We start from the raw sequence: 119,863 nt of genomic DNA, 5'->3' as shown, positions 1-119,863 counted from the left end.
CTGCACAACATCTGTGAAAACAAGCATGGGGCTTTGCTGAGACCTGGGATGCAGGTGTGGGGATACTTACAGGATAGAGAATTGAGGGACTCGTAAGGTGTTCCCTCCTAAATGTCAGTTGTTAGAATTTTATATATTTTGTAAAAATGTATGTATTTTTGATGGGTGGTTTTGATATGCTGCGGGGAATATGGGGGCTGTGCGATATGATTTAGCACACCACAACTTTATGAAATTCAGTAGAATAATGTGTCTCAGTCCGCTTGGTGTCTGTGTTTGGGTGGGACTTCTCTGTAATCAGGCAGGGATGATCTGTTGCACATGCCATGTTTTACGAGTGTTAAACTTGGGTCATTTTTAGGTTATAATACATGATAAATGGGAACATTTGGACAGTGGAGTTCTCATTGTGCACACATGGGCTGTGCTGTGCATGCTTTGCACACATTTCGTCAAGGTTTCAGCTTAAACTGTAGCACGTCCTCACCAGTTCTTTCTCTGCTCTTTAACAGTAATGCCCTCTTGGCCTGTTGGTTCTTTTTTCCATTTCTTTCTATTCCCTCTCTTGCTTTCTCTTGCTGTATTAGAAGCATTTACAAAATCCCTACATGCTCAAGTTTTCCCGGCACTAGCAACAAAGGGAAAGTGTGAGCACAAATCCTTTTACTCCTGAAATGTAGTGTTGTTTGTTGGTTTCCAAAACAGCAAAAATATAAGAAGCTACTGTACAAGTTTGGAAGGCAGTCCCTTAGAGGTTTTTCTTCAAGGCTTGGGAGATCCTGTTGTTGATAAATCTTTTCCATCTTTTTTTCGATATTTTTGCAAGCTGAATTTACTACGATGCTAAATTTGGTTAGCATGGAGAAGCTAGTTGAGACAAAAGGCCCTGAGCCCAGGTAGCTAATTAACCACCTGGTTCAGAGAAGGTTATGATGACGCCAATCTAGTTTGAACTTTTAAAGGCAGCTTTTAACAGCAGATAGCACCCCCAGTTTGTGTACTGAAACAGCACCTTTTTTTGGCAAACAGAGGGAAGATAGAGTTGCCATAATTTGTGCTGTCTGGCTTCCCGCTATTCATGTGGCTGGAAGGACACAGTCACGATTCAGGAGTGACAGAGAAGGTGGATCTGACTTGAATGTCCGTTAAGAGGTTACTTTGTGTAACTAATGCGTGCCTTTTAGATTCAGATTCAGGATGCAGACGTGCTTCAAGTTTTCTATGCGGTTAATTCAATGAATTTAAGGAGGTTGGAGAGGTAACAATGTTTCTTCCTACTAATTTGCACTTTCAAGGTGCTGTCTCCTTGTACTTTACAAGTAACTGCAGTACTTTTAAACCACATTGATTAAGGTTCTACTGTTAAGTAAAGCCTTTTAAGATTTTCATTGATATCAAAAAGCCTTTATGGGGCCTTACTAAAGGAGGAAAAAAGCCACAATGAGCTTTTAACTGAAGAGAAAATGTCTTGCTAAGATTTGTCAAGATAACAAACTTGTGCTGGTTTCATGATTTAATTCCTTACAAGATCAAAATGCAGTGCGTACTTTGTAATGAGACCATACAATGCTTGTTTTTCAATAAAATCTCTTTTCTGTTAGCAACTCAGTTTTAATCCAGGGTGGTGAAGAACAGACCATGCAACAGGACAGTTTTGAGGGGCTTGGAAATGGGGAAGTCTTCAGTAGACTCCAGCAGAACTGGTGCACGATGGATGTGAGGGAAGTAGGCGTCTGGGAAAGATAGTAGCTGCGTAGGGCATTGTGACTTCTTTTCTTGAACGTGCTGTTAATGTGGGAGAAGCAGGAGAACTTGGATAATGTGTTTGCTGACTTCCAGCCAAGCCGGTAATATGTGTAGCTGTGAAAAGAAACAAACAGGCCTTGTAGAACTTGAAGTGACTTTTATCTGTGAAATAAAGGGCTTCTAGCTGTCTGACAGGCCTCTTGGAAGGAACACATGGTCTCATTCTTCTCAGGGACCTCTACTATACTCTCTGGGTGTGCAGTGCATATGGGCTGTGTACAGTGATGCTCCAGGCTGGGAGTCCTGTCCCTATCATTGGTGTTCAGGTGGCTCCTGGATGAATGATGAATGATTTATCCTGTAGTTGCCAAGTCTTTATGTTTTTGTGTGGTTCAGGGAAGTCCTGCTTTCAGCATCTCTCAGAATTCATTTCAGGAGAGTGTCAAGCAATGTATTGTCCGTGCTGAGACAGGAACAGGTCATGCATCTTTTTGCTTGCCAAAGTATGAGGCAAGGGCTCTAGCATGGATTCAGTATAGAAGGAAGATGACTAGGACTATCTAGAAAATATACAATATGGTGACTCTTGGAGTGGATGAACACAAAGAAGCAGCAGCTGGTAGTGTGCCCAGTGCTAAAAAAGGAGGGGACAGTCTGGCCACCGTGACCCTAATATAGGTCACTTGCATAAACAGAATGGCAATTTGGGACAAGATGAGAAGCTGTGTGAGAAGGGAACTGGAAGACTTCCAAATTATTTTGGTTCACAGGTGTAAGCAGAGTAAATATTTTTGTGATGTAATTTAGTCAACATAAAATCGCTCCTGATCCCAAAAGGAATAGCATGAGGTAACGCAGTAGTTGTTTTAATACAAGAAATTATGTTCTGTGAACATTTTCTTCTAAAAAATGAAAATACATCTGTTTATACACTGATATTAGTTACTTACTTTGAAAGGCCTCAAGTGTTTTCAGGACTTTGTGCCATACCCATTGCTCTTCAGATTAGAGACTCTATTTTCAGCACACCAGTTGCTGACAGTACATTGTGCCAGTACATTGTCAGCATTCAGTAAAAGCAGTAATAATAAGTTAAGCAGAACTGCGTATCTCCATGGAGAGATGAATAGGAGGCTCTATAAGCATACCCAGAAGGTTTAGACAGAAATGATTTTGATTGAATTATTTGTAATTTATGGAAAAGGAAAGTGCTTAGCAATATCCCAGAACTGCTGCAGGCACGGGAAGTGGTGCAGATGCATGGACGACTGAGTAGACTTTTACTTGGATTGAGATAACTCTTAGCTGTGTCCCAGGGTTATGGAGCCCTGCAGCTGGAAGTATTATGATTAGGTGAGATCTAAGTCTCAAATCCTGACCATTTGTAGCTGATAGAATTTAATAACTTCTTTTGTTCAGAGCAGACTTCACAACCCTAGTAACTTGCTTGAATCCTGATATCAAGCATAATAATAATTCCTTATCATTATTTGACTAAGGAAATTTTATATTCTGATCTATGCCAGTCTACTCTTTGTGAACACTGTTAAATAGCTGCTTTGTTCATTCTATTCAAAAGTAAATGGTTTCTTTCTGAAGTTTTTCCTGTAGGAGATAGATGTTTGGGTTTGTACCCATCATGTTTGGAACTCTTTGAGATAAGAGGCTCTGCCCGCTTCACTGTGCGTCCTCCTATACCTGGAAATGGAGTGGTAGGTTGATGAAACGGAAAGACATGAGAAATGAGTGTACTCTGCTCTGCTGCCCGTAATATACAATGTGAAACTGATCTGGGACCGAGGGAAAAAAAATAACTTGGCTGAGACAATGATGGTGTACCTCTTCTAGATCCAACAAAAGGCCGGGAAGATCCAAACCCACCTCTGGCCTGCGTCTCTGGTGGTACCTCCTTCTAATATGAGGCTATTCCCAAACACAGAGTAGTCCTCCATGAGGTCACTTGCTGTGTATCAGGGTGAGGAGAGATTATGATAAATTGCTGTATATACTTTTCATCTTGGGCTTATGACAACTGGCTTCACAGCAAAACTGAAATACTAAATGATCAGACTCTAACATTCACATGGACATGATTCGTTTCTGTGAGTTCATTCTTCTATTTAGAGAAAGATATTGCTACCCTCCCTTACGCACTGACACAGTTGCCAAAATAACCGCTCTTACTAACTGGCAGCTTTAAAAGCCAGCCTGCAGCTGACTTTGAAACAGAAGGTCAGCAAACGGAGCAACAGACTTCAATTCAGAGCTTTAATGGGAGCCATTGACCACAGCAAAAGGCCTTGACTGGAGTGTCTAGAGTGTGCTTTGCACAGGCCAAAAAGTCACTTTCATACTCTTTGAACCTTTTGTATAAACCTATATATTTTTCACTCTCTGGATTTCAAGATGAATGTGCAGCCGTGTGCTAGATGTGGCTATGGGGTTTACCCTGCTGAGAAGATTAACTGTATAGATCAGGTCAGTTCTCTTTCTTTATTATTTTGGACTATAATAAATGTATAGACTGACACTTTTAACACAGTGCAAATCTCTCGGTTCCAAAAATTCTTTACTCATAACTGGGTTCAGAACTGAAACGACTTAATAATAGGCATATATTTGGGAAAGAGTTCTTCAAATTCATGAAATGAATGTTAAGGATCAATACTGTGATTTAAAACTCAACAGAATAATAAGGAAATACAAATCATGTCTGTTTGGTTTCTGTTTTGTGGTATTTCCAGACATGGCATAAAGCCTGTTTTCACTGCGAAGTATGCAAGATGATGTTAACAGTAAACAACTTTGTTAGCCATGAGAAAAAGCCTTACTGTCAAGCGTAAGTCTGTTTCCTTTTCTCTTTTTTCAAAGCAAAGGCTTAAAATGCCAAGTCATTTTAATGTAATAGAAGATGAGCATTTGGACTCAGCCTGGTCCCATGTGTGATGTGAAATTATGTATTGTTAGTGCCTTCGTGCATATCTTTGGATTTATGTGAATCACAAATGATGGGAAACTCTTGTTACTGTATATAGAGCTTCCTTATTTGTCCAGTGTGTTAAGAGATATAAAATTAAGTTCCATTTCAGTATTGTGGGAAGAAAACAAACCCAACCATAAAATTCAGCGCTTTCCAAATCTGTGGTGAAGGGTTAACAAGGTTGATCTAATCATCAGGAAAATGTATAAAATGCATATTTTGGAGTTAGTTTGTTCTAGGAAGTTTTTATTTTATAATGATCAATTCCTGTCAAATTTGTCAGCAGAAAAAGGAGAGATGACAGTTGCTTTTTATTCTATTATTCTCTTTTGTTATTAGAAACACAGCATTGATATGACGATCATTAAAATTAATTTTGCTCTAGGCACCTACTCCATACAATAATAACTTGAATGTAATCTGAGATCTGTGTGGGGGAAAAGTTATGTATAGAGGGGTGGAGGCTGGTATTGTGTTTTTGAGTGCTCAAAGAGAACCTTTCTGGAGGGCTGTCTGATACATTCCTAATATCCTTTTACACTTCCCTTTTTTAGGCATAACCCAAAAAACAATGCGTTCACAAGCGTATTTGAGACACCAGTAAATATAAATGCAAAAAAATTGTCGGAAGTGGTAAGTGAGGTAAGAAGCTTGAGGGCCAAATGTGTTTAGCTTTGGTTTACATTTTGATATCATATTTGTGTCTTTGTTCTAGAAACGTTTCTTTACATAAAGAAGATATGTATTCTTTACTTACCCTCCTGTGTTCTTTTAGAGCAGTCAGAAATCAGCCTGGGTTTGAATCATAATTTTTAAAATGCATTCACTCATAAGAAGGAAAGCTTAAATCTGAATTTGCTTCAGCTTTCAGGAACAAAAATGGATAGCAGTTTCTCCCCTGCCGTATCTGATAATCTACATGGAAACATTGCTCACATAAACTGCCCAGAGCTATGTAAACTTAGTAACAGAATCATGGGGGCTTACACAGCCATTTGAAACAAGAATGACCTGCTTGCTTTATGATCTCTTCTGAAACTGATACTAAAGGGCACAAAACAAAAATTAAATTCTATCTCAGTAGGATGCAGGCAAAAGTTCTTATAAATACTTTGTCAAGTAATTCTGACTAACCTGAGATGCTATTTCCTTTTTGTGAGAAAACACGAAGTCCAGGGAACTTTGTATGGTTTTGCTGAAAATGTTTTGCTGAAGCGTTAAGGATGGAATTGCTTTCCGTGTTCCATGCCCTTTTCACTGCATCTAGCCTGGAAAAGGCTGCTGTGCCCCGGCGAACCTCTAGGGGTGCTCAAAGTCCTCTTTCTTTTCAAATGCCATTCTTTTCTGCCTTGCATCGTTTTCCTCCAGATACATTTGTTTCAAACTTGCATTTCTAAGAATTTCATGAAACGAGAAACACAGAAACAGCCAATAATTGATAGCTATCTCACTTCCACGTGTAATACTGTTTTCTTGAATGTCGTGTCTTTTGATTCTCCAAAACGGTGCTATTCATTGCATGGCTAAGTAAACCAATGTGTTTCAATGTGATTAGCCATCGTTAAAATAAAAGAAGGAAGTTGTATTTCTGAGATTATAGTGTATTAAGTTCATTCCGATGTTCTGTATTAGCTGTACAAAGTTGATATATGTTAATAGTCTTTATCAAACGCTGTATCTTTTATCATTCTTGTACAGTATTCTTATGCAGCAGTTTTTGCAACATCATAGGCAGTAACTATTTCCGTAGTGAGTATCACACTTACTTTAAACTGTGTGTGACAGATCTGGTCAGGAATGAGTTTGGGATTACTGCAGGTTCTATTTCTGGTTTTAGGGAGTGATATGAGACTCTGATACTTCCAGTGCATGTGAATATACACGCCAGACAAATTATAGCTCAAAGATCACTTTCCCTTGTTTTTTACACCTAAAGCACCTTCTGTGCTTTTCAATCACATAATGAGGTTCTGCTCCAGACAGAAAATTGCTAAGGGTAGTAAAGAAGCTGATTCTGCAGTACTTACTTAAAGGGAGTACTTCTGTAGAAATTTTGAGTGCAGGAAAACTTTTTCGTTGGTAAATGTATAAAATAATGCTAACTTGGAAAAAGGTTTCAATTGCTACTGTAGTTTGTTGGGGGTTTTTAGGTAAGATTATTTCTTATGCAGAAAATGTAGCATGTTTCTTCAATCCTAACATGATGTTCTCACATAAGTCTTATATTGAGACACCGACTCGAATGCAGAGATAAAAAATTCAGCTCACTCCATCTACAGATTTTCTATGTGAGCAGACAAATCATTCACCTCTCTGTACCTCTGTACTTAATTTGTAAAATTGGAATAATGATACACATGCTCAGTGATTTTTCTGTCTGATCAGTTTAGATTTTGCACTCTTCAGGACAGGGAGTGTTATTTTTTGCATCTGTAGAGTGACTTGTATAACAGACCAGTGATTTCAGTTGGATTTCTGTATGCTGTCATGATAAAAGTAACAGTAGGAAAATGATGACCCAGGACTAAATACAGTGGTAATTTACATTTACACAGTCATGATACTTTGTGGACACTGTGCAGGGAAATAGGAGAGTGGAATATTGCTCACCAGGTAATAGTTCTTTCATCTAATGCTTCATTGATATGTTCTGCCTAAAATTTCTCGGGGATTTCAATCCTCATAGATTATTTCCCCCAAAAGTATTATCTAAAGACTGAATTATTCTTTCAGAACTTCATTCCTCATTCTGGGTCTAATATGCTGCTCCTTTACAGATGTGCAGCTCCAATAATAACAGAAATCTTAGGTAGAAGCCAGGTGTGAATTAGAGTTTTGACCTTAGGGCTAAATGCGAACTTCTCTTCCATGAAAACTCCTTTGCTAAGAATGGGTGGCATGAAGGAAGTACTTATGTAGCCTTTGCATTGTGTAGAGCTACAGGCTATGTTGCCTCTTTGTACATAAGCAGGATGTAAGTGGCGTTGGTCTAAAGAGGAAGAAGGAGGAAAAGATGGAGAGTTTTGCAAGCTCTCAGAAGGTGGTTCGTATTTTCTTACGGGCTGTGGAGATTTGGTGGATCGGGTGTGCTTGTCACAATTCCTTGCTTTCTGCATTCATATCATATATAGATATGTCTTCAGGGTGAAATTATTAGTTGGCACACAAAACTAGGCTGGTCTGCAGTAATTGCAGATCTAACAGAGAGACACAGGTAAACACTAGGACTAGAGTAAATCATCTTAAACTGACTCGTGTTGGTGCTGCTGCCCAGAGAATTAGTTCTGTGCACTCACATTGATGCTCTTGTCTTGCTATTGATGATTTTTGCAGTGAGGCAGATGAAGGAACTAACATAGCTGAAAGCTAACACAGCAAAGGCTACGTACTAATTCCCTGATCTAATTTGCCCCATGGCTGCCTGTCTGATGGTGTCAGTGTGTGATAGACAAGAAGAAGGGTCGCTTAGTAGGGGTGGAGGTGTTTTTGGAAGTAGCCTTCCTTTAGGCTGGTTTAAAGTGCAGCCAAAACTAGCAGGCACTGAAGTGGATTTGTTATGGTGGGAATTGCACTGTTTTTGTCGTTTTGTCTTGCATTCATCTCCTTCTGTTGCTGCAGTTCATGCAGACTCTGTATCACTGTGGACTAAGAGACTGTGTTCACCTTGTTTGTCTCCCTTCTTGTTCTTCCCCTAAGATGGGGGTGTGTTACTCTGCACTAACAAATTGCTAATACCAAGTCAATTTTTTTTTTAGATAAAATATCGAGAAGAGGGTGAACAATTCAAATCAGTGTTTCAATGGGATGTAAGGTCCAGAGAAATTGAAGCTGCCTATAAAGCCCAACAACTGGCCACCCAGGTAAGAAATATCCCTCAAGTCTCCAAGCCACTAGCCTGCAGAAGACAGGCCTTGGCAGTCCTGATTGTTAGGGTTTTACTTCACAGCATTTCAATGCTGAAAAAGCCATTGCTTCTCATTTGGCTGTACTTTTCAAGGCAGCATAACTTATTTATAGCTTAGAGTGCAAGAATCAGAAGATGAGGAAGGAAGAGTGTATCTATACAGTTAGCTGTTCGGACTGCTACACATACAGCCATACTCAACGTGTCTACTGACACTGAAGCTTCACAACAAGTGGTCTGATTCCTAAGGGGAATGATTTGAGTCTTACTTTAGCATCCTAGATCCTGACATCTTCATGTCAGTTCTTGTTATACAAGCTCTGCCCTGGAATTCTGAACATATGTGGAGTGTAGGCCTTGTGTTGTACGTCTGCAGAGAGTAAATTTCACTTCCACAGCATTGTGTGTGTTTCCTTTTTTCTGTCATATCAGCTGTTTGTGTATTAAAACACTGGTGAAGATTGGTATTTATTTAATTTTTGTTTTGTAGAATGCTTACTATGCTGCCTATGAGGAGGGAAAATCATGGTACTCAGGAACCATCCCAGATCCCGAGATGGTCAGGATAACACAGGCACAGAAGACTCTGAGTGATGTAAGTGGGCTCATGTTTGGAATAGCTTTATTGTCATGGTCTATCGTATTCTGAAGACTTACCACTGCATCAAAGCCAACCTTTGGTGTGATGTTGCCAAAGGAGAGACAGACATGTTTACTTCTGTCAATAACAGTATTTAACCATGTAAGTGATTAAAGTCACATAACAACGTTATTGCTTATCCTAGAAATCACACATTTATATATTTATGTAATTGAGAAGAACTGACTGACCAATGATATCTGAAGTGACCTTGATTATATCCTGACATAGCAGGCAGTGGTGTTTCCCTCAGTCAAGCAGAAGTCATGATGGAAAAACATGATGGAAATACTTTTAGGAAGCAGGCATTAAAAGAGGAATCACATTAAACTACAGTGGGTTCTTCTGCAACAATAAAACAAAAAATGTTAATTTTCTAGTTTCAATATACAGAAGAATATGAGCCACGGAGAGGCAAAGGCAGCTTTCCTGCTATGATCACTCCAGGTTATCAGGTTGCTAAGAGAGCCACCCAACTAAGCAGTAACGTAAGTCACAGTTTTTTTAATTGTATGTTAGACTTCTGAATTTGGAGAATCCTGTGTTTAGGCCATTCACTTCAGACAGTATGTTCTATGATGGATATTTGTTGTACTGTTAATTCTACGAAGTGAGCAAACTTTAACATGATGCAGGAAATAGGGTTAACAAACTACTTGGCCTGGGAAGACAATAATATAGGATAAATGGCGATATAGATATTTCCTGAAAGATGTCACAACTTTTTCTGTAATGTAGCACAAGCTGAAAGAGATTGTGAATCACCCTGAAATTTTTATTTACTTCATTACCTTTATTTTCACTTTATGCCTTTATTAATCTATTCATTTACATCTGATGTTTTTTGCTTTCCTTATTATTTGAAGTTAAATACCATAATATTAAATAAAAATACTGTAATATTGAATTTAATTAATATACAAGCTACTTTAAATATATGCACAGAAAATTGCTTATTTATAAAAATAACAATTCAACTGAAAAAGATAAAATCCTGTAGAAATTATTTCAAAGTATTGCATTGTTTTCTGCATACACTGTCTGCATTGTCATTGCAGTATGATCTTAGTGTTTTGGGCCGTTAATGACTATTTTAATCAAATGTATGGCTCACATAAATCTAGTATAATTTGGAAATTTGATTATTTGGGTCCCTTTCTGTCTGCTTCTGGCATTCACTTTAAGGAAATTGGGCCTTAAATATACTAATAGCTTGACTGTACGGTGGGGAGTGTCATGACTGCTGTTGCTCGTTTTCTCTTGAAGCCTTCTGAAAGAAAATGCATATTAGCTGCTCATTGCTCGTAATATTTATTTTATACGTTTTCTCCCTCAGGTAGAATATAAGCGGGGACATGAAGAGAGAGTTTCGAAGTTCACCTCCGTTGTAGACACTCCAGATATACTTCACGCAAAGGCTGGAGCACAGCTTTCAAGTGACGTAAGTGAAACAAAATAAGTTGACCTGTTTTTGACTCTGCAAGTGACTCTTACATCACTTAGAAATATGAACACAAAAAAAAGTAAAAAATTAATATTTTAAAGGCAGACTCATTTTACCATCAAGTATTTAATACTTCCAGTTATAAAGACAATATTCAGTTCTAGGCTATTTTAGGGACTAGCTGGCTGTCAGAACTGAAGGCAGAGAACTAGTCTGTTCTATACCCAGCAACTGGGTGCCATGCAAAGTAAAGAAGCTGCCTGACACTAATACAAATTCTTGCAGACAGCTTTATTATTTTCTTTAAAAAACTGTGATCCATCCTATACCCTGAACGAGGCACAGAGGTCCTACAGAAGGTAAGCGATGTAGTTAAAGACTACGTTGTAAAGATTCAGACTTCATAGTTCATCTTCCGTTTGGCAGATGACAGTCATCAAACACCTGACTTTGCAAATTTAAGAATCGATCATGTGTGCAATCAAGATACATTTAATCTGATTAATCCTGAACTGTCTTGGACTTTTACAGTTGAAATACACAGAAGACTTTGAAGAACGGAAAGGGAAAGGCAGCTTTCCAGCTATGATCACTCCAGCTTATCAAATAGCCAAGAGAGCGAATGAATTAGCCAGTGATGTAAGTGTCCAAAGCAAAGTCTGTTTTTGGGAAGAAAAGAATAAATTCCTCCACAAATTTTGGATTAAAATGTTTACTGGCAGAAATTCCATGAGCACTGTGGAGTTATGCTAGCAGTAGACTTCATAAACAGATTTTCAAGTGATTGTCCTTTGCAGGGCCAAAGTTGAGGTTTATGCACAAGGAGAAAATAAGACATTTTATTTGTGAATCAACACTGTGGATTTTTGTGGGCAAAAGTGTCCCCTTTACCCAGCCTCCTGTTGCATACAACCGAGAAGAAAGACAATAAGGAGTCAGCTGGAGGTCTTTGATTTCATTCTGCCCAACCCAATATGAGTTAGATGGGCAGAAGTGCAACTCTAATTTACACAATATTTCTGGGTGACTTTGTATCAGGGGAGGACTGTGTTTGCAGAGCTCTGCTTTGCCGTGACTTTCCATGCTCCCAGTGGGTCCCTGCAGTTCATTCTCCTATTCCGTCTTTTGTGCTGTTGCAGGATAAGGCTTTTATTTATGCAAGAAATTAGCTTCTTGAATAGCAATTGTATATATAAAGTATATACACACAGATATAAATATGTGCATACGTTTGACATAGGTATGGATTCATAAATACAGCTTTCTATTCCATTCATTTTCCTCTCCTTACTGTTGTGGCGTTTTTTAACTCCTTGGTGTACTGATCTTTATTGGTTTGCTTTCTCTCTCCAAACATAGCAAAACCACAACACCCCTCTGTTGTTTAAAATGCATTGTAAAAGGATATCGGTATTGCTTCAAAATGTACAGTTAATTGTGTTTTGTCACTGGAGACTGAAAGGAAAGCTCTTTTTGTTGGAGAAGATAACGTATTGTGCTAACTCAATGGAAGTGAATTTAAAACGTTATTAAGAGTCACTGAGGAAAATAAGAAGAGATCTGTAATTTTGAAGGCAGAAGCAACTGACTGTAAAACATTTGAATGTTTTTGTTTGCCTTTGATCTGTGGAAAACCCTTCATTTATGTCAGCAAACACACATGGTGATTAAAGGGCAGCATCAGGTTATAGGTGCTATTTTGACTTAGCAAAGGTAGTGCAAATCTTTGTCTAAACTTAAAGGTTGATTGCTTAAAATTCCCTTGATCATTGAGGAGATCAGTGTCTTTCAGAAACAAGCCCATTTATTAATGGTGTTCAGATGACCCTGTGGTAAAAAAAGTGCGCTGTGGTAACCCTGAATTTACATTACAATCAGTTCTATTTTTTTAACCTGCTGGAGCATGAGGGATTAGCCACTGACAAGCAGGGAACAGACAACCCAGACAAACTGGGTCTGGGTTGAAATGGCGAGTCCCATGTTCCTAGTGCATTCCTAAAAAGTACAACACTCTTTTTGTTTTTATATCTCCAAGTGGCATATTTGACTTCTATATATTGGTGGCAATGGGATTTTGAGAATCTTTTATTGTCAACATGTACGTGTCGTTGATTGTTATTTATTATGCAGCGTCTGTGTACCAGACTAAACTCATCCAGATGATTCTTCTCCTTTTCTTTTTTTCCTGTTAGGTAAAGTATCATCAAAGATATGAAAAAGAGATCAAGGGAAAAGCAAGCCATACAGCTGGAACAGATGTTACTTTTGCAAGAGAAAATGTTGATCAATGTGGACAGGTATGCAACATCCGAGAGATAGCCATGCTGATGTTGATTATTAATATGGCTGATTGGTCAAGACTTTAGAAACTGCAGTGGAACCTATTTTCACTTTGCTTTCCTGTATAAGAAAGCAAGGTTTCAAAGGAAAAGATGGTGTGCAACAGCACCGTGCCCTGAATGTGTAATGTGTTCTGTATTGGCACTTACAAGATGAGACTATAAGGTTCGTGCATTGTCACTGCTTGATCCTTATGGTAGGATCATTCCAAAAGGTAAGCCTTACCCTGGCAAATTTTATCTGTGTGCATGTATGGACTATACATGTCTATTGTGGTGGTGTTATGTGTCAGACTGAAATGAGTTTACTTGTGAAAACTTTCCCATTCCATGAGAAATAAAATATAAATTCAGTTAGGTGAAAAAGTAAAAGGGCTGTGAAATGGTAGAAAGTTAATAGGTAGTTAAGCGTCTTTTCCCTGCCAGTATTTTTAGAAATCTTAGAAGCTTTGCATCTCTAAATGCGTGCAAATGGCACTGAAGATCATACACAATCTCTTAGATTTCAGCTTTTCTGCAAAAGTGGTATTGTAGGCTAGACATGTTGTAGTTCTGCATTCGTGGAACCAAGTAGGCTTTAGTTCTGTTTTGGTCTGTGTCATTAATTTTGCTTTTATTTCATTTTTAAGGGAATGCAATTTTTTTTTATGGTCTCCCAAAATGCATCCAAAGTTCTATTCCAGTTAAGTTAGGGAAATAGTACAGTTAAATAGAACTGAATACAGCTAAAGGGAATTTGAAAGGAATTGAATAGTGTTTTTGTATAAAAAAACCTGTATGGTTAGTCTTTGGTTTTTCATCCTAGCTCCTCATGAGATCCATATATTTTGGAGAAATGAAGGAACAGGGAATGTATTGTCCTAAGACACTTGGGAGTTTTATGTTTCTTCACTTCTTCTGTCCAAACCTACATCTTCTAATATGTGAAAAGCAAACCATCCTTGAATAATATGAGTTTAGAATATGTAGCATTGAAGCCTTCAATTAGTTTCTGTCTTTTGAGCTACTGCAAGTTTTAGTAAGAATAAACAAATAAAATGAATTTGAAAAAGCACTAATTGCGTTTTCAAGCATTTCATTTCAAGCACTGCATTCAAGCATTTCAATTACTGCTATCTTTAGAATTAATTTAAGGTTTTTTTCTTTGAAAGTATCTTTGAAACTTCAGTCACAGACTTCAAATTTAATTTGAGTTTTAATCTTCATAGATTGTATTCCGATATTTTTATTCAAATAAAATAGAGGCACTGAAATTAGTGGATCTCTCTGAGTGAAGCATGAGTGACTTAACATGGGTAAAGGGATTAGCTTTATAACTGTTGAGATCATGAGGGTACATCATACAGATCTATATATAACATGAGACAATTTAAGGAATCTTACTGTAAAATTCCTGTGTGCTGAACACCTGTTTTGTTCATATTTAAAAAAAAAAACTTAGAGGTGGCTAAAATTTATTTTCCAGAACTTTGAAAATACTGTAAGAAAATTTGAAAATACTGTAAGAAAAAGAAAATGGCAAGTTAGTCTGAAGAAGACAAACTCACCAATGGCATTTTAAAAAACTAACTCAGCTGATTAGTCAAGGATATTTTTTCGTTTTCTGCACCTGTTTATAGAATAATTTAGATGCTATAACTATAATTACATTATATGGTTCACAAATTTATGATATGACCTATCTTATCATGTGACATTGATGGTGCACAAAATGACATGCAATGGATTGTTTTGCATTGAGAAGTCACAAGAGATACCCCAAATATTTATAGTCCTTTCTATCTGTGCTCTCCATGACATTCTTGACATGCTACACATTCTTTTTTCGCTTAAATTGGCTCTTTACTACAAAGGATTTACAAAATATTACAGAGAAGACACATTACGCTGTATCTTACTTGTTTGTGTACTTACTCTGTTCTCCCCAGATCTTGCCATAGAAAACTTTGACGTAGTCCAGTGTTTTGTTATTAAATTATCAAAAGGCTTTTCAAATTGTCAAACATTTACATGTAAACTTATTTATAGATAGACTTAACAGTATTAATCCTGCAACAATTTTTTTTTTTTAAATCAAGCAAATGGCGTTTTGTGATTTTGTTCCCTAAGGGGTTTACCACTTTCATGAGGCAGAAATATCTAGATATTTATGAATCCCTCTTCAAAATATATCACTACACTAGAGAAATATTATTTTTGGTCAGTTATGATGTGAGATAGCCATGGAAAGATCAAGAGACTTCTGTCACATTACAAAGGAAGGTCAACCGTACACTAAACTTGGAAAGTTTAAGCAAATCTCCTGGCTGCCCAAACCATTAGATTCTTTTATAGTTTTCCAGGGAAACATATATTGACACATAGAGGGACTAGCAGATATCATCTCTGTAAGAGCTGAAGTGAGATTAGAAGGATGTATATCATTGTATACTTGGATGCTATCTTGACCACGGCTAGTTGCTACCTAAATTTCTCTTGCAATGCAACAAGAGTAATTTTACAGGCACAATAAATTTAATGGGTGGTTTTATTCTTAGAGTTGGTCATTTTATTTTCTTTTTCATAAAAAAGGAATAAAGTGAAGTAATGAACTTTCCTACTAACAAGGACTATGGGGCTTTGTGAAATCACCGAAAGTCCCACCTGCTCATTTATGATGAGTAAACACTCTGAATTTTCTTCAGGATTATATGGATGAGTATGAAGAACGCAGAGGGAAAGGAAGCTTTCCTGCTATGATCACTCCAGCTTATCAAAATGCCAAGAAAGCAAATGAATTGGCAAGTGATGTAAGTATGAAACCTGAATCAATACAATTCATAAACAATTAAAAACAGCAGTTTGTCAGAGCAGTACCTGGGAGGAGAATGCTAAAATTACACTCGAGAAGTAAACAACAATGACATTTCACTGCATTGCTGGGAACTGGATGGCTCAGGGGATTAATAATATCCATTAATAGAAGGGGACACAGCTCCAACTTGCATGAGGGAGGAGATGGATGTAGCAACTAATGGGGATCCCTACTGTTAGGTTAACCCTCCTGGCAAATCTGCACCTGTATTATTAATGAAACCTTCAACTGCCTTAATCATCCTGTGGACCACTGTGGTATTCCCAGTAGTGAATAAATGGAGGATGAATGAGCTGAACTGGTTTTGATATTTTGATGTATCATGCCTCTAGCGCAAAGCAAGTGATATGGAGGAAAAGATTCCATAGTGTACAACACTGTCACTTCACAAGACTGAGCTTATTTCTAGGCTGGGGTTTTTAAGTTTTGGGTGGTAAGGTAAAGAATTGGCAAAAGAAGTGGTGATGTGTGATTCTTGTATGCGGCCCATTGATTAAAGAGCCTGAGTCCTGTTTGAGGAGACTGTTTCTAGCAGTGACAAAAAATGGGTCAGTCTGTAGGTCACTACCCTGTGGCTGCTATGATGGGTTCCTGTGAGTGACAACCTTTGTAGTGTGGACACCTGTCCCCCATGGGGCCGTGTGAGCTGATGGGCTCAGTCTGTTTCCTGAGGAGCTAACAGATGGTTGAGTCTTTCAGCTTGTACCAGCCTGGACTAGACACTAGCAGTAAACTAGAGTGAATGGATCAGTCATATTCTGTAGCTTGAGCTTGTGACTGAGAGAATACAAAAACTTGAAATCTTCTGTGGTCAGTCCTTATTTTGATGACAAACTCAGTGATCCCCTACTTAAACATGAAATATTTAACCTTTCCAGATAAACGTGGCAGTTTCATAGGTTTTCAAAATGCTGAAGGTCAGCAGTTTCTTTATTAATTTGTAATACCTGGAGCAAGGAAAAGTGCTGTTTCGTGGCAGTAACCTTAAGACACTAGGGCACTTATGATCTTCAAGGTCCCTTCCAACTCTAACCATTCTATGATTATATATCAAGCTGCTTCATATCTTTAAGGCCTGAGAAACTGTGTGCAGACTTGGAAAATAAAGTAAAAACCACTTTTCACTTCTTGCACACTTCAAATAATTTGTTTCTTTTTAGATTACGAATCTGATTTTTTAAAGCAGTAACAGGAAATGAAGAATATAAGTATCTCCTTGTATGCAATAAATATTGAAATATATTCCCAATGGAATTTTTTTCTGGACAAAGTTTGGCAAAAGGCCAATATAGGTATTATGTCTCTTCACCCATCGTAGCTCAATTTAAATCAATGTTTTAAACACATGTTTTAAACACAAAAAAGATGTTTAAATTAAATTAACAGATCCCTTATTTCAATATTAATTTGGTAGAGAAATAGAATTGCCTTGAAACATTATAAATGCAAAAAGATATAGCTTTCTCAAAAAGCTGGTTTCTACAAAAGGAAAAGTTCGCAGAGCACTTGTTGACTATCTTTAATTCTCTGACTGGAAGTCTAAAATTAAAGTGCTGAGAATTTACTTCAATAATAGAAGAGCACACAAGTTCCAACCAGTCACTAGCCAAGAATCTGCTAGTTATCTATTCAGGCTACAATCAACAACCAGTGCTGTTCAATCTATGTAAAAAATGAATTTAAAAAAAAATGCTGTCTAGTGAAGTGGCTTGGCAGGGATTGTTAGGGCTGTGATTTTAGATGTGGTTTTTTTCAGGAAGTAACAACTTGCAGTGTTTCAATTTAGCAAGTTTTATTTGCTTATCAAACAAGAATAGGAAAAACCCTAACCCTACTCATGAAGCCAGTCTAAATAGCAATGGTGAAAATGTAGACATCTATTTTATAATTTTTCCTACTTCTTTTCAGATAAAATACAAGAAAGATCTTTCCAAGATGAAAGGTGCAGCTCACTTTCACTCCCTAACAGCTGAAGACAACTTAGTCCTTAAACAAGCACAAAGCGTTAACAAGCTTGTCAGTGAGGTAAGGGGTTGAATCAATCTGTGAACAAGTTTGAGAGCAGCTCATACAAACGTTTGTCTGATGGGTAAGGACTACAGATATAAAAAGCTGGTGTTCTTATTGCCCCCTATGTAACAAAAATGATCTGTGTGTAGCACAGTAACTGGAGAGAAAGGTGCAAGAGCAGATCTTCAGGTGCTGTTGTCTGGCACTTCCAGTGATCTGCACGAAAGTATGGGAAATTAACCCTAGTAGAGGAATTCTACTTCTGGCCACATGAAGAATAGAAATTTAAAAAAATGACCCTGAATTGTGCTGTTGATGTGCTGTGAAGTTATAATCATAAATGCTTTAGGATGACTTGGGTGTGTACATTAGAGTGTTTCAAAGAAGGTTCTACTGATAATTAAAATATAACACCAACAGAGCCAAAATTAGTACCGTTCTGTTAATGCAGGTTTCTGTTTTCTTCCATCACGTGAAAGACTGTGAGTTACTGATAATGCATTCTTCTTCTGCTTGGCAAGGGAAGATTGCTAGGGAATTCTCAGTAGATTCTGAATTATTAATTTATTTATAGTGTCACATCAGCTATAAAGCTATTAATAAATGTGAGTTTCTAGAGCTTCCCCATGGCAGTTTAAAAACTTATACTCTTGAGATGTCAAAGTATAAAACCTTCAATAATGAAAAACCCCTGGAAGTCAGACTGGAAGGGGCCTCCTGGGCGAGTGATTCCTGGCTCCCGCTGTTTCAGCACAGTATCTTAATCCTCCTCTTCTAATTTCTACCCTACATGTATTCCTGTCCACTTTATTACTATTGTGTTTTGTGCCAACATTGCCCTTAAGTTTAAAAAGTTCTTCTCCCTGCACGATTACGTTTCTGAGATGTTTACAAATGGCTATCATTTTCTCTGCCTTTGTTTACCTAGACTAAGCAAGCCAAATTCCTCTCATCTCTCACAGTCTTTCACTGCAGCTGTTACAGGCTGAGTGCATGTTCCTTAAACAGGAATAAGTGTAAGAGTACATAAGTTCTTGATGAGGTCTTGCTGGAACCTGGTACATAGCACGCACACTTCCCCGTGCCTGCTCAAAGGTCTCCTCTTGCTTCTGGCTTGGACTGCATTCACCTTTTTCATGGCTGCATTACTTTGGCATCTCATCATCTTATTGTGGTCAGCCTACATACGGACAGTTTTCTCTTTCTTAGCTTTTCCAGGTGATGAGCTCTTATAGCTGAAATTCTGATGACTACTCCCCACATATATTAACCCCTACATTGCTGAATTTAGTCCCATTTCTATTACCCCTTTAAATATCAGCCCCAACATTCCTACTTCAGAGCAAAAGTACTTAATGGAAATATTAAACCAATTCTGTATTTAAACTTACTCTAAAGAATTCTACTGGTAAACTTCCCCCTGTTCAGTCATTCCTGCTGAAAAACACCCGTTCCTTTTTCTGCTTTCATTTGCTTCACGCTCACCTTAAAATGCCTTCGTAGATCCTTGTTTTTGTTAATAATTTCCCCCATGGCACTGTCTCATGCATTTTGCTCAGGTCTGTATGGATGAAATTGATTGCGTTTCTTTTGCCTAAAAAATGAGAACTGAGTACATGAAAATCATCTTCATATTAATTTTCATCATATGCCATCTGATGAAAACCATGTATCAAACTCTCTGAACAGTGGGTCTGGCTAATAAAAAGTGTGTGGGAGAACTTGGCAGAGAAGGTTAAGGTTTTACCATATTTTTCACTTGTGCGTTTTTATCACAAAGGTGGAGTACAAGAAGGATCTTGGAAACAACAGAGGCTATAGCATGAACTACTGTGATACTCCGCAATTCAAGAATGTGAGCAAGATCTCAAAATTCACCAGTGATGTAAGTTTTCAGTACGTTGTTTGTGGGTTGCTTAACCTGGTAGCTGCCAGAATTGCAAGTCATCTGTGTGTGTTTTTCAGATAAGCATGTGCTGGGGATTTGATTATAACTGATTTTAACTCATGTCTGTACAGCACCTGCCCTCATCTGTCCTGATGGATAGCTGGGGCTCATTTTGTATAGGATTATGAAAAGAACTATTATGATGTATGAAGGAGAGGTCACTTATGATGGACTGCTAATATGGACAAGTAGCTGTCAGCTGTTACTGTTACCTATGATAATTGTTATTTATTTCATCGTGTATATCCATTTCCTGACTGGAAAAATAGGCAGAAGATACTTTACCTGAGTTAATGTTAGAGGAACATGTTTACTGTGTGAACGTAATCAATATTAATAATTATATTGCTTGTATCTCATGATACTGAAGTATAATTTTGCTTTATACTGCTTGCTATCGTTCTCTGAAATCCAGGAGGAGTAAATCTTTTGCCACACAGATGAGATGATAGAATGGTTAATTTATCTTCTTGTCAAATTCCCTACTCTGGGCTTGGTGAAAGCCTCACCAAAACAGTCCAGTTTTGGTAGATGATTATGTGTTCATTTGTTAATGTACAAATAATGCTTCCCTGCAACTTCTTTCTAGTAGTTATTTCTGATGAAATAATATGCAGCAATAGAATGTGGAGGTATCTCCTGTATGTGGCATCCAGGTGATATGAAGAATATGTAAATGACATCTTTTAAAATGGGAAAATCGCAGAGGGTTTTAGTTTTTATTTTTTTTAAGCACCAAGATTTTTGTGGACTCATGAGTTTCTGTAGTGGGGAAACACTAGAAGACCACAGTTGTAATAATTTGTCTCACTGCTATAACCTATGGAAATCCATAGAAAAACTAAATATATTTTCTCTGAGTATTTTTGGTTTTTTTTTATACAGCTTAAATACAAAGAAACCTACCAGAACCAGATGAAAGGTCATTATGTAGGTATTGGCATGGACAAGCGAATGCTACATGCCATGAAAGTTGGCAGCCTGGCAAGCGATGTAAGTCATTTTTAATCACACTTGTATGGTTGTGCTTTCTTGTTTGTAAGTTTTTCCAGAATTAAGTTGATAGAAAACTTTAGATCATATTGTACTGGAGATCTGAAGGATAAATATGTTGAGAAGAGGGGAAATTCTGGGAACCCTTTTGTACTGATTTATAGCTCACTGTGTGGAAGAAGTTAAAATAAGCAAATTCAGTGATCTGGCAACATACTGAGCTCCTTCAGTTTTCTTTGAGATCAGTAGGATGCTGAAGGTTGCTTGCCACCACCCCCAGGGTCAGACCTTTGCTGAAAAAAGAGTCTTTAATGAAGATTTCTAGATTCCAATTTAATTTACTGGGTTAGTCAAGAAGCTATTTTGTTACATACCATTCCTTCAAGTACATTATTTACAAATCTGTAAGAAGCTTGAGAACTAAGCAGAAAGATAAAAGAGATGTGTCATAGGTGGAAGTTAAGTTAATGCTCCCACTGTTGGCATTGGATTAATTGAGGAGCTGAAAAAGAATCAATTAGTGGCTAAACTATGCAAATAATTTCATTTTCTTTGTCACTCATGACATTGAACTTACTTTGTTTCCTGCATTTAATATTAATATTATTGTTTCTCCTTTCCTCTTGACTGATAATTATTCAAACAAATGACAGCTTAAAAAAAAAAGAATTTTTTTTTTTGTTCTCCCTGTGTTTCAGATAGCCTATAAATCTGACTACAAACATGACGGTGTTGACTACAATTACCCAGCTACTCTCACTCCTTCATATCAGACAACAAGGAAGTTGGTCCCTTTGAAAGATGTAAATAATTTTATGGGTTTTTTTTTTCTATGACTTGCATGGCTCATCATCTCTCTGTAGGAGAGATTGTGGTAGATTACTTGTGTCAAATGATGATTTAATCATGGGAGAAAACAGCTAGTGATAACAAAGTTAAAGCAAAAAAGTGCAGGGAGTCAGGACAGCTCAGAGGAATAGAAAGTGCTGCCACCTCCTGTCAAGGGGTTCAGTTCAGCACAGATTGTACAGTGATGTGGAATGAGTGAGTTCTGCCCCATCCCTAGTCTGTGCTGCAAAACATCTCACCATCCTGGGCAGCTTCAACAGCAGCATCAAGCACTGAAAGGCCAGGGAGACTTAAACAGGCTTGTCATCCTTTGGGAATTCCCTGAAAATAGATGTTCACCTTTGAAGGGGAACTAATTGGCCACATAACCTTCCTTATGCCTGTGGTCTGTGCAAGAGGTGCCCCCTGTGCTTGGGGCTGGGCTACTGATGGAACAATGTGAAGAAATTTGTGTACTGCTGTGGTTATATGTGCTTTGCAGCTAAATGAAGGACACCAGACTGTAGAGGATACTATGCTTTCACCTTTCACAAGCGTTAGAGGCTTGATTGGTCTCATGTACCATTGGGAACTTAACCTGTGCTTTAGTTAGGAGCACAGTCACCAGGCATTATTTATAAAATCAACAGGAAGAGAGCAGCGCCTCTGCAGAGCATTTCTGACTACCTAAGATGTGTACAAGAGAGGCCATTAACATTATATGAAATTTATCTGGTCCTAAGTACCTCTTCCAAGAAAAAGATGGTAGCATGAAGAGGTAGAATTAAGAAACCTGATGTTTTTGAAAAAGTACTTGATATACTTTAAGGTGCACTATTGCCTCTTGAGCAGTAATTTCAGCTTTGTCTTTGAAAAAGCTTAAAAATGTAGTTCACTGTTTGATTGCTTACTGTGTGAGACCGTTGTATCCTTAAAGAGTTTGAAGTAAGCATAAATTCGTGTCCAAAATGTACAAATTAGTTCTACCCAAACATTTCAGCACTACCTGTGGCTCCATAATTCATAGTCAGCATCTGGTTTTGGAGCACGTAAATCAATTGGCCACAGAGACTCGGTTGCACTAGTCACGATCATCATCCAGTAGTTTTGAATCAGTCCCAGGGTTCGTCTGCTCACTGATAACCAACATCAACTCTCTAAGAATACAACTCTCTCACACGCTAAGTAATCACAAGTAGCAATAAATACCGAGTTTCAGTTAAAAAGAAATGATCCCTTTCTGTGGAAGTAAAATTCTCTCTGTAAAGAAGTAAATAAACTGTTTTAAATATCTTGATCGTTTTGGACTTGTGAGAGAATTCAAGCCTTTTTTCCCAGTTTTTCTCATTGTGGCAGAAAGAACAAAGTTTATATGAGGATACCTGAGGTAAGAAGGTCCACATTAAAATGATTTCAGTAACTCAAAGTCTCTAGAAATATATTCCACTTTACTGGGGAAAAAAAAAAGTATTCTTAAGAAACTAGTTTTAAACTGTGCAATATTTGCAAAGTGGTGATTAACTGCAGTTAGTACTAATTAAGGCCTATAGAGAATAATAGTTGCGTCCTGCAGTGTAGCACTGAGTCCTTTGGCAGCAGCAGGTTTGACAGAAAGCTTCTCCATGATTTTTTCATCTTGCATGATTTTGGGGTTTAATATATTTATTTTATAGCTTATTATTCCTGCTACCGTGATAATGTGTTAGGAATTTAGTGGGCTCCAATACTTTCAATGGCTGATCTTAAAATGACTTTTTTTTACTATAAATATATATTTTTCTTCTCTCATCACCCACACAAAACTCTTACCACACAGGGAAATTCTGTGATTAATTTAATTATTACACTAAAACTCAGTAAAACCAAAGTGTAAGAGAGTTCCTTTGGTCTGCAGAGCATTACAATGGGCAGACCTCTTAATGGACAGTTACAGTGTTCCTTTATAGAGACAGTCTCAGAAAGATAAAAATATTCTGAGTGATGGTTAAGGATATCAGTTTTGCAGGAATGCTTTGGGGACAAGCTGAAATTGCAACTTTTTAAGAATTTATGGTTTTGAGGGGATGGAGTTATAAGTGAAGTTAATTTTCAAAGTGGAATAAAAACTGTGACCTCAGACTAGGAAATTTTCAGAGCATTAACTCAGATCTCATCCAAGAGACCCTGGCGTTTTTCCTCACCTCTATTTATTATGGTTTAAGTAATGATTTATCCAGTGTATTAGCTAACAAAACTTTGTCTACTCAGTCTCTCATTTTCCAGTCTGAATATTTCTTCCTGTATTAAATCTTTTTTTTTAATTTTATTTTAAATTAGGTAAACTACAGGCAAAGCATAGACAAGGTGAAGTACAGCTCTGTTGCCAGCACTCCGCAAATTGCTCAAGCCAAAATAAATGCGCAGCAGCTCAGTGATGTAAGTTTTTTCATCAGCCATCATTGTTTATTAGAATTATGAGATAATTTTATTTCATAGCATTTGTAGCACTTCACTGTTTTTATTGTTGATCGTTCATCACCAGATTTACAACCAAAACAAGAATACAAATTGAATGAAATCACTTCCAAAAATGTGAAAAGCATACCAGTAGATTTAACATTTTCCTCATTGTGAAGAGTTGTATTAGTGTGCTTTTTTAGGGATTTGTCTTCTGTGTATTTATTAATGCATGTTTTGTTAATCAGGTATTTTCTACTTTTAGACAGTCAGTAACTGTTCTGTTACAGAATAATTATTCTACTTCCTAGCACCTAGGTAAAAGTCATAATTGCCTTATTGCCCTCGTATTTATGTCAGCCATACCTGTGAGTGTATCTGTAACATATGGCACTAATAGCCTGAAATTCAACAGCGGTCAATCTGTGTAACGGTCATATTTTTAATGATATAAAATAACTGGGTTTCTTGTTGACTTTTTCAATATATGGCAGTTGAGCTACCGAGCCCAGTATGAGAAGACAAAAACAAATTACACTCTACCGCAGGACGTACCTCAGTTAGTCAAGGCAAAAGCCAATGCTGAGTTATACAGTGAGGTAAGCCAAGTGATGTGGAAATATTGGTATTCATATTAATAGACAGAAATTAATGTAAAGATGCTGACACCGCTTCTGAAACCATTTGGCATTTATTATCGGTCTTTACAGAACGAGGTATGGTAAACAGAATAGGTAGGGATACAATCTCAAGTATGGTGAAACTGCTAGACTTTTCTTTTAAGACCTTTTCAGATGATTTGAATTTGTTTAGTAAATCAGTGTTCGCTTCACAAAATTAACTGCTTCTGAGGTGGTAGTTGTATGAAGAACCAACATTTGCACAGTTCTAATAACTCACGTCCCACTGAAGTCAATGGAAAGAAACACAGTGACTTCAGTGAGCTTGGATCAAGCCCACTGTTGTTGCCGTTCATAATTCACGACAATAGGTAGTGATTTACATAGACACCTGGGTGTGAAAATCAAGCATTTGCAGGAAAAGTTTAATTTTTATTTAATTTTTTAAAGTACTTTTCAAGCTTCCATTCTTGTAGATAGTTTTGGAGGAAAAAAGCCCAACAGGACAAATAAATGCAAACCCAGAAAAAACCTTCAGACTTACTACTGGTGTGACTGTTATTTTTAAGCGAGCTTCATAAATTTTCAGTGTTTTGAGTTGGCATTACTGCAAGTTTTTCCTGGCATATTCATACCTGTGTTCTTCCTCTAAGTTTCATTTGAATTACGTTGGTGGAGTATTGTGAAGCAATACTCTTTGTGGCTATAATGTGTAGGGCTGCATACTCATTGTTAGATACCGGTAAAATATAACCACACGAAAAGCCAAATACAGAAATCGTGGCTTCCTGGGTACTTCATTAGGTGCATGCATAGTATGCATGAAGGCATACTTGATCCTGCTCTAACGGAATTTCAAGTGGAACCTTAAAAAAGAGCTTAAACAACTAGTACTTTAACTTCCATTAACTTTCAGAAGTTAAGCTTATGATTCTCATGCATTTCATCTGCATTTGTCATATCGTGTGGCTCATGAGTGTGCTTTTGAAGCAAATCTCCTGATCATAAGGGTTGCTTCACTGAGCTTTGCTTCACATTATGGGGTGGTCTGAGAGCACATGAGCTGGATTCCTTTTGAAAGAAACCAAACTGAAAGATGCTCTCCAGCAGCTCACATAAAGAACTGCAGCTACAAATAGGCATTCAGTGCATGGGACCTGACTAGCTGTAGTTTGACAGGGGGAGGAAGAAAAATCCTGAAACGAGTAGTGCGATGTCTGATTCTGAGCACCAGCTGTTCCGCCCTATAGATCAGCTCCTATTGATCTACAGTATTTGCGTATGCAGACATAACCACAGTTACTTCTGAAAAACCTTCCCTCCCCCACGCCTGTTTAAAATTGAAAGCTATTGGTGCATGTTCGGGGATTTAAAGTGCCTGTAAACGCCAAGAATAAAATTCTTGACTCAATTAGCTCAAGACGATAATGAACCGTGACTTAAAAAGGTTCCAGTTTGGGGACTGAGCATATGTATACTTCTGTTTTGCTCTTAGTTATTTTTGTGTTCATTTGAAGATCTTGTGTGTTTATGTGTTAGTGACATGTTGCTGTCTTTTCTTTCTCAGATTAAGTACAAAGAAGGCTGGGAGAAGAGTAAGGGCCGGGGCTTTGAAATGAAACTTGATTCTCTGCCTTTACTTGCTGCCAAAGCTTCAAGGGATCTTGCCAGTGATGTATGTTGTATTTAATTACCTAGGAATTATTCTTTATATAAGTTGCTGTAGCACAGGGAAATAAAGTTTAGCTCACTTCATCCGGATTTTTAAGTCCTGCGTTTGGCTGTTCATCTTTCTCAATGGCTGATGAGCAATTGGAAACTTTCTCAGACTCTGCTATGAATTTTTACTCTCTGAAAATTATTTTTTTTTAAATACAAGTGTACAGAAGGAAGCAAAATTTGCAAAATAGCAATGGCTCAATCCTCCCATAGTAAAATTCAGTGGTTTGAATTGTTTATAGCCTCAAAAAGGCTGTTATCATCCACTGCAAGTAGAATGCATATTTCTTTAGTCTGCTTCTTTAACATAAACACATGTGTAGAAAAAAAATTTCAAATGAACTCTTTTTAAACGAATTATCTCATGATTCTTAACCTGTGGAGAGGCAGGAAGGAAACTTTTCCAGCAGCTGGAAACTGTTCAGCCATGAAGGTGATTCCGAAATCCCACCTCATTAAAAAAATGAAATCTTGAATTCCTTGCTTGGATTTTACATGATGGATTTCTTATCTTTGGCTTTAAGAGCAAGATGATTTAGCTAATCAGAACACTTTAAGTTTATAAGCATATCCCCTCAGAGAAACAAGCCTTAAAGAATGAGGTTAAAGACAACATAAATGAAGTCAACCTGGTATACCTTTGGAAATTTCTGAGAAAATCTGGGAAATCTGAAGTGAGAAAGTGAGAATCAGACTAAGACCTTGTAAATTTTGACCATCCAAATTGCTGGTGAAAAACATATTGCTTATCTCGTGGGTAACTGGAAATGTTCTTTGACTTAAACTATTTTTTTTTCACAGATTAAATATAAAGAAGAATATGAAAAAACAAAAGGAAAAGCAATTGGAACCAAAGATTCAAGACTTTTGCACTCTCTGCAGGTAGCCAAGATGAGTAGTGAGGTAAGTTATTTCTTTCTTTTCCTCAAAAGGTGTTTTTCATAATTATTAATCTTTCAGCAACAATATGTGATCTACCACTGTTACTGCTTTCACTTGAAGAAATTCTTGGAAGCATTTAACAAAAATTGGTTAATCTGCAGTGATTGCACAGTATTTTTGTTCTCATACAGAATTTTGTGTTGACGGTCCTTATTTTGGGGCAGGAAAATAACATCCTATTAGAACCCCAATATAAACACTTCTTCATAAAACTTTCAATCAGATAAAAGTATGTCAAAAGTAAGATGTACTGTAATAGAGAAGAGTCTCTAGAGTCTGCAAAACTCATCCTTCCATCTATTTTGTTCATCCCTCATAGGAACTAATTTCTACATGTGGTTTTTGCCTAGTCTGCATAAGGACCCAAACAAGAGTGGAGATTGAAGATAGTTTTGGCTTTACAATACACTGATACAGACAACTTATTTTCATTCCTTCTATTTCTAGATCGCGTACAAAAAGGGTTTTGAGGAGAGTAAGACCCATTTCCATCTGCCTATGGATATGGTAAACCTGAGACATGCTAAGAAGGCCCAGGCGCTTGCTAGTGACCTAGATTATAGAAAGAGACTCCATGAATACACGGTGGTTCCAGAAGATATGAAGACCAAATGGGCAAAGAAGGCCTATGGTCTTCAGAGTGATGTAAGATAATATATACTCAGCTTAACTGTTACAAGTAGTATCAGTGTTTATAGACTTCTTGAGTTTTACATTATTTCTTATTTTATATGGACGCTGTTTGATTTGCACTAAGACTTTTTAAAATGTTTTTGAAATGTCTTTGAAACTGGAAGGTGTGCACATGTTCACATGCAAACATCGTGCCTCTGTTCCACATGCCAATAAATGTCATTTTGCTCTACAGCTTCGATACAGGGCAGATCTGACATGGATGAAAGGAGCTGGATGTATCACAGAAGGAAGTCTTAATATACAACAAGCCAAAAAGGCAGGAGATTTGGTCAGCGAGGTAAGCAAAGTGCTCAGGCTTCTACCTGTTTTTGTTCAAAGGCTTATGCACGCTTACTCCACTACATTATGTGGAATAGGTAAGGAATTCCAAATACAGAAAATCCTGGGTTAGAGGTTAAGAGTACGTGTTCCCATTATATGATTATTGATTTCTGTCAAGTTTGTGGAGCAAAGTCCCTATAATTGTGCAGCCATCTCTTTTCACTCACCTGCCCATTTTGCAGAATACCATTGAAAGGAATCAAATTCCTATGATACATGCTACATGAAGCGCATAGAGTTTTAAGGAACAGTGCTGAAAAATTAGGTATTTGTTAGCCATGTTTGGAAATTTCTTTGGTCTTCAGCAAATAAGGGCTGTGACTTTACTGGCAACTTCAACTTGTGCTGGTTTTCATTGCTTTCCCTTGATTAATTCATGGCTTCACACTGCCATTAACCTTATGGAAGTACACTTCCTTAGCTGCTTAGCTATGGTTGGGTTGTCTCACTAGTGCTAGGAAAACTAGAGGGCAGAGAGAAGAATAAGTTAGGGGAAGTTTTGACATGAAGGATAAAATCCCACTTAGTGCTGGAGGAAGGAACAGAAGCCAGCTAGTTACTGGAGATCACACTCTCTGATACTTTGGGTCTCTGACATCCTCTCACTGCTCCTGCAAGGGGAGAAAATACATCTTAGAAACAAAAGAAGAGCAGCTACTCTCAGATCCAGTGTCTTGCTAGAGATAGATGACATCTGCTGCTGTGGTATGCTGTAGTAATAATCACTTCCACAAATATTTAATCCATAATGATCTGCCTCTTCATTGCAGTGCTGTGTGAGGCCAAGAGATGTCTGACAGTCACTTAAACTGGCGACTGGTGGATATTATTTTAGAGATCTCTATTGCCATACAGATCCTGGCATTTTGTCATTTCTTTGCAGAATGTCACTACATTGTGTTCCATGCAATGTGACAAAACATGCTGTTTCTAATCTGCCTCCCTCCCTTCCAGGTTCCTAAAATAAAGCGATGAGCACCTCTTTGAAGTGCTGCATGCTTGTTTAACTTCTATTTTGTGTTTCCCTAGCAGAGGCAGTGTAAACTGATCTGTTCACCCATCAGTTCAAACAGAAGGATTTCTCCCCTGAAATGCTAGATAATGAAAAAATGCATTTACACCCTTGCTAGGTGGAATGCCCTGCTTCATGGTTGAACTATTAGAATAAGAATTTGACTAAAGTATACAAGAAGTGTTTGCTTGGTCTCCCCTATCATACTGTGGTCTTGAAATAGGGTGCTGCATTTCCTTCTACTGTCTCAAAGATAGAAAGAGTTGCTTAACTTGCTTTTAAATAAGTGATGCAAAAGGCTCAGGCAGAGACATTAATTCAAAACAGGCCTGATCCAAAACCTGAGGAAGTCAACGAAAGTTTTCTGTTCACTTTGGTGTGTGTTGGATGTAAAACAAAAAGTAAGATGGAATAAAAGTAAGGGCAGTCTGAGTTTCCAAACTAGAAATGTTAGACTCTATGCAGATTTGTCAGTTCAGATAGATTTTATAGTAGTGCTGTAGCAGAGGATGAATGGAGCACAATGTTTTTTCCTACATCCAAGACTTGAGCCTTGTGGAGGACTCTCATAGCTGTTGCTCCCAGGAAGGCTTGACTGCAGTGTCTATGCTGAGCTCTGCTTTGAAAAGAACTGGGAGATGACGGTGAAGGTTTTGAGTTTAAGTTACTTTCAGGACACTGAAATTGCCTGCTGTAATTTAATTGATAATTGAGAAATAGCTTAATAATTTAAAATTATCTCAGTAACATATGTTCAGTGATTTGAAAAACGTGTAAGTGCTTGAGAAGTTTCATGTGAGAAAATGAGATAGTGATATTGACTGTGTAGCTCATGAGCTCTTGACTTAAGTTATACCCAGCTTGTGAAGGACACTCACTGGTTGGTGTGCAACCTAGATCTTGTAAGATGTGTAGCTAGTACATCTGGCACCAAAGAGTATTCATGCTTGCAGTGTCAGCAACGATGCATTTGGCATACTGTTGCACTACCCGCCTTGCCACTGGGGTCCTCCCAGCAGAAAATACGAGCACTGGGTAGTATTTGGAAGCTTATTTTGTTGGTACCTGTGCTAAAACTGTCTGGGGAATTTACAAGGTACTTTGGGCTCTATTAGTCATGTACTTTTTCAAAGCACTACATTTTTTGGGGAAGGTAAATATTGTAGAATCTTTTGTGTAACCTGCTTTAATTTGATGTAGAAAAAATACAGACAGAAGGCTGATGCTCTGAAGTTCACCAGTGTGGCTGACAGTTCTCAGATCAAGCATGCCAAGAAGAGCCAGGAACTGCAAAGTGACGTGAGTCTTTGATTGAATTTTTCTCTGTGCAAGTAGCTTACTCATAATGTGGTGATTCCTGAGATATGTGCATTGAGGTGGTGGTGGAAGAGAACCTAGTCATGAAATCTTTCAATATATGAAATTTCTTGAGATTTATTTCTGAGGGGTTTTATTTGTTTATTTGATGAATTCTCTCGTTGAATTCTCTGAACTAGAACAACAACAACAAAAATCAAACCCCAATGGGAATATCCTATAGTAGGTGCTGTGTACCTAAGTAAAACCATAAACTAGTGGTCTTGAAGGTGAAGGGGGGACACCTAGCATTCAGACTCCGTGAGAAGTTTCTGAATTTTATAAACATGTTTGCTGTTAGACTCTTGGCACCCTAAAGTGATAAATGGTATACAGAACTGTTACCTCTTGGAGGCAGTGAACAAGATACCATGAGTAGTTTGGCGGACCTGACTCTGTGGGTCAGCTTGTAAATTCAGATTTGTTGAAAAAAGTCGTGATGCTGAAGGCTAACTCACCAAATAAATTAACCCTAACAAATCCTTGAATATTTGTGGTGTTTTAATCAGTATTCCTCCAACACTAAACACAGACAACTGCTTGTTAAACATGCTTTGCTTTTTGTGGACAGGTTGCCTACAGGTCAGGAAAAGAGCAGTATCTTCATCAGTACACGATCAGCAAAGACGATCCTGTCTTCATACTGGCCAAAGCAAATGCTGCCAATATCAGTGAGGTACTGTGTGACGCAGAGGTTTGCATTCCCTCACTCCTCTGAATAGTTACAGCTGCTGTTGAAATGTTTATTCTGTAGGTAAAAGTTACGTTCCTTCTCTGAGAAGGTCCAAATGTTTTAGATGTAAAAAATTTATATCTGAATTTAATTACTTGCTCTTAATTAAATACTAGTCACATCTGCTGTTCTGAAGACTTGTCACTTTTAGAGTTTGAAGCTGTGTGTTTTCCACATGCTTCCAGATGAGTGGCATGTTGACAGTTTCACTGGAACCAGTGAGATAATGGGGTTACAGTATCTACAGTATCCACAGTTACAGTATGTAAGTGAAGACACCAGGATCTGATCCTTAGACATATGGTTGCTGGGCATGGAGCGTGCGCTGGTCTGATGTTACAAGCTTTCATTGTGACTATAAAACAAATAGAATATATTGATAGTAATAGAAACTGTGTTATTGTCATCTCTTTAGAAACTCTACAAGAGTAGCTGGGAGAAACTGAAGGAAAAAGGATTTGTGCTTCGTCTGGATGCTTTGTCATTCTTGACAGCTAAGGCAAAGAGGGATCTGGCAAGTGATGTGAGTATGGACTCCATCAGCCCTCTTTATTCTTAGAAGAGCTGACATTCCAGGTTGCTACCAGAGCGTTGGGGATGTGTCACATATGTCTCAGTGCCCTGAGCCACCCTCACTCGATTCAAGCTAAGGAGAAATGAAGGAGTTGTCTGGTGGTTGGCATTCCATAATTGGTCAGAAGGTTTCCTCTCAGCAATTCAGAGTTTTCCCCCACATGCTGACTGTGTTTTCCTATTCTCATTTTGACCTGAGGGTGAATTTTAGAACTCACAATGAAGTGGAAATCTCCTGTGAAACATCGTAACTTAATACATCTATGCCTGGCCAGAAAATTCCTGGCAGAACCTTCTGACTTAAGTGCTTAAAGAATGTTGTTTTTCCTAGAAAGAACTGAAAACATTTCTTACAGCTTTTTGTGAACATATTATTACTGAGAAAGGGTTTATTCTTTATAAACACTTGCTAATTTCTAAGGTATTCCAGTTCTCTTTCGCAAATGGACTTTTTACTTGTTTGTATCAAGGACCAAGCATGTCACAACACTGATAGACCATTTCTTCACTACTAGCAGAGCTGTCAGTTTGGCAGCTTAGATCATTTACTTATAGTCTATATTTTTCTTCACAGATTAAATATAAGGAAGGTTATGAGAAGACGAAGGGTAAGCTAATTGGAGTAAAAGCTGTGGAGGAAGATTCGCAGATGGCTCATTCGCTTCAAATGTCAAAGTTACAGAGCGATCTGGAGTACAAGAAGGCATTTGAGGACACAAAGAATCAGTTTCAGGTCTCCATGGATATGGTTAACCTTGTCCATGCCAAAAAGGCTCAGAATTTGGCCACAGACAGAGGATACAAGACAGCTCTCCATCACTACACAGCCCTGCCTACTGACATGAAAGTGGCATGGGCCAAGTGGGCCTACGGACTGCAAAGTGATGTAAGTCCAGAGCTTAATGTATTTCAACACCCTTTCGTTCAACCCCTTCAGACACTTAGGGCTGAGTTTCTTCAGATGTTTATGCTTTTAATGGCATGACATATTTATACACCTAATTTTTCAACTATTGAACAGCTAATATTAAAGCAGTAAATATTGACCACTTATTTACTCAAGAGAGTAAAGGTGTGTAGTGTTTTTGAGGGGAGTTATAATCCTGTTTATAAGCATGGCTTCTTCAAAGCCTACTTCAAATGTTAATAAAACACTAGAATTCATATATGATATACAATTATTTTTTTTACCTAATGTGCAAGGAGGTTAAACAATTTATGGTGATAAAATTCCATATGGAGACCACATGCTCAGCTGTAACCATCAGATGAACTGTCCGATACAGTAAATGGTTACTGTAAGTCAGACTTTCCATTCTGAGGTTTTAAGTCAGAACTTTTCAAGGAGACTTAGATATGTGTACAGGTCTTGTTGAGGTATAGGTGCTGAAACCCTTCTGTCATCTTTGAGAAACCTGTCTGTAGTGCTTGTATAAGCTTTCAGAATTCAGTAAACTTGGTAGGAGAGATGTTGTGGGGAAAGTGAGAAGTAATCCTGTACTCTTCCTCCTTAAAGACACATGGAAAAACCAAACCAACATGCTTTCCTTCCAGTATAACAAAAGGACTGGGAAACACTAAGTATCATTTTCTTATCATTGCAAGTCATTAATGATCATTTAAACAGAGCACTATGTATGATAAAACTGAAGTTTTGCCACGTTAGAGTAAAAACTGCAAATGACAGTAAGGTGTAGACCACTTCTAAAAATTACCTTGCAAAGCTTATTGCACAAGTGCTAGTGAGTCCTGATACCTCTATGTCATTCTATATTTTTTTTTGCTTTCCTTGCAACTGTGCAATAGTGAATAAAACAAAAGCAGGCACTAATTTGACTTGGTTGTTGTTCCTGAGATGTCTGAATCCTTTAATGGCATTTTAAGTGTATGAACACCAACAATAGGACTTTTTTTTTCTTTGTCAGAACCGATACAGAGCAGATTTGAACTGGATGAAAGGAGCTGGATGGATAGCCACTGGGTCATTAAATGTGGAGCAGGCTAAGAAGGCAGGAGAACTCATTAGTGAGGTGAGATTTCATGACAGCATGTAACAGAATTTGCTGCATAATGCGTGCAAAATGTCTGTATAAAATTAAAATAATTTCCACTCAAAGGGGAAAGAAAAAGGCATACCACATGAAAGCCCTCAAAACCAGGGATAGGACTGGTAATTAGAGGGAAACCAGATACCAAACACACACCAGTAGGAGTCCATATAGCCTTTGCAAAAACAAAGTAGGTGACAAATGATATTATGAATAATAATGGCAATCAAACAGTGCTCAATTGCTACCTACTAGCCTACCTTTTTAATGAAGCAAAACAGGAGAGATGATGAAAAGATGCAGTTATTGGACCCAGAACCTTCTTTTGTAACAGATACACATTCCTCCTTGCTCCTTTTTCATATATATTCACGTTAGCTATTGAAATTCATATAGGTATCTCTGTCTGTAGCCATCTATCAGCCCAAGTAGTTTTCACCCTTATTTCTCCCTATAATCAATATCACTTACAGAAAAAGGTGAACTCTAGAATCCTTTGTGCCAGTCCCATGAAGCCTTCAAAGGAGATTCTGGTGGAAGTGGTTAAAAGGTTCATAGGATTCTGTTCCTGTTATTTTAGAGGGAGTCCTACTGGCCAAATCTGCTGCAGCAGGAGACTGAATACTGTGGTTTTTTAGATAACCGCTGGTGATACTGGAATCATCTGTCCATTCACTCAATGAGAATAACAGCATAACCACTGGTGTGGTGTCTCTAGAAAAGTATGGTCATCCTTTCACATAGGCCTGGTTGCTAACACTATTTTTTTCCCAGGCGATCATCTACAATGAAGAAGCATGATTTTTTTAGACACAATAACCTGGATCCTCAGCTAGTGTAAAGCAAGGTAGCTTCATAAAAACCAATACAGCACTGGTTGCTGGAATAGTAACTGTGAATCTGTATAGGTATACCATTTTGATGTTATAGTAGTGAAAAATGCTGAGTAGGAATTTGACTTGCCAGGTTGTTCATCTCAAACTTTTTGTGAGTAATAAATAATTTTAGGTGGCTATAAGCCTTCTCCATTCTTACATACACACAGTGATTATCCCTTGTAATACTGCTAAAAAGCAATTGCCAGAATATAATTTCCAGGAATTTTATGTAGAGATGTTCTGGTCAACTCTTATTTGTCTTGATAGCTGATCAGGACAAAGTGCAAACCACTTTTGTCCCCCGTTAAACTCAGTAAGATTGCCCATTCTTAAGGGATTTCTTTCTGAAACCCAAGCGTTGTTCATAAGCTTGTAATACCTTAAGAGTTAATGTTTTTTACATAGGAGTTTTGAGTCCCCAAAGAATCTAGATGTCCCCTCAAATAAACTTCCGTGGATCACAGCTCAATTTAAAGGAGCATGAAATGCCCTTAGATTTGAACACTGAGATATAAACAATTTCCAGAAGAGCCATGAACATGCTTATTGACCTGGGAGTTCATCACAGGCATCGGGAAAATTTAGTATTCACTAACTGGAGAAGATATAAGTGTATTGGTCGATACGGGACAACTTGTGCAGGAAGGGAAGCTTTTAGTGACCTGGCCATATGGAAAAGGTGTCATTTTTGCCATCAAACAGCCTTCATCTCAATTATTTATGTGTAAGATCTCTCAGAAGCCACTATGGGTCCTTTCAAGCAAGCAGAATAAATATCATTACCTAGAAGATATACCATAACAATTAGACACAGTGTTAATGGCTGCACAGATTTGCTATAGGTGTTAGGAGGAACCCTAAATCCTGAAACCATAAGTTTAGTGGTTTCCATTATTAACACATTACAATTGTATATAATTTCTTGCTTAAAGAAACTATAAATAAAAAATATAATCAGTCATACTGTATTTGAAGTAATCTGAAAAAGATTTTCAAGTCCTGAGTCCTGGAGTATTTAGGTAGGCAGAATTTGATTTTTGAAATGTTGTCCTTATATTTAGGGAGAAATACTTCAATATTAATCGGCAAAAGGTTATTGTTAAATTGAAACAAATATTAATCTGAAAGTACCTAGGACATAAAGATGAGGAAAGAGGAATAATAATTATGTTCACAAATTCACTCTAATCTCCAGCAACCTATGATTTTTCTCTTTCAAATAGCATGAAAGAGCAGCACAAAATTCACAGCTTTGATCTTTTTCTGCTCAACAGAAGAAGTACCGTCAGCATCCATATGCTTTGAAGTTTACCAGTATTAAAGACACTCCTGAGATGATCCAGGCTAGAATTAGTTATAACCAGGCTGTGGATGTAAGTTATAATGTATATACATTATGATTATAAGAGTGGTATCCTCTTTGAACGACCTGATTGAAGCACTGGCTTTCTCTCTCTCTCTGAGATTATCCTTGGGAACCATGAAACTTCTGTGTTCTGGTGTGATACATCTCGCAAAGAGCATGTTTCTAACTTGGAATGGGAAGTCACAGAGATCCCACTGAAGTGAATGGGAGTTTCATGTAAAAAGGCCTTTCTGTCCAATTTTTTTTCAGAAGTGAAATTTAGGAGTAAGACTGACCTTTGACCTTTAGAGACTTTTGGCCTTTTGAGATGCGTTGAAAGAACATATTTGGGGTTCTTTCCCCTTTTCAAACAGATCTTTCAAATTTAAGTTCCTTCACATTCTTTGGAAACAAAACGTAAGGCAGCATGACAAGGAAGAAAAAAATAAATTATTTCAAACTGTCATCCTGCTGAGAGAGAAATCCAGGAGGGGAAACCTTAAAGGGAAGAATTGAGGCTGTTTGGTGTTTAAACGTGTTTATTTTTAATAGAAGAGCGATTTAAAAATATTGTAGACTTAACTGGGATAATACAGAAGAGAATAATAAGCAAAAGTCACTCAAAAAAGACAAGTTTCAAACATGAGAGGATGTTTTATTGTGAAAATAGATATTTTTAAAGTGAAGAAGAAGATGAAAGACTTTGTGTAAAACACATGCTATTGTAATACTTATAGTGTCTATGCCTTTGGTTTAATTAATAAGATCCAAAAGGCTTACATCTCAGGCAGGATAAATATAAGTCATTTTCTTTCACTGAGCTGCAGTCAAAAACTGTCTGCTGCTCTACTTCTTCGCACATAGAGTTGTCATTAATTTTCCTCTTATGGACCTTAAATACAAGTGGGCTTACTTGCTAAAGAGAGTGGCAGCAGGGTGAAATGGAGAGGTTCATTCTAATCTAGAGGGTCTCAGACCCTCATGCAGAAATGCAACCTGGGAAAGGCAAGTCAGGTGGTACAGACATACATCACATCTAAGGCCAAAAAAATGGTGGCTATCTGTACTCATCTGAAAATTATGGTGTCAATACAAGAAACTAAGCTAGGAAAGAAAAATAATGTTAAAGAGGTGAATTCTGCATCTCCATTGTAGGGGAAGTTCCAGTTAACTGCACAGAACTCCTCTTACCTGTCTGCAGATATCTGAAAGTTTACTAGTCCTGGGCCAACCCTATACTCTTCCTCCAAGGACTGATATAAGTAGCCCACGTAGATACCTATTTTATGATGGGATCAGTCACCTTCTGAGTTTTTTTTAGTCTCTTGCCATTGACTATTGAGCACCTCCTTGCAACTAGCTCTGGAAATAAATTTGGAGTAATTGCCCAGATAATTACCATCATATTTATCTGCTAAAAATGAACAACTTTGCAGAGATGTGTTTGGGGAACTTCAACTCCCCATATTTCTGTGGAATTTCAAAATGTTGGTGGGCCACTCATGGCTGCACATCCTTAATAAATGCTATTTATTCTCCCTCTCCCTATTCACATGTGTTGGAAGTCTTATCAAATTAATATTCAAATATCTGAGTTTTCATATACATTGTTTTAGGTACTCCAAACTTCAAGTTCCTCTGTAGCATACTCTAGCTGATAGGTGTATCAGACTCACAATTTTTTTAGTACTTTTTGACTGATACAATTGCCTGTATTTATTAATGCTGCTGTCACTTTTCTATAGACTTTGCTTTCCATAAACCTATTTGTTAATGGTTTTGTCTGAACTAGTGATTGAATGTGTAGTGAGTACTTCCTACTGAAATTCATTTCTATTTCAGAGGCTGTACAAGGAGCATGGAGAGAGTGTAAAGCATCAGTATACACCAACGACAGATCTTCCTGAAATCCTTCAGGCCAAGTTAAATGCTATGAATATCAGTGAGGTATAAATCTGACCTTTAATATTTTAAAGGAAAGTGAAAAAGTTGGTAGTATTTTGCTATTTGTCCTACACAGGAAATCATATTAAATATCTTTTCTTTCCCAGTATACGATCATTCTATGGTCTAAATGTTTCTGCAGTAATATGAGAAATCCAGCTTCTTATCAAACTTCTCCTACATTAGAAAGATTAAGAATGAACAAACAAATACATTTATATAATGGATGTTTGTTATGTGATTATTCCTGTTGTGTTGATATCTTCATTTATGTTAGCCCTCTGCATTAGAATGGAATGAAACTAATGTGGTAACATTGCTTGGATAGCAATAATGCTGCAGTGTCAACCCTCTGAACAGCGACTCTGCTTTAATCCTGTTCCATATTTCCTAGATTCGCTATAAGGAGTCCTGGGGAAAGATGAAAGATGGTGGCTATCAACTGAAACTAGATGCCATTCCCTTCCAGGCAGCAAAGGCTTCGGGTGAAATCATAAGTGATGTATGTGAACTTACTGCTGATATTGTCCAGTAGGATATTTCAGTCACTCCAGACTGTTTCTGCTCTGCTGAGTGACTCTTGATGGAAACAGTATGTCCAGCCAACTCTACATCTGGGAGACATCTGGCCTCGGTCTAGTTAGTTGTGCTTTTGGAATTGCAGCCACAATGACATGTTATTGCTAACTAAGCAAAGGAAGGTTTGAGAAAGCAAACGTTCATTAGCAAAGTTGACCAACTTATCTGCTGTAGTGACTGGACAATCACAGGGGTTGTTCAGGAGCTGTCAGGCACTGTTAACTAGGCAAGCTTTGGAAGAGAGAGCTCATTCAGGAAGTTCTACCGTTCGGGGTTTGTCTTGGGTGTCCTTTAAAGGTTTTAGAGATACACAGATTAATTTCAAGCATAGGAGACCAGTCTTTCTGACTTTGTGAAAGAGGCTCCTCAGAGGTTGATTCTGAGCACCTGCACCAGGTTCTTCTCTTCTACCACCTGTGTAATAGCAGGTAACTAGCCCAAGCTATTTGTAAGTGTTCATTGGTGTATTTTTTTTGTTTTTCTCTAAGTAGGACAAAATATTAAAAGGTTTGAACAAGTGAGGTCTTCCTAGCATCCACTAAAGTTTTATTCAGGTTTATTATCGTATTGAGTATAGACAGAATTTATTGTCCATAGCTCTCTTTCTGTAATATGAAAACCCTTTTATTCAGGTTTTAACAATCTGACTAATACTTATTTCTCTTCACTCTTATTCACATTTCTATTCGTATTTCCTTTTTAGCACAAGTATAAGGAGGCATTTCAGAAAATGAAAGGACAGATGGTTGGCTCACGTGGCCTGGATGGTGATATGCGCATTGCTCATTCAGTCCATGCAGCATCGCTGCAGAGTGGTGTAAGTATAAGAAAGAATCAGATATAGAACAGTTTGGGTTGGAAGGGACCTTTAAAGGTCATCTAGTCCAACCCCCTGCCATGAGCAGGGACATCTTCAACTAGACCAGGTTGCTCAGAGCCCTGTCCAACCTGACCTGGAATGTTTACAGGGATGGGGCATCCACAACTTCTCTGGGCAACCTGGGCCAGTGCCTCACCACCCTCATTGTAAAAAATTTCTTCCTTATGTCTAGTGAAATCCACCCTCCTTTAGTTTAAAGCCATTACCCCTTGTCTTATTGCAACAGACCCTGCTAAAAAGTTTATCCCCATCTTTCTTATAAGCCCCCTTTAAGTACTGAAAGGCCGCAATAAGGTCTCCCTCGAGCCTTCTACAGGCTGAGCATCCCCAGCTCTCTCAGCCTGTCCTGATAGGAGAGGTGCTCCAGCCCTCTGATCATCCTTTTGGCCCTTCTCTGGACACGTTCCAGCACGTCCAGAGACGTAGTAGTAGGGGCTCCAGAATTGGAGCAGTACTCCAGGTGGGGTCTCACCAGGGTGGAGAAGAGAGGCAGAATTACCTCCCTCAACCTGCTGACCACACTTCTTTTGATGCAGCTCAGGATACAGTTGGCCTTCTGGGCTGTGAGTGCACATTGTTGGCTTATGTCCAGCTTTTCATCTACCAGTACCCACAAGTCCTTCTTGGCAGGGCTACTCTCAATCCCTTCATCCTCCAGCCTGTATTGATACTGGGGGTTGCCCCAACCCAGGTGCAGGACCTTGCTGTTGGTCTAGTTGAACCTCATGAGATTCACGCAGACCCACTTCTCAAGCATGTCTAGGTTGCTCTGGATGGCATCATGTCCCTCAGGTGTGTCAACTGCACTACTCATCTTAGTGTCATCCTCAAACTTGCTGAGGGTGCCTTCGATCCCACTGTCTATGTCAATGATGAAGATTATTGAACAGTACTAGTCCCAATATGGACCCCTGAGGGACACCACTTGTCACCGATCTCCATCTGGACATTGAGCAGTTGACCACTACCCTCTGGATGCAAACATTCAACCAATTCCTCATCCACTGAACGGTCTACCCATCAAATCCATATCTCTCCAATTTAGAGAGAAGGATGTTGTGGGGGACCGTGTCAAAGGCCTTGCAGAATTCCAGATAGATGACATCCATAGCTCTCCCCTTGTCCGCTGATGGAGTCACTCCATCATAGAAGGCCAATAAGTAGGTCAGGCAGGACTTGTCCTTGGTGACGCCATGCTGGCTGTCTCTAATCACCTCTCTGTCTTCCATGTGCCTTAGCATAGCTTCTAGGAGGATCTATTCCATGATCTTCCCAGGCACAGATTGGCTGACAGGTTGGTAGTTCCCAGGGTCCTCCTTTCCACCCTTTTTTAAAATGGGTGCAATATTTCCCTTTTCCCAGTCACCAGAGACTTCACCCGACTGCCATGACTTTGGTCTTTGTACAGAATTAAATTAAATTTGGTAGAGATACAAAGTTATTCAGAGATAATTTTCAATTTGCTGTTTTCCTGAATGACTAAAGCATGAATGAGTTTATGGAATTTCAAGTTGGGCTTTTTTGCTTGGGGAATGGTTCCCACTTGGTCTTGGGATATGCTAAGAATTACATCATCTGTTCATTGTCTATAACATTTGTAACTGTTCAGTGCATATTGAACACTGTGGCTTGAGCCAGAAAGCAGTGAAATACTTGGCTGACTTTAAGCACATAAATAATCTAAGAACTATTTATTTTCTTACCAAAACTGTCCATAACGAGCCTGACTGTGGATATAGATGGGAGAGTTCATGGATTTCAGTGAGTGCTGGGCTGGTACTGGGATTCTTTCTTGTGTGATGGTATGCTTAGACTGATACAGGTAACAATAAGTGTCTGAAGAATTCATCCATCTGTCAGGTTAGTCTAAGTCAGTTTGATGATCATCAATAACTCTGGATGTTCATTATCTGGATGAACAGCCTGAACATCTCAAATTTGCATAATCTGATAGGGAAATGTCATGTAAAAAAAAGTAAAAAAGTTCTTTGAAGATTTCTATGACTTTTTTTTTCCTGGACAGAGACAAGAAGTGAAAAAACCCCAGCACTAAAAATAACATTTAAAACTGTGAAATGAAACTGGCCAAATCAATAAAGACCAGCAAATATTTTGAGTGAGCATTTGTACGAATTCTAATGTAAATATGGCTGTTTGCATTTTATCCTCAGGCAGTAGCTTCACCTTTTTGTTGTGCTTGCTAGAAATGCAGTGAATTAAGAATTCATTTATCAGTTTGGTAGGTTTACGGATTCAATGTATCCAGTTTTAATAAAAAAAAAATTAAATAATATCTCAGCCTAGTTGAGTATAATGTAGATGGCTACTGTTTTGATGAAGAATAGACTGCCACATACTCTAAGTATTGATCATTCACAGTATAGTTAAACTAGTTAGGAAACTTACTTTTAAAAAGAATAATTTATGCTGGAAAATGGAAGAAATACAGAGAATATCTCTTCTGATCAAAACCTGAATTCTAATTACCATGTTGTGATATCTATGTGATCTGTTTTTAATTTGATAGGTGAAATATAAGCAAGGTTTTGAGGATACAAAGACTCACTTCCACCTGCCACTGGATATGATCAACTTGGTACATGCCAGGAAAGCCCAGTCTTTGGTCAGTGAACAAGAATACAGACAGCTGCTACACCAGTACACTTCTTTGACTGATGATGTGAGATTGCGGTGTGCCAAGAATGCATACAAACTACAGAGTGAGGTAATTGCAAAACATCCCAGGGATATTTCCCCGTTGATCCTGATGCAAGATAGTTCTGTTCCAAATCATGACAGCTGACAGTACGTATTTGAGCAGCAGCTGAGGGATAAACGATAACTGTTCCCCCTTGATTACATTCAGAAATGATACATTTATCTTACTGGGCATTTCTAGAATGTGTGTGATCATGCTATACCAAGAGATAAAGTATAGTAGTCTTTGATGACCGGGCAGAGAAGTGTCTGCAAGTGAGAATGTTTGCACTGTTGGTGCAATACTCTTTTTAAGATCTTGCTAACCATGCAAACTGTTTACCAACTGGTATTTGTGTTGCTTTGCATCTGGGTGAAATTCATGTGTACTTCCACCAGAGAGGTGCTTATTGTTAAAAACTGATTTGTAGGACACTTACAAACTCTGGCCCAAGACATAACCGCTGAAATTCTAAGAAGGATGAGTTTAGTTCTCTGCGTAATCTTGAGTAAAATTAACTGGATAATGCCTGACAAACTCAAGTGTAGGCTGTGTCTGTAGCTTCTGGAGACCTCAGAAGGGGCTGTATCTTAAAAACAAGTCTGGACCCAAAATGCTACTGTATATCAGTTTAACCCTTTCTGCCAACAGTCTTAAAAATAGCAGACTGTGTTCAAACAAGTGTAAACATCGCGCGCCAGTTGTGCTGCCCTAACTCGGGTGAAAACACATGTAATCAGAAATTCTGAGGCAGGTTTCCATCCAAGCCGCTCTTCTGAATTGGGAGTGAAATGCTGGTTGCCAGCAACATGTCTCAGTGCAGAATTCAACTCTCTTACCAGCTGGTGGTAATAGCTGGCAAGGGGTGAGGACCAGACTCTAGCGTTGTCCTCTCTTACCTTCTGACTCACAAAGGATATGGCCTGTACACAACACCATGACGCCTTTGAGACTAGAGATTAGCACTGGACAGACATGAATAGAAGAGGAGCTGTTTCTGTTCTCCTAGGTGGCTGAATAAAATGAAGGCATAGTCCATTTCCATTATAAGTAGTTGGCTGAACCAAAATGCCTCATTAACTAACACTAGTCCTTCCCTCTGTAAGCAGTAGCAGTTTCCACATATCCATTGAGTAGGCGTATCTGTTCTTTACTAGTTGTTTGGTATTTATAGTTCTTTTGAAGCAGAAAATAAGATGATTCTCCGCCTCCTCACTATTCTCATCATCAAATGAAATAATATTTGTCTGAATGTATCTACCGGTAACCTATTGCTAACTTTTGAAAAAAGTAATATTTACAGTGAGTCATTGACGAGTTTGGTGATCTAGAAAATATTTAAACAAAATCTGTACAGTGCCTCAGTGCTATTTTTCCTTAGTGCTCCCTACTTATATTTTGACCATTCAGAACTGTTTAAAAGCAAGGGTATTTTGTCTGTAATTCTGCTTACTAAAAAGTTACCAGCTTTTATTTAAATATATTTTCATACAGTTTTCTAAACTGGTCTTATTTTACATATATTTATAAATAAATAATACATAGCTGTGATTTACATATTATATATGAAAGAAATTCATGTGTCTAGGAAAAGTTTTTTCAAGGTTACAAAGAAAAGTTAGGAGCCCAAGTATCATTTGGTGTTCATGAGACTTTGGGAATCTCGCATCCGTACTGTAGATCTGTCAGGGCTGTGTGTACACGGACACATACATGAACACAAGAACATAGGGTAATGTATATGAACTCTCTGTGGTAGGTACTAATTTTAATGGATTTATTTGAATACCGTTGTTGTGTATTTTGGGGTGAATAAATATAGGGCATCTCAAATGCAAACTTGTAATTACTTCTGCTTGGGTTTCCTTAGAATTTATACCGGTCTGACATGAACTTTATGCGAGGAGTTGGATGTATTACTCCAGGGGCCCTAGAGATTGAAGGAAAGAAGAAAGCTTCTGAACTCATCAGCGAGGTAACAAAAGAGGGGTTTGATTTCTCCACTACAAACAAGAGTTTGCCAGATGTCTTTCTATTAAACTGGGCTGGCAAAGTGACTCACTGGATAATGCTAGGCTCCCTCCCCTTGCATTTGATCATTCCATTCGTGTCCTAACTGCAGATGGGTGAATCTGATGGAGTTCAAGGTTTTTCAGACTTTGCTAACTGTTTTCGCAAATCTTTTCTCCTGCATTTCAGACCCAGGGGGTTGTTTTTTATGTTACTTATTTTAGATTTCAAATGGGCTTTTTCAAGTAAAAATAAGGCTGTGCCTATGTCTAATAAGTACCTTGTACTGTTTCTCCAAAATTAGACTGACCAGCAGAGTGTCCAATACGTTACATTGTCCTCAGCTCTGCTCCTGCTTTACAGTCTGTTTTTTCCTTGCTGCCTTCTTGTGCTGTTGGTTTTCCCCCTCTCCAACAGGATTTTTATTTCCTCTCTTGCGGTCTCTTACAGTCTCTGCTAGTTTCAAATCTTGGATCTATTGCCCATGTTTACATAGATGTGAAATTAAGAAAAATAAGAGTGCTCTTCCTGGTGGTGTTCCAGTGACTGGATCCCTGCTTGCAGTGATCTTGCAGTTCTTTTGTTCACAGTTCTGGCATAGGACCACATGCCAGGTGGAACCTAATTTTTCCCACAGAAAAGTTCATCAAGCTTGTGCAGCACGTCCTCTCTGGATTGGATTACCTTTGCTGTAATTCCACTAGCCAGAGTTAATGACACGAAGGGGTGAAATAACCTTGTTACTGTATTCGGCATTTTTTCACACCTTATTCCTTATTTAATTTTCATTTCCCCTATGAGACTTGAATGCGTCAAATTCAGAGTAGCAAAAGGTAAATTAGTCTAACGGTTAATGGACACATACCCTTTGCAAAGTAGAGTTTTAAGTGCAGGAAGCGATACTAGACCACTGGTATTGGAAAAAGTCCCTTATCTGACAAGAAAATTTAGTTATTCTGTTCATTTTTCTTTGTGTGTGAACTCAGAGTAAATATCGTCAGCAGCCACACTCCTTCAAGTACACCTCGGTGACAGACTCTCCTGGACTCCTTCATGCAAAATTCAGCAATATGATTGCTAATGAGGTAGGCTCTCCTAACGTGAATCAGAAAATATGCTTTTAAAATGCAGTGAGATAGGGATGGAGGAGTGGGAAAGAGACAACCCGGTTCTGAAAGCAAAATGCATCAAAAAGAAAGAAAGCATCACTGATTTCTGCTTTTTTTACAGTATAGATCACATTTTATTATTTCCAAACATTTAATACCATTTTCAATTCAATTTCTTTTAAAAACTTGAATAATGCTCATAAGATAGAGTCCCATTATCAGTGTTTTTTTACATGAAACAGAGCCTCGAAAGATCAGGTCTGCAGCGTGTTCTTGAGGCAGCTCATTTGCATAGTACTGTCCACTTTAGAGGGTTCCTACAACAAGAATCATTTTTCTAATTTTTGAAAAACAAGACAAAACCCATTGACAAAACCCAGGCGAATTATCAAAATCATCTGTAATAATATGAGGAAAAATCCAAGCTAGAAAATATGGCCAGTCTACCAGAAATGCCTGGCCATTTTTGTAACACACGTTTGTGTTGCCCTTAAGGTTCTTAGGTCCACTTTTGGCCTGCTGGGAACATATCAATGCAAGGCTAAGAATGTAGTGGGTTGGCATCATGATATATGTATAAAAATTAATGTACGAGTTTTTTATGCCCAGAAAAAACCCACATGCAATTGCAATGGTATATTCTTAGCTGGTTTTTGTGCTGGCTGACTATAGTTGTTATAAATAACTGAAGAACTGCTGTTATATTATTGAAACAATAGAGAAAATTAATTGCAATTGTCTTTTTTTGACCTCCTTCCTAGCGCCTGTATAAAGCAGCGGGAGAGGACAGTCAGCATCACTATACACCAACACTGGATCTGCCCGAGTTTACCCGGGCAAGAATAAATGCAGCCAACCTCAGTGATGTAAGAATTTACTCCGTATTTCTTACACATATTTGGGATGGAGGATGAATTGTGCAGTGGCAAGGAAGATGGATAAGTAGAGTACTTGTTAGATCTATTCTATTTATGCTTTCCCTGATTTGATTGTACTGATATTTATCTCCATTAGCATATATACGGTTGTGAGTAAATTAAATCTACATAAAGAACGAGACAGGTTTTGTCTGAGTTAGTAGGATTTCCCACAGATAATTTAAAAAAAGATCCTTTGATTATGAAGAACAAGACTGTAATGCAGAATAACAAATGAAAGAGGGTTCCTTTGTTTGTTCCTTTGTGCATTTAAAAGTGAAACAGCAATCTACACGTGCCTTTCCTACTTTAGGCAAAATACAGGGAATCTTGGCATAATCTACGTGCTCAAGGCTACAAGCTGACAACGGAAGCGCTCCCGTTCCAGACTGCCAGGGCCTCCAGAGAAATTGCCAGTGATGTGAGTTGAATGATTCAACCTTCCTTCTTGCCTAATTTCTGTTAACTTCATGTAAAACAATGTCTAAAGCAGATTTTACTGAATTAAAGCAACTCCATAACCATGTGAGACAAGTGTGAGACAGAATATATTACTTATGAATGAGATTCTTTGTGGGAATTTAAAAAAAGAAAGAAGAGGAAGAATCGCTGCTAATCGGGAACCAAGCTCGGTTAAACATCTTCCAGTGGGAAATAGGTAGTGAATTAAAGTATTTGCAGACAGATAAATCAGGGGGATTCTGCCTCTTTCCAGGCTTTCAGCTCCTCATATTATAGAGTGCCCACTAATTCCGTCTATCCTGCTTTGAGCTGACTTTTGGAAGTGGTTAGTGCTCCTGAATTGAGATGAAGTCAGAAGAAGCTGAGCATCCTTTGAATCTCTGAAAATCAGGAGCTGCCTGTCTGGTTAGAAAGTGAAAAGCAGTGGATGCTCCTGTAAATGTGTGTCCCCTTAATTTCTGAAATAGAGGATACAAATCTTACTCATGTTCTTTGCAAAACGCTCAGACGTGGTGGTAACCATTTCTCAGAAAAGCCTAAATTCATCCCCTTCTCACAAGAAATTTAATAAATTCAAGGAAAACCTGACAATTAAGCTAAATTTAGTAAAAAAAGTCTTCATTTTGTGTAGTATGTAGTTGCATATTTTATCTCTACTGTGATAAAATATGAATATATTTCATGTGTATTTATTTTATGAAGCAACTACTTCTAGCTGTAATTTGTAATGTATACTTAACCGTATTTTGCAGAGTGCTTTTGGTTACAGCTTCAGATCTGCTCTAAAGGGTAGAAGTCCATAATAGAATTACATCCACTTACAACAGATCTGAATTTGGCCCTTCATCTTGGAAGCACTTTATAAACATTAGCTACTGTAATTTAATCCCCACAACTCTCTTGTGTGGCAGATAAGTGTTATTATCCCATTTCAACTACATTATGAACTCTTCAGGGCCCAGGCCTTCCCTTTAAAGTTCCAAGCACCCTGTTGATGCTGTATAAATAATCATTATCATCATCATCACTATTTCACAGAGGGGATAAACGCAAGATCATAGGGAGAGTCGTAGTCCCAGCTAAGATGAGAACAAGGGGTTGCTGGTGCTTATTCTCATGCTCAGACCACCATCTTAGGCTTCTCAACATAGTTATTGATCCAAGAAAACTGAATTTACTCTTTAAAATAGCTGGGTGCCATTTGCAAATCTGAAGGCTACAGAGTGCATGATGTTTCTCTTTCGTATAGATATTTTTTTTTTCTTCTGTCTTTCTTTGTTTCTCTGACGCTCTCATTCCTAGTGATGGGAATAAAATTCTGTGAGAGATAATAAAATAACATGGTCTGAGGTTAAACATGATCAATGCTTTGGGCATATTCAGAGAACGTATTGAGATACACTTAACTTTAATGCTGCAGCTACTGTGGCATTAAAATTTGAGAGCAGTGAGATTCAAACAATTACTTTCTAGTGCTGCATACCTTGGCTGTTTTTACAGACAGTATAGATGTTTCGGTGACTTATTGTAAGTTAGTTAGCTAGAGCAGACAGTCTAAGTTTGGCACTTTTTCACTTTTACCCTTTCTTATTCTTAGTACAAATATAAACACAACTTTGTGATGGAAAGAGGAAAACACATTGGTGCCAGAAGTGTTCTGGATGACACCAGGTTGCTGCATTGCTTGCACGCTGCCAAATTACAGAGTGAACAGGAATATAAGAAGGGAACCCAAGAAGTGTGGTCTCAGTACCATCTGCCCATGGACATGGTGAATCTTGTCCATGCCAGGAAAGCCCAGGCCTTAGCGAGTGATCAGGATTACAGAAAGAGACTCCATGAATTTACAGCACTTCCGGAAGACATGAAGATGAAGTGGGCCAAAAAAGCCCACATGCTACAGAGCGAGGTAAAGACTTTCCTGCTGTTAATGGCAAATTGAATTTAGCAATAACAAAGCTTTGAGTGACTGATACAAATTGTATGTTGACACTGTGCAGTGTTTTTGGAAAGACCATTTGTAAACTTATGTATGTGTAGCAGCAAAATACCAGATTGCTCCTGACATATGGAATATATGTGAATTAGAGGTTCCCATGTTAGGAACCTGATGGAAAATCACTGTGGTCCATGTTACTTCTTCGAGAGCTGAGGGATACACGCAATCATCTTTCAGCTCTTTGGATCACAGCTAGTCAGTGGTTTGAGAGCCACTGCTCTTCATGCAGAATGCTTTGAGCAGAAGGTTAAATGCTCAGCGATTGATTTGGGATATGTTAGAAGGTCGTTTTGCCAACAGAAATGATCATATCAAATAACCAGTTCCCCAGATGTGTTCACAAAAATTGCTTACGAAAATTAAGTTCAGACAAACTTTGATGACAGAAATGATGGAATCTCAGTATGAACCACATCCATGCTCACTCTGCCTTAGCATGTACCTTTGTTCAGGGACAAGCCATTGTCTGTATGTGCTTTCAAACACATGTAGATATTGAGCGCATGTATAAAGCCGCATGGATGCAGGTAGGTGTATTTTGACAATTTAGGGTCCAGCGTCATTAGCTGCTCTGTAGCAGGAACCTCAGTTCCGGTGTTTTTTGTTCTGTAAAAAAAGAAATGGAATGATTCATCAAGGAAGTGAAAAACTTTATTCAGAAAGTTATGCTAACTCTTTAGAGGTCTTTAGAGAGCTGAATTTTATTGTGCGACAAAGTGATGGGGATACTTGTTGGGTTTAGTCAGATTTGGTGAGCAGATCTTAACAGCTATGAAAGTCAGAGCGGCAATCAGAGCACCGGAGAGCTTGTGTCCTTTCTTACTCAGTGTACTTGCTATCTGGTATCCCAAGTGTACTCTTCATTGCCAGAACTTTTTTGGGATATTCTTGGGATAGTATAGCAGTTCTTTGCCCTTCCAACTCCCATTCCTGCTTTCTTCTGTAATGGCTAACAACAGATGGCATACAGGTGGTTAGATCCAGGCAGGCAGGATTTTTTACTATTTACTGATGTGTGATGGTGGCTCGCATGATAGGAAAGTGGCATTTCCAGACACTTAGTCCTTGGACCCTAACAGCACGTGCTTCAGAGCTTGCCTGCAAAGGGACAAGATAGGAGATGAGTGAGAACCTCAGCACTTGGCTCTTTGCCTTTAGACACAGCAGGTTTGGAATGCAGAAAAATGATGAAGGTTGTTTTGTCCGATACTCTCACTATCTAGTAAGAGTAATAAACAGCATGCTTGAGCTAGCTGGCTGTTATGCCCTTTTGCTTATAGGAGAAAAAGAAAAACTCTGAAAAAAGGATAATTGGATTAAAGTCACACAGTGAGCCACTGTCCCTCTGAAGGAGAAGTCAGAATTGTTGGGATTGGGGGAACTTTGCTGGCTTTTACTTTTTATTGGGTCTGCCTTGTTTTCTTTACTGGATTAGGAGGTAGAGCAAGCCTTTAATGTGAGTAAAGAAAGAGTAATGGGTCCTCCTAGAAATGGGGTTAATGAGGAAGCATGCACCAGATAAAATAATTAGTATTCCTGACTTGAACTCACCTCAGAAAATTATTTCAAAAGGGGTTCTTTTACGCCCAGTACAAACAGGTTATTACTTACTGCTTTGAGTCATACTAATTCACTCGTGGGGCCTTCTCTTGTAACTTGCATATGATACATTATTTAATTCCTAGTGGAATGAACAAATGCAAACAGTTTGGCTTTACGACGTGATATGTGCATGGCAAATGAAAAGCCTCAAAATGTTAATACGAATCAGGGAGTCTTTTTAAAAAACCGTAATAGCTGTGGATACAAAACTGATAGCTAACGATTTTCATTTTTAACAGCATCGCTATAAATCAGACCTGAACTTCATGAAAGGAGTTGGTTGGATGGCTCTGAGATCTCCGCAGATAGAAAGTGTAAAGAAGGCTGGAGAGCTCATCAGCGAGGTAACTGATAAATCTTTCATGGGATAGCACGTCTGTAGGAATTGTTTACCATCAAGGCTCCTCGTTACATGACACTTACGAATGTAGCTTATCATTTCCTTTTGATGTGGGAGCCTGTTTATACAAGGTGTAAGTTACCAGGAAGCAGTACGGGAGATGCAAGTCCACTGTGTGACACCTGCTGAATATTTTCCATTCCGAATGAAACACAAGAGTATAAACAAAACATGTAGCAATAAATAAATGCAGTAAACTCCATTATGAAATTCTAAGCAGGCGGTTATGGAAGTGATATAGAAGGATACAGCATTGACAACCACACTGAAGGGGCATTTGCCTGCTCAGTATCATGCATTAATGGAGCAAAATTATGAGTTGTCAAAAGTGTAGTGTTCGAAAGCTTTTTGCATGTGAATTTTCAGTGGGAACTCCTTCTTGCACACACACAAAAAAAGAACTTTGGTGCCTGGGCACCACAGAATGATACAGCAGCATCCCTATTCCCTAGCTGAAAGAACAACCGAGACTAAAGCAGAACGGTATATTTTTAATACTGTGGCTTTAGGAAGGTGGCTTTTATGTTTTTCTCTCCTTATCGCACACTTGGAAGCGTGATATATCATTAACAGAAACATCCTGTGTTTTTTTTCCTTTGTTCGTTTTTGTTGCCTCCTCCCCGCCTCAGATAAAGTACCGTCAGAAGCCAGAAAGTTTGAAGTTCACTGCCGTGGTTGACTCTCCAGATCTGATTCATGCTAAAACCAGCTACCTCCAGTGCAGTGACGTAGGTTTCATTTTACTATAAGTGACCTTCACTTTTGTTGTATTGTGATGCATAGAAGACTTGATCTTGACATTGCTTCCAGTATCAGTTGCATTCAATGACTTTTGACTCCACAGAGACTGTACAAGGCTGGAGACCCTGAAGCCAGGCACAGGTACACCCTGCCTCCTGATCATCCAGATTTTATCCGAGCCCGCCAGAATGCACTTCACATCAGTGATGTAAGTAAGCCTTTCACTTTGGAGAGTTGACTTGGTAGCTGTCATAAAGGAAAACAAACTGGCTTGGGAGTCAAAAACTTTCATGTATATGTAGAAGCCCGGTTCTCTGAGCCTGACCAAAACTGAAAAAGCCAAAGGCTGTGGACAAGCCAACATGTTGCTAGGTTTGGGCTGGAGGATCAGGAAAAAATTGCTGATTTTTCTTTTGAGAATTGGTTCTGCTTTCTAGGGCAGGCAGCTATTATTAAGGATTTCAGTCCTTCAGTCCAGGTATGGTTAGTTAGAAATTTAAATCTACTTTTGTGTAGGGGAGGAGGGAGGATCCTCTTTCCTTCACTGTATAATCTATCTTCATGAAACTGCAACACTGTCTTGAACTGATCCTTTGGGCACAGTTGTCATCAACCTGGATGCGGCTGAACCAGTGAGTGGAATTGGTTCAAAGGCATTTTGTTTCCACATTATCCCAGACAGAGGCACTCAGTCTATTCCTAATCTACTGTTCCCTGATTAAATAGCTCTTGTCCTTAACTGCAGGGTCAGAGTGACCTTAGTTTATAAGAAGCTTTGAGTTCCTTGTTTGGTGATACGTACTGTGTAGGTGAAAGAAAAAAATAGGATTTATATTCTTTGAAGTGATAGAGGAAAAAGGTAAAAAGGCAGAAGGGTGATTTCACACAAATGAAAGATCAGACCTAGACCTGTTAGCAGGGCATACAGTAATGCTTTGCTTCTACCCAGGCTGTCTTGCAGGATTTCTGGTATCTCCGTTTACCTTCAAATTTAGCACCACCTAGCACTAAATTCACTAGTGAAACAGAAGATTATCTTTTGAAATGTGAAGTGGATTTTGTGCTCATTTTCATATGGTCACAAACCCTAGAAAGGGTGAATCAAAGTCTTACAAAAAATCAGAAAGGGACAGCCAAAAGTGTCAGCTAAAATACCACGGCTGCGTAGCAGGACCTGCAGACTGGAAGCTATTTTAAGAAAGCTACTAATGGGAGAAGAACCAAATCTAGAGCAATTTCTCTTCAGGATGTAAATGTATTTCACATCCTCAAAGTCACATTAAATATGTTAGAACTGTCTGTTATTCCATATGAGTTAATGAAGCCACATGTGGCTGGGGATAGAGACAGGGATCATTTGAAAAGCTTGAAATAACTGGTATTGAAATTATGATGCCACGAAACCCAAGACACTGCAAGTGGATGCATCAAAAGAGAGAATAAGGGCAATATCAATGCAATATTGATGTGACTGATGCATCACAGTTTCTAATAGAAATTAAATCACATCAAAACCAACCACATTCAAGTACAAAAGGAAACCCTGGTGGCACTGTTCAGATGAGGCATTTTATCATTATGGTGAACAGAAAAGAAGTTGAAGTGCTGTAGAACTGGATCAAAACCTTGGAGATGGTACTGATGACTCTTGATACAAATAAACCCAGTAGGATAAAACATTTATTATTGCAGTTATGGGACTGCGTTTAAGAAACTGCAGGGGAAACTGACTGTTTTGTTCTTTTCTTCTCAACACAGAAATTTTATAAAACATCTTGGGAACAGACAAGGGCATCTGGCTATGATTTTAGGATTGACGCCATCCCATTCCAGACAGCAAAGGCTTCAAGAGAGATTGCTAGTGATGTAAGAATTGTTCTGTTTCAAAAACTTCCCAACCCTCTTCCCATGTCACCCCCACCCTGTAAAAACGGGTGAATTCTGAAGTAAGTGAACCTTGTTCTGGTTTGGAAAATTGGTGACCCAGTGAAACCAAATGCCAGTTAAGTGCAAAGATTAATGTCCAATACCAGGCTGCTCTGTTTCACTTCAAAGAGTTATCCTTGAGAAGGAAGCATATTATGATGTAGTTTAATAAAATAGGTATTAGGCTATGAATAGTTAAAGCATAGTCTAGAATAAAGTGGGTCACCTTTGAACACAGAGGACCATAGCTGGCAAGAAGGCTGAAGATGGAGGAGCTTCATTGCTTGAGCTGTGTATTGGGTGTGCCCAAGAGTGCAGCAATAAGAGGACTCTGATTGCTTTTGAGAGATGAGTATTTGGGGCTCCCTAAATGTTTCTGCTTCTTTAAAAATTAGCACAAAGGACATTCTTCTAAAGTGTCTTGTTAGATTAGGAGATGTAGTTTGGTATCAAACAAACCCTTGGTCTTTGTGCACTACAGAAGCATTATTGATAGCTAGGGGAGGGTAAGTTATTTCGTAACAGAATTTGGAGGTAATCTGAATGTGAAAATGAGATTTTCCTCTGCACTTCCCGCAGTACAAATACAGAGAAGCTTTCCTGAGAGACAGAGGCCAGCAGATTGGATTCCTCAGTGCAAACGATGATCCCAAAATCAGGCATGTCCTCAGAGTGGGCAAACTCCAGAGTGACAACCAGTACAGGAGTGGATATGCCCAAAACATGTCACAGTTCCAGAGTCACCTCAACCAGCCAGGATTCCTCCATGCTAAGAGAAGCCAGCAGCTTGCAAGCAATGTTAACTACAGGCAGCCTTTGCACCAATACACTTGTGATCCTGAGCAGCTAAACGTGAAGCATGCAAAGCAGGCCTACAAGCTGCAGAGTGATGTACGTATAGCTGAGCGATACTGTCCTTCCAGTGTGTCTGTGTCAATGTCCAGCTGTCTGTGGCAGCGTGCTTCGCAGATCTTACCTATCAACAAAATCACATTCTTGAAAGAACTACAGCCTGTTTGCTGAAAATGAATAATTTGTTTATCGTGGACTCTGTTGCTCTTTATATGCTCTCTCCTGAATACCATGGGCATGTGGTTTGATTAGAGCCAAACAGAATAATACCGACTGGTGTATGTTTCATTCTCTCAGGTAAAATACAAGTCTGACTTGAACTGGCTCAGAGGCATCGGCTGGACTCCCCCAGGTTCTCACAAAGTCGAGATGGCAAGAAGAGCTGCTGAGTTGGCATACATACGGGAAATGGGATTGCAGGGCGCTTCTGCTCAGTATGGACCTGGAGTTGTAAGTAAACTGTTCTCACAAGTCCCAACAGCTCTGCTCTCTAGAAGGGAGACAGGCACACCTGTTTAACGCTTTTGAATGCTCCCTGGAGCCTACGGTTCTCCCCATTATTTGAACAGAAAATATATACTTCCCTCGTTATGCTTTGTGGCTTTGTGTACATCTTAATTTGAAGGAACCTCTCATGAGAATCCAGTACTTCATGGCTGAGAAATTCCTGTAGGGACTAGGAAGTGCCATGGGACAGAATTCACTTATACTATGGGATGTGTTTCCCTTAACTTGTGGGTGTTGTCAGATCTCCAAGTGTCCTGGTACCTCCGTGGAAAGCAGAAATAGATGTGGAAGGGACTCCCTGTACAAGTCCCCTTCTCTTTTCCTAATTTCAGCAAGAGACATCTGTGTTGCTGTGTGATCTCTGCTGGCAACTGGATTGACCGGCTCAGTGTAGACCCTTAACAGCATAATGTGTGCCGTGGGAGGCTCCCCAATACTGTGGGAGGCTTTTTCCAAAGGGGGAATGCTTCAGCCTCTTCCATCTCTGTCCGGCCCAAGATGCAAGAAATTACAAGCTTGGGATCTACCAAGTTTTCCTTCTCCCAGCCTCCATGGGGATGACTCCCAGTCTGCAGTGTCCCAGCACAAGAGAGCAGAAATCCAGACAGGGACTTTGTAGACCCTACAGTTAGGAAGCATTAAGTTACAATAAAAGAGAGGTTCTGCACTTTAAATACTTGTTTCATTTAAGTTTTAACTTTGGCAACAAGTCAAACAATAAGCCAGCCCAAGAAAAACAGAACATATCGATGATTTACATTCCATCTGAAAAGTTACTCAGGAAATAAATTATAACTGTGGTTGAGGAATGCAGGCAGTGGGGACTGCAGGCAATATCTTCTTAAGTCCTAGATATGATAATGATCTGATGGTCCCAGGGAAATCTACAGGTGTGCAATCCACCTGGAACTCAGGTGTTTGCTGTTTTGCTCTTTATTTAGGGCTCAAATTAGAAATTAGGAGTTGACACATTCCGTATGTGTAGTATCTAACTTAGATGGATGGCTCTGGTTTTTGCACTTTTCCATTGTAGATATTTGTTCAGTGCAGAGCAGTGATTCAGATTTTGCTCTTTTGTTTGCCAGGGAAGGTAATTTTTAATATACAAATATGTTTATAGAATAACTGTTGAAACCTTCTCCTGTCCACTGGCTCTCCTCACAATTTAGTTGGGTTTGATTTAACAGGACCAATTGGAGACGGAAGGATCTCAGCAGGTCACAGTCAACCCTGATGCTTCAGAAATTCTGCAAGTCAAGAGAAGGAAAATGCAGCTGTATCAGAAGTGAACAGAAACATGACACAACACAAATAGATTTTCATATTGTCCTGCAAATCCTGTAGCTTTTCCAGTTTTCTGGGAAGAACAATAGATGGCATCTAAGAACTTTTTGTTTTAAAAAGCAACATAAACATTGCAATTTATAACATCTTTCTATTTTTGTGTGGATATTTTATCACTGTATGTATTACAGAATCTGATATTTATTTAAAGCTGTAAATGAAATTAGTAGTTAGGTGACTGGCAGGCTCAGCTTTGTACTACAGATGAATGAACCTGATTGGTAGAGTTTAAGTAATTTGTAATGAATAAATCAAATGAATCTTATTCCATACTTGTAATCTTTATAGATTTTTATGTTCCTGGATTATTGGCGCCATTGACCTAAGAGAACACAAAAGCGTGATTCAGGTGGCCTAATGGATGAACAAGACAAAGGCCAGTGGAAGCAAAGTTATCATTGACTAACCAAGGGCACGCCTCTTAGTGGACATCAGGGAATTTGTTCTTGATTAACAGGAGGTATTCAGATCACAATTAGTTCTTCAGTCTTTTTCAAATCTTCCAAAGCAAAAAGTCAGAATTAGTTTATTATAAATTTTGGCATTAGGGGTAGCTATTGATAGATTAGGTAGGTGCTTAGAGAAGGTTGTAAACCCTGGAGTTCAGACGATAGGGACATTACTATTTTAATGAATTGACTCTTCGCAAACACGTCTGTTCTTTTTATCCTGATTTAATACCAGTCCCCTGTTTTTCAAATTTCTGTAGAGGGTTGCAGAATCATTGGGCAAGAAAATATACAATTCAACTTGCAAAGCTTGTGAAAACCCAAGAATTATCCAATAGCTTTAGACACATTTTTTAATGGTATTTAATACCCACTACGTCTCACTGGTATGAATTGAAGTTAAGTCCTTATATACCATTGTAGATCTGGAGCATAATAAGTAATTATTTTCTAATCAGGAATAAAGTGGATAATTCTAATAGTGAATTTTTGGGGGGCTTTTTCAGTCCGGCATGCATCACTGGTGGAATTTGTGGTTATTTGCCCCACAGAAGTGCTTTTAAAAAGAATTCTCCTGCCTGATCTTCGCTCCTCAGATAATTCCAATGCCTTCAGTCTTACAAACGTGTGCACATGATGATTTTTATGTATGTGAAAAACGGCACTGGCTTTAGGAGCACACACCAATAGCTCTGAGTGCAGAAAAAACACACCTTAGCCAGGGGCATGAGGGGAAGAGGGAAAGGGTGGCAGCAGCTGAGCCTCCAGATTGTTCGAGGCTTGAAAAGCAAAACTGGAACCATTGGCAACTGCAGCTCTGATTGACTGGGGGAAGAACTGGAGTTGCTTTACTTTCTGACCTGTTTTGCCTATAAAATATGGGCTTTTTCAAAGCCCCCAACAGGAAAACTGTCACTGACATTCTAGCAAATGCTCTAAGGCTATTTTCAAGGTGGTGATGAAGGATGCACCATGTAGGCCATGAGAAAATATCAATAATGTTTTTTGCTGAAAAATAAAAGTATGTAAAAAAAAAAAGTGAATATCTCAAGCTTACCATTTGTCATTCCAAAGCCGTCTCCTAATGAAGTGACCTTGACTCAGATCGAATTTTGGATTTAATCCAGTTGAGAAATGTTGTCACTTGGGTGTAAACTCCTGGCTTGTTTTTTAACCCACACTCCTCACCCCAGCTCACAAGGCCGTATACATAGTAGGAGCCATTTTCTACACAAGTTAGTGGGCCTCCGGAGTCTCCCTGATGAGAAAAATCACTCATGTTCAAAACACGAAGAAAAATGTTAACTAAAATCATAGAACCGTAGAATGGTTTGGGTTGGAAGGGACCTTAAAGATCACCTAGTTCTACCCCCTTGCCCTGGGCAGGGACACCTCCCACCAGACCAGGCTGCTCAAAGCCCCGTCCAGCCTGGCCTTGAACACCTCCAGGGATGGGGCAGCCACAGCTTCTCTGGGCAACCTGTTCCAGTGCCTCACCACCCTCACAGTAAAGAATTTCTTCCTAATATCCAATGTAAATCTACCCCTTTTCAGTTTAAAAATGTTAAACTGAAAGGCTTAAACCCTCATCCTATCACTACGCTCCCTGATAAACAGAGATAGGAATGCTCCCCTCCCATCATAAGACTTTGAAGCTGTAATGATGTTTTTTTCCTATTGGATGTACCATCAGATGCTGCTCAGTTCCTGAGTAGGTTTACAGTTCAGGAACCAGGTCAAATGCTACCAAACTTTTTGGGTGTAAGTTTTTGTTTGTTCAAGTCTGTGACGTATATCTGACAAAGTCACATGAAATTTCCCAGGCATGAAAGTACCAGGCATTTGTAGCCTGAGCTCAGAAAGATAAAGATGTGATTCTTGGCATAAATGAAAACACTTGATCTCTCCCACACCCCTCGAAATAACTTTGTTCTGAGCTGGTTGGTCTCGTTTTTTGTTTTATTGGTGATTTCTATTGTGAAGTACGCTTGCAGTAGTAGTTAGCACCTCAGGAATAATTGTTCAAACTCTTCCCTGTCTTACAATGGTCTAAATATGAACTTGCTTCATGTTTGCCCTAGCTGTAAGGAAAAGAACCATCAATCCTGACTTTCCTTGCAAATCTTAACTCTGATAGTGAAAATCAGATTAGAATTGGTGCTCATGGCAGAGGCCATAATAAAACCGAGAGAAAAAAGGCAAGTTTTCAGGTTGTGATGACAAACTGCCTCAGAAACTAAACTTCCCAGGCTAGTCTGTAGCTTCCATAGATCTGCCCATGGCTGACAGTGACGACAACAGCCCTAGGGATCTACGTCTCAAACTGTACTGAAGAAAGACGATGGCTGTTGAAACACACTGGTGGGAGAAACAGATACACGTGCAGCACCCTGCACCCTGCCAAAGCTATTACTCTGCTCAGCCTGACTATTACACAAAAAATTAGTGTTCAAATACAGAAAAAGCAACAGACCTGACAAGAATCAGCTCCAGGTCTCCGAAGATTTCCTGCACAAAACATGCTTTCATCCAGTACGTGATCATATGCTCTGGGTGCGTTGCATTTCGTTTGCGAAATCAGCTTGACATTGGCATCTAACAGCTGACGGGAGAGCTCATCTACGGGATGTGCACCAAAAAAATGGAGTCACCTTCCTCCCAATCCTGTTACAGGTTGTCTTTGTTCAAAATAGGAGCTCGCTTGCCATTTGGATGGGAAGGGGGAAGAGCAGGGGGGATGCATGGGCTAGCCTGGGAAGAAAAGAAGTGTCTGTCGGAAATGACAAGGGTTAGAGTTGGAGCGTGGAAGCTTCGCTCAGGACACCTGAGTTGTTGCCTGAACAAAAACAAAGTCAAGAGTTTGGTTCCGATCAGCTCTACCCGGGTAATCCTGCTTTTCAAAGGTGCTGGTTGTCTGCAGCTCCCACGGGTCCCAACGGGACTTCGAGCTGCTCAGCACTTCTCAGGCTGGTGCCATTAGATGTTTTAACACGCAGGCTAATGAAACAGATGAAAACTGAAAATCATACAATATTTAAGGGCAATGATTAATTATAGTGAATCTAAAGACATAACTTGACATCTAAAGGCAAAAGCCAGAATTTCAAAGCATTACATCTGTAGATAATTAAAGGTGGTTTATAAGTTTGGTTCTGCTTGAGTTTCAGGAAATATTCCATTTCTGCAGTGACTTCCTGAAATGCTAATAATAGCTCTGCTCAAAGAAGGAGCCATCTAGTTTGAACACGTACAGGGTACTTGATATTCTTTGTTGGGGGAAAAAAAAAAAAATTTCCCCGTACCCTTTTTAAGAGAGACTTTTTATTTGGAACTTTTAAAAAATGTCCATTAAATTCTGTTGGTGCATTCTGATCAAATGAACACGCTTGTCTCTTGTGGACTTCAATGAGAGTTACATCAGAAGGGAGAATTTGGTCCTACGTATCGTATCAGGCTGTATCAGTCACAAAGCACTAGGACACCCACTGCAGCCTCCGTGACACATTTTCCTTCTGCTGCTTTACAGCAACACATCAATCAGAACATGAGACAATGCATTTTTCAGAAAATTGCCATTATCTTTTTTTAAGCATAGTAATTTCTCCCCTTAGGATTTACCGCGGGCAAGAAAGGTTTTGGATAGAGCTGGTTGAACTTGAAAAGCTTTGGATTTTTTTTTTTTTTTATTTTTCAGCGCATCTGAAGATCCAGATGCTGCTTCTGAAAAGCTTTATCTGACCCAATGGGCTGGAAAACCATGTGAAAGTTCCCATCTTTCTTGGTCCTGTCTTGAAACACACAAACTATACAATAGCCTCTCTCTTGATACCGTCTTGCTTCTGTTTCTGGCTTCAGATGAAACCATGACATGGTATGTCAGATGGCAAGCAAAAAAAAATGTGTCGTGGCCTTTTTCAGAACTCTGAAAGGTTTGGTTGGTCTAGCAGTTGGAGATTTCTGCTAATGAGTAATTTCCATAGCCCGGTTTAGCCGTCCTTAGCTTTGAATTCCATGTCTTGGTTTCACTAAGTGCCTAGGTCCACATTTGGGTCTGGCAATTGCTACAGAACATACAAGCCCACCTTGCCGCAGAAGTACCCAGCAAAATCCAGCTAGCCCATAAATACCTGTCTCTGTCGCGCCCCATCCCGAAATGAAGCAGTCAGTCCCAGTGGGAAAGACGAAATCAGGCAGACACGCTGTTTTCACATACTTCGTTTCCACTGCACACTGACCGTCAACCGGCTTCAGTTTAAGTAGTGCTGGAGGGAAGATAAACAACAACAGAAAGGATTTGTAGCTGATTTTAATCCCTAACCACCATCACCACTCGGTGACCCCCTCTGCAAAGCTGCATATCCCTGACATGCTATTTGAACTACGTGCTGGACCGGTCCCTATTTTTTTGCCCCCCTCCACCCGCCCCAGCCAGGGACTTCTGCCTACTCATTACAATTCACATCCCAAAGATTCAAATGTCTCTAAACCACAATTTGGCCTAATTATTTCCAGGATATATTCTCCATGGGAATTTTACATTGATTTTCGTTGGAGAGAGGCGCTTCAAACAACTGGGGTTGGAGGTGAGCCACATGAATATTCAACAAAAGGGATTTACCGATGTCGTTGTGTGGGACACCGTCCTTCTGTCTGTATTTGTGATGCACAATGATCTTCTCCACATCAAATATTTGCTCTTGGTGCTCTCTCTTCTTGAGGTCCTGCTTTCCAAGGGCTACTTGGAGATCTTCTGCTGGTTGTCTGCCGAAAAAAAGAAAAATAAAGGAAATTACATACAGACATTGTCTATTAGTGGTGGTGAAAATCTGCATCTTTAGTATCTAGAACTCAAGATATTGCTTCCTCTTGTGGAGTATGGCCAGAAGATTCCCTAAGATCATTATAGGAAGGCTTAGTCAGGGAAGCGGTGGTGTTGGACAATCCATGTGCTCTTAACTTGTTGCAGTCATGAAATAAAACGATATAAAGCTGCACAAATACTCTTTTCTTTGCATTTTGGGGCAGAGTAGCAGCGTGCACACAGTCTGTTTCTGTGGCTGTGCTGATGAGTCCCGGAGCCATGGCAGTACCATTGCTTGCCATTCTCTGGGTCTGCTCAAAATCATCTGTGCTGGAATGATCTCTGGTGTGTAACTTATTAATTTCCAAGGATAGTGGTTTCCAACCTGTTCAATGAAGGAAATGTCGTATTCTGAGCTAGCAGGCTCATAAACAATTGAAAGTGAAAAGCATGTTCTGGCTGTTCTGGAGATCATAATTGTGATGCTGGAGATCATAATTGTGATGTTGCTTATGGTCCCCAGAAGTTTTCATGGAGTCCTTCTTTCATACATTGCAAAGCTTTGTTACATTCCTCCTCTTTTCCTCTCAAACAACTATTTTAGCTCATTTTAGGGGCGTGGGGGGCAAGTTTAATTTGTTATTCCAGCAAGAACCGATTTTAAGTATACGTATATTTTCATGTATGTGCTCAATTTTTCACATATATGTTTTCCTTTCAATTCGATTCCCAGCAATCATTTGGATGGCAAATAATTGGGATTCCAAACTATCTTTAATAACCATCCTGATTTTTATATCCTGGTTTATCTACCCTAGGCATAGGGCATGCACCTACTCAATGCAGTGCGCAGCAGTAAGAACCCAGCATGCTTTAATTAGCACTCCACCACAGAAATGTCTGCTCCTCTTTGAAGTCTTTATCTGCAGAGATGCCATCCAGGGATGTTTGCCAGCTGTAGTCTTGGCTCCACCATAGATCCTCGAGAGCGTTCTTTGAATTTCTGGTTGTCCGCATATTTTGAACATTTCATTTGATCCAGGTGAGTCTGTTGGGCTGTCTGTTGGCCATGGGCTCTCTTCAGCTGCGTCGGAAGAGACAGCAGATGTATAACGCCGAGATAATAGCAGACAGCAGGAGTTAAGTAACAGGGGTCACCTGCTGCTCTGGGCCCCCCACACGCTGCCAAACAGCTCACTTCTAATTCTTTACCTGTTCTTGAGCAGGGTGAAACGTCACAGAAGTCCCATTCCACTTTGTGATTTTTTCTGATGTAGCACCAGGGTTTTTCATCCTCATCAGGATTCCTGAAGGGAAAAGTTGAGAGCATCAGCCCACACGAATGGGGAAATCTCCAGGATGCTTAGGGGAGCAGCCTCATGCTGCCACATGAGAGCCAAACTTCCAAAGATACTCTTTCATAAGATTTGCCAAAGAAGATGAATGAGAGAAGGGAGTGGGGCTTCTGCCATTTTACTATCCCCGTACCTATCTTAACCGTAAGAAAAATGAGGAACTGATTCAGGGAAAGGAGGGCTGCTTCTGGGAGCCTCACATCAGTACAATGACTTAGGGAACGTACCTTGAGCATCCTGGTATTTTTTAGACAGGCAGTGTCTAGAAAGATGTGAGATCAGACCTATACATTTGCTTCTTCAAAATATTACCTGCAGAAGTTATGTTCACCGATGCCATAAGAGTCAGCGTCCTCCATAAAGGCATTAATCGGGTGGTTCAAGAGAACATGGGAATTCCAGTGCAGGCAGGTCTTGCCATTCGCTGCTTGGTTCACTCTTCCTCTGTACGTAGAGGAGTCCTCTTCATAACAATCATCCGGTTCTGTAGGAAGACAATGCTGATATGAAAATGACTTTTGTGTTGTTTCTTGCCCAAAGTGGTTCCTTTTCCTTCCCTTCCTTGCCCTACATTCATTTTATGGAGGATCAGAAGGACCTACTGGGTCATATAATATTATATATAATAATATACTGGGTCAATACATATAATAAGTATCCCTTATCCAACATAGGCCAGAAATAAGGGTCATGTCCCAACATCTGTCCAGTTTAAAGCTTGATTGACTTCAAATGCTGAAACCTCTTCGCATGGTAAGGACCTAGCAGCCAAGAGGTGTCTTAATGCTAAAGCAGAACCTCTCCTATCAGTGGCCTGGGCAAGGCCAAATGGTATTGGCAGGATTAGACAGAAGTGGGCACAGAGCCGCTATCATGCTCAGGCAAGGGGTGTGCCAAAAGGAAGGTTGTGGGGTTGTGAACCTAACCTGTAAGTGAAATGGAAGAAAAGTCAACTGAAATGTGGAGCACGTAGTGGTACATGGAGTTCGAAGCACAATCAACTTTTAAACAAGAAAGAAACTGTTCTCCTTGGAAACCTGTGTGGGGAGTGGTGCCCATGGTGGTGCGGCAGAGGCAGAAGGCTCTCCATGCAGCCTGGGGTGATCTCATGCCCTTGGCCATCCGTCCATGTGTCAAGTGGCTGTCCCCCAAGCCTGGGAAGTCACAGGCAGCTGGACATGAATCTTCACTACATCAGCTTTTGGGTGTTTAAGGAAAGCCTGACATTCCTTCTCCTATGGGAAACCTGTGCTTCCTCATTATGTACCAGTGGGGCCTTGTTGAAGCACATTCAGAAAACATCAGTATGGGAACTGCTTTTGCTGGTGGTGGCTGCAGAAGTCAGCCTCTTCCTCTGACACTCTCCCCGAGGAGGTCGGTGCCCTGGGCGCAGTCAGGTACTTGGTGTGATGACGGCATCAATCAGTCTGACTGCAGGGCGAGGGCAGCCCTTGGCTGTCTGGAGGCTTCACCCCTACCCTCTCCCCTGGAGCTGTGACATACCGATCTCACAGAATCTCCCTCTGAAAGCTTCAGGGCACTTGCAGGTGAATTTTGATCTGATTCTGTGCCGTATGCAGATACCTCCATTTTTGCATGGGTTTGGTCTGCACGGTGAAGATGCTGTCAAGGTGGAAAACACAGAAGAGCCTTGTCACTCTGCTGAACGCTACACAGCCACTCGCATGCCCGATGGAAAGTGATGAGAGCTCCCACTTAGCTTGTCGGCTTCAAGTCCTTATGAACTCTTGAAAAACACCGGGGGTGTCACCAGTGAGTGAACCACCACCCTGTAAATCAAGCATGGCTCATCACTGACCAGCCCCACAGGTGGGAGCCATAGAAGACTCGGGCTGGATGACCAGGGCAGGACCACCCTCTGCGGTGGGCTGCGTGTAGTCTCCCAGTGCTGGCCATCTGCGGTGAGGTGACCTCGCCCTGCCGTTCCCACCACAGTTCGCCCAGCGCCCCGCTAAGCGGGAGCCTTTTCTGATGGGGCCGCGCTCACCTCGTTGGCAGTCAGGTGGTTTGTAGGGGTGATCGCAGACGCACTGGAAATAAGGTGGGGTTAACGTAATCAGGCATTCTCCCCTGCGGCACCTCTTCTCCAGACACACGTCCTTCACTGTGGAAAACAGAGGCATGAGGTGCTTCATCAGTGTCGGTGTGCGCAGGAGAGCCATGCCCTCGCAGGGGTCGTGGGGAGAAGTGCTTTCTCCCAACGCCCTGAGGAGGCTTTCACCTGGCTGGTGTGGATGTGGGAGTTCCCTTCTTGTTCACAGTGGCTGTGGCAAAAAATCTGCCGGACCAACGAGCAGCTCACCCCCGCTCACCTGGCAGGGGACGGGGGAGCACTTTCTGCACACCTGAAGTCTGTTTTACTGGATGCCACTTCAGAGGGACTTTGGTCTGGGCGAGAGCTAAGTTGAGACCTGTGAACGTGACTGCGGTGGGCTGTCAAAACCCTCACCCCAGCCAACAGTGGGTTTATAAATCCCTGTGTTTGCTTCCACTGGCCGAGCTGTAACAGTAACATCAGTTGCCAAAATAGGGAGTATCAGTTAGCGGCAGAGCCATTACCTTTCTCGCACGTAGTCCCAGCGTATGGCTCAGGGCAGAGACAGCTGAAGCTGCTTCCTCTGTTTTCACACCTACCGTCGTTCTTGCAGGGGTTGGACGAGCAGGGGTCTGCTGGGGTAAGGACGGACATCTTTCAGTTTTACTTTCAGCTTCTCCACCTCCATCACCTGCTTTTTCTCCTTGCGTTTTCTGACTGCGGGAGGCTGCCTGCCTGACCGCAGCAGCCCATGTAACAGGTACCGCATTTACACATCAGCTCAGCAGCCACAGAATTGCTGCAGAGCCTAGTGCGAGCTGCAACAGCTCACGGCTTTGGGTCTGGAGCGCCTCAGCTCCCTTCGCCGTGTCCACGATGGAGCTGTAATGGGGCAGGTCCCTTCCTTTGCTCTGGGCCAGGTTTGCCTCTATGGCAGTGGCAGAAGCAGCCTTAAGAGCCAGAGCTGGCCCTGGGCATCTGCCTCCATGCATTTAGCGTGGAGGGATCTGGGTTTGGCATTGCCCTGGTTGCAACGTGGCACTAAGTCTCCCCTGGAAAAGCCACCCACCACCATTATACTGTATAATACCCCGGGGTGGCTATTGCTGCAAGGGAGCCGGCAGCCGCGGGGAGTCACTTGGGTGCTGCTCCCCACACCACGCTCAACCTCCCCCCTCCACTCCAGGCTGCCAGGAGCAATTGGTTGGCGTTGGGGGCCGCCACATCCCAGCTCTGCTTTCTTTGTACCAGGGGATAACCCCGGGGGATGTTACAGGCAACTTCCCCGTCTCTCCGTTTGTGTTCCCTGAGCAATCTCAAGGATCCTTTCCTGCTCTCCAGAAGTTTGGCAAAACAGAAAAAGAAAAGAAATGAAAAAAACCAACTCTGCAACTGAGAAAAAAAAGAAAAAAAAAAGGAAACCTGCTCTACATTTGGTTCCCAGCATAAATACAGAACATATATCCCATGAAAACAGCAATTACATCTTACAGTGTCTATAGACAAATAAGCCTGTGCTTTTTTGTAGTAGCAATCAGAAATGTTCTGCATGATCAGAATCCATCCTGTGAAACCCAGAGATAAAACACAGGCTCCTTACAAGAGAAATACAAAGGAGAACACTGCAAACAATCCTCCTAACTCATCCCTTTGATGCAGGCATTTCGAGAGCAGGCTGGCAGCCGAGGCTGCAAGCGCAGGGTTGGGATTTTACCCCTTCCTCGCCTCCCTGCCCACCCCTCCGAGGTACCTTTTCCGGTATCGCTGTAGCCAAAAAATGCCTCAAACCAGTCAGGGTCCTCTGAGGGCTGCTGGAAGATGGGGTCCTGCTCCGGTTGCGTGTACTCATCATAGTACTCGTAGTTGTCAGCCTCGTCTGCAGGGAGGGGTGAGAAGAAGGTGGAAGAACAGAGGAATTAAAAGTGCTAGAAGGGGAGAAGGTATCATAGAATCATAGAATGGTTTGGGTTGGAAGGGACCTTAAAGATCATCTAGTTCCAACCCCTTTCCATGGGCAGGGACATCTCCCATTAGATCAGGTTGCTCAGAGCCCCGTCCAGCCTGGCCTTGAAAACTTCCAGGGATGGGGCTTCCACCACCTCGTATGAAAGAAGTTATTCCCTGGGATGGACAATCCTTTTCTCCTTGAGCTCGTGTGGGACGTCAGTGGGTCCAGAGCTCACACCATATTGAGGATCAAAGGTACCGGTCAGCTCTTCCTTGGCGTGGGCAGAGCTCACCCAGTGCCCGGCACGGCCACCCCTGAGCACCGCTGGCCCCACGTCCGCCTTGTCCCCCTCCTGCAGGGCTCAGGAGCTCCTGTGGTGGCAACCGGGACACCCTGGAGGGGACACGGCTGGGGGCTCTGCAGGCATGGGCGTGAGCCCCCTGTGCGGTGCCACAGCCAGCGGGGATGCTGATGGCTGTTGCCGGCACAGTAAGAAAAGGAGATTTGGATCCCTGCAAGAAGAAGAGGTTTTCTTTGTCCAGCTGCTTTGATCCCCAGCAGCATCACCCCTGCTGCAGTGCGAGGCATGACCTTCACTGGCAGGCGGGTGCCTGCTGCGTGCGGGGACGCAGAAACCCACTTGGAGGGAAATCGGTGGGGAGCGAGGGCCCAAGGCACCTGCAGACCGACGTGGCTCCCCGTCCACAAAAGCCCTGTGGAGGACGGAGGGCCCGGGGCAGCGGACACGTGCTGAAGAGCCCATCCTGGCCGCAGCCCGGCCTGCAGCCTCCCAGCAGACCCAACGTCCTCCCCGCAGCCCGGCGCCCGCGGGGCCCGCAGCTTTGCCAGCCCACGTTTTGGGGGGTCCGGTTGATTAAAGTGGGCTGGCAGCTCCTCGCACAGGTACGGCTGCTGCCGGTGGAAGCCACGCTGGTGTTTCAAAGACAAGCTATGGTAATGAGCAAAGCTAAGCTACGTACAGAGACATTTTAAAAAGCTCTCCCCTAGGGCCGGACCGATGGCCCCATGGATAATGCTCTGCCTTGAACTGATTATCGACTGCATTATCTTAGTTTTCTCTCCTCATTCATTCGCTTGCAGCCTTTATCTTTATTCTTTCTTTGCTTCTGGAAAAAAAAAAAAAAAAGAAATTCCACTTTTGTACAATGGGTGTTTTATATTTCATATTAAAATAGAACAGTCTTTTTTTCTTTTTTTTTTCCTACATGCCAACTCTCGTTTCTCACCAAAAAAAAAAAAAAAAAAAGAGGAAAGTTTCACCTCATTTATTGCTATGTCAAGTCAAGACTCCTTTTCCTCAGCTCATTATTTCCACAGGAGCTGAGTCTCGACAGTGTGCAAGTGTTGCAGAAGTGTGTGCCTTGCTGAGGAACAGAAGGATCTCGCTGGAAGATAAGGACATTGTCTACAGCGAACAAAATTAAATTTAATGTGATGTAGTTAAGAAAGGAAAACAAAAAGAGGGTTTTGCCTGAAATGCAGCCTGCAAGCTCGCTTTGTCGGAGGGGGGATTTTGCAAACGGACTTGAGTTTGAGGGAATTGTCTGAAGGAGTCTGATATTGTTTCCCCTGTTTATTTTCAAAATCTTAGTGGGGAATGTTGGCTTTTATTTCACAGATGCTTTAAAGAAGCATTCTGAGGGATGGGGTAGCCCTTTGTATAGGAAAGGTATACCTGTTAAAAGTTAGGAAGGATGAACAGGGGAGTTACGGCTGCCAAAAGCAGGCTGCAAACACGCCCAGCATGCTTTACTGAGGCCAGTGGGGACTCTCTTGAGTCGACAGAGGAAAAAGAAGTGCTCTGAATGAGCACAAACAGCTAAGCCATTGTAGAAGCATCTACCATGATTTTTAAACCAACTGCTCAGTGTAAGTAAGTATGGTGTTAAGAAATGACAATACTTGCACTTCATTTTGTTACATTGGCATCACTTCTTAGCAATGGATTTATTAACAACACTTCTGAAATTACTTGTTGACCCATTATGGACTATTTTAGGTGTATCTCTGCGGTAAAACCCAAGCTGACCAGGATGCAATTCATGTTTTGCAGGATGTCTGCTTCTGACAGCTCTGCGAGGTGGAGGACCACAAACCTCTGTTTGTCCTGAGGGGGCAGATGACCCCCGGGCAGTTTTGGGACAGGCTAATGCACACCTGAGGCCAGGCTGGCACCCAGCACCCCTCAAGGAGGCCACTTTCAGGTGGCCAGGGCTGAGGATGAGTGGGCGGCACCAAGCAACCCCCTCATGGGATGGCAATTACCATTAAGTGAAACTTTATGGCCAAGCCGTGGAGCTAAGGGCACGTGTGGAAAGGGCTCAGAAAACATCAGCAAACCCTTTTGGGTACCTTGGCCCTCCGTGTGGGCCAGGGAGCTGAGCTGCCTGGCCAGGACACCAGCCAAGCTGATGTGGGAGTGCGGCCGACCTGAGAAATCACCAGTGTCCCTCCTTTCTCCACCAATATCCCTCTTTATGAAGCCATGGAAGAGAAAGTGCTTCTACAGGTCACGCGAGTGATGCTTCCCATCTCCCAGCTACTCCGTGTCCTCCCCAGCTGCACGAAGCAGTGAAAAACAAAGAGCAGAGAACCCTGACTTGGGTACGTGACATCCAACTAAAAGATGTCTCCTTATTTATCATTGCTTCGACACTAAATAACTATTTGGCTTCCACATCTCTTGTTTAAGAAGTGCTCCCATTCCATTTTTTTAATTATTCATGACGAGCCATAGGTTTAGTAAAGCAAAAACAACACTTTTTTTTATCTGAGCACATAATTAACGCACAAAGTCTGATACACCGGTTGATTTAAACATATTACTAAATCAGAGTGTTCATTCTTTGTAAGTGCTGGAAAACCTTAACATGCTTAAAAAAAGCAGTGATCTGACATTTGTCACTGAAATGTGACTATTACATGAAATTAAATTAGACATCCTGCATGCAAATTTTCAAAGAATAACTTTCCTCTGTGTAGTACAAAAAAATCCCCCCATAATTGATAGGCAGAGATTGACTTTTAAAGCTTCAAATCAGCTTTGAGGTCTGGGTGATCTTTTAAACTGCTCAAGCTTTCATCTGCAGTTTTTCACATTGCCAAGAGCTGTCAATCAAGCGATGGATTTCTGATCAATATCCCCTTGTTCATTAGCTTACACGGGCTCTCTGTTAAGGAGAGAACAGATATCCCAACACCAGCAGTCACACTGTTTTCAAAACCTTCGCTGGATCAAGTCATGACTAATGTTCCGAGTGGGAAAGTGATGCATTAGGATGCCATCGAGTGCCCTGAATTGCGAGGTAACTTTGTTGGACTGCAGTTGTCAAGATGAGTGATGTACAAAGTTAAAGTCTATTGCCAACACACATCAAGAGCGCCAGAAAGTACCCAGCGTTTATTCAAGCTCTCTGAACCTCTGGGGATGGACTGAAATCTGGCCTGATTTAAGCAGGATGAGTTTTCCTGCCACCTTTCTAAATACTTTTTGTGTCCCGCTCTGAGAATAATGCCGTGGGGTTTTTTATGAGGCTGAAATCCTGACTGTATTTTAAATAACGAGTTGTCCCCCATTAAATTCTGCGGAGACGAGACCTCACAGTATTTCCTCCTTTCCACCCGGGCCGTGGCTGGGAGTATCTGTGGCTTCAGAAAGAAATTGCAAAAGAAGAGTGAGAGCGGCAAGCCTTTCAAATAGCTTTGTGGCTCTTGCTTAAAAGAAGTTTTGCGGTGCCTTTTCCTTAGAGGGACGGGCGCTGAAGGAGGGGGGGCTCGCAGGAGGATGGGGAGCAGGAGATAGCAGGGACAGCGGAGGGACAGAGGTAAGGACCATAAAGCAAAGGGAGGGGGAATGAATTAAGAAACTGTGAAAGCTCCGCCACTGCAAAGCAAACCAGCCGGTTTGCACGAGGCTGGGGCGTAGAGCCCGCAGCCGGGGCAGAGCTCTGTGGTCAAGTACTTGCAGAAGCTAAATGCCGAGCGCAGGTGCACGAATGATTTGGAAATTTGTTTTCCATACACATCGCGTTAGAAGAGCAGCATCGATCTGGGGAGAGAAGCAGGGCTGCACAAGCTACCAGGCTGCTGGACTCGCAGGTTTGACCTAGAAGCCAAACCGCTACTGGAATGAACAGGACTGTGGCTAAATAGTGACTGCATAGTAAAAACCACAATCTTTTTTTTTGCAGGAAAAGGAGTAAATTTAATTTAATACTCTATTAGCTATAAATTATAAACTCAGATCTAAGAGCCACTGAAATCAAGAAAAGGAGGACCAGGTCTTAACCTGCAAAAATACTAAACTTAGCAATAAAACCATAATCCTCTGCGTGGACTAAATAGGCTGCAAAAGGATGTAAAAATCCTCACAGACTATCTACAGATCCTTACACAACATTCATCACAGATTTTCTCTTATCAACATCTCAGTGCTACCTAATTTTCAATGATTTTTACTTGCATGAGCTTGTAAACACTTTTTGAACTTCCTTGCACGTAGGAGAAAACCTTGTGGAAATAAGTTCCACAGTTAGTTGTATGCTGCAAGGCAATGTTACCCTTCATTTATTTGACCTCCAATTTGCGTGCACAGATAGACTCTTTGCTTATCCTTCTGTGAGGTTTGCAGCCCAGCACCATGACTTCTCCAGCGCGCGACCCACCGTGTCACCCATGGGTCCCCAAAGCTGTGCTGAGCACATGAAGCCACAGAGCGGCCAAAAAGTCCTGGCTTGGAGCAGAGCTGTGAGTTGCAGATGGGGTCTAGGAGCACCCCATGATGGGTTGCAAACTGGTGCTGCTGGTCTGCCTCTGGTTTGGGCTCCAGCCTGCCAGACACGCTCCTGGCTGGGACTCGATGCAGCATTGCCTCGTGCACCGACAGAGCACACGTGGAGGTCTGAAAGGGCTCACCATATCATAGAATCATAGAATATGTTGGGTTGGAAGGGGCCTTTAAAGGTCATCTAGTCCAACCCCCCTGCAGTGAGCAGGGACATCTTCAACTAGATCAGGTTACTCAGAGCCTCATCAAGCCTGCTCTTGAATGTCTGCAGGGATGGGGCCTCCACCACCTCTCTGGGCAACCTGTTCCAGTGCCTCACCATCCTCATTGTAAAGAACTTCCTAAACTCTCATCTAAACCTACCCTGCTCTAGTTTAAAACCATATGACTCGTCCAAAGACAGACTTTCTACTTAATCACAAGCCTTATTCTAAGCTCAGCAAAGCCACACATGAAGTTAGTAAAATTCAGCGCTGGGCACTAGCGAAAGGTTTTGATGGACCAGGTCACCAGCCTCTCAGTTTTGTATGCAGAAGTTAAAATAAAGAAATCGAAACCACTTACCATTCAGCAGGTCAGCCAGGAAGAAGAAATGGGAAGCCTGCACGAGATAAAAAAAGGGCAGAGGGTCAGTTTCTGGGAAAACAAAAGCCGGTTTACGGCACAAAGTTTCTGTTTGCCCCCAGAGCTGAACATCCAGATAAGCTCTCTACCCACTTTGGGGCTACCTGGGATGGGTTTTAAGAGCTCTTTCAAAAGAGTAAAAAAAAGTCTTAAAATGTCCACTGCTCCCAACAACCCGTGTGGAAGCTCTGGCTTTTCCGAGCATCCAGCCCAAGCTGCGGGCCTGGTGTGCTTTGGGAAAAACCTGTCCTGAACGAGTTAAATTGCCGCTTTGCTTATTAAGCGGCCACGGACTGACTATTTGTCTAACTTCTGTGAGATGTGGGCAGAGGCCACGCTCCAGCCAGCTGCCAAAGCCAGTCGCTGGACGTGCTCCGGTTGGGCAGAGCGGAGGTCGCGCAGCGCGACACGGCCCGGGAACCTGCTCCTGGTGCAGCCGGTGGGATCTGGACCTCCGAGTTGGAAGGCTGTCAACAACCTTTGGATGGAGGAGAACATTTCTGGCTCTTCCCATGAGGAAATGCCATGTGTTCGACCTCCGACGCGGGGCTCCAGCCTTTCCTGTTTGGCTCACGATCAAGGGCAAGCAACAAAAGGGAACAGAAGAAGGAAAACAGCTTTCAGCCTCTGAGGAGCGTGAGCGAGGCTGGTCTGAACAGGGACGCACCGACTCCACACCGGGATGCATCCCCCGCCTGAAGAAGATCTCAGCTCGCTTTCCCCCTTGCTCTAAATCCCAGGATTACCTGCCTGGAAGGAGAATACGTGTGCTAACAGCGGGTGTAAAGAAGGAGATTTAGAGCTGCTATTCTTCATCCCTCACACGATTTGTCAGAAGAAAACGTATTTCCAAACAATTTAACACTCCTAATCAAGACAGCATATACACACACACACTCTCCCACATGATTATGTGCACCTCTGCATTGCTACAGACACAATTAACTGTAAATATACACCCTGTTTAGTTGTGCAATATATATGGAAACGGTATATAGAAGGAAGAGATTCTCAGCTAACGCTGGTTGTGACTAAGAACGAATGAATCAGAAGCAATGAATAAGAAACAGGACAAAAAAAGCTCGGAATTCACGTTTGCGAATATTATCTGGAATGTATAAATGAGTTTCTGCTGCAGGCATATTTGCGTCCCTCTTGCGTTTGAGCCGGGGAGAACAGAGGCTCCAGCGCTCCCCTTCCCACCGCCTTTAATGAGAGCGATGTCCCCCGCTCCGCTCAGCGGAGCCCCTTTCCAGGTGCACTGAAGTGGGCCACACACACACACACACACACGCGCGCGCGCGACTAAATCCTTTGCAGCTGGAAGGACACACACACACAGGCTCGCGCGATTGCCCCCCCCGAATGAGAGCAGCGCTGAGGGTAAATGAGAAGGCTGTAAAAGCTCTGCCCTGGGTGTACATGCTTCCTGAGCGCGGGTACGGGGCCCGTCAGATCCTTTGCCAGACCCCAAAGGAGACTGCAGAAGGAAAAGGTCTAATTGCTCCGCTTACAATTAGTGGTAGCATTCATCCAGAAACACAGACCAAAACAAACCCTGCAAGTGTGCTCCTTTCTTTTGGAGGAATGGAGGCAACAAAGCACGGTAGTAGGATGAAGCAGGAAATATTTCAGCTCCCTCCCCGGCTCTCCGCCATGCCCCGTTGCGCTGTTTTGCCTGAGGGGGCTGGAAAGGGTTTTGGGGCAGAAGGGTTTGACTTCAGCGAGGTTGCTAAACCTTCCCTGCACTCGGGACAGCCCTTGGCACCACAGGGGAATGCCAGAGGGTTCCAGCCCATGCTGAGCGAGGTGCAGGACGTGATGGCATCCCGCTTTTCTGTGCCTCAGTTTCCCCTGGCTGTAGAGCAGAGACGATAGTCTCACAACGCCCAAGGGGATGGCTCACACGCCAAGAAAAGAAGAAAGATGAGAGACTTAGCGCTTTGCTACACTGCTTTCTCTTCCTGGTTACCCACCTACCCCTGCCGCCCAAGCACTCCTCCACGGGCAGAGCTGACTGCAAAAGGGCAGATACCCTAAACTCCCTCTCGCCATAAACTGATGCCCTAGAAAATGCACAGGTTTCCAGTAACATCCTTCAGAGCAGGCAGTGGCTTGTCCTCCAGGGTGGCCAAGTCCCAAATTTTGATTCCCACTTTTGGACGAAAGCCTCTACCCACTGCCGGGGGACAAAAGTTACTGGAAACAAAATCTCCTGGAGCACCCAGCACAGAGTCCAAGAATTAAACCCAGTCATCTTCATCGTAAGGCTCCAGTGTCCTGTTTTGTCCCGGGGCTTTTCCCCCTCATGTGCCTGTCGCAAGCTGCAGCAGCAGAGACACAGGGGACAAAACCCGAGGCAGAGCTGACCTCTCGGCACGGAGGCTTTTCTCCTCCATTCTGATGTCCACTGGACCATCCACAAGACCACACAGGTCTTGAAGCATTTTCACTCCCGCTAGCCAGCACAGGGACAGATTTCAGTGTTTTGGCTCCCTGCATGAAGCTTTCCATGGTGGTGTCCCACCTCCAAGCCCCTTCTGCTGGCTTGAGCTTGTCTTTTCCTCCATGCCATGAGGGCTTGCGGGAGGTAGGATGGGGGATGTGGGAGCCCACCTTTTCTTCCCTGCCTTGAGGGGCTGCGGCAGGTGGGATGGAGGGATGAGGGATGTAGGATCTCACCCTTTCTTCCCTGCCTTGAGGGGCTGCGGGAGGCGGGATGGAGGGATGAGGGATGTAGGATCTCACCCTTTCTTCCCTTCCTTGAGGGGCTGCAGGAGGTGGGATGGGGGACGTGGGATGGGGGATGTGGGATGCAGAGGTGGGGGGGGCACAGGGTGGGGGGTCCACGAGGGGGCTGGAAGTGGAGGGGGCTGCAGGAGGGGGTGCAGGCAGGGGGTGCAGGTAGGGGCAGCGAAGGCAGGGCCTCCTGCCTGCCGTGCCGTATTGCTCATGGCCAGCAGAGGAGGATCTTGTCCTTCCGACGAGGTGCAATCCTGAGCCCAGCCAGGAGCAGGATTCAAACAAAAGGAGGAGGATGGGGGGGAGAGGAGAAATTAGGCTGTGGGGCTGGTTTCACCAAACAGTCTCCTTGCTGCAGCTCGACACCGATACTTTGTGTGCTCTCTCTAGAGGGGATAAAATCGCTGGATCCTGTTCATAGCAGGTCCGCAGAGACGGGGGATGAAGATGGAAGAATTTGCAGAGAGCAATTTTGCATTTTATTACTTTAGGCTCATAAAAAAGAACCACTGCAAAAAAAAAAAATATCTGGGAGAGACATTTGATAGGGGTACCGGTGCATTGCTGAGTGTGGAGCCGATTGCATTCATAGGGCTCCTCGAAAGAATGGTGGAAGCACGGCTAAAATTCAAAATATCCTAATTTCACCTGACCTTTGTTGTCGTCATCATTGTAATGATTAAGCACTTCACTAAAGCTTCGTTTCTCCAAAGAACCATCAAAACTTTGCTAATTAGGCTTTGTACCAAGGTTAAACGCTGCAGATAGATGATACTCTCAATTTTTTCCATTTCAACTCCTCAAGAAAGAGAGACTAATGAAATGTAATGGATTTCAAACAGTAATGCCAGAACCGCGAGCTTTCTTGGTCTCAGGACAGAATCCCATGGCTCTTTCACAGACAAAAATGTCCAGTTACTCTCTGGCGATTCCTTCTGAATAAAGCCAGGAAGATTTGACCCCAAATTCAAGGGAAATTATTTATAGCTGCCAAGGGCATTCTGCAGCTGAACTGTTGGTTGTGTCTTGGGTACATTTGCTAGCCTTTATTACAATCAAAATGAATAATTAAAACACAAAAGCAGGTGGAGAAACAGGCAGCACAAAGGTGACAACCCAGGGTTAGGCTGTGAATTTACCTGTGTGCAAAACAGAAGTATTTCCAGAGAAAACCGTGTAGCTACTCAAGCTGGCTTGACAGATGAGCAGAGGGATGGAAACTACCAACTGCACGTACACACACCTGGCAACAAAGCACTACAGCAGTTCACGCATTAAACTGCGTTGGTAGGAACTGGCCTATTCACTTAATTGCACTAAGTTGTGCAAATTATCCTGCAACTTGCCGTGAAGCGGCCTCTACAGCAGCAAAACAAATATTGCCCCTTTCGTTTGTTCTTCTGTGCAGTCACAGCTTCGCAGCCGAGAAGGAGGTGGGATGGGGATGAACTGGAGAAGGAGGATGGATATTTGATCAACTTCCATCCACGGCTGACATAAGGCATGAAGGAGCCACGAGGGCAGACACAACTACTGCCTTTTCGTAGTGAACCCCTTGATCCTGCTGACAGCTCTCAGTGGGAACCTTTGTCTGGGCTTCTCGCCAAAGGAGGAGGGAATCGACAGTTCTGATGCTCTTACAATCGGCCAGATTTTTGCCTGCAACCATCTTGGGTAGTGACAGTCTTTGAACTTCAAGGGAAAGTGGCTTTTCCAGCAATGACATTGTATTTCTCAGCCAAGGCCATGGTTGCAGTATAATGAAAGCAGGGCACATTATCATCTGGAGCACACATGCAACACATGTTGTATTTTTAGCCTGGGAAACCATTCTCTGAAAAGATTCCACCAAAACCTCTGAGTTCTTCAGCTCTCTGCTAGCAAGGCATCTCCTGCCTCCAGACTGAACCGCAACGTGTGCCTCAGAGTAAATGACATGTCCCTTATTGACTGGTCCCAGGGTACCCAGAGAAGTTTACATTTAAAGTCTTTATTTTGCTGATTATTTAGTTGTGAACCTTTCCCATGGCTGCACCTGATACAGAAACCACAGGGATCCAGGAAAAAAGCAAGAGCCCTCGGAGGCGCTGCTGAAACCAGCTCGGTTCTCTGCACAGGAGTTACCCGCTCCTGTTTTCCGAGGGATCAAAGTTTCCAGATTAATCTTTGCACCGTGAGAGATGGCCTGGTAGCAGCTGGCTGTTTTTAAAGGATGAGGTGTGGATGAGGTGCGCTTGTGCTCCCAGGTGGAAAACGGGGTCAGCCTTGGCTGCCACAACCAGGAGAAGCTACAAATTCTGTTTCATGGGGGCAGCAGGAGCCAGCCTTGTCGCAGCAACGCGAGTGCGCTGGGCTATCAAACGCTTTTGCAGCCGGTGCCGGGAATGCAGGTTATACTGCTAGACTTAGAGCTTATGCAAAGTCATTAAGTCCCTTTAGTTACACGGGATATCAACCTGCACGCTTCAGGGCATAAGCTGATTGCCTTGGGGGGCCAGCCAGGAACGCTTCCCTCTCCGCTGGCGCGGTGCACAATTAGCTGGGGGCGCTCCCAGGGCTTTGCCGCTTTCCTGCTGCAGCAGGCAAATTTAGGCGAGCGCCGCAGAAGGGCATCACACCTGATGGGCCGCAAATTGAGACGGGCTTGACAGGATTCAGGGCTCTTTGCAGCCATCGGTGCGCGACGCAGCGGAGCATAAAGCCCTCGCGTGAGAGGTGCCACACCAGACAGTGGGTGAGGGCAGCAGACATGGGAGTTTTCTACAGGAATAGATCTGTTGGTGGGTAGAAAAAGATGTCAGACAGAGTTGACTTCGGGACACCCTAAAACATTGGTCTCCAAGCACCTGAGGCAAGGAAAGACCTGTACTGCTGGTAACAGCTTCGTATCTGCTGCGGGCCAGCTAGGAGAGAGGCACCAAGGATAAGTTTTCTGTGCCATTGTTTGATCTTAATGGGATACTTTATCCCATTAAATCCTTCCCTTTCCACTACTAAGTGCACTTGGTTATTGGACTGGGCATGGCTAGTGACTTCAAAACACTTTCCATCACAACTAAGCGCATCACTTTTTTGAAGTTCCAAAATATTTAGTGAAGAGCCACCTCTGCTGCTCTGACTCCTGCATTTCTTCCTCTCTGCTGCCAGGGGTGCTGAGTTTGGAAGGAACAATAATGCAACAAAAAAAAGCCTAACCTGAACACCTGTTGATTGAAAAATCACCTTCTTTATTTTTATTTTTTTTTTTTGTGGACATATGCTGAAACACTTTAGAGCGTTGTTAAATGGGAGCTGCAACCTGGTGTATGAGCAGCTCCATCACTGGAGTGTTGTGGGACCTGAACTGGTCTCACCTTGTTGCAGAATTTTCTAGCCCAACTCAGCACGATGTTTAAGCACACCATTTTGATCTACGTGTATTTCAGAGGAAGTTGCTCCAATACGAGAACAGGTCAGGGAGGACAGGCAGCTGAATGGCTGTGTCACCATGTCAATACAACCTGCTGCAGCAGAGCCCCTCAGATTTCTTTTTGGCAAAGTAAGGAATACTTAACAATGCAGCACCTTATGGCAGGCACACTTCTACTAAGGATCTTGCTGAGCAGAAGCATATTGATTTCTCTAAAAGTTCTGGTTCACACATGCTGATGTGTGTGTTAGCAAGGATGTACTGTAATTAGAAAAAATGAAAACAACAAACCCAACCTGAGAAGACCTGCCATCTCTGAAGACAATCTTTGGTGCAGTTGCATCATATATGCTAAAATAAAGGACCAAATTTTGTTCTCGCTTGCAGCTGTCATGCAGCTTCCTGCCTTTTAGGGAAATAGTTCGGATTCATGAAGGTGAAATCAGTTTCTTTTCAGGTAATGTGAAAGAACAGAATGGAAATTCTTGCCTTAAGATCCTGCTCCAAACCCACCAGATCCATGAATGTCCGATTGCTTTCCTTTTCTGACTAAGTCAAAATATGAGCTACTGCCTAAAACTTCATTTGACTTCTGCTTTCACCAATAACATTTATTAATCAGTGTTACTTATAAAAACTCCTAAAACCAGATTTGAATAAAAATGAGAATGATGAAGATGATAGTTCTGGGAAAGGATGGAAATCGGAATTTAAGAGTGTTTTCCACGGTTTCAGAGAAGTGCAAAGTCCATTCTTTTTTCATTCAAACTGTTTCAGTGTAACTTTTTCTTTGGAACAAATCATTAAGGCAAAAATGTCCTCTTATAACATGTTTGTCATGCAATGGTCACGTCACGACAACTCATTCCCCTTTTTTTTTTTTTCTGGGATCCATGCCAAGCACTAAGCCAGAAAACCTTGTTATATTAATTATGAAGAAAAAACATGTTTTATTAAAAACTAGCCTGCTGAATATTCTGTCGTGCTGCTTTTCAGTGACAGCAGAATTGCTGTTGCATTTTAGCAATGTTAATGAATTTTCAGGGGCGGGGGGAGATATACACTACGTTTTCCACAGCAATATTTGGAGCAAACTCAGATTAGGATTGTCAAAGCTAATGAATCAATCTAACTCTTAGGACTAGCTAGGAAAAGTCTGTGCAAGACTCCATGTTGTCTAAGGCTGCACCTACATCTTCCTCACTGAGTGCGAATTAACACAACTGATTCGTTATGAGCTTATTTATGTTAGATTGGGTTCTAATGTCTGTAACACTGGCATTGGACTGCCCTAGAACTGGTCCTCCCAGTAAGCTGCCAAGTGTGCCAGTGGATCAAGTATGCCATATCCACTGCTGTCAGCAGACAGATACACTAATTAACAAATACCCTATTGTGTTGTGAAAATCACGGATCGTAAATTCATGGAGCTCTTCAACAAGATCTATAACCCATTAAAACCCTTTACTATATATTTTTCCCAAAGGACTCAATTTAAACATGACAACATCTGAAATTTCAGTCACTACAAACCTGCACGCATAGAAACCGTCATTACGAAAGCTGAAGTTTAAAAGAACCTCAGATTCCTTCATATGAAAATTCACTTGGTTGCAGTGCTTGGAGGAACCTAAGACATGTTTTTAAAACTGACTTTTGACTTTGCTTTGTTTAAAAATCATTCTCTTGGTCTTCTTTAAACAGGAGATAGAATCATAGAATCATAGAATTGTTTAGGTTGGAAGGGACCTTTCAGATCATCGAGTCCAACCATCAACCTGACACTGCCAAGTCCACCATTAAACCATGTCCCTCAGCACCACGTCTACCTGCCTTTTAAATGCCTCCAGGGATGGTGATTCCACCACTTCCCTGGGCAGCCTGTTCCAATGCTTGATAACCCTTTCAGTGAAGAAACTTTTCCTAATATCCAATCTAAACAGCCCCTGGCGTAATTTTAGGCTGCTTCGTCTTGTCCTATCGCTTGTTACTTGGGAGAAGAGACCCAAGTAACTTCACTACAACCTCCTTTCGGGTAGTTGTAGAGAGCGATAAGGTCTCCCCTGAGATTTGGGAAAGTATATCAAGCTCTGTTGGATCAGGGCCGTGGCCATCTCTAGCTGTGTTGAATATTTTGCCGTTAACCTTCCTTCCCTGTTAGCGGCAATGTAATTCACCCGGCCAAAACATATGGCCAGGGCAAGTTTTACCTTTGACGAAAGAGCGTGCAAAACTACCGAGCCAGTGCATATCCCTGGCTGTTTAATCTTTGTATCTAGTCCCTTCAGCATGAAGATGAGCAGCCCAGTGGTTTGGAGCATCTCTCAGCACCCAGGGCCGGGGGAACGACTGCACTCTCCACCGCACACCCTTCGGCGCGGGGTGGCCACACCGAGCCCACCCAGATGTGCTATTACTTGTCACTGGAGATATCTGCTCCAAAAAACCATGAGGCTTCCCACTTGTGCAGCATTTGCTTGGGTGTCTCACTGTCCTGGAATGCTGACACTCAGCTAAATGCTCCAGCTGCCCTGGAAGGGCTCAGCAAGGAGCAGAGCTGGCACATGGCAAGAAAAGTAATATATAAAAACATACTCACGCACAAATGTGTGTTCCCTAGGAGAATGAGCAGTGGAAGAGCCTGAAGGGTCAAAGCACTGTTAACCATCCTTACGCTCTTTTTTTCTTGAAATTAGCTTTTTCTTCTTGCCTACTTTTTTTTCAGACCAGCCACAATCATTCGAGGGTGAGCTAACTCAGTGCAAATAATTAACTGTGCTTCAAATATTGTTTAATGTTCAACAGATTGCCCTGATCAAACAAGTGCGTCCTGTCCAGATGATCACTACATTGACCGCTGGTAAGTGTTTCAAATCAGTAAGTATCAAAGATAGGAATAGCATAAATTAACACTGAAACAAAGGATTTTCCTTGTATTAGAATGATTTTTCAACTATTATTGTCAATTGAAAAGAAGTACGAATCAGAATTACTTCTCTTCCTTCCACCTGAAAAAATTGTGAGACATAATTATAGAAGAGAAGATTTTTATAAACATGGAAGTATGCTTTTCATTATTTTCTAAATTTCAGACACCCAGGTCCATCTTCACAAGTGCTTGTCCACAAATGTGAGTAACCCCCAGTCTCCAGAAGCTGGAGCATCTGTAACAGAAGAAATCACGGTATTCTTGCAAGAATAAACAACTCTCTATTTCGGAAATGCTGACAAATTTTTACTGATCGTCTCTTGTTTGTGCTACATATTACAAAAACAAGTGAATATTCTTTCTCCCAGATAGTTTAGAGCCTGAGTAGGAAAAAGGAAGAGGGCGATGGAAATGCAGTGTTTTCACATCATAGCCCAAATTCCCAAGGAAGTCCCTAGCAATATGTTTTCTCGATGGTTATAAAACAGTTAAATAGAACAGTCCTGAGCACATTACGCAACACCAGGAGGAAAAAGAATAAGGTTGTCTGCTCAGGAGGACCTGAATAGCGTACAGGAAATAAAATGGATGCGTGGGGTGTCCAAATGCTGAAATATGATGAAAAAAAACAGTGAAATTGCAAGGGCCTCATCATTTCCCATATTGGTAAATATTTCTCTGAGATTCTGGTGAAAAAGATAAAATGTGAGCACTTGATAACAGACTCTGTGACAAGTGCTGCAATTTGTGTGTCCGGGAACCTTATCTCTGATGATTCCTCACTCCGGAGCCTGAACATCCTAAAGGAGATTTTATATATCAAAAAATACACAAAGAATTTAGGTATGCTAATTATGCCACATGTGCATAATTTAAGCAGGTGCCTACAAGCAAAACGTGTTTGAGATTTAGTATGTTGGTGGCCACACATACAAATTTAAGAGATTCCAGATTCTTTAACTAGTTAGAAAGACAGCAAGATAAAAGGAGTTAGATAACGCACGACTTTATGTAATGTGTCCTTGAGTAAGCTGATTTGCACTGAATTTTAATAGAGCCCTGATTCATCAAATCTCAAACAGAATTAAGGTATGGACTGGATCCTAATAACATCATGCTTTATATCCATGAAAGATAAATTAAAGGATGCAAAACTGCTATTGACAAACATTGATTATATGTACTTTGATGGACTTTGAAGTTGTGCCAGATGCGTCTTGTCAGCCTCCAAAGTTTTCTTTTAAATCTCATTGCATAAGGCTTTTACTTTTTAATTATTTTTTCCCCTCAGCCTCTTTGATCAAGAAAAAATGTAGATCATATTTGTGTGATGCTATTTCCTATGCATTTTATTTAGATATGCCCTTGTGCACGGCTCATGATATGTAAAAAACATTACATGGCACATAGTCATCTTACCCTGTTATCCTGGGAGCTATTTAACACTTAATTGACCTTCTCAAGCTGCTGAGTGAAATCTTGCCATGTGCAGAGAGCTAGCACAACACTCGGATTTTTTTTGTGCCACATAAATCTACAGAATAAAACTCAAGCAACAAGCTTGCTGGTCTCCCTTTGTTCCCAGTAGAGTTTTGACCAGTGGGAATGTTCTATGGATCCTCTGCCTGTGGCAAAGTGGTCCTCATGTCAGACCCTATGGAAAAGCAAACCTGCTTGCAACTTCTGTTGATTTTAGAAGACGGACTAAAATTTAAACATGTGGAACTCCTTCTTCCTCCTTTCTATATGTGGAAATGTCTTGTAAGTAGGGAGCTTCAAGAAAATGAAAAGAAGCCTTGGAGCCATTTTGATTCTTAAAAGTTGTGAGCCCACAAATACCATCTTGCCTTCCTCGTCCATCAGGATATGGCAAACCCTTTCAGGGCACGGGAGTGCATAAAATATGTTGCTGTGCATGGCAAAAGGCTTCAAAGGTGGTGCAGCATTTGGCTGCAGATGTTCTTCTTTTGGGAATGGACCCATTCCTTACATCTCCAAGCCCATCTTAGTGATGATGGCTTGCGCATCAGACATGAAGTACTTCTCCGTGACAGTGTAGGTGTCTTCAAACAATAAATATGAAGAAAAAAATTAGATAAGAACCATCCAAATCCTTTTAAATTGAGAATAAATAGATGAAAACAAATGTTTTAAGTGCTGGATCAGAACAGTGGTGGAATGAGGAGTTTCTGCGTAGCTGCCTATACTGGCTTTGAACAAATCATTTACTCTAAACATGCCTTCATTCCCACCTGAAGAGTGTGGGCAGTAACTCCTCTTCTTTCACTGTGTGTTGCCTGTTTAGATAATAAACTCTTCTGGCTCAGTATTTCTTTCCAATATTAATGTGTTGCTCCAGGCACAAGATGTGCCCCATCTTGGCTGTGATGTCTAGCATAAAAGAAGGAGAAGAATAACCTAAAAGATTATAGTCTCAATGATTTATTTGGAATTGCTACCAAGTATTGTACTCCATAATGCTTGAGTAGCTTTAGTTGCCAAAATAAACAGCAGAAACATTACCTTGTCTTTTTGTTTCCCCCTAAAATGGGAATTTCCACTTAAAAAATATTTCCCATGGACATTTTTCTGCCACTGTGCACAACCTTGAATTCTGATCCTGGAAAGCATTTCAAGCCCTTCCTGGCTGATAACTCTCCTCCATCCTCCAACATGAGCGAAGAATATTCTGTTCTGGATCTACCTGGGTGTGTGTATTATTACAGTGTCAGATACACTAACTGCAGATCTAGTTATCAACACCAGAAGAAATAAATCACCACAGCTGTGAGTGAAGAGAGAAAATTCCTAAGGTAAAAGAAAAACGAAAACATCTACTATTCAACTTTAATAAAACCAGCGATTCTAGAAATACTTGCCTGCGTCAGCCATCAGCACCGTGCCCACAAGAGCATAAGGAAATCTTTCTTCAGACCCAACAGCAATGCAGTGGAATACGCAAAGATCGATGCTTTGACTTTTGCCTTTTCCACTGCTACCATTTTGCGGCTTTCTTTAATTAACCTAGCAACTCAAAAGCCCTATACATGTTTGTGCTTCCTTTATAGTGTTCCCCCCACTTCCATTAAATACAAGCCTTTTTCATACGGCAAATAAAAATAAGAAAGCAGAAGCCCTATTATTCCTCTTTATACAGAAGGACCGGAGTTGAGTGAGAGTATAGGGAATTGACTTTTAATATAAAATCTGGGAAGGGGAGGCGGGGTGTTCTCTTTGTGAAATTCATCTTGGTGCAGAAAGCCAGCATGAGGTCTAGACACCACTTAAATCAACATTTAAAGTGTTGCGGTTGCATTTTGTTTCATAATTCTCTCTAGCAGCACATTCCCAGTGATGGTTTCAATTCTTGGGCTCAGATCAAAAGCACAGTAAAAATTTAAAGACAAGCAAACAAACAAAAACCAGAATAAGTGCAGGCAGCAGAAAGTTCTGCTGGACGTGCAAAAGGACTCTTCCCTCGTCCCTGCCGCTGTAACCCAGAAGTAACTCTTCAAAGGCGTTATATAAACTCAAAGCTGGTGCAAGAAAAGACTCAGATAGTTCAGGAGAGAGGCAATCCCACTCTAGCGATACACACCAGGAGCAGAAACCTCTCTCTGACATCAATTTGATACCAGACTCTTCCTCTGAAGGTGCATAAACACCACTGAGCCCTTGAAGAAGAACCTGCCATGGTGGAGCTTTGTTCCTGTCCCCAGTCAGAGACCGGTGTACACCCTGGCCAAAAGGTCTTCTGTCCCCTTCTGGCCTCTTGGGTGTTCTTTTAAATCTTTCCTATAACAGCTCCAGATATTCTTGTTAGCTGTGCAGCTCTCTGAGCCCGTTTTCGTGTCTCGGAGCTGCCTGCTAAAAGCATTAAAATTGTAAAGTGGTGGACGAAGAGAGACAGTTCTGCTTTCAGGCTGAAAAACATGCATCAAAGCCCCTGTAGTAAATTTATAGAGTATTAAAAACAAACAAAACCTGACCGTAGGGTAACATCATTTTAGGGAAGATGCGATGGCCTACCTCAAAGTCTGCATTTAATGTGCACAGCTCTCACTTAACCTGCCTAGGCTACAAATCCCAAGGGCCAAATTCTGTCCAGCCATCATAAAACAGAGATATTTTTACACTGTAAAGGTGGAGCTAATGTAGTCTCTCTGCTCCAGTTACCAAACGCCTCCTCCATGGGCTCTGTTGGCCCTTCTCCAGACAAAGTGGAGAGCAGGGAACGTCAGTCCGAGGGAACACGTACAAGCCGTGCCCCCGTAAGGTAACCTCTGGTGGGGGAGTTAGAGGCAGGAGCAGAGACCGGGGAGATCTGGCAAGAACTGACAAAGCCATCCTGCTGCTTTGGGGGGAAAAGTGGGTTTTCTGAAAGGTGCAGCATTTGGGTTTTAACCTGATGGCAGCAGTAAGAGCATAGGAAGGAAAGGAGAAGCTGTAACCACCAATCCCAGGTGATGCTGCTGGACCTGAAAGAGCCCGACAGTAGGGCCCAGCATCACACCCATGAGGTGGGTGTGATCTTCCCCGGGGCTGAGGAGGAGCAGCACCGAGGGGTGGCTGGACTCAGCAGGGCACCAGGCAGCAGCTTGCACAGAGATGCAAGGACCTACTCTGAGCTGGTCAGAGCCAGGAACCTCCAAAGCACATCAAAGAGCAGCTGGCAAGTCAACTGAAAGTAGGAGCCTCTGCCACCCTCATGAAAAGTGGTCCTTGTAGTATGGTGGCACAGACCACCTGCTGCGGGCTGCATCGGATGGCCCAGTTTGAGGCGGTCTTTGACCCACAGACTCATGAGCTGCATGGAAAGGACAGACAAAAATGGGGTTGGACAGAGGTGCATGGACTTCCAGGGAGTCTCCATCTCCTTTCTGAGAAAGGCAAAGGTCCCACCAGGCACCCAGGGCTGCAAAGCTGCCTGGTGTCACACACCAAAGTGTCACACACCTTGGTGCCACTTCAGCCAGCTTCCGTGTCTTTTTTCCCCTCATACTGCAGTGTAGATGACACCACTCTCATTACAAATGTATTTTTACACTCCCCAAACAAGCTGAATATAACGAACATTATGGCAACTACTTTTTTCCTGATGAAGAAGAAAAACTGAAGAAGAAGAAGGAGTCTGACCCCCACACTATTTTGCATCAATTTGGAGGCAAGCACAACCTAGGAAGCACTTAGATTTTAAAAATAACGTGCCTCCAAAATATGCCTTTAAAAAAAATTACTCTAAGTTTTTGATGAATTTTTTGTGTTCTTTGTTCACCACAGTGCTGTTACTTTAAACAGAAGTCACACGTTGTTCAGTGTGAGGACATCTGCTTCCAGGAGGGCAATCCAACGGGAGGTCATACAGTAATGCATACACTAAATATCTGGGACTTCTTTGGCAGAATAATTTCGTATATGTTATTCGGTGAATTGTCTAAATGACTAAAAATAACAGAGACAAATAATTTCAGGTGCAACGATGCACAGGTGTCGTGAGTACTCCTGTGCAGTTCTGATAGAGCCAACAAATCTTGCTTGAGTAACAACTATACACCTACTTTACTTGCTGTAGGTGTTTATTTTTCCTTGTGCAGCACTCTGAATAAGAATATATGAAAGATTTTCAATTTTCATTTGTTTACTAATGTTCATTACTACTCACTGATGGAGTCAGCCACCTGAACGGCCGGCTGAAAGGAGGCACAACCGAAGCAGCACATGGTTGTAGCCCCTGCCTTACCTCCTTGGTTCTCATACGTGGAGGCGATGAAATGTGTAACAGCTTTAGTACTTACATCACGTTTATCTTGGCTTCATGTTTAATGTGGCTGGCCTAGCGTGATGAGCAGGGCCAATTTGGTTGAGCATAAAAGACGTTGATTTCATTTCAAGCCCAGCTTCCCCAGGTTATAATTCCCCTTTTTATCCATCACCTCAGATCTCCACTTTGACCCTGGATTTTCTTTCTGAAAAGCAATTTTTCTATGTACACTGATCCAGTATTCAAACTCATTTTTTACATAGTCGAAGCCAAACAAGTATTTTTTTAATTTAAGTGTCTGAAACTTATAACAGAAGCAGCACAGCACTGTTTGCACTTTTCTCCATGTAGCAGTGGCAACCGCAAGTAAAATTGATTATGGTTTTTATAAGACTGCCTGGGATAAGAAAGCTGTCGCTCGAGCAGCAATGCTAAATGTGAGCTCCAGATCGATAACTGTGGGGCTAATAGATTGTAAATTAGTCACTGGAATTGTGAGCACATCCTAAGGGATTTTGTTTCCCGCTCCCACTGAATTCCCGCTTACCTTCCTTTGAAAACCCCAACACCTTTCCTGCCCCGTGTTCACTGCATTCAGCACTATTTGTCTCCTCCTCTCTGGTCCTCTTTAACCTGCTCTTTTTTGACGAAGCTGCTCCCAAATCTCTTCGTTCCCTTTTCCACTCTCCACTTTCTGTTCTTCTCATTGCAGTCAACCCAGTCATCTTGCAGCCTTTAAAGTTACACCGATGGTGGGTACCCAGAGCCAGACCCAGCAAAAGCGATGGGAGCAAGATGCTCCCAGAGTCTCTGCACCCACCCCACCAGCACAGCTTCTGAAGGGCCAGACTGGGAACGGACAGACCCAGCACCACGAAAAATCAGCTTCTGGGGTTTTTAAAGGGAAATGCAGACACCATCCAGGGAGGCTTCCCTCGTTAGCAGCCAACACCTGTATCAGCTCGCTGGAAAGACAACGTGGTTTTCCTGCTTCAGAGTCCTAAACCAAAAACTGAATATTTTTAAGGTTGGGAAACTTTGGTATGAGCCTACCATCACAATGTTTCACAGCAGCAGCCGTCAAGTATCTTCTCCCCTAACCCTCAGTAGTAAGATGGACCTCCTGGTTGGCAATCTTCCTGCGATGCACCCTAGTCTCCCACAAGGCGGAGAAGAGGTAAAAGCCACCATGCTCCTACGAAGTGCTTCACAAAAAGCATTTCGGTGAATCCTTTTCACTGTTGTCAAAAAGAACTTTCTGGGAAGAAGCTGACATTTTCTGTGGGAAGCAGCACTTTTCATACAGTATGTTTAGACAGGCACCTAACTTTTCACTGCAAATTTTGAATGTTGAGGTGCTGGTCTGGGTGGCAGCACTTATCAGTGTTTACATTAAAAGTAATTACAGTGACGTTATAATCATCCCTCAGCCAGGCATTGCAAAACTGAATAATGTATTGTTAAACTTAATTCAAACGAGCTCCGAAGTGGAACTGATTCTTGAACAGCCTGAGCTCGGCTCTGTAATGATTTCCTGAAGCCACCAAAGCAATACGGTTATGTTGTTTTAAAGTCTGTGGTCTTCAGAGTGCACCATTTTTAAAATGTGCGTTTATTTCCTCCTTTCCCTTTCCCATGGTGCCTCCCATAAGCACAAAGTTTTCTCCACCCTGACATCCATTCCCAGACATCTTCTCCTCTCCCCTAACACCCTCCGTGCCCAGCCCACACCACGCAGCGCACAGCTCTGCTACAGCAGGGACCTGCGCCTTGGTCCCTCTCCTCTGGGCTCCTCTTCTTGCTGCTCCACACACATTGCCCCGAAGCTGCCCTTCTCACTGGGCTGGCTCGAGGAGGCAACGGCTCCAGTTCAGCTCTCCAGCTCCCAGAGGAAACCTCTCATGTATTGTCCTTGCCCATCCTAGTGCTCTCGCTTGTGCACCTGATTGAGTGGGACCCAAAAAGTCAAAGTCTCCCATGAGGGAAGGAGCCTTCACACCATGCACAGGATGCTTTGGGAGAGGAGGCTCCAGGCAGTTGGACAACCTGGAAAACCCAGCTGCCCTGGCCTCTGAAGCCACTCCTGAAGCTGGGGTTCCCACGGGAGAGCTGCCCAACTCCTGGCATCACGTCCAGCCTGTCTGCGAGACAGGCACTGCACATAAACCCCCTTTGCTCTGCAGGTCTTTGGGACCATCCTTTCATCAACCCGCCCCATATACTCAGTGCTAAAATAAATTCCTGGGGCCGCAGAAAGCATGTTTGGAGTTACCCCTTCCCTTTCCTTCTCTGCCCTTCCCTTCCCAAGCAGATGTACCCACTCCATGGCCCACATTTGCAAACTTTTTGCTTTGAGCGATTATCATACTCCGAAAGAGCATCATTGAATTTTGCTTAGTTAAGGCAAGACGGCTCATGTCAGAAAATGTTTGCTAGATTGGGTCTCATTTTGTAACATTTTCCCTCAAAGGATCATTCAATGATGCATCTTAGAATCAGATTCCAGAGAGGGAACTAAAAGAAACATCAATAAAAAAAGAAACTGTGAGGAAACTAAATATAGAACAGGCCAATATGAATTAAACAACATCCTAGAAATCTTCACACAATAATTGATTTGCTCATTTGTACTTCTTTCTATTCTTTAATCTTTCAGCAGGGCTTCAATCCTCCCCCCATTGCTTTTTTAATATTCTCTGTTCATCTGTTGTCTACAATATTGTTTCTGATCTCTCTCATCCCATCAATCATCTATAAAAAGAGACTAGTCCACACACTCTGGTCTCCAATCCTAATGACTGTAAAGAACTAATCACCTAAACTGAGTGATGTTCATTGTTGTAAGTGTCTCTTTGATTTATTAAACATCTCCGTATAAATTCCTGCATGTTTTGCAAGTTGTTTCCTAGAACCTGTGTGAAGGCACTTTGAAATCCTAAAACTGTCTGCTTATGGGGTTTTTGGTTCACCTAATAAATGGATTCTTGTCATGAAAAATGAGCTTTTACTTAACTGAAAGGACCACTCAATTCCAAATTCAGGTCAAATCCTCAGTTTGAGCTTTCCCTGAATACACAGCAAACTTACAAAGGCCACTCCTATACACTTTATATTAATTTGAAAATACCGTGTGCATCGTTTCAGCATGTCTGTCTGCTGATGGAGAGCCACAGACATTAGGAAATAATCCTAAAGGTGGCAGTTTTCCTAGCTGTCACTTCCACATGCTACTTCAAGCTCTTCTATTGAGCAAGGAGACTTCTAATCTGATTAAATAAAGTTTAAGAACTGAATATGTTCACACTCTGTCCCAGTCAAAACGACGTATTCAGCACCCTGCCATCCGTGCGCAGATGTTCCTCACGGTGGCGAGGTTTGGTTTGAGTGCTGAAGTTGGCCTTTCTGACCACACATCAATGGTGAGGCCACCAAATCCCCACCAAAGGATCTGGGTGTCACCAAATTTGGGGATTCTCCAAGGGGTGCAAGATCCCGGTTCTGCCAGTCATGTCAAGGACTGCCGCCCCATCTCTCCTGGTCTCACTTGAAAGAAAAAGAAATACTAAGAGCAGAAGAGATACAGAGCAGAATTCAACATAAGCAGGGGATGTCTGAAGATGGTATGAGGCTTTTGAAAGAGCCCAACACGATATTCTCACGAGCTAATTGTGAAAATGGGGACTAGACAAAATATTATACGGGCACAGCTGTCGGTAGAACCACACTCAGGGGACAACACTCAAAACGGACGACCAGTTTGACCAACAACTCCTCTCTGGGTCTGCCTTGAGACTCGTGCTATTCGTGTTTTTTCACCAGCACCTTTGGGTGCAGGACTAGAAAGAAATGGTATAAAAAGTTTGAATGATGCCGTTCTGGGAAGGATTCTCTGCCAACGAGAAGTTTATACATTCCGTTCCCCTTTCCCATGCTGGATTTGCACAGAATATCGAGTGCCTGCTAAAAAAAGATGCATATTCCTTAATGTTCACGACACTCTTTACAGCAGTCCCTGCTAATGAACCAGCTGCTGTTACAGGCGGGTGAGTTTCATGCATTGATTGCCTTAGTGACTCATACTAAGTAAAAAAGATGTTAATAATATTATTACAGAAACATCATGGAAACTCATACATATAGATTCAACAGTTAACATCACAAACCTGTGAAAACCCTTTTTTCAGCACAGTATGGGCATAGTTATGCTGGCAGGCAAAAGAAGTGGGGAAAAATTATGTATAATTTATTCTATAGATTTGCCCACTTTTTTCTGTTCACGAGATGTGTGTTAACACCTTACAGCTTTTGTGTTCTGTAACCATTAGCAAAACAGTCTCCTACAACCCTCTAGTAAGGGTGGATTAAGCCAGGCTGGTAAATCTTGGTTTGGTGGATAGAGCTCTTACGGCTTGCCTTTTCACTGCCTGATTAGCAGATTGTCGAGTGTTACTCTTAGAATGAGATTTTCTTTCCTTAGATTCGCTTTAGCGTTCAAAATTTGCTTTCTGCGCATAGCTCGGGATCTCATGCAAACATCAATGTTTTTGTGATTACGGTTGTCAGCTAGAGTAGCCACGGAAGGTGATTAGCTCCCCCCGCAAGTGCATATACTCAGAAAGGGCTGCAACATAGAAACACAGCAGAAGAGTAATCGTCTCTCTCTTTCTGACTCTCTCTCATATTTTTTTGTAAGGAAAATGTGCCAATGGTGTTTGGAACAAAAAATAAGTTTTTCCCCCAAATAACTGAAAACCAAATACAGAGAAAGTAGGTTTAGATCTCTGCTCAAGGAACTGGTTAGTGAAGTTTAAAATGTCCCCATCATCTGCACTCGTATATATAATGTTGCTGTAAAAAAATATTTCTATTAATATCAGGTGAGAGAACTCCATTACCCAGTCATGAGAACATAAATAAATAATAGCCATCCGCAACACTGGTGTCAGCATCTTTATCATACATGCTGATTTGGGCGAGATGATTTCCAAACTCTCAGGAAGGGGAGACTCATTTCTATTCCGAGAGGCTCCTACTCAAAGGACCGTCACACGAATGGACAGAGATCAGGAACAACCAACGATTTCTATGTATGTGAACTCACTGCACTCCAAAAAAAGGATTGCAGAGAGAAATGTTGTTAAAGAGCTTAAGAGGTAAAGCACAGGCAGGAGAGAGGCTTTACGTTGTGAGAAAAAAAGCATGAACAGGGCAGTTGAAAAAACATAAAGAATTTAACCCCCAAGCAAGTCCAGTGAAAATATTTGCTTAGAGGTCATACCACACCACTCTTCAGTTGCACCACCTATATTAATACTGTGTACTTAAAATATCTGATGATGATAGAGTCTGTCTACAAATCTGGTATCAGTGGTTTCACTGGGAAAGGATCTGTGATTTTTCTCTGCACAACAACACTGACTATTTAAAGTCTATTATCTCACAACCTACCTCGATCTTAAAAACGAGGTTTTTTCTCTCTTCTCAAACAAATGATTGCCAGGTCTCTGTGGGATAAATATGGTGATGATTTAGCCTGTTTTACAATCTACTGAGCTTTAAACATGTCAGCTCATCTAAGAATGGATATTATAAATTTTACAGCTCTGGTTTAGGAGAAAATTCTACAACTTGAAGAAAAGAAACAGAGACTTTTGTTTTCTGACTGGTTTTTTGTTGGTTTTTGGTTTGGTTTTTTTTCCTGTTGGTTGGTATTGTTTTGATTTGTTTTGTTTTTTGTTTTTCCCAGAAAGACGGTTGCTGCTTGAGAGGCGCTGAGTAGTAAAGAAGGCTGGAAGTAGTTAGTCTTGGTGGAGGTGAACTGTACGGTGAGAGGGCAGAAGAAGAGGTCAGAGGTGTACATGATCAATACAATATTGCACAGGAATTGCCACAGCGGACACCTCATACCTACTTTGTGTGTGCACTTGTAAATACCTGTCCGTATCGCCAATCCCTGGCTCAGCTGAAAAAGGTTCTGTATCTTTGACGCGAGGCAAGAAGATCTCCATCCCCGCAGTTCTACTGAGATTACTCAGCTGTGAACAGATAACTCGATACAAAGAAGAGGAAGAAAAAGCAAGGAAAAAAGTAGAAGCAGACAATTTCATAGAGCCCAAACCAGACAAGACTCTCTCTGATGACCAAGGGAAAAGCTTTGATAAACGGTAGGGCAGCTCCTCAAATCCAGGTCTCTGAAAGTGGGGGTGGAACACTGCAGGAAATAATGTGAGAGTCCCTGCTGTGGGAGTCAAGGGAGACAGGGAAAATAGTTCAGGTAATAAAAAAAATGTTAATATTACAAGAGTGGAATGCATCTGAGTATAATTCCAGACTTTTAAGTTCAGTTTTCAAATCTTGGAGAAAGAAAGAGACAGCCCGCTGCCATCTCTCTAGTTTGTCACATTGGGTTTAAGGTGTGGAATAAATCAAAACTTTTTTTTTTTTTTTTTGGGACATGGTACAAAGAAACGCATTAATAATACATGAAAAATGTTCATCACGTTGGTGTGCATCAGTGGAAACACTATTTTAAAGAAGCTATGAGCAACACATGAAAAGGCTTGACCTAGGTTTCACTTCTGATGTGCCGGGGTGGGGGCAAGGCAAGCATTTCTCTTACCCACTGATGTGCTCTATCTGTGACTTCCCGCTTGGGTAGAGAAGTTGGGTTCCCAAAGCAGGGACGAATTTTTTTTTCCCACAAGCAAGCAAGGAAGTTTGAATCCTCTGAGCCGTCCCCTCTAAGTGCATTCAAGAGGAACAGAGAGAGAAATAAAACAAAACCTCCCAGCTAACTGGCAGCTGCCATGCCTTTTCTTCCTCTGCATGCTGAATGTTTAAATGTCTAAAGACTCTGATGTTTGCCGAGAACAGCAGTCATTTTTGTGCTCAGCTCTGCACACTGTAGTGCAGAGGACTGGGACACGTGCACATGCCGATATCCTGTGCCTTTCTAAATGGGTTTGCCTTCCTTCCCTTTAGCTTCCAGATACGCCCTTTTTAAAAAAAAAGTAATAAAAGTTGTTCTGATTAAAAGTATACAATTGCTATTTATGGAAGAGCATAGCTGCAATAAATATTTGTTTCTAAGCCAGCTGAATCTATCAGCAATCAGAGTGTGGGGAAGATCAAAGGGAAGAGAAGATAAACACAGAAGTGACATTCGTGATTTGGATTGTGGTAGGACCCAAACACTCCACACAAAAATGAGGCCTCCTGCAGTCGATGCAGGCCAGGCAAATAGCGGGGCTTTCTTGTCTTCTGAAGCGCCGGTAGACTCAACAGGCAAATTGGACCCAAGGGGGATGAAAACAGATGATTTCTGTTAGTGACCAGAATGAAGAAATGCTTGTTTTGCCAGGGCAAAATGAGCCCTGCTCATGGGGCTAATTCTGTTTGCAAGAGCCGTGGGCACCCTCTCCTCAGCTGGTGACACAGTGACAGAAGATATTTGGGTCCTGCTGCCTCAAGAAGAGCGTGCATCCATGAGGGAACCTTTCAGAGACCTTACACTTCAGGAATGTAAGACCTTCGGTTTCACCAGCTCTTCCATGTATAATTTGTGCTCTCAGGGCTGGTCAAACGCAGTTGAGCTGGAGAACTTCCTTCACTTGGTGGAGAGGCAGGGGGGTGAAATGCATGGTCACCTGGCTGTGCAAACCCACACCGCAGTATCCAACATGTGTTGGAGAACACTTTAGCCGTGCCCAGGCAAGCACAGAGAGAAGAAATGTGCTCTGCATTGTGTCCTGCCAGGTGGGGGAACCACAGCTGATGAGCCTTCACATGGCACTTTGCATGCATTTAATTCCTCGCTTCCCATGTGCTGCTGCTTCAACACTTTTTTCTGCCTCTGCGGAGCCCAGGGGCAAGCACGGTTGCTGTCAGACCATGTCACAGGCCACACATGGGGACACGGCCATAGGACGTCTTTGCAGTGACCTGCTGGTGGCCATCACCTCACCACTGAGCCAGGAGAGCAATCCTCAGCAAACCCATAATCCTGAGCAAGGAGTGGCTCAGCATCCAAAAATTACCCCGTCTTTCCCTGCTGGACCCTGATTTTGGAGGATATAGGAAAGAGGGGATTCACTGCTCCAGCAGATGCTCATTGCACTCCTTATATATGCCTTAAGCCTGTTGTCACCGTCTTCATTTGTAGTTTTGTGAACTACTTTTACCTAATTTAATAGAATCTCACAATAGGAAAAAAGACCCTAAGGAAAGAGAAGAAAAATTATTACTTTGCTAAGACCTTGCCTGGCAAGTTTCAGCTCAGAAACCCCAGAGAATGCAGAAGAGATTAATGAAAATGCTGAGAATCACCATAATAATTCCAACTACCCGCACCAGTGTCAGCAGGCTCAGCAGGGCCTGTCATTAGAAAGCCCCCTTTTAAAACGGGTGTCCCTCCTATTAGTTAAATTATCTAGACTGTGGCGAAGAATATTCCAAGGTGACAGAAATCGGAACAGTACAGACTGCTAAAATGAAAATCAGATAATTGCTCATAAATTACTTCTGGGGTCTTTCAAGATCTTTCAGTCTTGCTGACTGAAAGGCAAGTCATTTGGAATGCAATAATTAAAATAAAAGCTGCAAAATACAGGAAATGTAGTTGGAAGGAAGATATTAAGAGATATATTGTACCTGCATAAATTAACATCTGGTTTTCAATAGCACCCTGAATTTGTTCTTATTCTCCTTAAAAAGCAAGTAAGGGTGAGAGGTCTCCTCTCCCCTTGGCATGGAGACCACCTCTGGCTCTGGTCCCCAGGCTCCTCCCTGGACTTCATATATATTCCAGCCAGGTGGAAAAAGGGGATGGATATTATAGTCCTTCTTCACACGTTTTCCCTGGTGCTGTCTCTGGTTAATGCTCAGTGACACCCACCCTTGACACAGGGGACCAGCAGATCTTCAAGGGTGGCACAGCAGCCCTCAGGTCCCCTCGTGGCTTCATCCCCTCTGGAGCAGGGACACTGCCCTGCTCACATGGGTTGGAGGGACAAACCAAAATTTCCTCCCTTGGGTCGGGACCTTGATGCTTCACCAGGAAATATTCTAAACAGAAGGCATTTTCTCCTAATTTGCCACATCTGAGGGTAAAATTAGTGTCACTTGGTGTTCAGCAGAGCCACCTCCATATTAGGTTTTTTCCGCAGTTTTAGATGAAAGCTGCTTAGAGAGGGAAGCAGTGCTTTGGTGAGCTGAGGGTCAAGACATGGTCACCTCTTCAACTGTATTCTCTCTTCTTTTTCTGATCATCCCGCGCGGCTACCAACTGTTTGGAGGAGGATAGCAATGCAGCTCCAGAAAATATCTGTTAAAAATCCCTTTGACACTCATTTACTGCTGACCACGTTGGGTCTAAAAACATTAAGAAATTATTTCACCCCTCTTGGCATTTGTTGGACTACATGGAGATGTTTCTTCAGACTTCTTTTTTTTTTTTTTAAAAACCAGACTGTATTTTGTTAGTTGCCCAGAGGTTTTCATGCATGGGCTACTCCATAAATAAGACTTATTATTCCCCAGTGACGAATGTGGTTTCTTTCTGAGCAGTTGCATAATAGCTCAAGTGGGATAAACAGGAATTTTCTGATGGTGTTAAGTTTCACAATTAAACAGGGGACAATTCCCGCTATAAAAGGGATAGCTAACCCGTTTCAAAATGACCTTTTTATTTTGTACTGAAGGCAGCAAGTCGTCTGCCCGTGAGATACAGCTGGGCAGCAAGGAGGGGAGGACATGAGCCACCAACTGATGGTTCTTTGTGGTTCCCCAGGGAGAAATTGGTTCACCCGACCAGATTTATAGCTCGGGGGAGGGAAGGGAAGCTGTAAAGTCTGCCACTGGGCTGACAGCGTGCACTGATCTCGGTAAGGCCAAGGACTGTACCAGCAGCTGAAATACCCCTTGATGTTCGAGGCGAGGCAGGAGGGGACGGAGAATCTGCAGCACAAGTGACACTGTCTCTTTCTGGAAAGGATTATGGAGGATTTCTGTCTTCAGGGCTGCTTCTCCGCACTTTTTGCCAAAATGAAATTAACCTCATGAACGCAGAACAAACGTACATATATTACGGGGCTTCTTTCATGAATAAAGGATGCCGGGTCACCTAACCTCCATCCAAATGAGCAGCGCAGGAAGGGAGAGTGGAGAAGTGAAGGTAATTTGAAGTTACAGCGGGGATGAGACAGAGGTTTACTCACAGCTGAATCATCCAACAACCCAGCCTGTCAGAAATTAGTGAAGTATCACACAAATTCACACATTTTTTGTCAATCTGTCCCCTGCCCCAGCCCTGCCAGAGTCTCCTCTAGCTGGTTCTCAGAGACCTTGCATGGAGGAAGCACCGCAGCCTCCCGGCATAGCCCCTTCCAGTTGCTGGTCTCCTGCAACGCCGGGCCTCGGTGCAAAGGAAGGGTCAGGGATGATTTTGCCAGTTACGACATAATTTCCCCACAAATGATGCTTTTCCCCAGTCCCATCACCTAAAGCTCCCTTAACACCTGGTGGTTTAACACGCACTCAAAATTTCCATTAGAGTGAGTCTTCACCATTCTTCCCGCTCTTTAGGCTTAGGAAATACTTTGCACAGGATTCAGGGCATGCAAGTGAGAGTGTTCTTGAAGACTGACCTTTTTATAATCTATAATTCTCAGTGGTCATGGTTTCACCTTTATCTGGAAACTTATAAGAAAAATTATCTTTTTGGAACAATGAGAAAAAGGTTGATAAAATAACAGCCCGCCAGGTCCTGGGATGTGTGAGAAGAGGAAGGATGGTTATCCCTTAGCGAATACCTGAAATCAGCAGTCAGGAACAAATAAAGAGCTCATACTCCTGTTTTATGGCTGGGTCTCAGTGCTACATTGAAGTCAGCTATCCCGAGTGGTACCCTTGGCCCTTCAGAGTTCGCCCACAACAGGCACGGTGGGGCTGATGCTCAGAGACACCGCTGAGGTTCTTGTCTGCAGCACGTGCACCCACTCGTAGGCACGTTTAGGGGTACAAGGTTCCCGGCTAAATCCATTGAGGTGGACCGTGTGTTGTCATTATGGATGAAGTATGTGTGTGCAGCTCAGCGGATATCAAATTCATTTGTACACAGGGGAACTTTGAAGTCTTTCAGTGCGGAAACCCTCCAGAGAGCAGAAGGATATCAGGCTGCAGAGTTGGTATTTTATGGCAGGTCTCGGTTCCAGCATCGCCAGGCTCACATGTTCCTCTTAAATTTCCCTGCTCCTTTACCACACAGTTTCTGTTACTCACAGTACTTACTTACTACTGAAAAATATTTACATGAAAGATGTTCAAAAGGGAGGGAGGTTAGCAAAACTGTCATCTGGGCTAAAAATATTAAGCAAATATTTTCCAGCCTCCATGAACTAATATATTTCTAGTACCACTTACCCGAGACTTTTAGCAGGCTGCTGTATTCACAGGAAGGGGATTTCTTAGCTTATTTTATGCATCAGCTTAATGTAGAATATTTGTTTACTTCTACAAGTGAAGAGCACACATTTTCTGATGGAGATGGCCTACCTCAAGGACAAAATAACTGTAGATCTTCAGCTTGGAGGGCATTAACTTTTTGTGCAATTTAGCTAGCAAATGTAAAAATGTGTTTACTCTTGAGGACTTTCTTCAAGCTGAAGCAGATACATCCTCAGACAAGACTGTGAAAATGTGATGGCATTGAATATGAACTGAAAGCTGAGGACCTGAGCATGTACTAGCCCAGGTCTGAGTGCTCCGCTCTTATGCATTTTTTGAGAAGTATTTATGTCTCTACTCAGACACGGCTTTGTTTTCCTCCACCAATAGCAGGAACCCTCCCTTTTCTGATGAGCATCCAACCACCTAAATCTCTGTATCTAAGACAGTATGGCATACTGTGACTGTTTTGGATGCCCTCCCACAAGGTAGTCCTCTGTTTTCTGCCTCTGCCCCACTGATCAGGACTCATCCCTGCACCCAAATGAACTGGGCCATATTCTTGGTGAAGAAACAGTGAAGACAGATAGAAGAGTGGGTGTCCCGCTGTGCTGTCTGAAGGAGAAGGAAGAGAGGGAAGAGGGAGGGAGCAAAGCTGCCAAACGCAGCTGCAGCAAGTGACATTGGGACAGGCAGCAGAGAGGGGACGAGTACTCGTGGGATGGAGCAAATTATGCAGTTTATTTACTCTGCGGTGATGAAACAGAAAGGTCAGTTTCTATACGCCCTGGCTTATAGGCTGGTATATATGATTCATATATATGTATTTTAAGTCTTCTATATCTCTCCAGCTCAGGCTGCCACTCGTTTCTACTCTTCTAACAAGCAGGCTTTTGAACAGCGTTCACGCTCACTTTTTAAGTTTTGAAAGAAGTGTCTCTTGCTTGTAGAGGCTGCTGCTAATGAGAGATGAGGCAAAGCGAGGAGCCGGCGCTGCTCGAGGTAGTCTCTGTGTTGTGCCATCCCGCGCTGCGTGAGCAGATGACAGCGACGCTGGCTGCACCGCGTGGGTCAGAGTCTGTGTTAGCACACAAGTAACCATTAACCTGCCCTTTGCCGCTGGCTTCCAAAACCATGGCTGAGCATTCACCTCTCGTTCTGTAAATAACAGTTGCATTCAAGGAAATGTCAGTGAGCAACAAGATAGGGCTCACTAGAATAGGAGTCACAGAAAAGCAAGGTCGTGGCAACAGACTTCACTCCAATCTGGGCAAATAAAGAAACTGTCTCTCACTGGCTTGATCTGTGCGAAGTGAGCTGCTCGGGGACTGGCAGAGCAATGGTGCATCAGCATTTCAACATACAGGAGTAGGAATGGGCTGCTGCCACTAAGTGCCTCTGCTCTTCCCACCGCTGGGCACACAACATTTCAGTGGCATGACCTGCAAGTTTGCCTACAAGAGCCTACACCTCTGCTGTGGCCCCCAAACTCACCAGCAACTCCTCTGAGGGCCTGTCTCCAGGAGCACACCAGTCTTGCAGTTTTGTAGTTTTGTGCTTCTGACAGAGAGGAACATGGTGGAGCTGCTGGCAGGGCTTTGCTCACGACCTTAACCCAAAATCTTGGTTCTTGCATCCTGAGGTGAAAACTCTGCTGAGTCCTTTGGAGCAAAAACTTGGCCCATACTGATCCTGGATAAACCCAATGTAAGGGACAGGAAAGAAAGATCATCCCTTTCTATAGGCAATGACTAGAGTGAGCCTAGGATGTGCTTGCTTGGAGTCACCTGAACCTTCTCACTGAGCAGCACATGAGAGGAGAGGTGTGTGCAGGTCACAAGGGCAGGACTGGGGACCTCTCTCTCAGTCACCTCATAAGGAATGGGGTTTTCCCCTTGGGAAAGTAGGCAGAAGCAGCAGCTACCTGCAAGTCACTGCTGCTGTCAGGGTACCACCAAGCCATGCCTCCAGCCCTGCCTCAGTTCCACTGACACTTCATAATCCCCGACCAGTAAGAACCAGCACGGGCATAGAGTTGAGTTCCAGTACCTCTCCCCCTCCTCTTTGCAAGAACACCTTTATAAGAAACCTCCCCACACCAGGAACATCAGTTCGGTATCAGCAGAAGATAAAAACAGTGATACAACAACATCTTACTGGGAAATTCCCACACCTTTAGAGGATATCAGTAACAGAGGAAGAACTCTCCCCAGACCCGGTCTGGCTTTGATTTGCTGCGTCCCTCAAAATGAAAAGTGGTGTCTACACAGACTCACAGAGACCTGAAAAACAGAGGAAGGAAAGACGACTCTTGCTCAATTAAAATTTTCTAAAAACCAGCAAGCGTTCTCCGCTTGCTGTCTCTTTCTCAGCACAAGGCTCCAGGGGCTGGGCAACATGCTCCTCGGTGAAATGGTTATACTAAACATGGAGCAAAAGTCCTTCTCATTTACAGCTCTCCTACCTTCAGCAGTGTTACAGCAGGCATCAGTTTCACCTGCAATACAGAGCCGTGCAATTTATACACCCTCCTCTGTCTTAAAATTCCCAAGCTGCACTGTACAAGCAAGGAAGCAATAAAAGACATGGTGCGCAGACAAGACTTACAGCTTGCACTCAGTTCTGATGCTGTAAAAAATGCCTGGCTGAAACAAAGATCTAAGTTTCACGTCATTTATTTAACTTTCAAACATCATATCCTAGGTTTTACGGTGATGGGCACTACAGAAAACACGATGAGAAATAGATGGGTAATTATGGTGGTGGTTTTGACTTTTACCATCATCTAAACCCGTAGTAAGTCAGAAGACACAGGTTTATGCTTCTTGAGATGTGTGTTTAAATCTAGTTTGTGTCATAAGTGATCTGAATGTAATGGTCACAGCTTGACTCCTAACCAGGCTTAGATAAGTGACGTCGATTTAGAATTAGATGGGTTTTTCTGTATCAGAGCACGTGTACCACATGGTCTGGTACAAATCAGCGTGACTGGCAGCAGGTTTTGGGACTAGAAGGGAAGCAAGAAACTTAATTTCTGAAAGCAAGTTGTAGACAGGGATGTGCATGGGATGCTCCCTCGGCAGCTGCCCGTAACCGTTCCTCAACCTCCAGCCGAGCTCGGAGAACTGCAGTTTGTGAGAGGCACTACTTGTTTTGGGAGGAGAGGAAGGGGCAGATGGAAGATGCTGGTGAAAAAGAAATTTTAGAAGAACAAAGCAGACAGGAAAGAGGTTTTAAACGGCATGTACGTATAGATCGCCAGGGAACCCTGAAATTCATGACTACGTATTGAAGTGGCCATCATACAGTCCGTAACCCCTGACCGTTACAGAGACCCCACGCAGGCGGGTGCCGCTCAGGCTGCAGCATCCTTTGATGCCCAGGTTCATGACAAGAGCGTGAGTCATCGCAAGGCGCGAGCGCGGGCAGACCAGACCCGGGCCAGAAACGGGGCCAACGGGGTCAGTAGCAAGCATCCCCTGCGGACCATGATGGTGATCCACGCTTCCTCCCGGGTCAGATGGGCTCGCCCCTGCGGGGCTGCAACCCAGGACCTGTGTGGGATGGCGGCTGACCCCCGCCAGCCTGTGTGGCCCCATGGGGATGGTGGCAATGCCCAGGCGGTGTTGCCGTAGGGTGCTGACATGACCGGCCCTGCCGAAAGCACGGGAAGGTGAGGTGGGGTGGGAGGGCTTCCCACCCGGGGGTTTGCCTGAGTGGCAGTGTCCCTGAGTGGGGCTGCCTGTCCCCCGTGTCCCCGCGGCGTGCGAGCCACGAGAGGGCACTGAAACATAACCAAAGCGCTGAAACGCGCTCAGCCGCCTGCGCCAAAGGGGGGTCTCCGCCTGATGCCACTGCCTTCCCCGTAATTATATCTTTAGATAAAATTCCAGAACAAAGGACCGATACAAGGGTATAGTCATTGCTGTGTGTTTCAACTGTCCATTATAAGGTCTGAGACAAAACCAGGGTTCATGAATACCCCACAATGAAATGCTTCATGCGTCGGGAGCTCCTACGGTGAAATATGACTTTCTGTTGTAGTTGTTTGTCAGGGTAAAACAATAATTGTATTGAAATTCATTTTTAATTAAACTGTTTGCTGGGCCCTGGGAATCTGCGTTGGCATTTATGTAGTGTCCGTCATCGCTGTATCGGTGTGCTTTATCTGCACAATCAGTTAAGCTCAGTATATTTTAATTGAAATTCTTTCAGTCTTTCAGCTGTTACTTCCCCCTTCAGATTATCATTCATATTATAGCTGCATTTCATGCTTATCCTATCCTGAGTGATTACAAGAATTATTCTGCCATTATTTTTAATTCTTCCCTACTTCCCCCTCACTTTCACAATCCCTTTTTACTATAAACTCCTGCCTTTATGAGGGAATTTGGTGCAAATCAGTTCACACATTTTTTTTTAATGATAAACCAGATGTAAGAAACCCCAACATTAAAAAAGTGCAGCGCTGAAAGACCATCATTCTTCAGAACTGAAAATATGCCACCAAGATAATATAAAATATTTTAAAATGCAACTGGAATATGTAAGATGTAAGTACTGAAATAGTTTTAATAAAATATATCCTTAAAATTTCTAAGAGACAACCTCATCAAAAAAGGAATGAAAAGAAATCCTGTTACTGTCTTTTTTATGCAACATATTTTCTTTTACTTCATGTAAATTCAATTTCTTTTAAAATTTTTGTTAAGCATTCCTAGCTCATCTTACTATTAAAAAAAAACCAAAAAACCAAAAAAAACAAGGAAAAAGAAACCAGGAGATTCACAGGGTTTTTTTGCATGAAAGAAAAAGGATAAAATCAAAAATACTTGAAGAAAAGAGATTTTGATTCACATTTGTCCAATAATTCCAATATATTAACTTAGTTAAAGAATAAGTTCTGCAGATAGTTATATCAATTAATACTCTCTTCGTAGTCCATTTTTTGCTGAAACCCCTGGAAATATATTTCATTGTCTCTCCTCTCACCGCTATGGCACTATTTACAGTTTAAGCGTAACAGTCTTACTGCCGAAGCCCCCGATCCCGAGCAGCCGGCATTCCTAACCTCTGTTAGAAACAAAAGAGGCAGGATGTAGAGGGAAGCTCAGAGGAAGGAATAGCCTTGGAGTTTGTTTTTCCTTCAGTGGGAAGCATCACGTAAGACAGAACAATTTGTGTGAATAAGGTTTCTCAGGACCACAGTCCGCATCCGACGCTGGCAAGGGAGAGGATTTAACCTAGTAGGCTATTTCCACATCTAACTACCACGAGCTGAAGTAACATCCACCGGATTGAGCCTGAACAAGGCATTTATTTCAACTTCTGAGAGCTTAATTCTTCCCGATTGTAACAGCATCGTTCTGGTGCTCCATGTGGACCCGCAGCTTCTGTTACCGTCTGCGAGGCCCTAGGAGTGAAGCCGGAGCAAAAACCCACGGACACCAGCTTGGTGGGATTACAGGGAATTTTGCCATTCATTTGTCAAACCTTTAAACCTCAGGAGTTTTTATATATCTAAGTCCAGATCACTCATATGAGTGTGTGTGCGCCAGTACGGTAGGGGAAAAAACCCTTCTCTAAGAATCTGTATTGCCTGGTGATGGTTTTCCAAGGAAAAAACAGTTTTTGTCCTGGCTTGTGCTATATTTCAGAAAGCTCATACCAAGGTGAAAACGCAGCAGGGACACTTCTTTGTGGCTTCAACGTAAGCTGTGGAAAATTGTTTCTTGTGCTTCCAAACAGATGATTTGCATCCACAGCGTATCTCAAAATGTAGAAGAAATATATTAACGCATAGGGACAATGCTTGCATATATCAGAGCAGTATATATTATAAATGATTCTAGTATGTATCTATATATGTATGCATGCACGGAAATTCTGCCTAACGCAGAGGGGGAACAAAACGCTGAAAATACAACCCAGTTTAATCTGTTAAATTCCTGGTCACATTGATTAAGGAGCGTAGAGATTTGTCTGGCTCCTGGGCAGATGACCAGTGTGTAGCACACTCGGTATTTTCCAGCTTTACATCCCCCATGGCCCATAAAACCCTTTTTTTCTCAAGTATTTCTCATCGTTAACTGCGGTACCTCGCCATGCAGGTAGAGCCGATCTCCTCCATGGTTTCCTCCCACCGAACTACCCAGCGAAGCCAACCTGACATCAGCACACCCATCTGTACTTGCTTCTCTCTTGCACCACTGGGAAACCCACCGAGCGATACCCTGCCCTCTGGGAGCAAAGGCCGGCCCAGCAGCGCTCCAGACGCTCTCTCCTTCAGCGGAGGCGGAGAGGGAAATTACCTTTTCAAATCCTCTGGGAAGATTTGACTTCCTCCCCCACCTTCTATTTTCCCCCCTCTTTTAAATGTCAGGCTCCTCCACAGTTTCTTTGAAAGTTAGAATAGTTAGTTAGATCAGTCTGGAAGCAAAACAAACCGCAGCACATTTCACCTTTCGCAGAACTTTCCAAGAGACAGCATGCATTTCAGAGCGGTGACTATTCAGCGTTCAGCTCTCTGGGGCTGGGGCGTAGGCCTAAAATTCAAAACATTTTTTCGTACATCTGTCTTGAATCAGGGCTTATTTCTGATTAAGGTGGCTGAATTTTTAGTATTAAATTCTTTTTCAGATTGATCACTGTTGTATTTAGGGACATCAGATGGAAATGGATAGTTCTGCTGTAGTGTTGCTCACCCTGCTTAGGATCCAAGTTAACTGGGTTGGGAGGTTTCTGATTTTTCCTTCGGCTGTGTTTTGCCTGAGGTACAGCCTGTGACAGCGGAGCCTAGACTCTTTGACCTACTCGCGGCATTTTCTTTCACTGCGTGCGCTGGGAGATGCTCAGGCTGCTGCTCTTTCCCTTGTCCTGATGCTGGGTGGGAAGCTCATCTCCTTCACCTCTCCCGGCTCAGGGGAGGCTGGGTGCTGGAGCATCCCAGGCTGATGGTTCATGGCGCACAGCTGAGATAAGGCTTCCCAGGCAACGAAGTGCTACGGGAGATACCGGTCTGGTTTTGAACCCTGAGCTTTGAAAGGGAGTTTCTTCTGCTCCAGCTTGCTGCGAGATCCGAGCCAGAGCAGCAATCTCACCACTCAAGTACTGGGAAGAGCAAGGGATGCAGTGCAGCCACCCCCACCACTCGGGGGGGGTCTGTACGCAGCCAAACCCACACAAACACAGGGCATAAAGAAGGGGGGACGGAGGAGAAAAACAGCTTTGAGTCCTAAGTGCACCAGGTAGCAAGAGGAGCTTGTGTTTCCCTGTTCTCCATTCCCAAGAGCTGAACTAGCGGCCAGCAATCTGCCAAAACCATCTCTGGGGTGCACTGGTTTTGCGTGTGCGTCATCGGCCTGGCACCATCAGCCAGGAGGGTCCCTGACACTTTTGGGGGTGCACAAGTGGACATTGCTGTGACAAAGAAAGGTACCTAAGGAGCAGTGGTGGATCTGAAGGGCCCAGATAACGATGCGTGGCCGAGGCAGACGACGCTGCCAGCTCGCACATCACACACACAGGCTGTGGGAAGTGCCCAGCAGGATGCGCTGAGCACCGTTTGCTAATGCTAAATACGGGTTAGCGTGTTTATGCCGTATCCAGGAGCCAGCAAGATACTCTCCAGGCAGCAGGCTCATGTGGTCCACACCGGAAAAAGAGAGGGCAGCAACACTGCGTGGCCAGTGGAGCCCACAGGGAAGAAAAAGGTCCCACCTCCCAAGCTAGGTGAAAGCACTCCACTTATGAGTAATCAAAGAGGGGTTGACAGTAGTTTGGATTCCCCAGGACCTGTCACTGGACAACTGCGGCCCCCATTCCCCTGGAGCAGGGCTGCCACAGGAGCTGCCCACCAAAGCCAGGATGGGGTGACAGGAACAACTCTGCCCTTCTGGTCCCACCTTCACGGCCAGCGTCAGTTTGTGGCTAGAGTTTATGGCACAAATTTAGACGCGCTGAAAGGTGCGATGCTGCTGCGCCAACGTTAATTGTGCTCATACCAGGTTTCAACAGCTGAGTTTATGGTTAGGGAGGTGAGGGCATAAGTGGAGGCTGGCGGCAGGTAGGCAGCACTCTGGGGAGCAAAGCTGCCTCCTGGTGGAACCAGTGGGATGCCTGGCATGGTGGGATGACGGGCGGTGAGTGACCAGGGGGTAAATCACGTCTGCGCAACACTGGTGATCACGATACACTGCAAGTCACCTCTGGCAGCCCTGCCTGCCTGGAGATGGTGCCTGAGTCCACCTCCCCAGTATTTTCAGACTGTTCCACGTCTGGTGTTTGTACATGCTGAGATAAAGAAGAATTACAATATTTATTTTTTTTTCAAAGGAATGCATTATAAGCCTTATCAACCTAGAAAATACTGTGATTTATCTATCTGCAGTCACTGGATTTGCCCACCCCATGTCAAACTTTGTTATTCCCCGTCGTCATCCATCATGCAAGAGGAATGGCCAAGGACACCCTCTTCTTAGCCCCCAAGCCTAATTCTGTGGCAGCCCAACATTTCGCCTTAACTCTTCATTGTCCTGACAGAATCCCTTCAGCTCTGAATTAAAGAGATGACAGGAGCACTAAAAAGAAGGGTCCTTCCGTAACAACTGTGACTTCAGAATAAGTGGTCTCTTCTTCTCAATATTAGCAACACAGAAACACTCTCGCTACCAGGCTCAACCCTGTGTACAGTCTGTGTATAACCTTTTAAACAGCTTTTGCTGTAAAACACAAGTCTCTGTTTGCTGCAACAGAAGCGTTTCATTCCTCACAGCAGAATAAAAGAGTTTGCTGAAAGAGAAAGGGCATTGCAAGTCCCTGCTTTGTGCTCTGAATTCTTTTCCAGCATCTTCCTTTTAATACAGCGCAAAAGGGGGGAGAGAAGAAAAAAAAAACACATTAAAAAAAAAAAAGGGTTTTAGAGTGTTTTCCCAAGAAATATCACACACTGAATTGAAACACCTTATCTACAAGGAGGTCCTGGTGGCAAGTGCAGAAGCAACACGGGAAAAAAATCAATACAGCCTGCAGAGATTAAAAACATACTGGGAAAACATAAGAAAAATGCAACAATTAATGCCAGTTGTACATATAATATGTGAAAACAAAGCAGAGAGGCATTAGTGTCTACACACAGATCTATTGGATAGGTAATGCTTTTATCTCAACTTGAAAATGGAAGCTTTATTAGACTGCTTCCCATCAGGAGGCATCATACCAAGAACAGTGTAAAGCTCTAACTAGCTAAAAGGCTCTTCCCCCCACACCTTCCGTCCCAATCACTTTGCATACGGGTGGAATTCAAATGGCTCACCCTCAGACTGAGGTGGCGTCAAGCGGGGGTTCGGATTTACCAGCTTGGATAAAGTCACACGCTCCCCCTCCGGTGGAAGACATGAAGCAGCCAAGCATGATGCCTTGTGATAGGTGGGAGCATTTGGTCTGTGGTTTAAAAAGCCCCTCTGTGAAGTTATAGCTAGAGGTTGTCTTATTGTCACATTGTGTTATGCTGTGTCATCCATTGTTGTACGCCTGACTTGAATAAAGTGTCTCACACAGGTTTGAGCTGTGGAGGGTTTCATAAGGAAGAAAGACGCTCGCATACCAAAGTTAAGCAAATATTTAAGGTGTGGCTCAGTGGAATGATTCCTCAAAATTCAGTCCAGCAGCTTTGCATCTATACAATAATTAGGCCAAATTTTACCAATTTACCCAGTATCTTGAGTGTAAAGCTCAGGAAAAGGCATTATATCTAACAACTCTTTCTCACTCTACTGCCTGAAGTTGAAGTATATTGTGAAGTCTAAGTAGAATATTTGCATCTTTCGTTTTCTGGATCAGGAACAATAAAGAGGAATATCTCCCTTCTCATAGATATGTACTATAAACACGAGACTCACAGCAGGGCTATATATAAGGATAAGCATCGGATAGCTTGGCAATACTCGAAGAATAACACTTTAACCTTCCTTCTGCTGCCATTCCATCAAAATAAATCAAGGTTAAACCCTTTCCTTTTAAACCCCGGAAACATGACTTATGGTTTACTCATCCCCTTCCTGACACCAGTGAGTAGAGAGGCAGGTACAGAGTCACGCATGTGCCAGTGGCTTGGTCACTTGGTACTACTTCAAGGCAGTAAAAAAGCTAAGCTGAAAAAACCACCTGAGAGTCCTCCCAGGGCAGGGAATTGAAGACCTAAGAGAGCATAAAACATCCAGGCCTCTAACTCACATTTGGTACAATTTCTATCCAAATACATCCACCATACCCTCAGCGTTGCACGGAGGTCAGCATCACGGCAGCGTCTGCACTGGAAGTCTGTGCTAGACAGACACAACTAGGGGCAAGACACGCAGAGCTATCGTTATACGCCGCTGCGAAGGGAGGGATTTCATGGAGTTAGGAGCTGCGTTTCGCATGGATTTCACGAACGGCTGTCAGAGCTAAGCTCCAATTTTGCCCTTGCTTTTTGTGGCAGGGGCACCTCATGCTTTGGCCAGGCTCCCATTTTAGCATCGTATAAATCCAAATGGATAAAGAACGTACTTGGGCACTGGTGTTCCCACTACAGGCAGGCTGCTTGCCAGCATGGATAAACAAAAGTACTTTTCATTTATTAGTTACTAGATTTCATTCAAACTCCCAGAGCGCCGATTCTTTTACTTTGGACCACGTCCCGTGCTTCCACTGAAGCCAGTTGTAAGATTCTCCTGACCACGTTGAAAGCAGATTCATTTGAAAAGCATTTTAAAGGCTCGGCTCTGCCGTTCTTACACAAGAAGGTGTAAAGTGACTTCAACGGGTAATTCCCGAGGATGACTTTGCACAGGCCAAATTTGCAAGATTTTAATGAGCCTTGAATAAGACCACTAGCTTTTTTTCTAGTAACGCTGTCCGCTCTCAGCAATAAGTAATAAACATTCACAACACCCCGTGAGGCAAGAAGTCATAGCTGGGCCTACTTTAAGACGCATAAGCTGCGGAAAAGCTATTAAGGCTTCATAGCGAGCCAACGCTGGAACCAGCACTCGGAGCGCAGGCAGTCCTGGCTCTTAATGCACATATGAACCTGTTAGTGCTAAGGTTCAACTTTGTCCTGTCAGACGTCTTGAGTGTTTACTAAATCCAGATGGCCTGAGGAAATAAATGAGATTAAAAAGAGCCTGTTTCGTTCTCACACTTCCCAAAGCCCTCTGCAAAGTATTGAGTTGCTATAGATAACCCAAGTACGTGCAGGCAACGGTGCAACCATTATGAACGTGCTCAGGACTTCATTTAACTTCTCCTCAGCAAAGCTCAAAAGCCTTTAACACTTCCACGCCCGCAAAGAAAAGGAACAAGGCATTCTGCCTTCTCTGTTCATTTTCACAAATGCTGCCTAACCACTGGTTTTCACCCATACAGCACCTGGGAAACATTTTCGCTGACATCTCCGAGAGTCCTTGGTGGCATTTCCCAAAATGGAGGGGGGCAGGAAACACCTAACTTCCTTAGGGGGCACAGGAAAGACACACAGGAGACACCGGCTCTGCAGCAATGGAGAGGTGGCTAGTGGAAGCACTTGAGCTTAGAGGCTCCCCACTGACGCTCTGGATGCACCAGTGTGCAGATGGGCTGGAACTTGCCAGCCCTGCCCAGAAGTACAAGAACTTTTTGCTTAGTACAGCACAAAAGAAAAAGGCAGAGAGGGCAAAATCTTCCACATATGAATGGCTATTATGAAAGAGGGATGAGTAACAACCCCAGGGAGGTAAAGACAAATTGAGTTTGGGCCATCAGCCCCCCGGAGCAGCAGGAAGCTGCAGGATGCCCTGGATGGAACTATTAGGGAAGAGCTCAGAAGGAGGTCCATCAGGAAGGGCCCAGGAAAGCTCGATCCCACCTCAGTGTGGGAGAAGGACTAGGAGGCCTCCTGAGGCTGTCCCACAGGGTATGTGCGTGGACAAAATTAGCCCTGCTGCCCTGTATACGGGGTGCAGAAGGAGCAATAGGAAACTTTGTGGCCACACAGCCTGTAAAACAGCACCTGGCCATGTTCTGCACTAGCTTCCAGGAGCACAGCGTTCAGACATGTGTCCTTTGGCAGAGAGCAGTACCACGCAGGACCAACCACTGCTGCGCTCATGGGCGCAGCTCTACAGGGGTGTAAACATAAGGAAGGCACCCAGGGTGCTGGAAGAGCGAGGAAGGTGGTGCAGCCAACTCGTTGATCTCCTGCATGGTGTTCATGGGCACAGGCTGAACAAGGAGGTCATCTTTGTAGCAAAGATGGGCAAGACCTTGATTTTGCGCTTTCAATAGCTACCCTTTACTTATAAGCTCTTCTCAGATCTCCTTCCCTACGACTCTCTTCCTTCTTCATTTTAATATGATGAAACATTTATCTTTTTGTAAGAAAAAGGCATCAGGTTGAGAGCTTCATATAGAATGAGAGGAGGGAAATGTGCTCGGGGTAAAGGGGTTGTGGCCCGGGGAAGCCCAGATCACTGCTACTAGAGACTAGGACAGGTCTCCTGCTTGCTCCCCACTTCAGCTCAGCGCTTGCAAGTCAGAGATAACAGACTTCTTTTCTTCCAGCCATTTGTCTGGGAAGATTTGGGGTTACTGCACATCCAGCAAGAGGTGGCCCAGGCCTCAGCGGAGATGCCGGCGCTTTACCATTGTACAAACAATAGCACCTCTGAGAAGCAAGCCTTTGCTTTGTATATTTACTTCGTTTCTTGTTCAAGCTTTGTTAGGGAACCGAAGCACTTAGGCTGGTTACTAAAATAAAGAAGTGCTATAAAAAGACATCAGCTCTTGCAAGGAAATCCAAGCTGCAGAAACATGAACAAAGATCCATTGAAAGGCAGGGTTAAATAAATACAAATTAATTTTGCATAGTTCCAAAGTCCTTCGGTCAGTACACGCCTGTTCTCATTATTATTCAATAACATTTAGCTAATATATTTGGATTTGCAAGGCCAACATTTTCAAACATTTTTCTAAATTAGCACAAATCTTCTGCCTTGTCTTTTCTTCATCTACTGTCAGCAGAGCAAATAATCAGAGAACAAATAGATACGTACTCTGCTTATAAATTCTTCTTGCCGAAGACTCGACCTCTAGGGACTTGACTTCACATTTGCTTTCCTGTAGAATTTAACAAAATTAGTCAAGTGCGATTTGTTGCATGTTTGTTTCTTTTCAAATGATGGCAAAGCTCAGAAATGTCCAGCTCCTGTGATTAAAGGAAGAAGAGAGGTTTTATTAATAATGTTTAAGTGGAAGGACATCAGAATGCCAGAAATACTTATTAACATCTTCCACCTGTAGGCAAAAGCTTCTAAAATTTCATCTTCTGTCAAGACTGAGGTCATATCCCACTTACTGACACAAAGTCAAAAAACAAGGGGGCAAATCCTAGCCTCAAATACCCCTACACCTTCCTGGCTGGGCTGCGGGTAGGATAGGCCAAATATTAAATTTCAGAACAGAATAACACGCGAAGCACCTGCACGATGCGGCCCTACCCCTGAGGCACAGACAACCTGAGATTGTTATGTATCATCAAAAGCGCATCCTTACTCCTCTTCCTCATTAGAGCCCGAGGAACGGACCCTGGCTGAACCATTTGCTGCATTGGGTGCAAGAAGGAGGTATCTGCATTTCAATAGGATACTTGTCAAGGTTGACAGCAACTGGAGAGCTACTTGTTGTAATGCTGCGTACTACAGTTGCCACAGCCCTGCTGTATGTCTCTGGTTACTGCAGGCACACTCACTTCTCCTTTGCAGGCCTTTAAAACATGTGGCAACGGGGGCTCAAACACCGCAGAAAGGGAGGAGGAGCAGAGGACGTGGCCGGCTTCTTGAGCATGATTGCACCTTCATTTTTATGAATCAGCCCTTCTGGTCTCGAATGATAATAAATGGAGGGTTTGGAGATCAAAGGTAATTTGATTTCTGGAAGAAAACTAACTGTAATAAACACGCTACCTGGGTACATTTCAAGTCAGCAACATCAGGGGAATTATTCAGTTACTACACTGATGCTTCCCCTGTAAAAATAAAAGTCACAAACTGCCAGTCCTGCTCTGTCCGCCTAGGAGGGGCTGTCCAAGGCATCCCACACTGGCCAAAGTCAGCAGAGCAATGGGGAGAACGTTTGGGAAGAGTCCCAGCTGTCAACGCCCAGCAAGAAATGGTAAGCACTCACCAAGTGACAAAGAATTATTTGGTTTAATGGAACAGAAGAGATATACGTATAGAGAATTCACATCTGTTACAGATCTGGCCTTCTACGCTCTGTGTTCATGGTCGCAGCGAGAATTAAGTATTACTCCCCAATCCAAAGAGGCTGACATTTGCAGCCGTGCCAGATCTAATGGGCCACATCTAAATCAAACAGGATTCAGCCAGTATTTTGATATTTCCAAGAGAGAAGGTTACCCTGGAAGTAGAGTTAGCATCTCTTTTTGGCAGTGTCTGACCCAGTACTAAAAGGAGCTTCAGCATGGCATGACAACACCCTAGACAAGTGAACCCCTTAAATTTCGCTTGAACCAGAGCCACTACGTTGGACAACACCACCATTCACTGTCAGATCAGGGCCCAGTGGGTTCACATACCATTTTTCTCCATGAAGTTGGAAAGTGCTTCAATCAAACCAGCATTAACACCTGTGTTGGTGAAACCAGTATCTGAAAACAGCGTCCAAGCCAGTAGCTGCAGTTAGTTGCTCTGTGCAGACCAGCTAATAAAGTCTCTTCCAGAAGCACAGCCTTAGTACCACTTAGGGCCAGCTGCCTGACTATCCATCTTTCTCTTTTCATCTCCATTTCTTCCATCTTCCCACCTACTCACCTCTTCTTATCCTTTTATGTCCTGCCTTTCCTCCTACCCTTTGCTTTTGTGTTACTCTTCCATCACCACCTTTCAACATGCAGCCTATTCCCTTCTAATTCCACTCAGAGAAAAATAAAAGTTCGTGAACAACGTGCCTATAGGCTGTTTCAAATAGGACTTGTCTCAAGTGATCCATTCACCCCTGGGCCATTAAGTAAAGTAATGCCTTCATACACACAGCAAGTTCACTCTCTGAAAGATACCTGAGGCAAGAATGCAGCAGATACTTCCCACTTGTCCATGTCCACATCCACGGGCAGTAAACTCAACGGGAAGGCTGCCCTGTGGGTAAGCTCATCAAGACAGTACGAGCACTGCAGTTTGCTATGCTTCTTGCACTTTTTTTCCTTCCTCTCTGATTAAAGGGAAGTTCTTGGGCTTCATGGCTTTCCAACAGTGGTATGTATAGGTGACTGTTCCTTTGTTTGACATCGACCCTTCTTTCTTTATAGAGTTCTTCATTTCACAACATTTTAGAGAGAAACAACACCTCCCCTTCCCAAAACACGTGGGGGAAAGAGATTTCTTGTTTTCTGCACTAGACAGTGCTGAGCTGCTGAAGGGGCAGACAGTCAGGGTCAGCATTACCCAGGTGGTAACAATCAAGTTGGCAAAAAAAAAATATGTCTCTCTACTCTCTACCAAGACAAGCATCTTGTTTGTACAGACTTGTGCATTTAAGAGATAAACTATGGAAACACCTGCTCTTGTGCCGTTTGGAGAAGTGTAAACCTAAATAACTATGTATTGTACCCAGTTCACTAAAGCCACCAGTAAGTCAAAGACTTTTTTTTTTTTTTTTGAAAGACAGAGCAAAATATTCACTTGCCCAGTGAAATGACTCTTCCTGACCATAATCCAGGAGTCAAGACAGGTTAGTTGTTACTTTTCACACCTGCAGCCCAGCCCAAAAGACATGAGTGGTGGCAGCTGGGCTCCCAGATACAACAGCTTGTGCCACTGCCATGACCGGCAGTGTCTCCGCATGCTGAGCCACCTGGAAACGCTGCTGGAAGGAGAACAAGTAAGTGTTCAATGATGGCTTCATTGATCCTCTTTGATACTGGGAAAATTTATTAAAAATGAGAAAAAAAAGCAACAGGAACCTTATAATCATCCAACGAGCAAATCCCTCAGTGTGGGCAGAGCTTTTGCAAACACACCTGGATGTCCCTGAGACATTTATGGGCCCTGCTTAGCCTCTCCTGATGAAGCTCTGAAATTCAGCAGCTGCCGTGGTCTGGAAGGAGGTTGCAGGTTAGCCAAGACCTGCCTTTTGCTGGGTTAAGACCTAAATTGCTGGGTCTTCAAGGAAGGCCATCACTCTTCTTCTGGGCACTTTGGGAGTGAATGGCAGCCCTGAAAAGCATGTCCCTTCTGGCTCTCCCAGGTCTTCTGATGTTCCCAAAGGCAGCAGCAAACCATCGTGCGCTTCGATGGATGGAAATACCCAATAATTCTTGGCAAACAAAGCACCATAGCATGAATAAAAACGTTCGAAAACGTTTCAATAACCTTCTGCAGCTGGAAGCCTAATTCACATTAGTGATTTCAAGAACTTCACCCCATGTTTCAGGTAAATTCAGAAGGTATTGGATCTAGTCACAACCAAAATAAAACTTTGAATCTGGGCCTATTTCCACTGGCCAGACTGACATTTATGTTTGAAATAACATATTTAAGAGCCTGTACTAAGTGAGTCTGTTCTGAATATTACCCCTGTCATGTTTATATGGAATTATTGGGCTCCTGTTACTTCACTGAGCATCCATTTATGACCAAAATAGCTGGTTTGTTTTTTTTTTTTTTATGATTGAAGTTATCGAATTCCTGAAGTACCTCTTAACCTAAACAACAGTTGCAGATGACTCAGAAAAGACTGAACTATTTTAAATGTTTTTCCTTCAATGACAAAAATCACTTGTTCTCATTCTTTAAAAAAACCAAGATTTTTAGTTTTGGGTGGGTTTTTTGCTTGATTTTTTTTTTTAATTTTTTAATGGCATGATTGGCCTTCATTCTTATGAAAAAAAAAATCTTATGAACAAAATCAAGACAAAATAACCTGCTGTAAGCTTTGTATGAAAAAAAAAAACAGAGGCTAAGTCCGCTGCTCACAAGGAGTTAAGCCTGCTTGGAAGAAATTGCTAAGCACCTTTCAAAATAAATAAAAAAATAATTTAAAGAAAAAAAACCAACAAATAAAAAGTTTGTCTGTCTTAATCTTCTGTGTTATCACTGTATTTGCCCAGAAAGCTTCTGTAATTTTAATAACGTGAAAAATAATTTCTTTGTCCTTTTGGACAAAAAGCCTTTTTTCAGCTCATTGTACACTGGAAAAATCTCGACTATAAGGTGCTTTGTAATTTAGTTCTGATATACACCTTGGCTCACAGGTGTAATTAAAAACCCATTACAATCATCCAACAAGCAAATCAGAGCAGTCCCGAGAGGAGCCGAGCTGTGAGAGCCTCTATTTATAAAATCATATTTAATGTAGTCTTATCTCTACACTGAAAAAAACATCTGTTTGACATACTGTAAACAAAAATATTAAGGTTCCCTGGCCTTTTTGTCAGAGTGACTTATGACATGATCTGCAACATATGCAATTAAGGTGTAGCAGAAGAACTGCCTAATTTCTATGGAAACAACTACAAAAACATTGTACATTTGCTCCTGGTTGACACTTTCATCTCAGGAGTGAGAAAACAAGGCCTGATATGGTGGGGGGGGGAAGCTGCAGGGACTTAAGGGGGCTTGGTCAACAATTTGCAGCCTCTTATTTTATTTTTTTTATGTCTCAGCCTACAGAAAATAGAAGTGGCAATTTTTTTTTTTATTCCTATGATTTTGTCTAGAGACGGCAGGGAGAAAACATGTTGCCTCAAGTGTTAATGAGCTCAAATTAAAAAAGAAAAAAAAACCAACAAAACAAACACACACATAAACCAACCACTACCAGCACCATAACAGAGTAATAAGCATATTTGCATAATCCACTCTCTCCCATGCATTTATAGATAACCATGTCTTATCTCCAGAAGATGAGATGCAGTTTGTGCTACCATGAGGATAAAAATGGCAACACAAGCACTTTGATTTAAGAAGTTAGACTAAAATAACACAACAAGACCAACAGAAATTGGCCATCAGCTGTTGTCAGTGTCATTCTAGGAAAGTCAAGCACGAGGTTAAAATCTTTTCCACTGCCCCTGTGAAATCATGTCCCCCACCAATATAATTAATTTAAAAATCGGTGGGTAGACACTAAGCTGAGCGCCAGAATGGACATCGATGAGCGGTGCTGCACCCAGTTGCTGCTCTTCCTGGGAGCGGGACCAACCCAACCAAGGCCACAGCACAGCAAAAACCAAGGTCTTCTGCTTGCCAGTGGGAAACACAACAGCATAGTCAATGGTGCTGCAGGGTCAGGTTTCCTGGGGAGCTTCACGGACCAGAGTGGGATATCACACCTGAATTCATGTGTCCACCAAAAACCAGAATAAAGGTCAGTGCTGGATCTGGTGATGCTCTGAGCAGGTAGACACTGGAGCTGCTGTCACGGGCAGGGATGGCTGGAGCTGTGTTGGGAACCCACGGACCCCACCGCACCCGCTGCTTTATGCTAGCCTGGACCAGCTACCATCCAAACCTGGTGTGGGGTCTTTCTTCCATCCATTGTGTAGTGATTATTCTCTTCTTGCCCCATTTTTTTCCCCTTTGTTAGGTCAGAGTCCCATTGCAACTACACCCCTAGGAAGAATTAGCTTCTCTTTTAGGGATAAAGCTCTGTTTCCCTAGTTTATTGTGGCCAGGCTTTTATAAGGGTGGACATTAAATGCACAATAATTATGTTTTTTAGTAAACAGATAATTGCCTATTATTACGCATTGATAAAGCACAAGATGCAGATGAGCAGCATCCCATGAACCTGAGGAAATTAGATCAGAAAAGCCTTCACAGCAAGGACATAGATAAAGACAGAAAAAGGAACTGACACATCCTACGCTGCCTGGTTTGTTTGCTCCCATTTTCCACTTGGAGACAATATCATGTTGTTTGTATGGCTTCTGTTTGCTGTAGATGCTCTTTTTTGGTATGTTAAAAAATGCCAGTGTACAGAGGGGAAGCCTCTCATATGCAAAATCCAGAAGCAAACAGTCGGATGGCACTTCAGCTTCCTTCAGAAGTGCCAGAATAGGGTAAACGTGTAAGACACACAATCATTTCCCTGGGCAAAAAGGTGTCCTTGAACTCCACAAAATGCCGTAATAAATGACTAGAACAGGAAACCCAAACCAACACAGGGTAAGGCAGCAGCATGTATCAGTCCATTGGGAAAATGTCCAATTATAACATTCCCAAAACCCAATGGCAGCAGGTACGCTGTGCTACCGAAGCTCTTCAAAAACAATACCTCGCTAAGGTGCTCTCAAAGCCATGGCTAACACTCTGGGGCTTCTGAAGTCCATGGAAAGTTTCTGACACGCGTAATGGCAACAGGACCCTGCCCTGTGTGACGTACCTGCGTTAACGCTCCTCCGCACAGGGACGTGTAGGTAACTTTCAACATCGGCTCCTGCCATGAACTGCTGCAGAGGGTATCTTAATTCAGATGGAAGCAATTGGTAATTATTGGCTCTGGAGTTCTCGTGGTTGATCCACCCACGGCAGCAGAATTACACACTGTATGTCCATTTCCAAATGGGTAAGTTGGCAAACAGACGCTATGTGGCTTGCTAGAGATTACGTGATTACAGTTAACAGCAAAATATCCCCAGTTAAGAGGAATTGCAGGACAATCCAGTTTACAAGTGCCATTTTTCCTTTGAAAGCACTTCTAACTGGCTCTAGCTACACAACCGAGCCATTTCCCTGCTCTTCTCTGTAGCACAATTGAGTGAAAAGGGAAGGATTTCCTCTGATGTTCACCTGAGCCAAAAAAAACAAAACAACCTCAGAGCCGAATTTACCACCCTTTCGCAACCACTGAGTATCAGAAGGGACCGTCTGAGATCACAACCGACACACAAAGAAATTAATTTGGTGTTGACACTTCGCAGTGCTTTGAGATTGTAAATCAGAGGCTGCTTGGCAGGTAACAAACACCACCTCCCTTAAACACAGGAACACAGCAGCCGAGGAGACCTTTCTGAGTCATCAAGCACAATCCCCCACTATCATAGATTGCAGCATCTAATATCCCTGCTTCCTTAATAGCCCTCATTATCACAGCAGCTAAGCATCTGGCAAAGTACACAACACTGGCACTGCCCTCCCACAATGATCTGAGCCTGTGTGCGTGCTAAGAGGAAAGAGATGTTCATTCGTACATTTTGATATACCTGTGAACTTCTGAAAACAGACAATAGTCACTTACAGCCCAATGGAAACCTGGGCAGGAAGGACCTTTGAAATATTCCTCAGATGGCTGAGAAAGACAGAAATAAAGCAAATTATTCTGTGCCACTCTTGTACCTGGAAAGTTCAGAGTATATTTATGCAACACATTCCTTCCATGCAAAAAATTTAGTCGCAGACATTAAAAAGAACAAATAAATCTTTCTAGCCTTAAAAAAAGAGTCTGTGTACTCAGCTTAGACGGGCACACGGCAGTGTCAAGTGGAACGTGTATTCCCTGTGATAATAAATCTTACAACGGAAATCAAAGCCAAGTTGAACTGCACGTTAGGCATTAAGTGTCCCAAACTGCTCATCTCGCTAAACCTTCATAATAAAATAACATTACAGTCTATAATTACATAGTGTAATGATGCCACAGGAGTAAAGCTCAGGAAAGGCTTAATTTTCCAGGCTTTGCAACAAGTGTGAATTGGTGTGAGGCTTAAAAGGCATTCACAAGCTGGATCCAAGCCTAGGTGCAAATAGGACTATCATATGTGACATAAACCAGACAAACGGTACGAGTTCATGCTCAGAGGTGCTAATCAAGCACGAGGAAGGGAAGTTCCCAAAAGCCACCCAGATTTCTTGGCGCAGCGTTGCAGCAATGGCTGCCTGTTGCATCTATGGTGGTATTTCCGACAGGTCTGAACAGAGGGACCTGGAAAGGCTGGGAGACTTTTTCCACTGTTGCTTCTGACAAACTGTGAAACTGCAGCAGCTAAAGCTGTCAAAAATACACATTTCACTTTTAAAAGAGTCCTTTTTCCTGAAGTCCACAATTGCGACCATTTATGTTTTTAAAATGCAGGGCTCTCTTCCAAGGTAAGAGAACCTCAAGACTACCAATCTGGTAGTACTCAGACACAAAAATGCAGCTAATTACCCGTAATTAGCCCGACAGCCCGTGG

General features: G+C 42.2%; 2 protein-coding genes across 6 annotated transcripts; one reads left to right on the top strand and one right to left on the bottom strand.

The window, feature by feature from the left end:
• Nucleotides 1-3,960: 3,960 nt before the first annotated feature.
• On the top strand, nucleotides 3,961-57,257 carry NRAP (nebulin related anchoring protein). Of its 2 annotated transcripts, none has more exons than XM_054205089.1 (42): nucleotides 3,961-4,224; nucleotides 4,491-4,585; nucleotides 5,281-5,359; nucleotides 8,482-8,586; nucleotides 9,121-9,225; nucleotides 9,651-9,758; nucleotides 10,607-10,711; nucleotides 11,246-11,353; nucleotides 12,907-13,011; nucleotides 15,738-15,842; nucleotides 17,816-17,932; nucleotides 19,698-19,802; nucleotides 20,751-20,858; nucleotides 21,557-21,661; nucleotides 24,003-24,101; nucleotides 24,617-24,721; nucleotides 26,310-26,417; nucleotides 27,263-27,364; nucleotides 27,851-28,048; nucleotides 28,272-28,376; nucleotides 30,633-30,731; nucleotides 31,360-31,464; nucleotides 31,937-32,044; nucleotides 32,669-32,980; nucleotides 34,020-34,124; nucleotides 36,295-36,393; nucleotides 38,208-38,312; nucleotides 38,704-38,811; nucleotides 39,592-39,705; nucleotides 42,296-42,493; nucleotides 44,337-44,441; nucleotides 45,463-45,561; nucleotides 46,347-46,451; nucleotides 46,816-46,923; nucleotides 48,562-48,873; nucleotides 50,805-50,909; nucleotides 51,595-51,693; nucleotides 51,810-51,914; nucleotides 53,465-53,572; nucleotides 54,212-54,523; nucleotides 54,782-54,934; nucleotides 56,179-57,257. In XM_054205089.1, the coding sequence occupies exons 1-42, from the start codon at nucleotides 4,153-4,155 to the stop codon at nucleotides 56,278-56,280; spliced, it is 5,205 nt and encodes a 1,734-aa protein (XP_054061064.1). In that variant the 5' UTR covers nucleotides 3,961-4,152; the 3' UTR covers nucleotides 56,281-57,257. The 2 variants fall into 2 exon arrangements, with proteins under 2 accessions (XP_054061064.1, XP_054061063.1); XM_054205088.1 differs by having other exon boundaries at nucleotides 5,281-5,368.
• Nucleotides 48,873-81,280, bottom strand: HABP2 (hyaluronan binding protein 2). Of its 4 annotated transcripts, none has more exons than XM_054205092.1 (14): nucleotides 81,126-81,280; nucleotides 72,316-72,352; nucleotides 66,747-66,872; nucleotides 65,521-65,631; nucleotides 64,949-65,065; nucleotides 64,444-64,563; nucleotides 63,253-63,424; nucleotides 62,798-62,892; nucleotides 62,423-62,669; nucleotides 61,403-61,545; nucleotides 60,912-61,046; nucleotides 59,258-59,403; nucleotides 57,842-58,042; nucleotides 48,873-50,061 (listed from the first exon to the last, which is right to left on the bottom strand). In XM_054205092.1, the coding sequence occupies exons 1-13, from the start codon at nucleotides 81,192-81,194 to the stop codon at nucleotides 57,866-57,868; spliced, it is 1,695 nt and encodes a 564-aa protein (XP_054061067.1). In that variant the 5' UTR covers nucleotides 81,195-81,280; the 3' UTR covers nucleotides 48,873-50,061; nucleotides 57,842-57,865. The 4 variants fall into 4 exon arrangements, with proteins under 4 accessions (XP_054061067.1, XP_054061065.1, XP_054061068.1 ...); XM_054205090.1 differs by lacking the exon at nucleotides 48,873-50,061 and adding an exon at nucleotides 55,887-56,238; XM_054205093.1 differs by lacking the exon at nucleotides 48,873-50,061 and adding an exon at nucleotides 55,887-56,238 and having other exon boundaries at nucleotides 65,521-65,628.
• Between the last annotated feature and the right edge of the window lie 38,583 nt (nucleotides 81,281-119,863).

Source organism: Rissa tridactyla, chromosome 6, assembly GCF_028500815.1.
Source record: "Rissa tridactyla isolate bRisTri1 chromosome 6, bRisTri1.patW.cur.20221130, whole genome shotgun sequence".
Classification (NCBI taxonomy): Eukaryota; Metazoa; Chordata; class Aves; order Charadriiformes; family Laridae; genus Rissa; species Rissa tridactyla.
This window is presented reverse-complemented; position numbering and strand designations above follow the sequence as displayed.

Bases quoted from the DNA above. Each gene is read 5' to 3' on its own strand.
- HABP2 (XM_054205092.1), bottom strand. From the start codon at position 81,194: ATGGTTAACAGTGCTTTGACCCTTCAGGCTCTTCCACTGCTCATTCTC. The intron at 65,632-66,746 runs GTACCTCGGAGG...TCCTTACCCCAG, and splicing joins CTACAGCGATACCGGAAAAG to CAGACCCCTGCTCGTCCAAC. The intron at 59,404-60,911 runs GTATTTATGGGC...CACATCCCGTAG, and splicing joins ATGGGGCGCGACAGAGACAG to ATGAGCTCTCCCGTCAGCTG.
- NRAP (XM_054205088.1), top strand. From the start codon at position 4,153: ATGAATGTGCAGCCGTGTGCTAGATGTGGCTATGGGGTTTACCCTGCT. The intron at 21,662-24,002 runs GTAAATAATTTT...ATTTTAAATTAG, and splicing joins AGTTGGTCCCTTTGAAAGAT to GTAAACTACAGGCAAAGCAT. The intron at 42,494-44,336 runs GTAATTGCAAAA...GGGTTTCCTTAG, and splicing joins CATACAAACTACAGAGTGAG to AATTTATACCGGTCTGACAT.